Source organism: Manacus candei, unplaced genomic scaffold (genome assembly GCF_025592945.1).
Source record: "Manacus candei isolate 608988 ecotype Guabito, Panama unplaced genomic scaffold, ASM2559294v1 h1tg000017l, whole genome shotgun sequence".
In the NCBI taxonomy this organism is placed as follows: Eukaryota; Metazoa; Chordata; class Aves; order Passeriformes; family Pipridae; genus Manacus; species Manacus candei.
This window is the reverse complement of record NW_026138065.1, coordinates 19993675-20136326: the sequence shown is the minus strand read 5'-3', so window position 1 is coordinate 20136326 and position 142652 is coordinate 19993675. Positions and strand designations below refer to the sequence as shown.

The 142652-nt window shown below is 43.9% G+C and overlaps 5 protein-coding genes across 13 annotated transcripts; 3 read left to right on the top strand and 2 right to left on the bottom strand.

Moving 5' to 3' along the window:
• Positions 1–2764: 2764 nt before the first annotated feature.
• On the top strand, positions 2765–10919 carry NEK2 (NIMA related kinase 2). Its single transcript, XM_051783738.1, has 9 exons — positions 2765–2949; positions 3123–3340; positions 4426–4663; positions 5353–5435; positions 5679–5805; positions 6602–6821; positions 7789–7843; positions 7926–7996; positions 10441–10919. The coding sequence occupies exons 1-9, from the start codon at positions 2854–2856 to the stop codon at positions 10665–10667; spliced, it is 1335 nt and encodes a 444-aa protein (XP_051639698.1). The 5' UTR covers positions 2765–2853; the 3' UTR covers positions 10668–10919.
• Positions 10920–28767: 17848 nt separating this feature from the next.
• SLC30A1 (solute carrier family 30 member 1) lies at positions 28768–38751 on the top strand. The gene is made up of 2 exons (XM_051783735.1): positions 28768–29554; positions 32947–38751. Exons 1-2 carry the CDS (start codon positions 28921–28923, stop codon positions 33855–33857), a joined length of 1545 nt encoding a protein of 514 aa, XP_051639695.1. The 5' UTR covers positions 28768–28920; the 3' UTR covers positions 33858–38751.
• A 46514-nt stretch (positions 38752–85265) lies between these two features.
• Positions 85266–108219, top strand: RD3 (RD3 regulator of GUCY2D). Of its 6 annotated transcripts, XM_051783731.1 has the most exons (4): positions 91725–92201; positions 94152–94277; positions 96291–96605; positions 104187–108219. In XM_051783731.1, the coding sequence occupies exons 1-4, from the start codon at positions 92077–92079 to the stop codon at positions 104482–104484; spliced, it is 864 nt and encodes a 287-aa protein (XP_051639691.1). In that variant the 5' UTR covers positions 91725–92076; the 3' UTR covers positions 104485–108219. The 6 variants fall into 6 exon arrangements, with proteins under 6 accessions (XP_051639690.1, XP_051639687.1, XP_051639689.1 ...); XM_051783730.1 differs by lacking the exons at positions 91725–92201; positions 94152–94277 and adding an exon at positions 85266–85439; XM_051783727.1 differs by lacking the exons at positions 91725–92201; positions 94152–94277 and adding an exon at positions 85497–85715.
• A 5445-nt stretch (positions 108220–113664) lies between these two features.
• LOC127469429 (corepressor interacting with RBPJ 1-like) lies at positions 113665–118765 on the bottom strand. Its single transcript, XM_051783732.1, has 7 exons — positions 118614–118765; positions 118027–118098; positions 117657–117791; positions 116935–116987; positions 116227–116310; positions 115905–115997; positions 113665–114456 (listed from the first exon to the last, which is right to left on the bottom strand). The coding sequence occupies exons 1-7, from the start codon at positions 118762–118764 to the stop codon at positions 114406–114408; spliced, it is 639 nt and encodes a 212-aa protein (XP_051639692.1). The 5' UTR covers position 118765; the 3' UTR covers positions 113665–114405.
• Positions 118766–119197: 432 nt separating this feature from the next.
• On the bottom strand, positions 119198–142419 carry TRAF5 (TNF receptor associated factor 5). 4 transcript variants are annotated; one of them, XM_051783154.1, is made up of 13 exons: positions 136018–136564; positions 132794–132860; positions 130415–130558; positions 129681–130051; positions 128467–128524; positions 127020–127121; positions 126372–126536; positions 125987–126064; positions 125539–125613; positions 125176–125268; positions 124102–124230; positions 123412–123580; positions 119198–122851 (listed from the first exon to the last, which is right to left on the bottom strand). In XM_051783154.1, the coding sequence occupies exons 4-13, from the start codon at positions 129893–129895 to the stop codon at positions 122274–122276; spliced, it is 1662 nt and encodes a 553-aa protein (XP_051639114.1). In that variant the 5' UTR covers positions 129896–130051; positions 130415–130558; positions 132794–132860; positions 136018–136564; the 3' UTR covers positions 119198–122273. The 4 variants fall into 4 exon arrangements, with proteins under 4 accessions (XP_051639114.1, XP_051639113.1, XP_051639112.1 ...); XM_051783153.1 differs by lacking the exons at positions 132794–132860; positions 136018–136564 and adding an exon at positions 142356–142419 and having other exon boundaries at positions 124090–124230; positions 130415–130554; XM_051783152.1 differs by lacking the exons at positions 132794–132860; positions 136018–136564 and adding an exon at positions 142356–142405 and having other exon boundaries at positions 124090–124230.
• Between the last annotated feature and the right edge of the window lie 233 nt (positions 142420–142652).

The following is a 142652-nucleotide window of genomic DNA, read 5'->3' as shown; positions in this document are numbered from 1 at the left end:
GTTTGAAACTGAGATATCTGAAACCAGAAATTAAGCTTAGAACTGAATAATACATACTGTACTGCTTGTCCTTTTTATTGTATAATGCCATAATTTATTTACTATGCTAATGGTGTATGTGAGGATTTTCTTTTAAGATAATTGAAACCGGTGATGGAAATGAACCCTTTAGATCACCCTGTTCCTCATTAACAACAAAACTGAAATGTCTTTACACTGTATAATTCATTTGCTCATTTTTTTCTGTAATGAACAGACATTATCTACAGATAGAAAGCTATAGGATTTTTATAATGGACAGCAGGAGCTTTTGTGCCTCCTGATGATGAAAGTAAAGGTTTAGATTTTTCTAAAGACTAGTAGAAGAATATTGCATAAATATTCAGTAATAGCATGACAACTACTCCCCTCAAACCTATTTCAAAGCCTGAAATAAAATTGGGAAATGATCAAGGCCATGTGGAGATGCACTATGAGGAACTACTCTGTCCTGTTGCTGAACTTCTAGGTCAACAAATACAACTGTTCCCTTTTGCATCTCATTCAGGAAAGGTGTCCCTGCACACGACAGGGGGTTTGGAACTAGATGATCTTTAAAAGTCCCTTCCAACCCAGGCCATTCTACAATTCTATAATTATACAAGTGTGTTACAATTTTTTGCTGAAGAACTAGGAGTTCTTGTTTCAGTCACAGCCACTTCCACATGGAGAGAGATTAAATTGAATCCAGAACTGCACCCTGGCATCACTCCAGAATTATCATAAATGATGCTAGAAAATACACTACATGCTTCCTAAAATTTCTATAATATCATTAGTATATTGAGATGTTATTCAGTGCCATTTAATGTAACCGTAGTATTTAGTGGCTCAATGTTAGGATATGAACCCACATATTTTTGTTTTCAAATTTTGCACTTTAAGCCATTAAAATGCAAATAAGCCCATTATTGGGCTTATTTTCAACAGGAGGTTTGGATATGGTATAACACAGGTGTTCATATGTGGTGTGACAGTATAGCTGCCATAAGTTTTGGAGTTTTTAATGAATGATTTCTTGAAGAATCATGAGGAATTTTCATCACAGGACAATTCTCACAGAACATGCTGAGTTGGAAGGGACCCACAAGGATCATTGAGTCCAAACCTTAGCCCTGCAGAGGACCATCCCCAAGAGTCACACCACATGCCTGATAGTATTGTCCAAACACTTCTCGAACTCTGTCAGGCTTCGTGCTGTGACCATTTCCCTTGGGAGGCTGATCCAGTGCCCAACCACCCTCTGGGTGAAGAACTTTTCTCTGATATCCAACCTAAACCTTCCCTGACACAACTTCAGGCCATTCCCTCAGGTCCTCTCACTGGTCACAACAGAGAAGAGATCAGTGCCTGCTCCTCCTCTTCCCCTCACAAGGAAGTTGTGACTGCAATAAGTACAGAAGAGATTGATATTTTAAATAGTTTGAGGGTTTTTTAGCACTTCTCAGTATTAAAAAAACTCTGCTAAGATCTTCCAATGTTCTGTTGCTATCTGTTCAATAGAAGTAAGTTTTTCAGGAAGTGTTACTTTTAATGGAAAAAAGTGTATTTTCCTGAGGAGCTATGAGGATGTCAGTTACTTATTCATACCTTCAGGCCTGGTGGTTTATCTGATCAGGAAGAAGAGAAGGAAAGGGGAAAAAAGGGAAAAAAAAGGGAAGAGAAAAAGGGGGGAAAGGGGAAAAGAGAAAAAAAGAAAAAAAAGAAAGAAAAAAGGAAGAAAAGGGAAAGAGGAGAAAGAAAAGGGGGGGAAGGGGGAAAAAAGGAAAGAAGAGAAAGAAAGGGGGGGGAAGAGAAAAAAGAAAAAAAGAGGAAAAAAGAAAGCAAAAAAGCAAAAGAGAGAAAGAGAAAAAAGAAGAAAAGAGAAAGAAAAAGAGGAAAAAAAAAGAAAAAAAGAAAAAAAAACCAGAAAAAAGGAGAAAAAGGAGAAAAAAGAGAGAAAAGGAAAAAGAGAAAAGAAAAAGAAAAAAGAAAAAGAAAAAGGAAAAAGAAAAAGGAAAAAGAAAAAGGAAAAAGAAAAAGGAAAAAGAAAAAGGAAAAAGAAAAAGGAAAAAGAAAAAGGAAAAAGAAAAAGGAAAAAGAAAAAGGAAAAAGAAAAAGGAAAAAGAAAAAGGAAAAAGAAAAAGGAAAAAGAAAAAGGAAAAAGAAAAAGGAAAAAGAAAAAGGAAAAAAAGAGGAAAAAGTAAAAGGAAAAAGAAAAAGGAAAAAGAAAAAGGAAAAAGAAAAAGGAAAAAGAAAAAGAAGAAAAAGGGAAAAGAAAAAAGAAAAAGGAAAAAGGAAAAAGGAAAAGGGAGAAAGAAAGAAAAAAAGAATAAAGAAAAAAAAGGAAAAAGAAAAAAGGAAAAGGGACAAAGAAAGAAAAAAAGAAAAAAGAATAAAGAAAAAAAGGAGAAAGAAAAAAGGAAAAGGGAAAAAGAAAGAAAAAAAGAAAAAAAAGGAAAAAGGGGAGGAAAAGGGGAAAAAAGAGGGGGAAAAGCGGTAAAATGGTGTGAGGGGGGCGTGCCGCAGGTGCCCCGCGGGTGGGCCCCGACGTTACCGCGCAGCTCTCGCGATGCCCTTGGCCCCGCCCACCAGCGGTAACGGCCGTACCCGCCCGGCCGCGCCGCGCGCTGTTTACGGCGGCGCAGCCAATGGGCGGGCGGGGCACGCGCGCGGCGCGGCCAATGGGCGGGCGGGGCGGTGCGTTTGAACGGCGCGGGCGGTGCGGCGGGTCTGCGGGTCTACGGGGCGCGGGGCGGGCGGGCCGAGCCGGGGCAGAGCCGGGGCCGAGCGGAGCCCAGCGGGGACCGAGCCTGCGCCCTGTCTGTGCCCGCCATGCCCGGCCGCCCCGACGACTACGAGGTGCTGCTCACCATCGGCGCCGGCTCCTACGGGAAGTGCCGCAAGGTGCGCCGCAAGGCCGACGGCAAGGTGAGGAAGAGGAGGCGGCGGCAGCGCGGCTGTGCCGTTGCCGCGGGTCCCAGCCCGGCGCTGCCGCCTCTCCGAGATACGCGAGCGAGCGGTTCTGGAAGCCCCTCTCTCTTCCCCTTTCGAGGCTCTGGCCGGCGTCCCAGCCGCTCCGTAAGGTGTTTCTTCCTCCCCAGATCTTGGTATGGAAGGAGATGGACTATGGCTCGATGACAGAGTCAGAGAAGCAGATGCTCGTTTCGGAGGTGAACCTGCTGAGAGAGCTGCGGCACCCGAACATCGTCCGGTATTACGACCGGATCATCGACAGGAGCAGCACGACCCTGTACATCGTGATGGAGTACTGCGATGGGGGAGACCTGGCGAGCTTGATTGCCAAGTGCTCAAAAGAAAGGCACGTGAAATCTGTTTGTGGCGCGCTTGGAATATCTTACACGAGGTGTCTTGGCCAATCCAGAGAGACGGGGAATGCATCTCAACTTCTGAGCAGTTTCGGGTTTAACCCCTTGGACCCAACAACTCTTCTCAAATGTGAAAAGTTTTGTACAAAATTACAGCAGCGTTGGGAATTGTGCTATTGAATGCACCATCAGGCTGGATGTCAGTGCTGAAATAGTAAAAAAACCCCAAAAGCCGAGGTCTCTTGTGAGGCAGAAGCTGTTGAGGGGTTTCTGGCTATACAGAGGGTTGTAAACATAAAGAGCAAATCCTAGCTCTTGTAGACAGACTGCTTGGTCTGTGGTTTCTGGCTTCCCTGTCAGTAAAACTACCTGGACCCTGTGTTTTATTAAAACACCAAAATACGTGGAAGGGAATAATAATTATGAACAGTGTGAAAAGCTACTTTATGTACTTGCATATAAAGCCTGGGGAGACATCAAGTTGATAAGGCTTCACCTTGGTCTAATTTTAGACTTAGGAGCCTACTTAAGTGTAGTATCAGTTTTCACATTTCATGTTAAAGAAGTACACGACTCCACCTCTGTTACTTTGTGAGAACAGTCTAAAATAGTACCGCAGCTGCCCAGCAACATCAGTGTTTTCATTTCAGGAAGGTTATATTAAAAACCAGCCATTTCTTGGCTCTGTTATTGGATGTTGCTTATTATAAGCAGCTGACAATGTACTATTATCTTAAGTGATCAAGGGACTGATACCATCACAAAAGGATCAAATTGATATTTGTGTTGAAAGTAATGAAAATGCTGTGTATACGATAGGCTGTTTGGGCGAGGAAGGAAATGCTACAGGGATTTTGCAACAAAAGTATAAATGTCTTTCAACATAGTTGCAGTAATTTAAAAAAAAAAAGTCAAGTTTGAAAATAGGATGCATAGATACCTGTTGCTGATAGTGGTTGTTTCAGTGATGTTTTATAAGAGGCGTGTTAGAAAAGTTACAGAACTAAGACTGACAGCAACTACTTGAACTGATGTACGTTCAAAAAATCTGTTTGTTAAAAACATTTTCATCTTCCAGGCATTTCTTGGAAGAAAGCTTTGTTCTCCGAGTATTGACTCAGTTAACATTGGCCTTGAAGGAGTGTCACAGACGGAGTGACGGTGCAGTCACTGTGCACCGTGACATAAAACCAGCAAATGTCTTTCTGGATGGCAAACAGAATGTGAAACTTGGAGATTTTGGACTGGCTAGAATATTGCATCATGATACCAGCTTTGCCAAAACATTTGTTGGAACTCCATATTATATGTCTCCAGTAAGACCTCCCTTCTATACCTTATCTTCCCTTTTGCCCCTCCAAGGTGTGTTTTCTACAGTGTTGATTTCAGAGTCCGTGAATGTTTGGGACGTTTTAATGAAGACTTACTAGTTTGAAATGCAGGTGACTTTTTTCATAGACTGTATATGTTCTGAACACAAGGTTATTTTGCAGTTATTTTCATCTCCTTTCTTCCCCACATTAGTCAGCTGCCTTCTAACTAAAGTTACTCTTCACTGTATAAGTTTTGTTTTGTTCTTGGGATATTACAGGTGTTGTAGTATATTGAAAAGGAACAGGGAATCTAGAGAGCTTTTATGTTTTGTAGTGCTAAGGTAAAGAGCTTAAGTTACCTCTTGATGGTAGGATTTTAATTTGTACTGAAATGAGCAGAAATTACTTATTGCCCTGATATAGTGCATTTCTTGGGGAAAAGATTAATTTTGACTGAAATAGAGTTGTATCAACTAGAGGTTGGTGCAACATGTGAGTCTTCTGCAGTGGAGTACTGCCACAACTTATTAAAATCCTGCTAATATGATTGAATGTGGAGATTAATTAAAATGGAATCTTAGAAGTAACCCCAGTAAGTAATGACTTGATTCAGGTTTGAATAGCAGCTGACTATCCTGCATTAGTGGAACACTGTCTTCTTTAATAAACCTAAGATTGTTCTCTTTCCTTAGGAACAAATGAACCACATGTCATACAATGAAAAATCTGACATTTGGTCTCTAGGATGTCTTCTGTATGAACTATGTGCTCTCTCGTAAGTATGGTAGTGTGATAATGAATATGGAAACATAGTTGTTAATGCAGGTATGATTAAATTTTGTATAGCTGATAGCTTAAAGGTTTCAGGGTCTAGTCTTAGCTTTTTATTTCTGTATTTGTCTTGACATTAGGTAGTGAAAACAAACCCTTGATTGCAGCTTTTTAGTCTGATACTTTTTTTCTGAAAATACATTCTGTGAAACCAGGGGAAGAATCCAGAAAAATTTTTCTTTTTCAGGCCTCCATTTACAGCTTACAACCAAAAGGAACTGGCAGAAAAGATAAGGGAAGGGAAGTTCAGAAGGATACCGTATCGTTACTCAGAGGAGTTGAATGAACTTCTCAAACAGATGCTGAATGTAAAGGTACGAATCAATCACTAATGTTTGCACCTGGAATTTGAACTAACACTGAAATACTAGATTTTCTTCTCAATTATGAAACAAACCAACCTGAAGCACTGGTTGCTATCACCTTGTCACTGGCAGTGTCACTTGTAGGAAAAGGAGGGAGGAGTTGTGCTCTGAGTCGATGTGGGGGGGAAAAAGGGAGCAACTCAAGCTTTATGCCAGATTCACAGGATGCAAAAAGGCTGCCTCAATATTGGCTTATACAGGATTTCCTAAGAACCTGCTTACTGAGGTGTTATAATTTCAGGGTTAAAATGGTTCTAGTGTGTTTGGAAGTTGGAAGGGGTTGTTTCGTCTTCATTTTGGGTTTTGCTTTATATGGTTAATGTATAGCTTGCTCCCCACTGCTGGCATGAGGGTGTTGAGAAGAATACTGCATGGGTGCTTGTTACAGCTTGTTGTCCCAAGTCTCCAGCAGGTATGGATCCTTCAGGAATCAAGTGACAGGCAGAGATGCAGAGTGGTATCTCCAGAATCTACTGGCAATTGTCTCTGTAGGCTCACCCACCCCATTCAGGCTCTGAAAGGAGTGGGTGCCTGGGCTGGGAGAGACAGACTTGTGGCTCTGGATCTGAAGGCTAGTAACAGACTCCTCCCTTAGCTTTTGTCAACTGGTTGTGCTACCCCTTCCTAACTCCATTTTTTTCCAACCTCTTCACTGTATAATACCTCAGCTGGTCTTGCTTGGGAATCTCTGGCCTTAATGTTTCTTGGTTACAGATGGAATCTATTGGTAATGTCTTTCCTTTAGGATTATTGCCGACCTTCCGTTGAAGATATTCTGCAGCACCCCTTGATAGCAGACTTGGTGACAGAAGAACAAAAGCAGAATTCTGATAGAAGATGCTGGAGATCGTGGGAGCCAGAGAAGCTGCAGTACTCGGATGCTGCAGTGAATGAGCTGAAACGGAAGGAACAACAATTACAGGAGCGAGAAGAAGCCATTAAAGAGAGAGAACAACGTTTGGAGCGTATGATTTTCTACTTTGGGAAGGGGGGGCAATGGGATTCTGATTCAGTTGGGGGAAGGAAAGGTAGGCAGTTTTCACAATCCTCCTTTTAATGCACTAGGATATTACACTCCTGTATTCAATTCTGGAATTGTGTCTAAAGACCAAAGCAAGAATGCTTGGGGCTTACTCATTCTGTACTAGGTTTTTTTCTTTAAGTTACGAAGATATAATTGGCAGTTTAGATATGGCAGTCTGGTTTGTGAAGATTATTAAACATGAGTGGCAATTAGGAAAGTATACAGAAAAATAGGGTTTGAATATATTGTTCCTCACTGTGCCACGTAGGTTGCTTTTCACCCACTGTGTAAGTTAGCATTGGCTGTACTAACATGTAACCAAGGGTGAACCTGATGTTGGAGAAAAACATCTTTGAGTAAACTGTAAACTGCTTTTATAAAAGCTGCACTCTGCAGGGAGCTTACCTGTGAATCTGTATAGATGGTTGGTCCTCAGGTGCTGCGATTTCCTGCCCACATAAAATGTCTTTGCATAGGCAGTAGGCTCTGCAATACAGTTTTTAACTATATTTATTTTTTTCCTGAGCCTGAATGACATCTGCTGATGTTGTAAACAGTGTGTTTAGTTACAGCTGAATTATAGTATCTGGCATATAAATATTTAAATCTGGTGTCATGTGTGCCATGAGTTAATGTGCAGAATAGAAAGCTGCTCTGGCTTCATTGTTGCAGATATGTCAAAGTTTGGGAACAAAAGCATGCCTGGCATTTCCGCGTACTCATCCAGTGCTTTACTGGTGCATTGATAAAGGTGTATCTACACAGCAGTTACCTTTGTTTAGAGCCATAGAATCAGAAATATGTGTGCAGCTTGCTATTGCTGCTGTCTCTTCCTGCAAGAAAAACCCATCGTGCACAATCACTCTAACATTTTAACACAACATACTATCGCATATTTCTACTTCCAGAGAGAGAACGGGAGCTCTGTGTGCGAGAGAGACTGGCAGAGGACAAACTTGCTAGGTATCTTACTAACCTGTAATTGTCTATATTAGAAACTCTACAATCTGACAACAGAAAGCTTAAATTTCTCTTTCCAAAACAGAGCTGAAAGCCTGATGAGGACCTACAATCTCCACAAGCAGCAGCGGGCGGTAACTTACGCAGATGGTCCAGGTATGCAAATACGCCAGAATGCACTTGCCCAGATAAATGTAGGCTGGTATGACCAGAAGAATGTCCCTGATGCTCAACATCCTGTACATAGTCCCATCAGGGCAACACAAAGCCCAATTATTGCTGCATGGTTGGGAAGAGACTTTTAATTTTCTGCTTTGCAAAAGGACTTCAGGAGTGATGCTCAATCATAGGTCTTTGAGTTACTACTGTTTGCACTGCAGTCTTTTGCTGTTTTGGAAATTAGGTTCTTGTGGCAAGCTAAGGGAAGTGCCTTCTTGTAACCCAAACCTTTCTCAGAGCTGTGCTTATTTTACATGTGGATGTCTTTTTATAGACCTTCGATTTAGTTAATTTTAATAAAATTGTGTGTCTAATCAGTTCAACTTTCATTAAACTTCCAAAACCTTCAGTGTGGGAAATATTATTTGTTGCAAGTGACCCAGCTGTGATTGGTGCATCATATAGTCTATAAAGAATGCAAACTGCTATTATAGGAAAAAACCCAGATTTGAAAATGTGCTATAATGCTTCCTGCCTCCTTCTAGTCCAGTTGGTTTTACAGTAATATTTGACAACTGACTTTGGCATTGATTGTTCAGTCCTCACTATCATAAGAGGTACTATCATCTGTTCATTGCACCCATCTTTTACTATTAAAAATTATTCAAATCTCTAAATGCATTTTGAAGTAGTGGTAGGAATAGTGAACAACTAGGTCAGAGGTAGTACTCTAGAACAAAGACAGATGAACACCCTTTAACATGAAGCAACACTCTCTTCCTTTAGTTTGGTCCAATAAAGCAAGATAAGCATATCCCTGCCTCCAATACGAATAAAACTGAAGTGGATTTTTTTTTTTCTAAGTGCCTATCACAGCAGGAAAGAGCACAAGTAAAATGCCCCTAGAATTGAGTGGTACTTGAGCTATTTCTAACACTTCTCTCAACTTTGAGAATTCCACTTGTCTCTCAACATACTGTCTGACTTTGATATGTTAAAGAATTTAATTTGAGAATAAACTTGCTTTTGGCTTTTTGATGTTGCATCTAACACTGGATGACTGAAGGCAAATGAGCTTCAGCTCTTGCTTCTGTTCTCTCCTGCATCTCCCACCATTTTACATAATATTTTGACCTTATCAGGAGTTTGTAAGATAGATAAAACTACTTTGGGCAGTTAATACTTCAAGATAGGGCAGAAAAGCAAACATAGTTACTACAAGACTGATCAAATCTTGCAGTATCTGTAGACCACTTGGTTTGCTACTCCTCCAATTCATTCCATGGTGCTCTTGCAATACTGTTTCTGAAATTCTCCCTGTTCTTGTATAAATGGATGAAGTGTTTCTCCAGTAGGGTACCAAGATCACTCGCTTATCTTCAGTTGCTCATGTTACTATATTTTTCACAACTATATTGCCTCTCACACATCTCTTAGATCCCTAATTTCTCCTTGAAGTCTGTTGTGTGGTTTACTTCACAGTAAAATGGAATACCAAAAATTCTGTTTTTTAAGACAGGGACCTAGACACTATCCTATTTTACAGGGATTTTCTAATTTTTAGGAAATGATTTAATGTTAAAACAGATCTGACTTACTGCTATGAAACTATAAAATGCTAAAATATTCACTGACTTCTTCAGTTCTTTCTTGCTCTTTTGTGCTCATTGCATCCTTGCTGTAGCCTAATAAATTGAAAATTGGGGCTTCAAGAGTGTTAAGATTAGAATAGTTAGAATTTTGATTAAATAAAAATAAAAATCACACCTTAAATTGAGTATTGTGAAGTTGGCTCTTATGAGAGGCAACTCAGCTGTTATAAAATAATAGCTTTATATGGTAGTCTTTGTACTCTTGGGTCATTATATCTGCCTTTTGATTGTAGCATGCTATAGGTTGCACTGTGAAAATTCCTGTTCCAGAGGCTGCAGTGAAAGTAACTTCTTAATTTTTAATGCACCTGAACTCATTACTCATCAAGTCAGAGCCTAATTTGTACCCCATTGGCTTAGTACAAAGACAGAGTTGGAACAATGTGGGTAATATAGAAAGATCACTGGACAGGTTGCGTCTGTCCCTGCTACAAAGGAAGCACAATTTCTTTTCAGTATCTGAGAGCCTACTTCTCTATTTTCTTTTGGAACTGAATTATGTTACTGTTTCATTTCTGTCCATCAGAAGAAACATCATGTCTTTTCTCCTTGTGTCAACTAATATTCCCTTTGGTGTTGGGATGTGCACCCAAAAACTACTATGGCATATATCCTTCTACCACAATAATTTAAAAGTCTTGTTTTAATTTTTCCTCAAAAAATAGAATTTTTGCTCTTAACTGAAATAAGTTTAATTAGATCACTCAAAGCTGTAGGAAGATGACATGGGCAAATTCAATAAATGCTGGAAGGTGCACTAATTCAGTACTTCCTTTTTGATTTCTTTAGATAACCCACTCCTGCTTCCCTTTTCTACAACCAAGAAGAATGTACCCTTTGATGGAAGCGAAGACAAAGCTGTGTCTCCTAATAATATGGAAAACTATCTGTTTTCTAAAGACAAAAGCTCTGATCTCAAAAAACGTCTGTATGCTGCAAATCTACGAGCTCAAGCACTGTCTGAACTGGAAAAAAACTATCAGCTAAAGAGCAGACAAATCTTGGGCATGCGTTGAAACTGTAACAGTTCTGTTTGTCTTTTAAAAGATGATTAAATGTATAGGAAGATCCTTGTGCCTCCCTCTTTTAAGCTAGAACCTACTGAAAAATGATTTTAACAGTTTTTGTACAAACTCTTAGTTTGTGACAGGTGGTTTGTGATAAAAGCGTAAGATGTTATACTATGAAAATGGGTATTTTATACTAATTGTATTATTAAAGAAAAAGTATTTTGGTCCTCCTGTTTACCCTACATTACTCTTCTGAAAATATAAAGAATGAATATATATATATATATATATATATATAAATGATTTGTTTAAAATCTGGTGGAAAATGTACAGAGTTTTGCAAGCTGTAGGTTAAAATGATGCTTTATGTAATGCACAGTTATTGATAAAGGAAATATTGATATTCTGTACATGTGGAAAAACAGTGACTTTTTTCTGCGCTTGTAAATGTTTTCCAAAAAAAGAGCAAAAAGATTTTATGCTGTCTCTTCCTACTAAGTAAGTGACCTATCAAAGCAGGCTACTTTAAATTTAATGTCTCTGACTAGGGAGTGTGATAGGTCAGCATAACTTAAATTATGAGTTTATATTCCTTCTGCCTGAGCAGTTGAATGTCTTGTCCATTGGTTCCTTCAGGGCATGGCATTTGAAATAACACCTTTGCTTTGCCTTGAAACCGTATTAAAAACTGATTCCCTAAGACTGCTGTCCAGGATGGGACACCATCCTGGATATTAGCATCTGTGTTTTGCAGAGGAGCTGTTGTGCTTTGAATAGTAAATCCTTATTTTCTTGAAGCTTATGAGGTATCTCCATTTTACCCTTAACAATTCTCTGCCAGAGTAGCAGTTGCTCACTTAAGGTGGTGTAAGTTTCATGAACTAACTCAGACTCATGAATTTAAAAATATCCCTTGAAACTGTAATGTCCAGCATACGTTTTATATAAAGATTTTTTTTTCTCTCCCTATTGAAATGCCACAAAACATACATTCTTAGAAACAGTTTGTTTTCAAAACATTTTTTTTCTTTATTGGGCTATGGATGTTATCTAAAGAGGTATTCAAGATGGTTTTTTCTTCATAAGAGAGAATCTTGTTTGAAACATCAATTTGATTTGACATACTAGATGATCTTAAAGGTCCCTTCCAACCCAAACCGTTCTATGATTTGCTGATGGACAAGTACTTGTGTCACCAAACAATAGTTCTGCACTAGCTGATTCTTAACCACCCAGCAGAACTTACCACATTTGCTTGCACAGAGGTTACTATTTTCGCCACAACCTTTTCTTAAAAGAATTAGAACAGGACCATTTTATTTGCTAGTCTAAAATTGCCACCATTCTGGTGCCCATTCCCCAGCAGTAGGTGTGGTGGACATGTCTGGCAGGTATATATATGCACAGCCAGAGTAGCTGTGCCATGTGGATCAGTGCAGGTTTCCTTCTGCATTTTTTCATATTGCTGAAGCTTCTACCATATGTGTGGAGGATGAATCCCTGCTTTCTCACCCTGTTTGTACACTCAGATTTTTCTGTTCTGTGCCTCAATCAGAAGACCTGCAATGCATTTCTACCAGCCTTCATGTGCATGACCTTTATGAGGGTATAACTCATAAAACATTAAAGCGTAGGATATGCAGTGGTGTGAGTCCAATCTGAAAAAATATGTATGATGCAAGAATGTTGCATACTTTGTTATCTGTAAAATTGCAGGTATCAACTAGTGAAAGGAGGAAACCAAGCAGCCAAGAAAATAAATAAGTCCTGAAAGGTCATATCCATAGAATCATAGAATGGCCTGGGTTGGAAGGGACCTTAAAGATCACCTAATTCCAACTTCCCTGCGATGGATAGGGACACCCTTCACTAGACCAGGTTGCTCAGAGCTTTGTTCAACTGGGCCTTGCACACGGCCGGGGACCATCCAGAGAACATCCACAGCCCCTCTGGGCAACCTGTTCCAGTGCTCACCACCCTCACAGCAAAGAATTTTTTTCCTAATAACTAATCTAAACCTATTCTCTTTCAGTTTGCAGCCATTCCCCCTTGTCCTATCACTACATGCTCTTGTAAAAAGTACCTCTCTATCTTTCTTGTAGTTTCCGTTCAGGTACTGGAAGGCCACAATTAGGTCACCCTGAAGCCTTCTCTTTTCAAGGCTGAACAATCCCAGTTCTCTTAGCCTTTCCTTATAGAAGAGGTGCTCCTTCTCTCTAATCAACTCATGAAAGGTCTGGTGTCTGCAAATGCATTGCTTTTAACAAGATCGAGGTAAGAAAATGGCTTGAGAGTATTTTTCTTTCCTCTTGGAACATACAGATTGAAGAAGTAATTTCTGCATTTAAAAGCAGAGCAATGCTTGCAGCTTTCCTCTTTCTTTAATTCTCTAGTGACCTCAAGATGGCACTGTTGCCTTGTCTTTGCTAAGACTTTTTTATTATATGTTGGTCCAACATTTAACATCTGATTAAAATATATTTTTACCTGTTTTGTTCTATACATGTTGCTGCAAGATCCGGATTTTCTTAGGACACGGATGCTTTAGTACTTGCTGGTGCAATTAATTGTAATTATCTCCAATTTGCCAGTTTGCAACTTTTATACGTGTTTCATAAAAATACTTGAATCAAAGTCCCAGTTAACAACTACACTATTAGGAATACAAAATGCTACAGAGAGCGCAAACTGTATCAACCACAATGGCAGTAATAACTGAGAACAGCTTAAGTTACAGCTGTAGCATTAAGCTATTTAACTACATTACTTACAATGCCTTCTTGAAGTATTATCACTCTAATATGAGAAATGCAGTGTTTCTTGAGGGTTTTGAAATAAGAACTTCATACCACTATGTGTCAAGTATAAGGAAAGGCATCCTGGAGATGGTCTTTGCCCTTGTGGAAAAATGTCAGTTTTAGGATTCCAAAGCAAAAATCTTGAAAGAACAAAGTTGTTTTTGGAATAGAATGTGTGTAGCATTGGAATTGCATTCGGGATGCAGTTTGCAAAAATATTCAGGAAATAGAACATTCATAAATAGAATATTTATGCGAAAAGTGACTGCCTATAGAGTGCTTGCAAAACACTGCCATCATGAGATGGATATACTTAGCTCTTAAAAGAGAAAGTAAGTTTGTACATATGGATATGGTACAGCTTAAGCCTTACAGGATGATAATAAGGATGTACACCATTATTATGGTGTACACCATTATTATGTGGAATGTTGTGAGATAAATTAATGTTTAATACAGATGTCAGGAATTTTAATAATATGATTAGTTGTTGTGAGCACCTCTGAAATTACAGAAGGTTTATATGCATAAGAACATCGTTTAGCTCAAGGGTAGTCTAGAGGGGAAGTTGCATCATCTTTGAAAATTCTGGACCAGTTTCCTGATTTTCAGCCTTCATGTGTGACCTTAATCAAGATCCTGTCCCAGGCCTTAGGTTCCCACGTGTGACAGGCTTGGCACAGCAGGGTGCTCAGAGACAGGACTGTGATGCTCTACAGGTCTGCATTTGGGCAGAGTTTTGGTGACAGTGGTATAACCACTTCAGTTTCCTACTTCAGATGGGTTTGCATTTTAGTAGGGAATGGAATATACTGGGAAAATAGTGGTGACTTACTAAAGTAATTTACTTAATGATTAGCCTGGTCAAGTGTCCTCTCTGCAGCCAGTTGGACAGTCCATTCCATGTGACTATAGTGCTTGAGCAGTGTAAAAGTGCTGGGAAGACAAAATGCTCAGAGAAAATCAGACACAAATATAGAGGACCATCAAGCTTAGTAAAAATGGGAGACGCCAGCTCCAAGTCTCTGTCTCTTTGGGTCCCAGTGGCAAGCGCAGCCTCCGCACCCCAGGTGAGTTTTCTCCACGGTGTTCATTTGAGTTTCTCCAGACGTGGTTGATGTTTGGCTCATTTCCCAGTCCAAGAAAGGGATGTGGAAAATATGTGGGAGGACCATGATGCCATCAGTGGAGCTGATGCTGTTCTGGAGGTCCAGTACCCCCACTTCTCCCCACACAGAGGTGTTAACAGAGTATAAGTGTAATAGTGGATAAGACTTCTCAGAAATACCATCTTGCAGACAGAACCTCCTATTCTCTGTCATATTCTTTACCTCCCAGAAAAGTTGTAAAACAGCATTTCCAGCTTTTCATCCAGCTTTAGGCTGATGGTTGCTTAGGGTTGATGGTTTAGCCTTCAGTGTTTGCTGTAGTTTGCCAGGAGTTTACAACTTACAGGGTATTGCTGTGGTCCAAGGCCTATGGTTTATTGATCCCTGTACTCTCAGGCCTCCTGCTATTTCATTTAAAGTTCACAGCCCATGTTTAGCATTTTGTGGTTTGCTAGAGTAAATTATAAACTCCTGAAAGATACAACTCTCAAACTCTACTCCTGAAGTAAGATTCGTAATCTCCAAGGTTCATCTCTCTGGGGTCTGATTCAAGGCCTGGTTTTGGCTGCATCCATCTGTGCAGGTAGAATCTTCCTTTAAAAAATAAATATAAATGCATGAAAGTACATTAATAACAAAAACTGGAAAAAATAAAAAAAGGTAAAATGTTATCACTGTATCAAGGCCCAGGGAAAAGCTGTCCACTACATGCAAGGAATAACCCCACCCACAGGTGGGGAAAAACCCCACCTTTCCCTCCCCCAGCCCAGCCCAAGCCCTTCCTCACCTGCAAAGCAAACTGACCTGCACACGGGTTCAGGACTCCTCCCTCTGCCACTTCCACGGGTGGATGTTTTTGTCAGGCTGCCTCCCCCAGTCCCAGTCCGGGCCAGGGTGGGTGGTGGACACTGTCGGCAAGGTGGGAGTTGGCTCCCATTCCACAACATCCACACCCTCCCCCTCCAAAAAGCAATTTGGCAGCCATCTCAAAAATTAATTCCATCCCTCCCTAGCAAAGAGGGGAACCTCTGCTGTCCGGCCAGGCTGGGCCCTTTGATGCCCAGGACTGGGAGCATCCCCACACTACGTATGGACTCATCTTGATTTCATCTGGATGTAGAGTGTGTCCTTGAAGAAAGTGCTGCAACCAAAGTCAAACAGCTTTGCCCTGCCGGTGGCCAGCTGAGGATGATGTTCTCCAGCTTGATGTCACTCTGCAGGATGTCACAGTTGTGCCCTGAGTTGCAGGGTGACCATGATGCCATTGCGCTGCGAGGGGGATGTTTCCCCTTTTCCAGTCTGTGGGAACTTCACTGGACTGCCACGACTTCTCAAATATGATGGAAGCACCTAGCCACTTCCTCTGACACTTCCTCCAGGACAGGTGGAAGCATCTCATCAGCTGTGATCCCTACTCAGTGCTACTGAGTAGCAGGGAAACAGTCTGGTTTTCTTTGCTTCTTAATACCATGAGACGTGGAGCTGTTACTTGCTGGGCCCCTGGATCCTACTGTGCAGGGGAATGGATCTCTGCTGTCTTCTGGGGCAGGTGAACATCCTCCAATCAAGAATGCTTGAAAATATCTTCCAGTGATGGCCTGTCCAGGGGATGCATGGACAAATATCATCTGATGAGGTGCTGGCACTCTGGGGAGAGAAACAAGAAACCACCAGTCCACCCTCTAGCAGGGTTTGCAGTGCCCAGTTATGACACTGCAGGGTTTGCAGTGCTCAGAGTTATGTCCAATCTCCCATTCGATTCTCCATTTCGGAGGAGAGCAGGATAGAGGGACATGTGCCACCTCTTCCAGCTAACCATGGGAGATCAACCTCCTCCATAGCTTCAAAAGCAGAATGCTCGTGTGCACCTCCAATCTCCCAACACTGTTATTCCCCCCATGCCACAAAGCCAGGTACCCCCCTCGAGACACCCACAGCAGGAAGAAGAGCTGACCCCAGACGAAGTTCCTTTCAACAACTATGATATGCTATTTAACTCTTAATGCTCTTTAATTCCTCCTAAATTTAGAGTTATTAGTGAACATGTTAGGATATACTGTATACAAACAATTGGTACAAAGTTGGAGAAAAACTGTGTATGTTTTGCATGGATTTATTATTGTTCTTATTATACAAATGTGTACTACCAAAGACACAGTCAACTTCAGTCCTAGTCCAGTATCCCACAATATCAGGCTGTGAATGAATATTTTTGAATGATCCTACAGTAGAATCACCAGTTGTTCTCTTGCAGAAAATCAGAAGCATCAACAAGGAAAGCACTGAATAAAATCAAACCTTTGCAATGGTAAGGACAGCTTTCAGTATATGCAAACACAGAATTGTCTTCTACTCTCCTTTTTAGTAACCAAACACAAAACAGTTAGCCTCTTCCCCCATTTACAGGCTCAGCCTGGAAGAATAGTAGCTGCTCACTTCTTTAATGCCAGGAGAGCTCCTTACCATGCTGTAAATCATCCTGTCCTGTTTCAGCCTCAGCAATGCTGAGAAATAGGACACATACCCAGCCTCAGCACCGCATGTCCCTGACCACATGCAACACATTTAAGACCTGCAACTGCCAGTGAGGTCCCTTCCTGTCCTTGGCAAATTAATAATAATAATAATAATAATAAAAAATAATAATAATAACAATAAATGCATGAAATAAGCATTAATATAATATATAATAATATATATAAGTATATAAAATATAATGTCTAATAGATAATATATATATAATATAAATATATAATATAATAATGCATGAAATAAATGCATGCACTAGACATTTCTTAACCTGGGAGTTAATCTAAGGAAACTCATATTTAGGATTTGTGTTACCTGGCAGTGAGGTTTTTGTTGGTTTTAAGCATGTAGTTAGTAGGAACAAACCCATGCTTATATTTTGTCTTTGCACACCTGTTGGGTCCTTCACATCACACCAATGCAGGCCACTTGGTGAAACTGGAAATATCTCCATGGCAACACATACCCTTTTATTTTTATTACTGAAATTAAGCCCAGTACTTGATGAGAAGAAGTTCACTCTGAATTAACAGGGGGAACTTGTCTCTACATGCACTCAGTGCTCTGCTTTCTCACGTAGGTTGGTCAGATTAGTGTCACTCTTGCTTATCTGTTTTAGGAAGTGGTTACTTCTTTGAAAAACAGAGGAAGGATAATTTTAAGTAATTTTATGTAGATTCCTGAGGAGGAAGCAAAGGATAATATTTGATATACTTTCCTTTTTTTTTTTTTATTTTGTCTAAGCTAATTGTCTTTTGGTACAGGAGGGGGAGCGGTTGTTAAAAGAACAGTAGTTTATTTACAGGTACTTAGGGTTTCACTGTAATTTTTATGGGATGGTAGAAATACTAACCCTAATTTGAGATCATTGGAAGCAAAGGATTTTCATGTAATTGCCTTTGCAAGGCGTGTGTTGTAATTGGAAATTATAATTTAGTACCCATTTCACAATTACATCTTCCTCTGTGATTTATGGAGAAACCTTTTTTTTCAAAATTTGGGCTTAGTATCATAATAAAAAGTCCATTGACCCCTTCAACTGTTTACTAGGGTCAACTCTTTGCAGTGTATTACTTCTGGATTTTCTCTTATATTGATCCTAATTAATGTTTTATTTATCTACTTTTGAAACATTTCCAGTACGTGGACCTGAGTGACTGGGGCTGCTCTTGCCAGAAGACACCAGCAGACAGGGAATAGCCAGACTGCAGGGCTGAGATACTGAGGAATGAGTCGGCTTCCCCACAATCTGAAACCTTTCCATTGCTGCTGGCTAGGTTTCAAAAAGTCAGTTCACAATTTAGACAGGAGTTTTTGATGTGAGAATCTCTGAGTCAGGGCTTAAAGTTATATCAATACTGCAGCTCCTAATTAACAACCTTTGAGCAATAATTTGAGGACCTGTCCTTGAGATTTTCTGTAAATGTTCTTTCATCTCCCTTAGAGCATTTGTGGAGGACAGGGGATTCCCAAAGAAACCTGTCCTTATTCACAAAATATATAACCTGCTAAGAACTATCCTACTGAAAGCTGCTGATAAATGCATTTCCTCCACTCGCCCACTGATAAGTCCTCTAAGTTTCAGGCATGAGTGACATCAGAAGAATGACAGTGTTGGTGCTCTGCAGCTCTGGGAGACATCTGCCATACATCAGACACTGACACACTGAGGTTTGCAAACTACTAAGGAAAGTTGCTACAGTATGCAAAGCTAGGGCAAGATTATTAGGTTTTGTCCTTGGATTGTAAAAGCTCTTGTGGGAGCCATTGATGCTATTGTGGCCTGGGTTGTGTACAAAGTCCTGTCTTTTTGATTTAGAGTGTTTATTTGTTTCCAAATCTCTTTCCCCACCATTCCTCATTTCTACTCTCCCCAGGGATGATTCAGTGGAATAAAACCACATGAGTGTAACACCCATCCAGCAAAAACACTTGAGGACAGACTTTAAACTGAGCAAGTGTTTTATTACTTCCTGAAGAAGAACGTTTTTACAAAGTGATACCCTTGTGTTTATTACAAATAATATGTCTTATAAACAAATAATTTTAACTAAAGAGAAACCTGTAGAAACCACCCTCACTGCCCAACAATCAAGTGAGGCTGGCGGAAGAAAGCAAGAACTTTGGGATTAGAAGAAATTACTAAATCTAACACTGCCTATTACTTGCTTTTGATTTTTCCCTCCCTCTTGCTGTCTTTGTTCCATCTTGACTCTCTGCTCCATTTCCTTTGTATTTTTCAGTCACCCTTTTTTTTTTTAATCTGGAACAAATAAAACCCAGAATATTACATTGTTTGTTTGACTGCTGTGCTGGGAACTGTTTAGAGGGCTGAAGAACTCAGTTCACTGAAACCATCAGGGTAAGTAGATAGCAGCACAGAAATTAGTGTGCTCAATGCAGGCCAGTATTTACTTTGGGTATCTGCATATTCTTTTGATGTGAAAGGAGTATTGTACTCTTCTCAGTGCCTTGCCACAGAAGCATTTCTCCAGCAGTAAAACTGAAAAAGCAGGTTTAATTATTAGCTGTTTTGCCACCTCGGTGACTTCAGCAAGCTGAGTGCAGACTCTGTAGATCATGGCACTCAGGCACACCCAAAGGCTGTGCAGGCAGTCTTGAAAGGAAGAGCTGGAGATTATCATTCCCCTCAAAAGGCTCCATCTCTCCCAGATAAACACCTGTGCAGGAGTGAATATGAGCTGGTTGCCATGCTGCAAGCAGGAGGATCTCCGAGCACCCATGCTATCCCACTGACCCAGAGAGTTCCCTTGCTGGGTGGAGCAGATAACAAAGAAACATGAAACAGAGCCATCTCCAAGTTTGGGGTTACACTGAGGCATGTCAGTCAGAGGGTACAGCACTGAGCTGCTGTAACTGGTTCTCCCTCCCACAGGCAGGCTGAGCACCGGGCTTTGGCTGCCAGAGAGTGATGTCCACGTGCTGGGACCTGTGTCACCATCCCAAAAAGCACAAACAGGCTGTTTGACACAGTTAAAGCAGGTCAGAGAGAGACTAAGGAGGCCAGGAGGACTAAGGAGGCCAGGAGGACTAAGGAGGTCAGGAGGATGCTATGGAATGTGGGGATGAGTCAGTAGAGAGAAGGCTCACTCATGCTACACACCCTGGTAGGAAGTGCTGGGCCATGTAGCATTGCCAGACTGCCCCTGTTGCCCTGACTGCTAGAGCAGGACAGAGTCAATGCCAGGAACCCATCACACATGGCTATGGCAAATTATAATGACAGAGATCAAGCAGCTCCTCCTCTCCCCCCATAACACTTCCCAGCCTACATGCTGCCTGCATGTTGCCATACAGAAGATTTCAGGAGGGGCCACACACGTGCACACGCAAATCCTTGTTCACTCACGCAGAGTGTCCTGAAGAACAATCCACTGATATGGCTGCCTCCTATGGAGGACTGTGTCAGCCCAGTCTGTTACAACTCCTTGGGGAAACATGAACACACAAACACTATTGGCTGCCTTTCTGTGTGCTTATATGCTGCAATTGAGTCTCTATGAGTCTGAAACATCATATGGGAAACATTTTTCCCACTTAGGATTAGGTACAAAGGTGTTTGATATAACTACTAACAACACAGAAGCTCTGAAGACCAGTTTGAAAAAGATCTACTAATTCATTGACTTTTAACAGTAGTGTCTTTATGTATTTTGATAGCGTTTATGGTGACTTTATATCACTACAGTGGTGTAAAATGCATGTACCTGTGCATTAACAACACTGGTGTGCTGTGAAGCTGCTCATCAAATAGGCACGTATTTTGCTTATTTATATATTCCCCCATTTACAAGGAGAATATCTTTCTACAAGGAAATTTCCAAGAAAGAGATAGGCTCTGCTTTATCTAATTGGCAAAGGCACAAAGTATGCCTACTATATGTGGCTAATAAAAAACTGAATAAGCATATTCCTAGAACTTTAGTTGGCACTGTTCAGGATCCTAAGGTTATACACAGTTTAACTGCAGCTTTTTGCACAAGAGCTTGACAAATGACAGGAAAAAAGACCTTTATCCCCACAGTTAACTAAACAGATAATATACATTGTTAGTCAGTAAGGGAGACGGAGCACGTATTTCACAAACAGATTACTTGGAAACTTGACTGACAAGTCCTTCCTGGGACAGCCACGGTAACTGCTGTGTTTGATCATTGCTTTGTCATCTTAGCAGTGATAGAAATGGGTTCCCTCCATTGGCTCTGCAGCTGCTGTATGTAGCACATCATTTAATCCATCCATGCTGATGTGAACGTTAAGATTAAAATATCCGACTAGATATAAAGCAGGTCTACACAAAAAAAGCTTGCAAGAAGCAGTGTTCACAGTTGCTATTTTGCTATGCAAATAGCCATTCATAATGAACTGTATAGGATCAGCTTGTAAGATTTAAATGAAAGTGTTTTGAAAACTCATGCCCCAAGTGAGGCTCCTCCATGCTTAATCACCTACACAAATGACCTGCTTTCCAAAAGCAGTCACCTCTTGTGTTTGCTTCTGAGGGAACTGTTGACTGCCCGGGACTGATTAAATGAAAACACTTCCTCTATGCCTATGAATTTTAGCTTGGAGACACAGCTTTGAACATCACATTTGTAATATGTTGCTATAAGTGTTAATATTAGCAGGACAGACCACTGGATTCTACTCTTCCTTCTGACATTATTCAGTTTGTGACATTAAAGAGCTCACTTAGTTCATGCTTTAATGTATGAATAAGAAAAATCCTTGTTTTAAAATGGGCAGAACTAACACTTGTGGCAGGAGTCATCTCATTAGCCATTGACCTAATCTCCAAGCAATTCACACCAGACTTTCTTTATAATCCACGACAGAAATGCGCACTCTAAGGATGGGATTCATCTAATCAAGTACACAGCACTGTAGGAGGAGATAAACCACATTGCAGACTCCACTGACAAGTGTGATTAGATCTCTGCTGACTCTGAAGGGAGACTCGTGATCTGAAGATGTTTGTGTGTCAGCTGCCAATTCCCAAGCATGAATCCCTCCATTATTGTCCAGTTGAGGCTGTGGTTTCAGGATCAGCATCAGCTGTTGCCAGTATACGGTCACACACTTTTCCCTGCCCCAACCACATGGTTCTGTGTGTCAGCTCTAGCAATCCTGCAGTGCTAGGTAAATAGGATTAACTTGCTGAACTGGCTGAAAAGTAATGACGAAGAAAAAGAATTCGGTTTTGGTTATGCTGTCAGGTAAAGCTGATGCCCCTCACATGCCCTAATTTCTAGATCTGAGGCCTGATTGGGAGCAGGAATGTAATTCTGAAAAGGAATTGTGGTGGCCCTTTTTGGCACCAGCTTTTATTTGGACCAGCTTAAGTTGACCACAAAATGGCCTCTGTGGAAGGCAGTTCTGAAAATGAATAGATTTAGTTACAGAACATGAAGTTAACATGACTATGCTTATTGCCTTGGGATATGATTTGACAAACATCAAATACAATTGATCCTTCAAAGAGGCCTTCATGTCTCTGTCCTTATATGAAGGTCACATTTGGTGTCTGCAAAAAGGAGTGGTGTCCAGCAGGTCTCAGAGTCAGGATCGCAGCACATTCCAAATAAAAGCATCAGCATTTATTGTGAAATAAAGTGAAATTCATCCATGTCAAGCTGATGTAATTAATATCTAATACACAAATGGTAAAATGATGAATATGCTATTGCTCAGCCACTTGAACGACTTTACATAAAAAAGACTTTGTATCAAGACAGAAGGGTGCAGCTCTTGCCTGATGTGTGTTGTGGCAGCAAGAGCAGCAGCGATGTGTGGGTAGGCGAGTTGGCTGGAAACATCAGGAGTACCTGGATTGCTGATGGAGGGTGAGCCTGAGGCTGCCCTCCAGATCAGACCTGTTGGTGCCAGGTCAGAGTGGGAGCCCATCAAAGTGTGTTGCACAGGGGCCCCTGTGCCTAAGCATGCCCTACACGTCCTGTGCCACCAGGCCCTTTGCTGCAGGCAGGCCTGTCTTGCAGAGCAGAAATTATAGGATGTGCCATATCCTGTGCTCGTGGCTGTGCCAGGAACCACCCTGTAAACTCCGTATATACACAGCCAGCGTGACAGCTTCCATTCCAGTTCGCCCGGGGATCTTCCTCTTCTGGGCCAACGCTGCTCTCGTACCATGTTCTAACATTGCCTAGTTCAGTCCCTGGCACCAAAGTCGGCTCTTTGCACAATGTTCCCTTGATGTCACTGAGTTCTCGGGAGACACAGAGGTGTACCAGCATAGCCCCATTTGTCAGGGCAAAATGTGCCACCATAGGGCACTTCTTCTTTGGCAGCATTACACGGAGGTGCTCTGCACCCTCGCACAATTCAAAGCTGCACTTGTTGAACTAGTTTTGAACTGACTTTTCCAATGCCACAACATGCACGTTTATGACTTCCTACAGTATTACATGTTCTTGTAGGTACTTACCTCGAAGGATCTGAGTGATCTTTTTCCAACGAAAGACTTGTAGAGATCCTACACTAATGAAATCCTTTTTCCTAGAGTGACAGTGAAAATCCCTGCCCCAATAACCAACTCAGATGACAGAAGGTATCGTATGTTTTCTGACAGGGCCTGATACTGAAGATAGGTGGAACAGGTGCTACAGTGATTAGCACATATCTCTCAGTGCCTGTCCTTGGCAATTACCCATTAATTCATTGACACTCATTGCCACAGCTCCAAGAGAACTGGCTTGGATTACAGGGAGCAATCTCGTGTTCTTTCTAAAGGTAATAAAAAGCAGAGTTAAGAATATGATTTATTAAAATGCCATATGAAAGATAATTTATTTCAGTAACAATTAAAAATGTTACCAACCAATTGGCTGAAAAGAATATTTTTCATTCTAGAATTCCATATTAACAGAATTTTCCTGTCCCTGTTGAATCACTGTTACTGTCTTTCCAGCAGAGAGCCACACTATGTGCAAAAGTGAGTAACACCACAAGTTTCCCTGACTTTTTTCCTTTAATGATTAATATGGTGGTGATTTTTCTAGTAGGATCCACTTGAGCCTTGAGCATTGGCTGAATAAGGTATTAGCCCTAACGAATACCTTATTAGTATTAACTTCACAGCTGATTAGAGCAACTGTTTTGCCTGTCTAGTTGCGGATTTTAAGAAAATACTAATTGTCTCATAAGCAGACAAATTGGTAATCAAAGCAGACAGGACATGGTCTTAATTCCACCAGAAAAAAACAACTGTTTATTAGAAAGAGTTATAGATTGGTTGTGCAGTTAATTGTGCCAGAAGTCATGAAGCAGTTAACAGGTCTTCGAATGCCATTGGATCAAATGAATGGCTTGAGAGTAAGAAAGCAAAATAACTGAAGTAGAAAGACCAAAACTGGACATAAGAAAGGCATATTTTAAAAACCAGTTGTTTCTTTATTAGGGCAAAAATATCCTGGAAGGGAAAAAAGTGGGTTTTTTAATCTGCTTTGCAAGGTTCAGAAGAGGTGTAGTGGATGATCTACTGACCCCCTCAACTTGTCTGGAGTTCTACTCATTCCAAAGAGCCCATATTTCACAGACGTTGTAACCATGTAGAAGAAGAAATCTCTTTATAGAGCAATGTGTCCTTCATTTCCTATTTTAATGCCAATTATAGCTGTAGTCTTTCTTCACAGGTCGCAAACAAAAGCATATAAGCTCATGCTTAACTCACCTCTGTTCAAAGAAGTCCTTTAAATTAACTGCAAACACATATCTAAGTCCTTTCCTTGATAAAACTGCTTTCCTGAATCAGGACATAACAGTAAATTCCACGCAGAGCAATGTGAACAGTAATATTCACTTTTCATTTGTTTTATTTTTCATCACAAGGAACAAACTTGTTTATGTAGGTAACCGGACAGTGAATGCTTCTGTTGGCTTTGGTGTTGCTGAGTGGACCTAATTTGAAGAAACCTTGAAAGGACATCTACCAGAGAGAGACATTGGCTGCAAGAAACGCAGCCTAAAATGAACACTGACAGCCTTGAAGTGGAACAGACAGATGGAGTCATGTTTGCCAGAGTCCCACAAGCCCTCATTAAAAGCAGACAGGTCTGATGACTGCACAGAAAGGGGAAAAGTTAGGTGTTAAAAGGAGGCAGTGTGCTCTGTAATACGGGACTGCATCAGCGGTTTATATGCAGGGTTTCACCTTTTCCAAGTGGAAAGGCATGGAGTGATGAAGATCTCCGTGGTGGAGATCTTTCCACTTGCAAACCTGTGCAGAAATTCAAAGGAAAAAAGCAGTGACTTTATTTACTCAGCAAATATGCTGAGTAATAGCAAAACTCCCAACCAAAGTCCTGTTCTTCCTACAGTGCTCAGCTGGCTTAGGAGAGCTCCGCAGCACTCTGTACAATACATTTCCTCTCAGAACAGGCAACAAGCAGCAGCTTTCTGTTGAGCCCTGGCAGCTGGTTCTGGGGTGGTAGGAAGCTGCGTGGCAGAGACCCAGAGTTACTTCTCCCCTCGGAACACAGAGCATTTATGATAAGTAAACAGATTTTAGATGGGTCCTTCCACATGTGTGGATCAGAAGCTGAGCTGAGAAAGAATTGTGTGAGTCACAAACAATGCCTGGAAGCCTAAAAAAGAAAACACAACAAAAACCCCTGAGTCCTCCCTACTTTGAAGACAAAGTATTCTCCTCAAAAGCATAAGCAGGAACAAAATGTTCTTCTGTAACAAACCATTTATGGTATCATTAGGTACCATTATCAGTCACTTTCCCATTAACCTTAAAATTGATAGTGTTGCCAGATGGGCAGCCCTAAATTTAGGAACGATCCCTGGTTCTCTTGGCTTTTGGTGTATGGTAATACAATGGAAAGGCCTGGAAACAGCAGCATGCAGCACACTGGGTTATGAGAAGGAGTCGTAGCGATGTGTGGGGAAGTCATAGCGATGTGAACTCCTGTGTGATCCAGCTGCCGGTCTGTGCCTGTCATGTCCAGCAGCGGGACTGGGCTGCCACAGGGGAATTATATGTTAAAGCCCCTGTCTTTGAAGGTCCTGGAGACAATGGTGGCTGATGGGTGAAACTACATGTGCAGCCCTATTCCTCGGGGAGCAGTGGAAGGCCTGAGGAACACTGTTACTCCCCGCCTGAGAAGAAACCATCCCCTCCCATTCTCCTAAGGAATATGGTCCATGTCTTGTGGCTCTTGGCCCCAAAAGGAATTCAGCATTCAGCCTGGTATAGTGGGAAGAAAAGCTATTCCTGGACACGGATAAGGATCAAGAGCATGCCATCCTGTAAGGGGAAGACTGCAGCACACGGATCAGTGGTATGGGTATCCTTGAGCAGATTAGGAGGTCTCGTAGTGAAGAAATGTTAAAAGGGTCACAAATTGATCTGGACATTGTTTACATACCAAGAAAGATACCCAAAAAGCTCTAACTCCCCTCCTCAAGTCAGGCAAAGCTCTTGACACAGTTTATGTTCAGTGATGGCGAATTTTTATTTATCAGGGTGGTACTGATATCAATATCCTGTTTATTTCCCTCAGGAGGGGACTGAGTACTTTTAATCAAGAAAACTATGACGACATCGCAGGAGCAACCAAATAACAGCTTCAGTAATTCCTGAGGTAGAGCCAACGAGAGATATTAAACTCCTTGTCCTCCCTGCCTTCCAATATAAATTCCATTGGATTAACACCAATCCCTGTAAAATGATAATCCACCTCATCAACAGGCAGTAAAAAAGGTTTGAGCTGTACCAGTTTCTTTGACCCATATATCCTAAATTTGAGTAATTCTTCCTTGCCAACTAATGGCCTTGTGTGGGAGTGAGGAGGAGAGGACAAGGGCATGTTCCGTTTCCGTATAATTGCCGGTTAGTTTCCTGATTATTTACTTCTTAGTAAGTGACATCAGGGCATACGGGAAGCCAGGCAGGGGAAGAGAATGTTATAGCAATCTAATTGCTGACTCTCTTTACGACAGTCATTAAAGCATTCCCTGTGGGTCCCTACCGCTATGCTCCACAGCAGACCTGGATTTTGACACAAGCATGATCTCACAGACAACAGGGTTTGGGGTCACAGGTCAATAGAGCAGTGCCTGTGATGCCCAAGCCACATCTGGCACGCAAAACAGGTTAAGTAAATGTGAGGGGGTGGCACACACAGATTAGAGCAGTGTGGTGCTCAGATGTGGGCTCACGGGGATGCTGCTGAGCCCAGGGGAAGCCTGACCTGAATTACTGCCCTCAGTTATGCTTGTTGATAAATCTTGCCTAGTCAAAATGTGAACACATAAATCTTTCCTTGTCAAAATGTGAACACCTTCTGTCGTTTTACTAATGAAGTGAAGTCAAGAGTCTTTGCACAGACACTAGATCACAATCCCTTTGGAATCTCCAAGTGTAGCAACAGGCTTTTGCAGTCTTTCTAGATCTTCCTTCTCAGGGCAGCATTTTTCTTCCTGCCTCTATGTATTCACACACACAGCTACACCTCTATAGCTGCAAAGAGCCATGGCTGGTTGTTCCATCTCTCTCTTTACGGAATATTCTTTGGCACTCTTTCTCTGGCTGCCATGATTGTTGGCTCCCTTGGAACACAGTGGGCAAAGTATGAGCTCAGCTCTGCCTTTTTGTAATTTTTTGTGATTACATTTTTATGTGTTTTGTTGTTGTTGTTGTTGTTGTTTGTCTGGATGTCTCAAAACATTTTCTTTCCCTTTCCTAGCCACAAGTGTAAGAAGAGACTGAATGTGGCACTCAGTGCCATGGTCTAGTAGCCAAGGTGGTGTTAGGCCAAAGCGTGGGCTCTGATGATCTCAGAGGCCTTTTCCAACCTAATTGATTCTGCGATTCTGCAATTCTGCAATAAGCCAAACAGTATCCAGGGACTGACCTTTCAGCATTGATTTTTTCTCTATTATTATATAATTATAATAATAACAATAATTATAATATTTAATAATTACTTAATAACAATTATTATTGTATATTATTCTATCGTATTATACAGCTTCTCAAAACTTCATGTAAAACTCCTCTCTTCTCTCCCAGTTTTTTTTAGTAGCTCATCGGTTATTATTGATCGTCTCATGAGATGAATGAGTGATTCATCTCACTGTCCTCAGTGGTACGAATGGGAGAAAAATTAAACAGCAAAAAGGGCTGCACAAAGAGCCAAACTTCACTGAAAAAGGGCCAAATCTCACAAAATTCACTACCCCGCGCCCGTGACGTCACAGCGCCCCCTCAGGCGCGGCCCCGCCCCTCCCGGCCCGCAGGGGGAGCCCCGCCCCCGGGCGCGCGCCGGGCCGGGGCCGTGTGAAGCGCACCTTTTGCACGAGTCCCGCTCGCCGCGGGCGGGGCCTGCGGGGGCGGGGCGGGCGGGGAAAGCCGGCGGGCTCGTCCAATCGGAGCGGTCGCTCCCCGGCGCGTCATGCGTGGCACCGCCCCCTCCGCTTTTCCAGGCATGGGCGGCTCAATGGGCGTTACCGGGCGGGGCGGGGCCCTCCTGTCGCGAGGGAGCGCGGGCCAATGGCGAGCGGGGCCGCGCGCGGGGGCGGGAGGGCACGGCAGGGCGGGGGGGGCGCGGCGGCCAATGGGGCGAGGACGGGGGCGTGGCCGAGGCGGCGCTTGGGTTCCGTGTGGAAAGAGTGAGGGGGCTCGGGTGCAAAGTTTGCTCGCCCGGCGCCTGCGGAGGGAGCGGCGGCGGCGGCGGCGCGGGGGGAGCGGAGCCGAGCGCAACCGAGCGGAGCGGCCGCCCGAGCGCCCGGGGCTCCCACCGCCCGCCGCGCTCCGACCATTCCCGCCGGGCAGCCGCGATGTGCGGGGGGATGGCGGCGCGGGGTCCGGGCGGGCCGCGGTGCTGGCAGAACCGGCGGGCGCGGCTGCTGTGCATGCTGGCACTCACCTTCCTGTTCTTCGTGGTGGAGGTGGCGGTGAGCCGCGTCACGTCGTCCCTGGCCATGCTCTCCGACTCCTTCCACATGCTCTCGGACGTGATGGCCCTTGTCGTGGCGCTGGTGGCCGTGCGCTTCGCCCAGCGCACCCGCGCCACCAAGAAGAACACGTTCGGGTGGGTGCGGGCCGAGGTGATGGGCGCGCTCGTCAACGCCGTGTTCCTCACGGCCCTCTGCTTCACCATCCTGCTGGAGGCCATCGAGCGCTTCACCGAGCCCCACGAGATCCAGCAGCCGCTGGTGGTCATCGCCGTGGGAGTGGCGGGGCTCATCATCAACCTGCTGGGGCTCTGCCTCTTCAACCACCACGGCGTCGGGGGCCACGGGCACGCCCACGGGCACGGGCACTCGCACGGCGCCCGGCAGCAGCACCCCCGCGCCGGCCCCAAGCCCGAGCCGCCGCCCGGGGACGGGGAGGCAGCGCTGCACCGCGAGGAGACCAGCACCTTGGTGGAGAACTGCAGCAGCTCCAACGGGGTCAGCCAGGAGAAACTGGGTAAGCCCCGCGGCGCCGCTGCCCCATCCAGGCAGAGAAAAGCGGGAGGGGTCCTCTCCCCGAGTAGGGCGGTGGCATCCTGGTCACACCCGGCGCGGGCTGTGCGGGGACCACCTGTCCCCCCTGCTGGGGAAGAGGCTAGAAACTTTCTTAGCAGCGCTGTTGGGCTCATGACTGTCGCACCTCTGCCTCGCACCTTTCCTTCAGATGCCGTGAGCTGCATGCTTGTCTTGCAGACAGGTCAGAGTGTGAAAGTCTTGGGATAAAGCGGTGTGCCGTGGGAAAAGTTGGTTCTGCTAGGGAAGGCACATGACAAGCGTTTCTTGCCTAGCGACACGAGCTGTCACAAGACGCTGCCCTAATGCCATCCGAACTGGCTGCACATCAAATGGAGCGCGGCTCAGCGCCTTGGTCCCGGCTCCTCCATTGGAGCAGTTATCAGCTACTTGTCAGGTACCTGAGAAGCTGCTCTCCACCCGAACGCAACATGCTGAAGTATATTCCACTGCAGTAATGTTGTACGTCTTCGTGGCATCGGTATTAATAGAAGTCTTGGAAATTGCCAGTCAGAACTGTGGAAGTCGGAATGTGGAGCTCACTGGTGTCAGAGCACACGCATGGTGTCTTGGAATGAGTTTTCTTTAGCTTTCTAAAGCATGCATCTTCCCACTCAGCTTCACACAGACACAAATTTAAAATCTTCCCTTCCCTATTGTGGTCAAACTGTCTGTTCCGTGGGTGGGAGTTTCTTGAGTTATTTTTTGAAGGATCCAGAAGCCTGGATTTTGAAGCTGCTTAGTTGAAGCCCAAGTCCTGCATGGTAACAGAGTGAAAGGTGTGCGACTGCCACTTCTCTATTCATATGGCATCCTTTGTCACCTCGAGGAAGGGGCTTAAGACTTCAGAACCCATGTCTCTCTCTTTCAGTTTCAGGGTGACATCAATGGAGCTTTAATTGAGCAGAGTGAACTTTGCTACAGTTTCATTTTTTCTGTGGTCAGAGGTTCCAGTATACATTTGAGAAACTTAGCAGTTTCTGTTTTTCTGATTCCATGTTGGCTTTGGAAAGACAGGTTTTGCAGGAGGACAGGAGAGTTTCTCTGAATACGCTACACCATTTTGATGACCACATAATAAGCTCTTAGTGTTGGTTTAGTTCCAACAAAGATATCCTAATAATTAGTTTCAAACAATGTAAAATTCCCTTAACCGTTGGTCTGATAGATATCTTGCCTTTGGAATTATTCTTACATGGTGAAAAGTTGTGCTTTTAGCCAAGTTTTGGACTAGTTATACCAAAAGATTACGTTATAGCATGAATTTAAAATGTATACTGTTTTGAGCTAATTTGTCTGGAATGTCTCATGGATGTGCTTCTGGCAATAACAAATAATTTGTTGTGGGTATTTAGGTGGTAATAGGGCATAATTTTGGTCACAGTGAAACTTTGAAATAAGTTTGTATTTCCTTCTGTGCCCTGTCATGATTATGTAATGGATGGAGTTATAGTTTACCCATGGAAAAGTTACAGGTAAAGGTGATTGGAGACTTGGAAGAAAAGGTGAAAGACGTATAGGTAAAGACTAGGGTGGTCCTGTGCCTTCACTGGAAATTGCAAAGAGGAGTTGTCCCTGATTTCCTAAGGTGGAAGTGGAAAGGAAGAGATAACCTTAGGGGCTAGTCCTGCACAGGCATTTTTGTGCATACAATTTATGTAAAGTAATCAGTTTATAGTTAGATTTCAATGAGCATATTTCAGATGCAAATGTTTTAACCATTTGCCATTAAAAAAAATCTCAAGAGCTTTCTGGAACTGTGTTCCCTGTTACCCTTTCTTATAGACAGCTCTACTGACTTTTCAGCTCTCCTTTATTCCAAGCACTTGATGTAGAACAGAGAATTCCTATTTCCTTCCTTCCATGATGGACCTTGAGGTCTGAACTCTGTAACCTGAGATATTTTTCTCTAATTTATTGACTTCTCTGGAAAGTTACAGGTCCCACATTCCGTAACTCCTAGAGGTAGTGTGGAAAATTTAGCTGGAGCTTTAGGGCAGAAGTGGGATGCATGAGGTAATGAGCCTGAGGCTTGGAACTCGGTGCTCAACTGCCTTCTAAGAGCCCACCCCTTCTTCAGAGAGGAGAGGATTTGTGCACACTTTACCATTGCAGAATTGCAGCCATGAGAGCAGAGCGGCAGAAGCTGCAGGTCTTATTAACGTGTTAATGTTTACAAAGCTCTGAACTGAATAACCTCAAAAGCAGTAAGAGCTTGTTGTCTCAGTTTGTCGGGCCAGGGGCCAGTGCATGTTGCATTTCTTTAACACTGGAAGTGTCCACGGAAGAACTTTTGAAGTAAAACAAGAGGTTAATCATGTAAAATTCTTTCAAATTTAAACAACATAAGATGATTTTCTTTCAGAAAACGTGATATGTATATTTGTTCCCCTGTAGCTGGTTAGCTACAGGGGAATGGTAAATAGTGCAGACAGTTTTGACAAAGAAGAGCACTAAAATGTTCGTTTATGCTTTGCACAGTCCATGACATATGGCATTGGACATCAGAAGCTGTATGTCACTTGCATAAAAAGTGTAATTTTGGTACTTATTTATTTATAAATTACATTCTGAAATATAAATAACACTAGTTCATAGCCACTGAGAGCTTCAGAGATGCTCTTAAACTGTCCTATACTCAACTTAAACTGTCCTATACTCCATACTGCTGATAAATTCTGCATTTCAGACCTAGAAGCTCAGCTGATTGTCCTGCTGGCTCCATGCGCCATCTCAGAAAAACTTCCTTTTCCTTGAATTCAGAAGCCTTTTGAAAATGCACTTCTGAACCTGAAAAGAAGCTGCTATACAGCTGTATTCATACAGCTTTTGAGCTTCTGGCTTCAAATTGTAATACAAAAGAGCAATGCAGTCCTATGGTTTGAGATTTTAGCAATGTGATTAGTCTTCTAGTGTTTCAAAAGAGGGAACTAATGTAACTAACTGAGCTACTTAACCAGCTTTTTACATATGCTCTGTAGTTCTGCATTTTGTTTAAGAAACAAACAGTGAGTAGTCAAGTGGTTAAACAGCTGGAAAAGGTGACAGTAGTTTTTCAGTAGAATAGATTAAAACATGGTCATCTTCATTCTTTGCCACTCTACATCTTTAAACTCCATGTAGAAACAGTTGCCTTTTAGACTTTTTAGATCACTTATTGGGACAACTGAATATTTCTCAGACAGAGAAAATCTTGCTAAGTGTGTGGGTAGAGCTGCTTGCTTTTCAGTTTCATACTCGATGTGGCATGCTAATGTTGGCTGTTATTTTATAAAGAATTACAGTAATGTGTAGTATTATAGCATCTGCCTAATGGTTTTATTGTTTTCTTGTCAGGTGATGTGAAAGATGACATGGCTGACCTACAAGTGAACGGGAATGCTGGCCATTATCCTCTGGATGAAGAGGAGGTTGAAGAAGACTCTAGTGCGCAACTTAACATGCGTGGAGTTTTTCTGCATGTTTTTGGAGATGCCTTAGGTTCAGTAATTGTGGTAGTGAATGCCTTGCTCTTTTATGGGTTGTGGAATCCATGCCCTGAAGATGGGCCTTGCTTTAATCCGTGTATCAATAATCATTGCATGGAAAATGCTACTTTATCCCAAACACTTGGGAGAGCTAACAAGTCTGAGCAAGAGGGCATTACAGTGGCTGGTCCTTGCTGGTTGCTATATTTAGATCCTGTCCTTTGTTTGATTATGGTCTGTATACTCCTTTACACAACTTACCCGTTACTTAGGGAGTCAGCCCTTATACTTCTGCAGACTGTTCCCAAACAGATAGATGTTCATTCTTTGAACTCAAAGTTACGTACCCTCGAAGGAGTTGAAGCAATCCATGAATTACACATTTGGCAACTAGCAGGCAGTAGGATCATTGGCACTGCTCACATCAAGTGCCCTGACCCTTCCACGTACATGATGGTGGCAAAGCGCATTAAAGAGATCTTTCATGACGAAGGGATTCACGCAACTACCATTCAGCCTGAGTTTGCCAGCGTTGGCTCTGAATCGGGGAGAGGGAAATGTGAGTTGCCTTGCAGGACTCAGTGTGCTTTGAAGCAGTGTTGCGGAACGGGGGAAGATAGTACTGCAAAGAAGACAGAAAAATCTTCGTCACTTAGTATTTCTTGTTCAGAAGTTGTCATTGAATTTCCAAAAACGAGGAGGACTAAGTCGGAGAGCATCCCTTCAGTGAAGCTAGAGGCAAACACTGATCAAAATGAGCAATTTGAGTCATCTTTGTAACTTCCCGAACGGTGCTACCTGAGTTGTGGTAACTTTGTCAACAGCTGTGTTGCAAGAGGAAGAGACAGACGTTTTGAGTTGCAATTTTGCCAAGTAGTGTAATTGCTGAAGTCCTTGTTCTTGTCATATTGCTAAATATAGAATGCTTGTTTTAAAGAATATAATGTCACTGTCATGATACAATGTGTTTGTGTTGACTTTGTTTGACTGAGACAGACAGAAAGTGCACCTATGCTGTAACAACTTCAGAAAACCAGTTTCAACATTTCAGCAGAGACACTTTTTGCTGTGCTTCAAATTAAGATTTTTTTTTTTCAAGTGAAAAGGTATTTGAGGGATAAGCATGTAGGAACTCGATTTGTGTTACATATTTCTTGGACCTACTTTTTCCTTTAATATTTGATTTGTAGATGTTTTAATATATTCTTTATTTAGAAGCCCTAAGAAAACCAAAGTTCATAGAACATTTTAAAAGAGAAAGCTACTAAAAACTGGAAACCACTTTGCAGTTTCACATATTTTTCTTAAAGCTATGTAATAATAATAAATGTGAAGGCTTTTCAACTGAATTTATTGCATTTTTTGAAGAGAACATCCTGTGATTGTTAGAAATTGTCCCCACTTCTTTTGGTAAGGTAGCAAAGTAATTGAAAACAACAGATGTGAAAGGGGTTTTTTCTACCAGAATGGAAGTTCAAGCTACTGTATACTGCTGTCTGATCAAGATGTGAGACTGATTGATACAGTAACACATACTTTCATATTTTGTGTATTTTCTGGTGGCTTTTCTTACTTCCAAGTTGTATCTTGGAAGTCTTCAATATTTAAAGAACCCTTGACTCACAGTGCTGTGAATCAAGAGCTGGAGCTTTATATTTAACTGATGCTGAGTTTACTAAGACAAAATAATTAGTTATGTCAGTAAGTGCACAGTCGGGGAACGTCTGCCAAGCACCGACAGTATAATTTGTGCTTTCCAGCTCAGACAGCAGCTTCGCAGCAAGTAATGCAGTGGTGCATTTTGCTTCTAGTTGAGTGGAAGCACTTGCAGTGACTACAGTCCTGGTCCCCACCGTGTCCTCAGGAGCCCTCCAGGACTTTTGAGGAAGTGGCGCAGGGAGCAGGATTTCATTCACTGTATTTCACACTTTGAGGTGTTTATGTATCACATAATTTCACTTATTAAGTATCCAAATCTGTGGTTTAAAATCTTGACTCAGTTAATTGACAACTGGCTCTAAAGAAGCTGTTACAGTATGCTGCCAACTTACACCTTAGCAGAGGAGAAACTGGTCAGTGGGCTCTGTGAATTTGGCAGAGACAAGGTGAAAGTTGAAGATAAAACATATAAGAAATATAATCTAAAACCCCAGCCTTTTTGATCCACTCTCGCGTTACATATGGGAACCAATGTCTTGTGCTTATTTGACTCTCCTATGCTCAAAACTGGAAAACAACTCAGATCTTCCATTGTTTGTTCTATGACTCTGGACATGATAAACACTTTGCCCGAGTTTCCCTGTCTTAAAATGGGGATAATACCTACCTCACAGGGGTGTTGTGAGGCTTAACTCTTGTGCGAAGAGCTCTGAGATTTGTTACTGGAAGGCACTGAAAAAGATTAGAAGATACCAGATTACATAGTGTTTGCTACTTCTACAAATGTATGGCAATACCTAGGCACAACCAGAGGGAACTGAGAATAGTTTTGGCCTTATGAAATTCTCTGATGCTGTGGTTTTCAGGTTTTTAACAGTATTTAAATGTAGATTTTTTTAAAAAAAGAATGTTTTGTTAGTGAAGGGAATGTAGCTTTGCCTCCAGATACAGAACACCTTGCTAGTTTGCATTTCTTACGTCTCATATCGTAATTGCTCCTAAATAGTTCAAAATAGTCCTGCTGCTCATCGGACCTGGATTGGCCCAAGTCACGTCAGTGGTCTTACCCAACCTCTCAGCAGAGCATTGCAGTCAACTCTCGATTATCCATGGGTTGATTACCAGTGTTGTGTATTAACTGTGCAGTCTGCAGAGCCCAGACCAGCCCTGCATCGCGTGCTGTGCACTGGCCAAGCGCTGTGTGCCAAGGCATTGGAAAAGCAGAGGCACTCAGCCGGTTCCACAGGAGCCTCTCTCACAGGGTGTGTTGGCCTGGGTGCAGCACAGCACCAGGCACTTATTTTGCCTCTTGGCTGCTCAGATGCATCTGCAGGAAGCTGCAGAGTGTGGATAGGTCGGTTCAGCTTTGCGCTGGTTTGGGGATGTTGGTGCTTCACAGCCACCAGCATTGCTCCCCTTTTTCTGTGTTTATGCTTGTTGTACAGTCTCATAAACTAACTTAAATATGTTAATATAGTATTTATATATGTTTTTGTTTTGTCTGAATTATCTTAACTCTTTCTTCTGTTACCTGTATATGATCTAGAGTTGACTGTTAAATGAGATCTTGTATGAGACTACATTTGCAGAATATGCTACCACTGCTAGTATACTACAGAATATTAAGCAAGTAAATTTTGAAAGGAACAAAGTACTATTTTTTTTTAAATGTGTATCCTTGCTTTTTATGGTAAACTTTCACTAATTATTTTGATCATTAGTTTAAAATTGGTCTCAATCATTAGTTGAGGTCCTGCTGTATATCTCTAATGCACCATAGTACTACTGCTCTTTAGTTTATTTAAAAAGATACCAGCAAGACAAACCATAGTAGCACTGACTGTGACTTCTCTCCTGTTGCTATTATAAAAACAGAGCAACTATTAAGTCATGACAGTTGCCATCGCTGGTTAACAGTCTCAGTAAATGCATCTGGATAGATGAAGTTGTAGTCACTATTCCATTTTAAACTATTTAATCTTTTCTTTTTGAGCCAGAAGTCATATTTTTCTATTTCTGTGTCCATTGCAGGCAATGGCTAGCTTAAAAGACAAAAAGCTCTCCCCCTCATTATTTTAATTACAGGATGAAGATGTGATGATGATGATGGTGATGGGGGCAGAAGGGGGAGTTGCGTGGTCTCTCTGTCATGTGCTGCGTTGCACGTGCAGCACCAGCTGGTGTTGACGGGGCCCTTTAGTCTCTTTAGCCTTCCATGGCAAATTCCCTGAAAGCATATAGTGAGGTCAAGGTGGTGGCTGTGCAGCAGCAGGAACATAATTTTTCTGTTTGTTCTGGCTGTATGAGACCCGACTGTAGCCCACTAGCTTGTGATAGAGCTTGATTTTTTTTTAACCTGATCTGTTGAGGTTATACAGACTTGATTTGTTGTGAAGATCACAGTTTCAGAATACTGAGATCATTCAAAAACACTGCACAGTCTCTCTTTTTTTTTTTTCCACAAAGCATGGAACTAGTGAATCTCATGTAAGTGAACACTGCAATGGAGGGGGAGCTAATTGTATTGTGTATCACATTCCTAAATTTTTAAAATAAAAAAAACCTATGGAACACTGATTTTAAGGAAAAATAAGTTTTTACTTCAATGTCTAGATTGTTTAGGCTTCTGATTAAATGTGTCAGAGATGTACCAAACGTCACTGGGTGAAATATTTTACACTTACTATATGTCTCATCCAGGAGCAGGCTGTTTTAGAATCACTTCTTAGATTATATCTGCGCCTAAGGTGCAGTGCAGAACTAATTCAGACACTCAGTGGGCTAGCCACAGCTCCATCAAGCTTCCTTTGTAGCAGGGTAAATCGTTTCTGTGGAACCCCTAATAATTTTAGCTTGGTTGCTTTAAACAGCCACTCTGGGCTTTTGGTGGTATCCGTTGCCGCTGCCTCGCGGTGTGCGGTATGGACAGACACAGAGTTATGTAAAAGAACTCGCCCCGACTTGTGACTCCCCAAAAGTCACGGCAGGGGCTCACTCCTGAAAATTTCTGTATTCTTGAGTAGTTTCATCGGGCCGACGAGTACTTACTTGCATGCAAAGAATTACTTGTGGGAGTGAGTCCAAAGCTTCTGCCAGTGCTTTTACAGAGTGAAAGTACCTAGATTTTATGGATGTCTTAAAATCAGGACTATTGTGGTGTTTCTAAATTTGCTGCAGAAATACTGTCAGTTTGATACAATTCCAGGATTTATTCCTTTCCCCCGTTCTTAAAAAAGAAAGGGAAAAAACCTCACTGAGTGTCCTAAGACTTATTAACAAGTTTAGCTAAACTGACATTGCTGTTTGCTTCTGAAATCAGGCCATCTGAATTTATTAAACACTGCTTGGTAGAGTTTGGGGAGGAGGGATAAAGATTCTTGCCATTCTCATTCCCCTGCCCCCTGCTTTGGCTGCACTTTCTAATCTCTTCAGCTATGGAGAGACCTGGGGGGACAGAGGGGGTGAATTTTTTACCTAGATGTTCCGAGTTCCACATGGAGGGAATGGGAAATACTGCTAACTATATTTAAAAGCATATAAATATGCTCTGACTATTTTAGTTTCATAGCATAGCATCAGTTACACCCTTTTTAGGTATGCATTTAAGTTGTCAGCTCCATAGCATCTCTGGTTTTTTCTTTCTCAGCTAGATGGAAAGAGGTGGATGCTCCAATTGCTTGGGCTAAAGCCACACTTGACAGTTTTCTAAATCAAACACAGCTTTGCTGATAACAGAAGGGTTTGATTATTCCTTGTGACCTTTTCTTTGTGTGGTTAGCTGCCCGTGAGGTACAGCACCATGTTTTAGCAGGCTCACATTTATATTTTCTGCATTCACCGTGTGGTCTAATTAGTTGAAGAGCAAAACCACAAAACTGAAAAATATCTTTCATCTATATATCTCCAAAAAGCACATGGGATTAATTTGGCTTCTTTTTTTTCATGTCCTGGATCCTGTTTCTGAACAATGTTAAAATATAATTGGCATAGCTTGTTCACTGATGATATTTCTTTTTGCCTTCTTTTAAAATAAATAACAATGTTCGGGTTTTTGTTCTTTTTTTTTTTAAGTATTAAAATGCTGAGAAAATAAATGGAGCTCTTGAATATCAAACGCTTTTAGTTGGGATTTCTTTCTCAGATCAGTTCCTGGGAAGGAATTTAACTGGTTGGAATGCACTTTCACCATCTCTCAGAACCTCAGAAACAAATGCGAAGCGCACAAATAGAAGAGGAGGTTAGTAAATGAGTTGTGAAGTGCTGGCCTCCAACCGTCTGGATTCCAGGTGCAATTAAAAGAACAGTTGCTCAGTTCTAGTATCATGTGCAGAGGTAATTATGCAAAAAGCATTTTTTTTCCTGTAAGAAAAACAGCTTCTGAAAAGAATAAAAAAATCTTCTTGTCCTGTTAATTGGCTGTGGTTAAATATCTAACGTAAGAGTCAATAAGGTAGGCTTCCTAATAGAAGTCTGTACTATTCTGTTTAATGTCTTTGGAAAAAAAGCTACTTTAGAGGAGAAGATGCTTTGGTACTTTTCGGCTTCATTTGATTTCATTCAGAAACACTGCAGTTTGTGAAGTTTGTTGGGAGAAAAGGACTGACTGTGGCTGCCAGCACTAGCACTGAGGAGAGCAAGATGGTTACTAATACCTGCCTTGAGCTGTTAATGAGCTTGCAATGATGAGTTCATTTTGGAGCCCTTCACTGGTGCAGCTTCAGCAGCTCCTTTTACTGCTTCAAGGAAAGGTGATCCCCTATTATTAGTTATATGCACAGGAGGGTGTGTTTGGATGTGCTGAAAGCACTGCACATGAGCTTGAGTTCTGCCATTTTCCAAAGCTACTTCTACCTCATTATGAAAAGATGTGATTTAAACTTAATATGAATATCCTTTATGAGACATGCTGTTCTGGCAGTTTTAATTAATAGAAGGGAAGCTTCAGATCTGTAGCTTACTTTCGCTTTTACACCTACCTTTACTCATGTCATTCCTAGACCTCCTGCCCCAGATAGTTGCCCGACTACCTCGAGGACCAGATCCTGCTCCCAGAAAAACAACTCCTTGCTGTGTTTGCATTGCAGGAGCTGATGCCACAGGAGAAAGGCAGGATGATAGTGCAGCTGTGTCTGACCCCAGGCAGACAAGCACTTTCAGCAGGCACCTTCTCAGTCTGATCCATCCCAAACCCGGCATGAAACCTGTGCCACTGAAACTTTGGTTAGCATGTTTATATATGCATTTTTGGTTTTGGTGTTGTTTTTTATTTTGGTGACAATCAGCACAAACCTTAAACCAGTGCTGAGACCAAATTGCAACACCAACCCCCCCCCCCCCCCGACATCACCCAAGCTCTGTTTCTAGTTACAGCGTTTCTCGGCTTCCCAGCATTTCCCTTGCACCAGCTCCTGCAGCTAAGAATAGCCATGGTGATGCTGTGGAACAGGATGTGCAACCTGCTGGGCTTCCTGCATTTGTGCTTGTGTTGCTGGCCTGGGTTAAAGCCTGTTCTCCTCATCTTCCCTGCTAGTGCTGCTGGACTCACTGGGTGAATTTGTTGGATTTGGTTTGCTGTGGGTTGGCCCACGCTCGTTTCAGTTGCCTTCTGCACTATAGGCAACTTCATTCTGCAGTAGAGGCAAAACCTCAGCTGAGTGAAATATTTACTTGCTGCCAGCCTTTCGTGCTCCAGAGAACATCTGCTGAGTGTAAGCGGATGCTGCTGGCCTGCTGCAGACCTGGATTCAGCTCCACGGGTTGGTTTGATGTTACCGTGTGATCCTCCTCGCTGAGGGTGCAGCGAGTGCAGCACGGTGAGTCTCTGCAGGTAACTGGGTCAGTGCTGCTTACCTGATCTGGGTGCTCATACCCTAGTTTAGGAGTGAACAACACTCCCACAGATAGATGCTGCACATATTGCTATACCCTCAAGATTTTTTCATGAGGCAGTGTCAACTGGAGACACAGCCCATCGTTCTTATCCTGGGGTGCTCTAGGACTCTTCCCCCAGTCAGTTGCAGACGAGCATGTTTTCCCTTGAGAAAGGGTTTACGTGAATTAGCAAAATTTGGGGGGATAATTTTCACTTGTGTTTGTGGGCGTGTGGGAAGGTTCTGACCCAAGTGGATGGGTTTAGTCTGTGTGCTTCCAGCTGAGCATTAGGAGCAGTTGGATTTAAATACTAGGTAAAATCTAGGCTCAAGCAGTTCATCCTAAATACCCATAATGCCAGAGTCTTAGACTTCTATGTCATGCTGTTTTGAAGTGATTTGCTCTTTTCCCATTGCTGTTCAAAAAAAAAAAAAAAAAAGAAAAAAAGAAAAGGAGGGAAGAATTGTGTTTAATTATCAGAAGAATTATTAACCAGCCTGGGTAGGTGTGTTTCCAGTTTGTCAAAAATCTCCCTGCATACAGGAGATGCACAGTAGAGACACTGCCGAGTTAGTCGGCAAGCTATCGCTAGAAAGGAGGTGTTTGGTACATATGCTTGAGCTTGGAAATGGAATGACACTTGGCACCATAATGTCCCAGTTATCTTTTTCTGAAGGAGTAGGAAAACTACAGAACTAAATATTGAGTCAAGCTGCGTGGGTAGAGCTCCTGTGTCAGAACCGCACTGATGTCACAGTCGCAGCGTGACATCACTAGCTGTATGTGAAAAGCTCAGAGCATCACCCAAGCTGTATGTGTTATTCAAAAGCTCGGTAACATTTGCTGAAAGCTTTCATGTTTGTTTTTTTTTTTCTCTTTTCTCATTCCCTTAATGCAGAGAGGTTTAGCCACACAGCCAAGGGGAGACGACTGAGTGTGACATTGAATGGCCCTGCAACACCGTGTGCTGCTCTGAAAAGTTATGTGCCTTTGAACCCAGAGTTTGAACGCCACTGCACTTTGTGTGCCCTTTCTAAAAGTATCTGCAAACCCAAGGAATGTCAAAACAATGTTTCTCTGTTGAAAGGTGGTGAGATACTGAAGTGCACAGCTTCTGTGGTTGCCTTCTGTGGTGCTCTTATTTGCTGGCCTCTGCCCGGACAGTTACCTTGGCTGTTACTGTGTGTGCGTGCAACAATTAGTATGGCATGGAAAAAGAATGGGACAGGCACTGAAGTTCTTTAGATATTTTTTTTTTTAATAAGAATAGAAAATCTGATCTACAAGATTTTTGCCAAATTTTCTTTTGGCTCTGGTAGTATCAGAAAGGCAGATCACTTCTCCTATGGTGGTCACTGGTTAGCAGAGAGCAAATAAAATTATCAGTGGCAAAAAATGAGCTATGGAGTGTGTATAGGTTTTGCTTTTGGACTGGGTATATTTTTTTCCTCCTCCTGCAGCTGTTTCAGTGAGGGTAATGATGTTCTTTGGCCTTCCTCTATAGCTCTGCAGTCCTTAATAACTTATTACTGTGAGACCTACACATGGTGTCTATGGAAATCAAAGTTAATGAAACATATGGAAAAAAAAGCTTAAACAGATCACAGCTGAAACTGAGACCTTAATCTTTCTGAGACTGAGAAGGTAGCCAGCACAGCCTCAGCAGTTATATCAGGAAAGGGTAATGTGAAGTACAGAAATGGTGTAGAAAGTCAGGTAACAGTAGTTTTGTTTCACACCCGAGCATATGAGAAGTAGTCTCTCTCTGCAACAGAATGCAGCTTGGCAAAAATAATGTCTTTGCATGGAGGCTTTGTTGCTGGCAGTGGTTAAAACCCTAACACAGCAGTATTTCTCCAAATAACTTAAGGTAAACTCAAATGTAGAGAGTCCTTGTGCAATGTGAGAGTTCCCCTTTTGAAACAGTGCTTTGGAGAGAAAAAGTCATTGGTCTGGGCTAGGGCAAAAATTAAACAAGATAAACAAGGGTGGACTGCTGTCATCTTCCCCTTTATCTCTAACCTTAACCTTAAATTGCAAATTTGAGGTTAACGCAATGCAGTGGGTCTGCAGTTACTGAAACCAGCTATGTTTTAGTAGATCTTACTTGTTTCAATGATGATGAAGGTTTGAAAGTTCCTCTAGGTAACGGCAATATTTCTTATGCTTTTAAAGTTCAGATGCGAGTATTTTTTAATATTACTAAATACTACTAAGGATGTTTTGAAATTAAATAATTATTTTTCCTGATAAAGCATTTCATAAATGATTTACTAATTCTGTATCCTTGTTTCCAATCCAAGTAATTCACAGGACATAGGAATAACCTTCATTTTCAAAAACCTGTCCTATTTTTGCTAACACTGTGGGGTTTTTAATATCAGCTAGAAAGAAAGGAAGTTTCAGTTAAGAAAAAGTTGAATTAACTACACAATTTTGGTAGCAGATCACTCGCCACTAACAAGTACTTAAGCACTGTTTAGAGCTCTGAATAGCTGTAGAACATGTGAGAATAGGGACCACAGCAATAAATTAGGGTGGAAAAATGTTTGCTTGAACTTGACAAAGAAGAAGCTGCTTCAGTAATATTTAAGAAAATGTATCTGTTCCTAAGTTGCATTATAGCATCCTACAAAACTAACTCTTTGAGATACTGGTCATGTAATTATAACTTTATTCCAAACCAAATTAGGTCCTATCCTATGCATTGATTTATCCAGCCAGTGAAAGTATGGTAGGAGGACAGTGGAGAGTGTGATAGATGCAATTCTGGACTGTACATCACTAAGCTACTCCTTGGAGTGCATGCATTTCTGCTTTTAAATAATGTGAGAGTGTGTTTGGGGGTTTACCCAAATCCAGTCATCCTACTTTTCTAACAACTTTGTTCTGACAGGAACTTTGTTCTGACAGGTTCTTTTTGAAGGAGGATGTTTTAACCAAATTGGCTTCAGAGTGCCTTGCCATGACAATGCCTTCAGGGGCCACAGGCTGGCTGGCTGAGCCAGTGACAAGATCTGAAAATGTGGAAGAATGTGCTGAGGATGAGGCTAGAATAATTCTCAACACCTTTAACATTTGTTAAGAAAAGTTGGGTTCTTGGTTTGGAGTTTGGTTTTTTGTTTGTTTGTTTGGGGTTTTTGTTTTAGTTTTTGTTGTTTTTTACTTTCTGCAAATGTGACTAACCCCAAACAGAGTTGCTCATATTTAGAGGAAGAAAAGGTTAAGATTCACTGAGGTGGTTTTTGGCAGATCTAAGATGTTTACTAAGTAAATTGAATAGGATGGTAGTGGTTGTTTCAGGACCCCTCAGAGTGTGTTTTCCATCTCCTAGCATCTGTGATAAGTAGACTATGAATAAAAGAGCCTGCCCTGGTACAGTATTGGGGACTCTGGTGAAAAAGTGCTCTCTGTTCATAGCACATGCAGGGCCCTGACCTCTGCCATGCTTTTCATCCATCAAATGTTGCTAGATAGCGTTTAAAGAAATACAAAGTACTCTCTGAGACTAGAAAATGTGACTGCTTTCTTTGCAGAACCTGTGGTTCTTGGAATGGTCTCGTTTGTCTCCATATGGACTTCAATTTTCCCAAAAAGCTAAAATTTCAATTTAAGGATGATCTCAAAAATAAGGATGGGGAGCGGCTCGTACAAGTCTTAAGAGACATCCAGCAGGAGTGCAGCCGTGCTAGGGAAAGAAGTCATCCTCCCTTTGACTTCACCCCAAGCAGACCCAACCTGAGGAATGGAAAACCAGCAGCCCTCCTGCGAGAGGCCTGGATTGCTGCTGGCTAATCCTGTCTGTGCTGCACTGATTTTAGGGCCACAGCATACAGGAGAAGCAAGGGCACTCCTGCCATGAGCTGGGACATGTGCAGGCCAGCTAACTTTTGCTCCAAGCAGCTCCTGTCACAAAGCACCCATCCAACAACAAATGCACACACAGTGCTGTCCCTCAATGTTTAGAACTTCCACTCTCTGTATAGGAAGGACCTCTAAATCCAGCTATGAGAGGCATAGGTGTAAAGGGAGCAATGGGTTGGTAGAAACGGCACCATCGCTGATACAGGGCTACCACTCCAGTCATTCTAGGATTAACACTGCTACTGAGTTTAGAACTGATGAATGAATCTTGAAACATAATTTATGCAGAAATAACTGCTTAAACCTGGTTACTACTTCTATAATTGTGCAGGTGGCTTTTCTAGGTTGTCCATTTTTCCACAATGACTTCTAAGCACTGCTTGGGCAGGGGTTGTCCCCTCCCAGGGGAGCACTGAGCATGCAGGTAGGGATCCTCCAGGCAGGGCTACTGGATGCTTCCTTATCTGGTAATGGGGAAAAACACCCACCACTAGAGAGTTTGCAGTGCTTCACTAAATAACTAATAGATACTGAAGTGTCCAGGACTTTGGAATCACATGGACTCTGACTTTTCATGCAATGCTCTGTAGTGTTTACAGAATCACAGAATCACAGAATATTCTGAGTTGGGAGGGACCCACAAGGATTATTGAGTCCAACTCTTAAGTGAAGGACAAGGTTAAAACTACACCTACTCTTAAACAAATCTATACCATAACATGGAGGGAGAAAGACAGACAGAATTAGTACTACTTCCTTCTTTAACAGGAGTCAAGCTGAGACAGAGACAGTTTATAAATGTTTTCTGTGTAGCTTTTTTTCCTTTTGCGCTTTGTGTGACTTCTTGTTAGAAGGCTGAAAACAGACTTCTGTTAACTTTTGGTTATTAAAAAACCAAAAAGCAGTCTTGGAAAGAAATTGGGGTCTGAGAACCCAGCAGGGTAATGGGAAACTTAATAAATATCCTGTTGTTATAACATCTGTCATTTTAGCATTAACAAGCTCATGACTTTAGCTGTTGTGTGATCACAGCTCCACTCTGCAGATTAAGGGAAAGGCTGTTAGACCTTTAAAGTAAAAGCTTTCTGCCCAGCAGGATGCTTTAACCTCTTGTATCCTGAAGCTATTTAGCTAAAGAAGCTTGAAAGTGATATAGAGACAGACTCCTGTGCAGGTCAATTAGGAGGGATACAGAAGCAGTTGGACTCAAGGATTTTCCTCATTTTGTTCTCTTTGATGTCCAGAAGAACCAGAAAAAAAACCCAACCAAAACTGAAAGAATGTGGGGGGTTTTTATTTTTTTTTTTTTAATTTGGTCACACATTGGTTTTCTTAAAGGTTGTAGAGAAGAGATTTAAGATACTATCTTATTAAATGAATAAACATCACTGGAGCAAAACTACAGTAGATGTCCATTGCTTGTAAGGCAGTAAATGTGTATCAACTGCAAACACAGTGCGGCGTTTTGGTTCATTTTAACAGGCCTGTGTAAGGACCAGAGCAACTGTACAAATACTGAACTCCATACAGCCACCTGTTTCTGTGATTTCTTTAGCCTGTTGACTCATATTTTTCTTTTCTGGAAGCTAAAGAAAATGCCTGCCGTGCTGAAAATGCTCCTGTATTGGTTTTAATCTCAGACAAAGTTCATCCAAAAAAGTTCCATGGTGATAATATTTCTGACTTCTTTATTTTTTGCTTTTATGTGTCAGGTGGTTAAATGAGAGCCCTCCACAATCTGTATTCAGCCAGTGTGACAAAAATACAGTCAGCATCACCTCCTCTGGTACATGGCTTCTCACACGGGGAGAAGCAGAGGGGCTTAAAGAGAGAAGTCTTGGTGCTCAGGAGGAGTCCATAGCATGTCAGGTGCAACCAAGACCCATGGTTTTAGAAGAGACTGTATCCATCTTGTCCCAGAGCGTTCAGTTTTCCCAGGGTATTCCCTCGTTGTCCTCCCTCAAGGCAAGGAAGCACCACATCCCGCTCACAGCAGCCTCCAGGACACCTGTCAGCCTGCTGAAGTATAGGGGGATGACATTGTCTCACAGGATGTAGGGACAAACCACCATGTTCACGTCCTGCTTAGATGCTTCTAAAAGACCCAGAGGAATCAGCCGCACTCTCAAGTGCTTCCAAGCCCCTGTGTACTTTAGAGGCCTACATCCCAACTGATTTTTCATAGAGTTTAGGCTCCTTAACTTGTATTTGGCACATTAAGACTCCGTAAAGAAAGTTTGTTCGCTTTATACAGGATTGAGATCGTCTTGGAAATGCTGCAAGTCTGTTTGGAGAAAAAAACCTGCTCATACAGCAGAGATGCTATTTTGTGTGGCATGACTGGAAAACCCAGATGTGATCTGGGGCACTGGGGCACCCAAAGCCCTTACTCATCTCGTTAATAAGCAGATGGTTAACTTTGTGTGCTTTCAAATTCTACTCCTTTTAGTGATGTATAGGCAAGAGCAGGAATCTGCATCTTCCCCCCAAATTTTTCCCCACAAATATTTCAGTAGCTGGTGATGATTTCACTGCAGAGAAAGACTCAGGGGATGATGGCTTTTTTTTTTTTAATGTTTTAACTTCCCAAAATAGTTACAAAAAAACCCTCTGACTACAAACTACTTTCCATTTTAAAATGCTTTTGTAAGTGAAATTATAAGTTCAAATTCTCTCAATGTTTCGAGTAGAACAAACCATTTGGACCCCAGTAGCTTTTGCTAATGGCTTTCAGAGATGCTAATATGTAGAAAGTCTGTTATTTGCACAGTGCTAATTAGAACCCATTGAAGAATAAGAGAAATTAATCCCAACAATGCAGTTCAACTGTAGCACTAAGATCTTGCAATTAAACTGTGCTGTTGGATTATGCATATTAGCACATGAATTACTCTTTAAATGATAAATGTTGAACCAAATAATTAAAGCTTCTGGGAAGGGATAATCAGTAAGGTCAGGCTGACAAAAGACAATACTTTTCTTTTGCAAAAACAAATACAAGTATGGCTCGATGAAAACAAAACAAATTGTTCCCTGCAATTGCCAGGTTAAGACGCACTTCTTTTTGAAGTAACAGTGGCACCTTATGCTATTCTTTTGCCTCTGGAACAAGGCAAAAGTTAGAATAATCAAAACATTGAGGAACGCCCACCAGATTTCCAGAGGCGGCCTAGGAAAACCTATGGAGGCACTAATTTACTTCTTTCTCACTCCAACAAAGAGGGTGCTGGGAAGATCAGAGGCTGGCTGCGTGGCGGGGAGCACGGCTGCGCTGGGATGTTGCTCTCCGTTTGATGCCAGCACGGGCGAGCACAGCCTTGCCGCTAACATTTCAGTCTCTCGCTGTGCCTGGGCTTGTGGGAGCCAGCTGCCTCCAGAGGGGCTGCACCACTGCGATCCTCGTGCTCCACTGCAATCCCCGTGCCTGGCCTCAGTTCTTGTGAATGGCCGCAGTCACCTTGCACAGCTGCAATCCTCGTGCACGGCTGCACTGGGATGGCCCTGGACAGGTGCCAGGGGGCAGATTACAGAGGCTTGGCCGCCCGTGCAGGGGGACAGCCCCGCACTTATCTCACAAAGCAGCCCGGCACCACCCTGCCTCTCCCCTGGCCCCGGGGCAACCCAGGGATCTCTGTACTTGGGCTGCAGCAGGCTCTGGCCAGCAGCAGTGTGACAGCTTGCCAGCCTCCATATACAGTGGCAATTTCCTGAGCTTTCCACCACTGCTCACTCACCCAGGAGGTTTTAGCCCAGCCCCCTGCCCCATGCCAATGAAAGACTTGGCCATTGCCCACGGGATCAGCCCCACTTTCTCCTGCTGGTGGGTCCCTGTCTGGTGCTTCCCCACAACTTCCCTAGAAGGCATCAATCCTGCCAGTGCCACTCTTCCTGAGTGCAGACCACAGAGGAAACCAGGACAAGGGGTTTTGTGGCAAATGGGGCGACAGCGAGGTTTTCTGCAGGGCCACCATCCAGCCCCCACGATGACAGTGATTGCCCCTATGCTGTTAAAATGCAATTTGCTGAAATGAAACCTCTCTGGCCACATGCACCCAACTGCAGCGTCCAAGAAGTGCTGGAATTGCCGCCACCACAAGAAAGTGGCAGCCACCATTAGCAGGAAAATTCGTCTTTTACAAGAGCTGCAATGAGCTTTTAACTAGGTTTTAGGGGTGGGAAACAGCTTTCCTGTTGGGTGAACCTTAAGAAGGAAATAACTGGCTCCAAACATCCAGGGGCGGTGGGAAGTTCAGAGTGGAGTTGGCTCTGAACTCCGCAGCTTGAGCTCCTCAGTACAATGCATCCGACTCCCGCGCGTGGACAAGCCAGTGGCAAAGCTGCAGGGAGCTGCCCTTATTTATTTGTTCCTACGGCAGAGGCAGAGACAAGGGCCCTGTTTTATGTTCCTCTGCAGGAAGGTGATAAAGTGCCTGGGAGCTGCTGGAAACCATTCACCAATACATTCAAAGGGAAAGGCCGTTTCACACGCCCTGGAAGCTTGTGACAGCTGAGGGATGCTGGAAGGCAGTGGAGATGGAAGCAGCGCATCACACACCAGTATGGCAGGAAGCACCAGAGCAATTTTTCTCGTTGGTTCATTGCTTGGGGTTTTTTTTCCCCTCAATGATTTTTACTCTGCCTGTGGCTAGGCAATCAATATCTCTTTGCCAACAATAAATATTCCAGGCTTTTAAATGATGATGTATTCCAAGGTGAAACAAATTAAGAATGTGATTGCTGCCCTCTTGTACTCAAACTAATTCTGTTAGTCCAAATGGAAAGTCAGAGAGAGATTCCTGAACCAGGCTCTCCAGTGACAGCAGATCTGAATGGGGGGAAACCATAAGGTCTGGCTTCAGCTGTCAACTCTGTCGCTGATCTCTCTTCTTTCATTGAGATGAGCAGAATTCAGGGGAGCTGTGTGAGTACTCTGCAGGCTGAATCCACCAGGGAGATGCATGCAGCTGAGTATCAGCCTGCCTGGAGCACCACAGTGCCCTTGTTTCCCTTGGCAGAAGGCTGCAGAGCTGGACTGGTGTGCCAAGCACAGGCCAGGCTGGACAGCACCAGCACAAATACCTGTTCCTGAGGTGCCACACTGGCAGGGACTTGAACTTTGACCTCTCGGTGCAGTGGCCAGCCAGGGAGCATTTCCCAATCGCCTGCTACTAAAAGTAATCCTTCCCTTCCAATACCCATCCAAAGAGCTGGAGCCCTGAGAAGTCAGTCATGGTTGTGACAGCAACTGATCCTGGTCTGATATGTCCGAGGAAGAGCAGATTGGCTTAATTAAATGCCAAGGAAGTGATCTGATTTGCTTCTGAAGTGGAGTTGGATGATTTGGTGCAAATAAATTGTTACAGGATACATTATTCTCTTTGTTTGCTGAGATGGTGGAAGGATTGTGTAGTGACTGCTGCTGTGTTCCTCCTGCAGTGTCACTGCTGCTCGAACCCTGCAGCAGAGAAACTTTATAGGACAGTTCAGGAAACATTTGACTCCATTTCCCAACTCCTACTACAACAGCTCTTGCTTTGAAGGATTAAGATGACTATGGAAGATGAAGGGCAAAGGCACTGGGCATTTTTGCTAGGAACCAATATTGTACAGCAAAACAGCCAGCCCATGGCAGGTGGACACCTCACATCAGCGACTGTCAGCCCAACTTGTTCAACCCCCAGAGCTGTCACCTCCAGGTCCCGTGCTCCTGTTTAGGTGGATGGGGATCCATGTGGAAGGACTTCTCCCTTTCCCCTTTTTTCTTTGGGGAGGAGGGTGCTGCTGATTTAAGAGTAGCAATAGTGCACTACTTGTGCATTAATCCTCATCAACTTGTATGTGCATACAGGCAAAGCATGATGAGCCTTGACATTTACCATCAAAAAAATTAAATCCTCCCAGTTTCAGGTCACCCTGCCCTGGTTTTGTAACAAATCTTTGAAATCAACAGCTATTTCTTTTCAATAAGCTAATAATAACCCTTGCAAAGCCTATGAATCAGCAAAAGGCTCTCCACAGCTGGAACTGTCAGCATAACAGGAGCTAATATTGTGGAGGGGTGAGTGCCGGGGAAGTTTGAGCCCTGGCCCATGGTAAGTCTTAGGCAGCACTTGCTGAGCCGGACCCATCACAGGGCTTTGTGTCTGTCCTAGCCCACCTCCACCATGCTTGCAGTTGTCATTTGTGAGAGGAGTGAGCAGTGTAAGACCAGACTGCACAAATAACTACCAAAGTCTTTAATCATTCTTTCTGTCTAAGGAGAAACCTCTGGATGCCAGAGGAAGCCAGATAAATGCTTTGTGTCTTCCACTATAACATAAACCAGCTCTGAAAAATCTGCATTGGCATCTAGCAGGAATATCTGGACTGTCACAGATTGTTCTGCTGCTTCTCATCACAGAACTCAGCAGGAATTTTGTCACTTGCTTCTCTGGACCAACTCTGCTCCTTGGCTGGCAACACCTTCTAAGGAGAAGTGGGGTCTGCTGTGAAGGGTATTTGCAGTGGGAGTCGCTGTGGAGGGGGCCTACTGAGAGACCTTTTGGCCTGAATCCCCTCGTAGCCCTGAGGCATGATGTTCATTTTTTTCCCTCTTGGGTTTTGCCCAAGGCAGTTATGCAGGTTTGCTGCTGGACAGCAGGCATTGCAGCATCCAGGGCCCCAGGGGATGAACCAGAGAGATAAGCTATCTGTGAGCAGAAATGTGCCTCTAGCCTTGCACACCTTGGAGGCAAAAGGAGAATTTCTGAAAAGGAGGACACACCAAGGGAGGGGCTGGGCAGTACATGCCTTTTTTCTCACCCCTTTTCCATTGGCACCAACTGCTGGGTCCTTTTGGAGTCAGGCTACAGAATGAAGACCCATCAGACCCAGTGTGGCAGTCCCTAGGTGACAAAATTATAGAGATTTATGAACTGATGAATGTGGGATACTTCTGACACCCTGCCTAGGGCCTAAACCCCGAGACCTTCTAATGACCAGGGCACTTGTAGCTTTGTTCTTGTAGCTCCTGTATCTGAGTACCCTGATACTCCTCCACATGCTGTGAGATTTGAAATGCGTACTCCACAAGCCAGTGTGTTGTTCAAGAAACCATGGTTTGGGCGATTTTTCCATCCTCCAGCACAATTTGGAGCATAACTCTTGTGGGCTGCAGTGAAACTTCCAGGCAGGTGAGGTGGCTGAGCCAGCAGAGGTGTTGCAAGGTGTTTTTGAGTGCCACTGCTGCAGCAAACCCAGTGAGCAGCCAGTGACTCAGGTCTCTGCTGTATTCCCTAATGAAAGCCTGAAGGGTCTGGTGTCTTTGTGTTAAACACCACAGCTCAGCTCTCCACTGTTAGGATTTTCCCAAGGTTTTGTGTATCTTGGTGTGTTTAGATAACCAAACAATTTTTTGAGTGCTCAGATGAGAAAAAAACACTGGTGGCAGACTCCTAGGAGGCAGCACCATGGGCTGAGTTAAAACTCCAAGGCTGCTTTGTGTTACACTTGTTGCAAAGGGAAACCCCAAGACCACTGCATTGTCACCATACCCTGTGCCCCAGTTCAGAATGAACCTGCCATGGATGAAAAATAAGAGCTGGAATGGCTTAACAAACAGATCTGTAGCTGAGCAGAGTCTGCTTCCACCATGCCCTGTGGAGTTTCTGTGAGCCCAGCAGCTCCCAGGATGCGTTAATAAGCGAGTTGCAGCATTCCTGCTAATTTAGCGTACTGACACTCAGCACATCCCTGAGAGGCTGTAAGGAATGAGCTGCATCCTTTTGCTTCCTACACTGCTGGTTTGGTGGTACATTTTATGTCAGGTCTGAGATGGAAAAAAGAACTTGAGCACCTGGAATTTAAGACCATGACCCCACTATGAGTGTTACACTGTGACTGCAGTCTTGACGGCTCCCTCTTTCGCCCAGGTGCTTTTAGGTCAGATGTGTTGCTCTGCCCACAGCTGGTTCAGCTGCCTCAAGGTCTAACTCACTGCACTGTCTGCTGCTTTTGTTTGCACAAGTTTTCAAAAGTGTCACAGTGGCCAAACCTGATGGATTGCCTGCCTGCCTTGACAATCAGCCAAAGCATTTGTTTGGGCGTATCAATTCCTACTTGTGTCCTAATATTTTAATTGCTGAGTTCAGGCTGCAAACTGATTTGGGGACCTCTCTTTGGTATTCCCTGTTCCTGAAGTGAAACCACTTTGTCCATACATTTTTCACTTTCTTATATAAAGGAAAATAGGATTTCATGTTTGAGGATGTAAAGTGCTATTGTGATATCCAGCAGGTTGGTTTAAATGTGGAGCCACTTTCTGTTGGCGGGCAAGAATACACTGCTGTTTGTTATTCTTAGGTTTTGACAATATTCTCTTACTGTGAGGAATGATCACTGCCAAGAAGAGATGAAGACATGGCTTAGCTACAAAGGGGAAGTACAAAAGGCTGACAATCCAGGAAACGTACGCTGCAAAAAAATCACATAGGGGAGGGATTCTCCTGAGCTGTGTGACTGCTGGGTGCCCAAAGGCAGGCTAGTGATTTCCTTAAAAGGCACCCACATAGACTTTGTTTCCCTGCAGTGCATGCACATGACCCCATGGTATTTCTGGCAAGTCCCCATCACGTGCCTGCCAGCAGCTGCCTGTGTGAAACATGACGAGCCTGAAGTTTTCCTGAGGCACAAGCCTACAGATACTGAGGTGATGGTCAGGAAGCATCATTCCAGAAACCCATCTTAATCAGGGCTAGACTCAGAGCTGGCGTTTCCCTCCTCTCCCAAAATCACCAGATGAATTTGCAGGTGCGGTCAGACCAGCTGGCATTGCCTGGCACAAGGCAGAGAGCGGGAAGGAAAAAGGACCCGGTGCTGCCGGGTAACGGCACAGCAGGTATCTCGTCTCCTCCTACTGCTACCAGAGAGCTGGGTAATTACCATATCCATTTTAGAAATTAAGAAACTAAAGCATGCATAGGCGGAAGGCTAGAGTTTTAAGAATATGTGGGTGTCTGAGATGCAAATGGTTTGGGAAACACCACGTTGTGCCTGATTTGCATTTGTAGGCAGCTAAATACTTGTACTAATCTGACCCAGAGGGCTGTGTGTCAGCGTGCAGGGAACACGAGCAGTGGCACAGGGTGAGCTCCCCACACTCCCTCCCTGGGCATTCCTTGATCCTTGTGGTGCCTGGGCTAGTCATCCTCTGCCTTTGGACCTGCTCCAGGAACAAGTGCTCCAGGTTTGGACCTGCTCCAGTGCCCTGAATGACAGCAATGATGGGATGGGATGGGATGGGATGGGATGGGATGGGATGGGATGGGATGGGATGGGATTTCCCTCTTCACCTTGCACGAGCAGCCCACAGTGGCAGCCTTGCAGATTCTCCCAGCTTCTCCTCCATGCTAGCTTTTCTCATTCAAATAAAAATCTATTTCAAAACTCAACAAATTTATTTTGCTTCAGGATAGGAAACCTGCTGATTTTGCCTGCTTGAATATTGCCCCTATGCAGGCTGGATGCTGCATATCACCTGCCAGGTGCTGTTGATGCTCCTGGGCAGAAGGCAGAGCCGATGCCTGCTGCTTGCCTCTCCCAGTCCCTGCAGGACTTTGGACGCTCCTTTTTATGATGATGTGAGTGTTGAAAACCATCACCTGAGCTGAACTGCAAAAGAGTGAGGGAGTTTACCTCCATGAAAAAACAGATATAATTATCTGTAACAGACTCAGCAACTATGTATGCAATCATTTCTTCCTCAAGACCTTGGTACACTTGAGAAAAAAAACTTCCTGGTTTCTGTGCAATGGAGAGTGTTGTGATGATTTATCATTAATGAACCATCCTGTTGCTAACATTTATTTTCCAGTTTTCAGTACACCTGTGGCATTATTTTCTCTAGAAAAACAGCTAAAGTCCAGCTCAGATTTTTGGGGGGGCTTTGAGAGACAATTTTGCTAAAGGTTAAGAGTACTTTTTTATCTGCAGCCAAAGGCTTTTCCTTTCTTTCTGAGTCAAATTGGTGGGTTTCCTAACTTTGCCATGGTTCTGAAGTCCACCTGCAGGTGTCTACTCGACTGTTTCTGTTGGAGCATGGTCCTGCCATTTTCAAACAAGACATCTAGATAGACAGTAGTACTCTTTTGATGTGTTTTTTCACTTTCTTTTTCCATATGAGCAAAGAAACAAAGATCTTCACTCCCAGTACTGGGACTTAGATTTATCTTCATGTGTCAGGAAATGTAAGGTTGCAAGATGTTGGATGTTTTTTCAAAAGTCTTTAGCATAACAGTGATAAAAATATTCTAATTGGCTTCCTTGTGTTGTGTGACCTTAGTACAAAATTTGAATGAGAGTTTCCTTTCACCTATGGCCACTTGTGTCAGTCCACTTCTCAAGGTCCAAAATGCAAGCCCTTTTTCTACAAGTAATACTAAGATGCTTTAAAACCAAACCAACTCAAAACAGAAAGCAACCCTGAAAAAAAATTCCATTTTTCTTTTTGGGAAAAAAAGGTATTAAAACAAATGTATGAGCAATGTGATGGAAAAGCACAGCCTTTGTGTGGGTTAGGCTTCTGAAGCTGAAATACCAAATTCTGTATCAGAATCATCATGCCAATCCTCTCAACCAAAAATATTTGGTTATTTCCACAGATAACGGATGACATGTTTTTATACCCCTCTACCCCTGCAACTGGGAGGGGACTGACAGTAGTAGGAGCCCAGGAGGAGGCAGGACTGCCAGGGTAGCAGTGCCATGGGTGTATGAGAAGTACCATGCAGAAGAATCTAGAGCAGCCAGCACTGCTGCCAGTGCCAGATTGCACAAGCCATAATGTGGGAGCCTCACATCAGCACAGGGGCTGAAATAAAAGGACACCCTGTGAAACTGGAAGTTGTCAGAGGCTGATGTTCAGCTGGGCAGTGGGATCAATAGAGGAGATCTTGAGAAATGTGTGCTGCAATCTCTAACATTTCATCCCTTATCGGGTTTGAGCCAGCGTGTTTTGTTGCACAGTTAATGTCGTGAGGCAATGTGCTTTCGGTGATAATGTGTTTTATTCCAGTGACCTTGTTTTTGTTGAATGTCTTGTCTTGGATCTTTTGCTATTGCTAATGTGTGTTGCTACAATACCAAGAAGATGCCAATTAGAAAACCAGTGCAGTCATTTCACAGGGCTTTCCCCAGTTCTTTTCCTAGGATTCTCCAACCTTTAAAAACAAATTACAAATAAGCTTAAATACTTCATCCCTGGGGCAGTGGATCTTTTCAAGATTACCTGTCCTGCGGGATCCAGTGTCCGCGCTACATGAGTTCAGTGTCACTTTGGGAGGGTCCAGAAGAGCTGGCATTCACCTCTTCATTCACTGTGCTGGAATACAGAGGTGGCTGGGCAGGATGAACTGTGCCCTGGGGACAAATCAGTGACCCTTGGCTCAAAGTGGCCTTCACATCTGTCAGGTCCCCTGCTATAGGTAAGAGGCCATGGTAGGGCCGGAGGTGGCACAGTTGCCTGGAATGGAAGCCCTGGCCACAGAGAAGGGTGCCCCAGGTGCACATCTCTTTCTGGGTATCATGAAATGAGTTTTTGGCACTGGCCCCTTGCTGTCTTAATGCACAGAGCTTCTGTACTGAGAATAGGGACTATATTCACTGCTGCTCTTTCTCTCACCACTTCCCTCAGCAGTCCCTCCTGTCTTTGGAAAGTTTTTTTACCCCCCTGATATTTAGCTATATTTCCCCCTTGCATTTCACATCCATCACTGTTTTTTGCTTCACTCTTTTTTTTACTTTGTCTTGTTCGGAGCCTTTCTGCATGGACAGAGGGGCAGAGCTTGCATCTTCCCTCTTCCTTGCCTAGGGCATGGCTTACATCTTACTTTTCTTTCAGTTTCTGAGTGAATTTACTGCCAAGCAATAGTGGGTGAAAACTCACACCCCAAGAGCAGCTATGTATAGCTCAGTATCAAACTGTCGTAAATTTACTTGCTTTCAGAGTTTTCATTAAGAAGGTGATGATAGAGCAGTGAACACACTCATTGTGGGAGCTCAGGGTCAGAAGTTGTTGCAACCCCCTTCTCAGGAGGAAAGATAAGCATAAGCTGAAACACCCAAGCTGCAATCAGTGGCAGAACACCACTCCAGGAAGCATCAGAGGGTGTTGGCTTTCTAAGGCACCTCAAGTGCTCTGCCAGTGTAATTAGTAGTGATCTGAATCAGACATCACTATCTACACGTCTGTCTACAATGGTGACGTTTCCTCATACATCTGCAGTCAACAGCAATTTTGAGGTGGATACACTCCCTAGCCCACAATAATCACCTGCCTTGTACTCCTTGTCACTCTGCACAGGAGTGTTTGTCCCAGATAGATCCTTTTGTTGTCCCCACATTGCTCCTAGATCCCAGGCTTGCTGGGGGAAGTGACACAAAAGTGAAGGACAAAGCTGGAGGGAAAGGTGTTTTGTTTAGCTGCAACGAGTCAGGTATTGCCTCTACCAAAGAAAAGAACAGGTTTTGATCCTGCTGTTTTTATTTGTTTTAAAGGAAAAAGTGGGCAGTTTATTGGGTGCAACACACTCACTTCGCTCTCAGCTCCAGTGACTAGGTAAACACTTCCCAGTCAAACCCTTACAATCTCCCATAAAAAAAAAAAAAGCTGGAAAATTTGGAATATAGTGTTGTTCTGTCATCAAAAAACACTAATAACATGCAGCATGAACTCTGCCTTTTCTCTGACTATCCTGTAAAGTGCTGTGGCTTAGACATAGCAACAGTCGGTCAGGTCCAGACACTGCCTCTCGCTCCGAGCGGCCAGGCTGAGGTCATGTCTCAGTTCATTTTATTTTATTAATTTGTTTTTTAATTATTTGCTTTCACAAAAGGCTTGTAATGCGTGATGGAAGGAGGGGGAAAATTCACCGCTAGAGCTTTGTCGCTCCTTGTGTGCTGCCTGCAGGAGCCGTTCAGAAGCCAGGAAGGGGCCACAAGGGTGCAGGAGCCTCTCTGCAGTGCCAGACAGGGACAGTCCGCAGGCCTCCTGAGGCCCATGGGAGCATGTAGGTGGGAAAGGTAGAGCAGGGAGATGTGGGGAGGAGATGCTGGCAGGAGACAGAGAGGAAGGTTGGGAGCCCTCCTTTCCCAGAAGGGAGCTGTGGAGATGCAGGCACTGTGGAGCCAGCAGCTGGGGCAGGACGAGGGGTGTGGGTGATAGAGAGGGAGACGCAGACCGGCGATACCTGTTTGTGCTACTTCACCTGTGACTGCCCATGCAACTCTTCAGACTTACCTTTGTGCTTCATTTTTTTAATCAGCCTCCAAGATCTCAATGTAAACTTGCTTGTCTTACCCTGGCTAGGTCCAGTCCTCCTGCCTATACCCTCTGTGCCAGCCATGCTCTGTCTCCTTCCCCAGAAAGCTCACTTCCCTCTGCAAGGCTCTTATGGTTGTTCACAGTAGAAGTGACCACTGGCTTCATCCAGGCTGCCTTTCCCCATCTCAGCTGTGTTGGATGAAGTGTGGGCACCTGCACAAGCAGTGTGATTTAGTTCAGCCTCTGATATTGTCACACTTTCAGGATGATGTTTGTCCACATTGCAGGAGGTGGATGAACATGTGCAAGGTATCCTGCAGAGCTTCCCAAGCTTTGGACAGTTGACTGGTTTAGTAGAACGTGGAATATGACAATCCTGTCCTTGGGTGGGATGAGATTCCATTCTCTGTGACTTGTTCTCAATATGGACTGTAGTTGCCTGTAGTGGTGGTAGATTGGATTTCTTCAAGTACCTCCTGTCTTGTGTTTCAGTTGCTTTGGCAACTCATCATGATGATACACCACTATGGATGGACCATGCAGACAGCATCCCAAGGAATTTCTCAGATGTAGTCTCTCTTGGGACAGGGGATGCGGATGTCTGGGCACTGGGAAAAGGCAGTTAGGAGGAAGATGGTGATGTCCTTTGTGTGAGTCATGAAGGCTTCCAGCTCTGTCCAAACCCCCAGGAACCATGCCAGAGGTGACAGACTTGGGCTCCTGGCCACCAGCTGGAACCTGGCCTCACCTTTTCACACCATGGAACATCATTTGCAGGCGAGACCACAGCGGGTGACCGGCTGATGGTCACCTGCAGACCTATGGGCACCTGGCCCCATATGGAGATAGTGCCAACAGAGAGCTGAGACACCAACTTTCTGCGCAGAAGGAACTGACCTGCTACAATGACCTGAGCTGTAGCTTTCTTCAACAAAATCACAGGAAATCACTTTTCTCTACCAAACATGACACTGGGAGATGCGATGTTGGTAGGCATGCTGCCCAGCTCCCAGCTCCCAGAGTTCCTGGTCACCAGGATGACTGCCATGATGATGATAATCTGCCTTGCCTCGTGAGAGTGGCTCAGATTACAGCCAAAGAAAAGACATTATTGGCTGCTCCGTTGGTCTCCAGGCCCAAAACTTGTTACCTGCTAGGTACTCCCATGTGACTCATGACCACAAAAATAATAAAAAAACTAATGGGTAAACTGGCCTACAAGGTGTTGCTTGCTGTTTATTGTCCAGGGCTGCTGAAGGATTTCTACTGTACAATTACAGCCCAGCCTTAGCAGCTCTGCCAGTCCGTACGGTGCTGCTGAGTGGTATATTTACTTATTGCTTCTATGAATGTGACTCCAGAAGATAATTACATGCACAGGAAGAAGACAGGATAGAAACCTGATTGAGAGGATAAGGAGAACCTGCCTTGTGCCACTGTTGGATTGCATGCAAGAGCCCAGTACCGTCTGTAGAGAGAAGAGTCGAGATACCATCAGCTACTCCTGTTATTACACCCCAGAATTCATCAAGGGCAGAAGACAAAGAGCCAGTTAATTATTTATGACATATGCCTAAAAGGAGATGGCAGGAACATGCAAAGGGCTATTTCATTGTTTTTCAGCCTAGCGAGGCTGCTTGGTTCATATTAACCAACTCTTCTTCTTTTAAATCTAATTTTGAAATTTGCCAACAAACTCTTCCCCTCTGGCATTGGTCAGGCCAGCGGTAAACTCAGATTTCTGCTCTCCTTGCTTAATTGATACCTCTGATCCTAGGGTTTATTTTGCCTGCTTGCTCCAGCTTGTCTCAGGACTTAATTGCAAGGTCTCTGGGGGAGGGCTTTTTCTGTGTAACAGGCTAGTGTTCTTCGAATGACACAGCTTTTTCCCTTCGGAAGAAGCTGATTCATTGACGTGGAAACATTTTGCACAATGGTCTTCACTTTAGTTAAATTTCCAGTTAAAGGAATTATCAAAGCAACTCATTTTGATATGGGCAATTTCTCTTGTCTCATGTTGCAGTGTGGTGCACCAGACCTACCTGGCAAGCTGGGGGCTGTGCTTCCCTGGAGGATGTGAGGGATTGTGCCCAAGCATGGGCACAGGCGCTGTGGCCACGGCGGTGGCACAATCCCATGTTGCATCTGAGACTGCATGAAACCCCTCTACCTTCAGCAAGGCTGGGAGCTGATGGGAACAGTGCTGAGCTCCAGGCCAGTCTCCTGCACTTCTCAGAGGTCCACCTCAACCATGGCCTTCTCCTGGGACCCGTCATGTGGTCCTCAGGTGCCCTTTTCATCATGTGAGCAGTGTCCATAGGCCAGTGTAACATGTGCCTGCATGTTTTCCTCTGCTCAGGAATGGCTCTTGCTTTGCCTTGAAGCATTTTGCAGTAAGATTGAAGCACCTCCATCCTAGTGAAGGAGTGTCTGTCTGACTGTGGATTCCTTTCTTCATGAATTAATCATTTTGCTCTTGACTGTACCCCCTTTTTTAGGCCTATTCCTCAAGAGCATTTTCATTTTTTTGTAACAGGAAGTTTTTAATGAGCACATTGTTGTTGGGATTCACAGAGCAGGCTTTGTGTTGCTTCTGAAGAAAGTACATTTGGTAGAGATTATTTTTCTGGAATGGTTTAATGGAGAGGAAACTGAATGTGTCCCTACAGTGGTTTCCTTTCAGGATGAAGCTGCCAGAAGGGCTGGAGCCAAAGCCAGCCTTGACCTCAGCATCTGTGAATGCTTCAGGAGGTGGCTGAGCTGGTAAGCAAGGCTAACCTCTTCATGAGGAGAGACAGTGGCTTGCAAATGATGCTCCCCAGTCCTCATTCCAAAGAGGTCAGCTCTGCTGTTCTCCCTGAGCACCCATGAAGGGTGTTGGTATGTCAGCATTAGTTTTCTCCTTGTGCAGCATACTTTGTTGTTTTTTTAAGCAGTTCCAGCTACAGCCTCTTGGATGGGCAAGGTGAGCAACGTGCTGTGGAACTGAACATGATGTCAGACAGAGAGGCTGGAGTGGCAAACAACACTATGAATTCAGCAGTAATCATCAAAGACTTAGTTTTCAGAAAGGAGCCAGCTCATTCCTACTTATATGTAGCTACAGAGAAAACAGCTAGGGGAGTAAAAGTGAATTTTGAGTATGACAGAAACTACAACACAGAGCTGGGCCAGGGATTCTTCCCTCCCAAGCGAGCTTGAGCAGAGATTATTGGAAACTGAACATGCTGCATGAGTGATGGCTTTTGCTCTTGCTCCTAGTGTGCATGTTGGACACATCAGTTGGGAGTCCAAGCAAAAGGAACCAGAGATGGAAGAGTAAGAGACACAACGATCTCCTCATCCTTGGTGATATCCTGTTTGTATGAGTCCTGAAAAGATGGCTAAAACCTCCTGCACGCTTAATGAGTGGTTAATTTGACAAAATCAGAACAGGAGCCTTTATGTTTAAGGAGCCCAAAAGCAAAAAACATGTCACCTCCTATTTCAGGAAGTTATGGGTTGAGCAGCTGAACTTATATGAACTTTATCTCAGCAGGGGATTTTGGCAGGAAAATGTATTATTTAAAATTTGGTGAGTTACCAGTAGTTTGCTTCAAAAGGATATATCCTGCCCTTAATTAATATCCTTAGATTCAGGACTTTTATTTTGCTTTGGTGAACAAGTGTTGTGAAATGCTTTTGTGAATCAAAGCTAATCAAGTTGGTATTCCCCAGCTGGAGCCTGGAAATCTGCCCACAGTTCAGGGCAGGGGAGAATTGTGTGATAGGCAAGGAGTGATGACAACCTGCCAGAGGAGAGCTGAAAAAGGTGGAGCAGTGAACTGTCTCCAGCAGACAAGGATATGTCCGTGCTTTTCTTCTCTTCTCTAAAATGTTTGAACTCCAGGACACACTGGGTGTGTGAGTTTACTCCAGTGAGCCTGAGGCAGTTTCATTTATGCAACTGTTTGCTCAGCAGATGAGAGGCCCAGCTCTCTCTGATCTCAGTGATATTCAGAGAGCAGACTCTTTTGTAGCGCTCTCCAGCATCCAGATGGGCATCTGCCTGATGCCAGGTGTGGATGTGTTTTACATTTTTCCAAGCCGTGTTTTTGAGGGGGCTGTATCTGAGGCCCCTGTAGAGACTTCAGAAGAAGAAACTGTTAGTATTCAAGGGACAGGGTGAGCAGAAAGAAGGGACATGTCCCTGAGTTTTCATTCTGGACATATGAGGATGACTCATTCCCGTGACTGGGGTCTTGGGCACAGGGATACACAGCCCTTTGAGCCTCAGCACTTTGACAGGCATTGCTGTTATGGTCACAGTAGCATCCGAAAGAAGGACTGTTCTCCAGGGTCTCATTGCATTCCCAGGCCTTCCCTGAGTGCTACAGCACCTGAGCTGGCAGTGACAATTCTGGTTCTCTCTCCACAGCTAAAGACAAAACTAAAGACTTGCCCAGATCACTTTGGGGAAAACCTGGGACATGGTCTCTGCGGAAGTTTGTGTCTGCAGTGCAGCTCCACAGCAGCATCATGTGCTGGCAGTGTCTGCTAGCACTTTGTGTGCTCATCAGAGAGTTTGGCAGTCATGGCCTATCACTCCCACAGGGCAGGCTGGCCACACAGAGGGAGCTGCAGCTGTAAACTGGCATTTCAGGATGTGCTGATGTATCTATCCTGTACTGATCTGCACAGCTGGAGCAACCACCTTGACTTGACATATGCTAATTTGAGAGGCAGAGAGGAGTCTTCTTGTCCTCCCATGTCTCCTCGTGGGAGTCTGTGGTGCTGGCAGTACAGCGCCATCCATCACCAGCACTTATCACATGCTTATTAATGGGAAGATTAGGAGAAACGTACCCAGCATGTCAGTCGCATCAGGCATCGCAGGGCTGACAGCCTTCACAAAATGCTGTGGGTCGCCATGTGAAATGAGAAGACTGCATCAGCTCACCATTTTCTTTGCAGCAGCCAAACAAATAGGTGTGTCCTATGGGCGAGCAGTGTGCCCATATGCTTTGTTGAGCACAGGGGTCTCAGGTCTTTTGGGGAAGACAGGGAGCCAGAGCCCTGCAGCACGTAAGCCTGGAGGAGTACCACTGTCCTTCAGTATTGAATCGAAAGATCCTGACGTGACCTAGAGCAGAATGTAGGACAGCCTTGCATCAGGCCCAAAGTACACACCTGCCTTTTAAAAACAATCAGCAAGTTTGATTACAGCGCAGCGTGGCAGCCTGAGCAAGGAGACAAACAACGTGACTGGTACTTATCATCGGGACTGTAATTATGCCTGCAGGTCCCATGCTGCCTGGGACCCAGCACAGTAAGTGTTGTACGAGACATGATAAAAGATCATCCCTGGCCTGAAGAAATTAGAATCTCATTTAAAGCATCCCAGGAGGGCAAGCCAAATGGGGATGGTGTAAGGGACTGAGGTTGGGAAAAAGCAGCGTGAGTTTGATTACAGATAAGGCTGTTGCTTCCTGCAGGCTCTGGCAGAGCCGGGAGGGTTTGCTGGCACCTCTGCTGCACCACGCCGGGCTGCCGGTGGGAATGGGCAGGCGGGGTGCGGAGGCAAGACACGACGGCGCTACAGGCTTTGAGTTAAGGAGGAGGGAGGTGGGCTGCAGTGATATATATATATATATATACGTGTATGTGCGTGTGTGTGTATATATATTCAGAAAGGGAGGGAGGAGAAAGCTCCTTCTCCCAAGGCTGATGGAGGATGAGGGCGCACAGAGTCCCCCGCCAACAGCGAGGCCACCGCCCCCGCCGGGGCAGGCGCTGTCCCCGCCGTGTGCCCCGCTCGCCCCCGGTGCCGGTGCCGGTGCCGGTGCCCGCCGCGCGGTGTCACTGCCGGCCCGGCCGCCGCACCGAGCCGGGCTGCGGGCGGGGGTGCGGGCTGGCAGCCTGGGTGAGCCGGCTGAGCCCCTTCTCTCCCCCGCCCCGAGCCCCCCACGAAATCCCGCGGGTGCTCCGGGAGAGCTCCCGGGAAGGGGCAGCCCGGGGGCCGAGCACGGCTGAGCCTCTCACCTTCCCGCGCCACCCGCCGGGCTGGAGGAGCCCGAGGGATTAGCGGAGCCGGGAGTAGCCCCTGACCCGGCCGGGAGCTGACAGGAGGAGCAGGCACCTACACCGTTCCCAGCCCGAGGAGAGCAGCCAGGAGTGACTAACCCGAGGCTGGGGCAAAGTCGGGCTGCGTGCCAATGATTGCTCTTTGATTTATTAGCAGCGTTATTGATTTTCTCCTCTGTCTGGGCGCTGGCTTTGGAGCAGCTCCCAGCTGGCTGCTCTCCACATGATGCCGCCTCACCAGCCCGCTGCACCTTTCCAGGGCGGGAGGCGCTGGAAAGCTCGGGCCTCGCTTTTCTCTCGGTGTAGACACATCTGGCATTTCTCGGATTGCCCACTGGTAATTATTTACACCGGACATCGCAACTTTCTGGTTACAGATGGGGCTTCTGCACTACCAGACTTCAGGGCAGTCAGTGCTATTTTTAGCACATGCTGAATCCTCTTTTTTAGGTAGGGAGAGGTTGATTTCTGCAGCCCCCAGGCTGAACTCACTTTACCCTACATTTTACTTTCAAGAAGTGCTCTGCAGGCTGTAGATTTGGCGAGCTCTGTTCAGGAATCTAGCCATAGGGAGAAGGGAGGTCTCTCTATCCCTGGCAAACTCTGTGAGCATGGTATTAACCCACTCACTGAGGACAGCCAACTTTTCTGTTCTTGCCAGAAGCCTATTCAGCAAGGTTGCTGCAGATGAGTCTTCCTAACAAGCAGATATATCTGAGCCAGTAACCTTGCTCCCACAAAGCTCAAAAGGCAGCATATAACCATGTTACATTTTCAAGCAATCTTAACTTAATTATCCTTTGAGCAGATTTTAATAGCTTTCTCTGCTTCCTCTGGCTTCAGAATTTGCTTTGATAATTACAGAGCCTAAAATTTCACGTTTCTTTATGATGCCTGAAATTTACTACAGAAATCCATTTTCTCCTCCAGTTTGAGGAAGTTACCAGATCTAATATGAGATGACAGGCAAGAATTTCATACAGCAGTGTATACACTGAACAACAGTGTCTCTGCAGGCTCCCATCCTCTGATACAACTCAGGGTAGTTTTGGAAAGAAAAGCCCCCTATTTCCTAGGCATACTTAATCTCCAGCATCCCTGTACTGTTTGTATTTCTGTGCACAATTATTTTGGCATATATGTTCAAAGCACTTGCAAGCAGTAACCCCCAGTGTGACTGGGGGTGGTGGGCAGTAAACCTGCAACTGATATTTGTGTTGGGTGTTGGTGTGGCCAACAACAAGCACGGCAGGGAGCAAAACAGTTGAGCAGCAAACCTCCTTCCTTCCTTAAGCTTCCAAGGGGTTTACTCTGTTCACTGTCTTTTGCCTTTTAGGGGTGTTCCTCAGTTTAAAGGGCTCCCCTCCAGATATAGGTATATCTCAGTGCAAGTGATATGAGCTGCAACTGCTCTCATTGCTTCTGTGCAAGGTCTTGTAGTTTTCTGTTCTCCTCAAGTGCCTTCAAAGAATTACCGAATTCTGTGAGAGTTTTGCTTTTGGATCAAAAAAAAAAATCAATTCTGGCACTCTTCTTTCTAGAAAGAAGCCTCACAACATAACTGGAGCACATCCAAGAGGCTCAAAATCAGAAGAGAAATTAAAATATCCTGAACTTGATTTTATGTTAAAGCTGGCAATTTTGAAAGCACATTTTCTGTGCAGGGGTGGGGAATCAGTGGACTTAGATACACTCCTTGATTTTGGTGTTGGAAATAACTGTCTCAGTGCAGGTGGAAATATTTGCTTCCACCATGTGTCTAATACAGAACTGGCCTGTGCATAAAACTATGGAGTAAATGGTGACAGCTGAGACTTGGCAAGACTGTTCTCATCTGGATTAGTTTTAGAGACATCTGGGCCCAGAGATGCAAGCTGGCACTGTCCTGGTTGTGCATTATACCGCCGAACCATCTCACGCAAAGTTCCCTTCCCAAAGGCAGATATTAACAAGCACCAATTGTTACGGTGCTTGTCAGTGCCTTTCTTCACTCCCTCCTCTTCACCAGCTGTCAGTTTGTTAGATGATTTCTGAATGTGGCAGGTGGATGCACTTTCCTTTTGCAGCAACTCACACCAGATTCTACTGACCACACTTTTGGAAGGAGCAAAATCAGGTGCTGGTGGATATGGTTCTGTGGGGTGGTAATGATTTTGGGGGTGTTGAGGATCTATCTCCCAGAGAACAGCTTATCAGTGCTTGAGGCCAGTGACAGACCCCCAGCACTCAGGAGACTTTGTGTGGCCTCTGGCAAGGTGATGTCTCTGTCGCCAACCAGCTTGGGCTGGAGAAGGGCTGCCCCAAGCATAGGACTGTCTGACCCCACGGAGAAGGCTGAGCTGGGCAGGATGAAACTTTCTGGAGACAAGCACCTGACAGGGGTCCTCCTGCCTGGAGGGAGGCTGTGAACAGTTCATGAATGGTAGGTTTGCATAACAAGAACAAATGATGTAGCATCTGGACACAACATAGGCTGCAGTCATTTTAGCTGCCTTAGTGCATATAGTCCTGTTTGCTTGAGGTATTTAGGAGATGAACAAATTTTTGCACTCCCACAGACAAATTAAATGATGCTGTGTACAACAAATATTGTATAACAAGTTTATTAAAGGCTGGAGAAGGCTTGGGCTGCTATGAACAAAGATGTGGGCAGAGATGTGGATTGATTTGAATGCATCTACATGATGTTTTTATGTATAGGGGTACTTTAATCTACCTTTACAATTGGCAAAGTTGCCTTAAGTTGCAAAAAGAAATCAGACTGGACACAAGGAAAAACTTTTTCCCTGTGAGGACAGTTGAACCCTGGAGCAGGTTACCCAGAGAAGCTTTGTAGTCTGCGTCCTCAGAAGCTTTCAATACTTAGCTGTATAAAGCCGTGAGCAACCAGGTCTGGCCTCATCGCTGACCCTGTTGTGAGCAGGAGGTTGGGCTGAGATCCTCTGAGGTCCCTTCAAGGCCTTAATTATTCCTGACCCTGTCTCCATTCCTGGGAGGATTGGGCTTTGCCATGCAACCATGGCTTAAGCGGTGTCTGTGTGCACACCCACGCAGGCACACTCTCACCCCTTCCCTCCCTCCCTGAGCAGCTGGTATGTTGCTGGTGGGTGATGTCATCCTATTTGCTTACTTAAGAGAGGCATCATTAGTGAGTAAGTAATTTATGTAATGCTGCTGCTGGTGCAGATTAAGGTAGAGCCGTGTTAGGCAGGCCCAGGGCAAGGAGAGCACATTCTGCATGGTGGGCTGTAGAGGAAATTGCTGCAGGAGACTAGTGGGCTGGATTACAGGAGATCAGAGGATTGAGGAAGGCTGGGTTTGTTTCCTATTCATCATACTCTTTGAGGCAAAGCAGTGATGGGAGAGGGTATTTAGTCTGTTGCCATAAGGGAGCTCAGTAAATGCATGTGCCCTTTACCCAAAAAGATCTGCCTTTGGTGATCAAATGCAGGCTCAGCTTCTAAAAAAAATTAGTTAAAAAAAATCAGTCACTGTTGTAAGATCACTTTTGTTCTCTGTGGAATTCCATGACAGTTTTGCCTTGTGAGTCTCTACCAAATCCCAGAGCTACTGAGGTGCCACAGCTGAGGACTACAGGATGGGGGGATATATGGACCTCACAGCAACAGCAGAAGTTGCTCTGCAGACTCGAAGGAAAAGGCAAAACTCAGGAAAAGAGGGAAGGAGCTCTTGGAGATTGTTTGGGCAGTAGATGCACCCTGGTGGCTTCTTCTCCCCCACTTGTGTGCTATTACTGCTTATGCTCCAGGGACACTTTGAAATGGCTCTGCTCTTGGAACAGAAATGGTGCACAAGAGAGTGCTTGCCACTGAGGGTGTATCTCAGACCAAACAGAAAAGAAGTTTAAGGGAGAACAGCAAATAGAGAGGGCTGGCCATGGGGCATGTCATTCTGTCTCCTGACTGTACTATAAAATTTACCTTTTGAGATGTGTGTCAGACTGGATTCTCCTGAACTCTGAGGGAATTTAGAGTCTAGAGAGCTTATATCTATCGTAGCTCAGGTCAGAGTCTGACCCTTCCCACCTCATGTAGTTGAGCAGATGATGCTTCTGCCCAGCTTAGCCTACACAACTTTGGTTTGCTCATGTTACCAGTAAAGGTCTTGTTTGGATTAGCACACCGGGCTAGGTGATCAGGCGGGAAAAGAAGTGCAAAGCCCTTTGGTATTCAGGGTAATAATCATTGCTCACTGGCTCACTAACAAGGACTTTGCTGCTGTAAAGGAGTAAGTGTTATTGAATAACATTCTAAAAATTATCCTAAGAGATAATGGGAGAGGAACACCTTTGAACCACATGAGTTCTTGGGCTTTTCCAGTAAAGGAGCAGCTGAAAGGGCTGTGGAGACTTGCCTTCTGCATCCACCCCCACCCTATACCTGCCAAAAGGCTGCTGGAGAGAAAAAAGGGGATTTTCATCCTGCCAGCATCTGCCAAATGCTACATCTTTGCTATAATTTGGGTTAAGGATGAAGGATCCCTGCTTACCATGTGTCATCCCTGTTCCCAGTGTAAATCACACCATGAGAGCCACAGAGCTGGTTATTAACCTGACCTTACACCTTACCCTCAGCCTAATGTGGGCACACCCCTACTAGCAGTTTAGTTTGTGCATTTAATTACAAGATCATTTACCACTGGGAACTGATGCTGGCACCTGAGCTTTCCGGGCATGATTCCAAAGCAAGTGGAAGCACACCTCTCTCCCTCAAGCTGGAACCCACTGAGATTGAGAGGAAGTAGCTCAGTTACCCTCCGCAGAGAGGATGGGCTTAGGATCTGTGGAGGACCCACTAATCCTGGCTGATGAACGCCATCTGCACCACCTCCCTAGGGCAGCCTGCCTGATTTGGGAACCCACCCCTAGGCACTATCCTTGGGGCTGTCTGGCCAGGGAAAGCCGCTCTCTCCTTGGCTTGTTTTTTGGTACATTTTTGGGCATCTCCACGGACTGCAAACCAGTGTGTTCAGCCAGTCTGAGGGTGACCAAAATGGTGAGTAATTTAAAAGTAAAATTATTCATTACTACACAAACCTAAGTGCACAGTTATGGTTCTATGTATTGCTTTTAAGCAAAACTATTCTTATAATCACATTCATTAACAATTAAAAGCTTATATATGGAAATTTAGCTAAAGATATAAATGTTGCTGCTTGATTGTAATGCCAAATTGCAAAAAGAAAGAAAAAAATAGTCATTCTCTTTGTTCTGCTTCTCTTACATCAAGTAAGAACCTGCTTAAATCAGTTAACCACCATCCTACACTTCGGAATAATACTACTAAAAATGAAACATAGAATTAGCCTGTCATTTTTCTGTCGTTCACTTGAGATTCAAGCTATCCTTCTGCAAAGCTTTTAGTTTCCATTAAAATGCCTTGCTGCAGATTCCTGGAATTTTAGCAGCAGCAGCAGTGATAGACCCCAAACCAGTCCAGTCCTCATGTCCTTCAAGTATGCCCTGCCTGGCCAGTGCTGTTCTGCTCACTGCTCACTGAGGGGGAAATTTTGTTTGTCCTCCTGAAAAGACCCTCTTGTAGCAAATCCTGCTAGGAGTGCAGCCACACCCTCCTGCCTGCATGCTCGAACTGTGCTCCATGGGCTGTCCAGCCCTCCTCTGCTGTGCCAGGGAGGCTCATGGTTACTCCGTGGCCCTGTCCCAGCCTGTCCAGCACAGCCCCCACAGTGTGCACAGAGTCGAGGTGACTGCATGGCTGCCCTGTTGTGTGCTGCTGTTGGGAAATAGGGAGCTGCCAGGAGGGCTCTGCTGGGAGCTTTGTCAAGCCAGTGGGAACCTGCCATGATCCTCAGGGAGGACTACAGATGTGAGCAAGAGCAACCTCCTCCCCCTTCATGGCAAGTCTCTGGTGCTGGGATTCAGCTGGACTTGGCTCAAATGGCACAAAGACCAGCCCTGGCAAGAGCCCAAGTATCTGCACGAGAGGGCCAGAATGAGAAAGACAGATGGGCTGATGGTCTCAGCATGTGCTGTAAGGAGCCAGTTTACTCTGGCAAAAGCTAAAGGTGCAGGTCAGATCTAATGCAAGACCACCCCTTCTATTCCAATGAAAGTCCCTCTGGAGACACGGTACTGCGATTTCTGCCTCAGGCAGAGTTCTATCAGTTTTTGCAGGACATCGTAGGTTTCAATTATGCCTTACTGAACAGATGGGAGGCAGTGCTATTCAGGTTGTAGTACACATTCAGGTTTGTTTTGGCTATTTTGGTGCAGGAGAAGTTTTTTTCCTCTGCTGGATCATGAAGAGGTCTGCTCTGCTCCCATCTGTTTGAACAGTGAGTGTCTTTGAACAATTGTGCAGCCAAACCAGCTAAACCACCTCTGAGATTCTGCTCCTTCAGTCCTGATCTCCTCAGTTTTCTCTTCAAGCTGTTGGGATCAAACGGAGAATTTTTTAAAACCCTGAGGAGAGTCTAGAGGTGAATTTGTTTCTAATTTTAGTTGGAGGACACTGTGCGTGTGTCAGCTGGCACGCAGCCAATGCACAAGGCCTGCCCAAGCACTTCACTCGATAGCAACTCTTTGGCTTTCAGTTATATGCCTTCAATCCTCAAGCTGCCATGGATTTTTCAGGCAGTCATTCTGCTTAATGCTAATTTTAGGATTTCACCAGGAGTTTGTAACAAAGCTTGGCCTTGCTTTTCCTCCTCAGGTTGAAATGTCTATACATCACATCACTAGGGCCAAGAAACATGTGCCAACTGAAACCGGCTCTAGCCATGGTGCGGTCTCCAAGAAGTCCTTGTATGCAAATTTTCATGCCAGGTTGAAGCAGGCATATCCAGTACTATAGCAGTGACCATTCCTAAGGACAGACCTAAGGCAAAGCTGATCAGTGTTTGCCATCATGCCAGCTCCTGCCAGAGAAGTGCTCAAGGACATGACATTAATAACCTGGTATAGACATGTTCCGGCACAGGTGGTGCCTGGTGATAAAATCTGAGTTAAGTTGTTTCTAGCAGTTAAATAGCCGGTTACAGGCTTGAAGGTAATTGTGGTAATTGTGAACCAGGGATTTTGCCAGTGGGGGAAGCTGGCTGCAGGAGGAAGGGATGTCTTGGTCCTTAAACCTGTCACATTCAGATTGTGCAGTAATAATTTTGAAATAGCTAAAAGCCTTCCCGTGGTGCAGGGAGTGCATGAGCCTGCAGTAAAACTGCCTTGCTTACAGCTATTCAGTCTCTACTCCTGCTCATTTACAAGTTATTGAGGGCCTTTGGTGCTGCTGACAAGGAGTGCTGGTCAGGGCCGAACACTTCCTCCAGCTCTATGCAGTGGCTCACTTTTGACCTGTAATATTTGGTGGGCTTTTTTTTTTTCCAGCAGAAATTGTCAATCATGTTAAACGATGTGGAGGACATATGCTACTGGTAGAAGCTACTGGCGGAGATCATCAGGATTTGGGATTAGTTTGGTGGTTGTCACCTCTGACCTGAGCTGCACCAGGAAAGTTTGCTCACTCCTGAGCCCTGCCTGGTTGCTGGGTAGGAAGAGATGTCAGCACTCCTGGCAGTTCACCTCTGCCTGCAGAGATCAGCCCACACTAGGTCCCAAACTCCCTGCAGTGCAGGGAGCTCGACTCCTCTTTGGTTTGATAGCCTATTTTCCTTTCAAAGATGGCAGTGACTGCAGTTGAAAGGCAATGGTTTCAAAAATGAACCCCCTCCTAGAAAACAGAGTTTTTAGCTTTCTCAGAGAGCCTTAAAACTTCTGCTAATGTCACAGGAAGCAAAAGCAGTGGTGTTAGGAATAAATGAATGAATGAAACATGGCTCATCTAGCGCTGAAGTTCATCTGTGCTCAGAGCTGTCATGCCTGGGACTCCCCGGCCACCCCATCGCAAGCCTTTGGGGCGAATGGTGACTCATCCCCCTTATTCTGCTTTTTACACCTCCACACATCTGCTGTGTTTTTAGCGTGGCACTCCACTGTTTGTTTGCTTGGTGAAGGCAACATTACCAGTGCCTCGAAAAGCTCTGGCTGGTCCCGCTCTTTGTGAATGGCATTGGCATCTTCTTCAGTTATGTGAAACTGTTTTGACATGCTGTCAGAAATATTATAAAGAAATACACTGAGTGGGGATTTTTCATTAATTACAGTTTGACACTGGAGGATCTGAGATTTGCATCCCTGTGGCTTGCAGGTCACTGAGCCTCTCTTTGACCAGACTCTGCTGCATCCTGCTACTCTGCAGCAGCAAGGTCTGGGGTAGTATGTGACCACCTTCCCTAAGAAAACATTTGGGAGGAGAGGCTTTGTGTTTGCAGAACCCAGAGAGTTCTGAAAGAAGGACATTTCCTTTGTATTTTCCTGGGCTTGTGATCCTAACTACGAGGTGACAGCTCTCACCCAAAGCTCAGGGAGATACAAGACTCACCGTAGAGACTAGGGCTCCTCTGCCAGCTTGGTCCTACAGGGAGCCCTGCAGGCGGGATGCAGGTAACTCTCCGTGTGTCAGTGGTCCCCTTGCAGACCCAGGTGAGTTGCTGCTGGGCTGTCCTGTCCTCCAGGCAGTGGAGGCAGCTGTGCACAGGAGCTGCTTTTCACGCAGGCTGCTGGTTCCAGCAGAGTTTCGGCTTTCCATAGCAAACTCTCATCTCAGGAGCAGCCAACGGCAGAGTGGAAGGATGGCTTGACTTTCCACAACCATTTTTCTGAAGTAACCCCCACACACACTTGAGGCAATGCCTGAGTAGATGCCTAATCTGAAGCCTGCTAATAAAACTACAGGCACACCAGTATTTTAAACTTTTATTTATATTGGACCATCTTATAGTTGAGCATCTTTTACTTCAGAGTCAGTAGCTTCCTCTTTTTAAGTTTTCTCATTGCACAGTTAATAAGAACAGACTTTTGTGACTCTTACATTTTGTCCTCTTCAAGTTGGCTGTTCAATATGTGTTTAAAAACCCCAGGTGTGTGTCTGCACGTTTGTGTGTGGCAGGCAAGTGGGAATGAGAGCTTGTAATAGAAGACAGCAGGAGCTCTTGATTTCTGCTCTTTCTATCACTTTCAGATACCTGTAAAACAAGGTGCTCCACAGCCATGCAGTGCAATCTGCAGCTATGAGACTGCACTCTACCTTCGTATTTTCAATTTCTTTCTTTCTTTTTTTTTTCTGATCTGAAGGTCTAATCCCTTTTCTGTGCTTTGCTGTCAGTTCCTGCAGCACAACTCCTGACTCCTGTCATGCCTGAAATACAGTTTAACTGGTGATGTGAAGTCTTACTCTTCAGCCCAAACCTAACTGAGAGGACAGCTCCATGTACACAGTCAGCTCCCAGAACAGTTGTGCATGGAATGTTCATGCATCTTCCCCTTTTCCTAGACACGTCCATCATTAAATCATCCCCAAACATGCTAAAGGTGCACACACACATATGTTCATCCAGTTACAGAAGAATCACTCATTGCAGATTCCAGGACACTGCATTTCTCAGGCGCGAGGTAAGCAACGTGCTGGGCACCAGCTGCGCACAAGCTGTCATCCCTCACATCACACATCACTTGCTACACACTGCTTGACCTCTGCCAAAGCATTATCCTAGCAGTCACACCACATTTGGCTGTGTGAGGGGTGCCAGTGCCCTCAGCCGAGCAGAACACCGTAGCATTGCATCTGGTAAGTGCAGACTCGGAGAAGGGGCCAGGTCCTTGGCTGCCATAAACTGTTAGGGTTGTACTAACCTCGGAGGAGCTACCTGCATTTGCAGTGCATAATCACCTTTTAGGAACCTGGGCCATTAATCAGACAGATGGTCTTAATCAACTTCTTATTGAATAATTGTGCACATCACAAGTAAGACTTATTGGACTGTTATGGGCCATCAGCAGAGACCTCAAGGACTAGGTGTCAGTGATAATTGAATGATTGCTGCCTCCACAGCCGGTCCCTCCTAGCCAGGCTGGAGCAGATGGCAGGCGGGAAGCTCTCCGTATGGTACCTGTTCGGTCACTGAAAGGAACACCATTTCTCAGGACATTTACAGCTTCCATAAAGAAGAAATAAACCACCCACTGAGCCGAATAGTAGCTCTAATAGCGATGATACACCTTAAAGAATAAATAAATGTGCAGGTAAATCCTGTCACAAAGCCACCTGAATCAGGATTCCGCAACTCCTGTAACCGATGTGTTTCTGCTGAAAACAGCATTGCTCGCTGGTGTTATGATTTCATTACAGTTCGTATTATAACTCAAAAATGCATTTATCTGTCTTTGTCAAGGACCAGTATGGTGTGGTGCGGGGAAAAAAAAAAGATCTGTTTTATAAGCTCAGTGAACACTTCAGCTTACTGCAACTCAATCTTTCTTTCTTCTTTCCCTTGTGCTGTTGCCTCAGCCATTTTTGAGCTGGCCCTGCTACTTTATAAACTGTCACAGAGCCCATGGGTGTTCATCTCCACCTTTCAGCTTTCTCTTGCTAGCATACAATGAACATCAGTCAATGCCAAGGATCGGGCCCCATGAACCAGTGTGATTTTTTGGCCACTCTCCGTGTCCCTTCTCAAATCCACAGCAAAGCCTTTCAGTAGAGTTAATGAATTATAGCTAGTCACTTTCTGGAACGCTGGACTCAGACATCACAGAATTAATCCTCTTGTAGCCCTATCGCTGAAAACACATCAGTGTTTTTCCCCTTCATTTTCCTTGCATTTCAGCTGCTGGCACAGGACCAGCTTCATTCTGGCTGAGCTGTGTTTCACGAATCACATCAAGCCACTCCTTGCAGAGATGATAACCATTCTAATCTTCTATCATTATCTCCCAAAGCATCAGGAATGTGCTAGACAAATATTTGCAGCGAAAAAGAGACCTCAACTCCCTGTGGCTGCGCTGGGTTAAAATCTGACCTTCTGCTTTGAGCTCTTCTTCAGTCTAAAGCTTGAGTGGATGACAGACACAGATGATTTCCATGGAGCAGGTGTGAAACGAGTAATGAGAGGGTGAAGGCATCCCTAGCCAGATTCTACTCTAATGTATGCATGGGTTAGGTCCCATGCTGGTGTGAACTGAGTGAAGTCAACACAACTGTGGTGGTATACCTTATGCTGAGTCCTTCAGGGTAATAGTTACTGAACTGCAGCCATCAGAAATGTACTTATGCAAAAGGAAGAACACCTGAAACATTAAGTTGCCAGATCTGGCCTTCTAGAGTGGGACTCAGTCTACCTCTCACACACACATGCTCTCTTTCACAATAGAGCACTAACTGCTGCTGCACTGTTTGTTTTAGCCTGTCTGCTCCTTCACAGTCACCAGATCAGCAACATGATGTGAAGAAGACTTTTTCTCCGCCTGTTCCTTCTGCACAGGGCAGTTCAGCCCTCTGCGAAATGGAGCAGTTTCACAGCCATACAGGACCCATCATTCCTGTGATGTGGATCAGCGTGGTCACCGGGTCTGGCCCACAGCCTCTCAACTCCACATTTCATATGAGAGTGTAGGGCTGAGCTCTGAGGAGGAACCAGAGCCATCTGTATCATAACTCAGCACAGCTACCAAGGTCACCATGGTCTCTCTCCGGGTTACTGGGAGGCCTTTAATGAGTCTTATATTATGAAAGACTAAGATGGACGAAGGTAAAGGAAATGAACAGCAGTGTCCCCATACTGGCTGAAGAGGTTGGGGATGGTATTTCTCTACAACAAGACTGTCACTTTGTGATGATGATATATATTCATAAGAACATCAGAAGACCAAAGCAAAGTAGGCAGTGTCAAGGTTACCAACTGCTGGCACCACAACCCAAGGAGTTGATCTGCCACTGCTGAAGCACTGGCCACTCCTCTGAGCCAGCATCCCTCCCATTCGTGCAGCTCCTTCAGAGACCACCCCATCGGGACAGTTCGATTTCTGGTACGATCTAACAGTGGCTGGAGGGAAAGAAGATGGCAGTCAGATCCTCTGCTTTGCTGCAGCTTTTTTGCCACTAGTATCCCACTCCAGAAGTTACATTTCCCCCAGAATTAGTGCTATGTGTGCACTTCCCCATTAGAAGCACTCAGAATGTCAAAGAAAGTTGGTCACTGCCTGCAGGAAGCTGTGCTGGACTGTGCTCGCAAAATGAAGACAATATGAGCTGCCACGCACGGACAATATGCAATTTCTGTCCCCCTTGCTGACAGACAATTTTGCTGTAGCAATAAGCAGCTGAAATGGGAACAGGTTATTTGTTTTGCATTTTATTTTTTGTCAGTAATTTTCCAGGGGAATTTCTCTAGTTTTGCTACCTGCTGCTACAATGGGTCCTCAGAGAGGGCAGTGCCTAGCCCTCCCTCTTCAGGAGAGTAGCCTGGTTACTCAAGTTTCTGTTTCATCTTCTGATGGCACTTGAGGCTTGACTGCATGAAAAAAATAAGGCAGCATTGAAACCTATGTAATATGTTATTTGGGATAATTGGGAAAAAGCAGTCTCACAGCAAAATAAGTGTGTCCTTGCAGTATCTGCTCTCAAATGACAGTCTCTTCCTCCCAGCAGGCAAGCTCTGAGCAGACTACCACTTCACAGTAATAGCAGTACTCAGGAAAGAAAGGAGGCTTTCATTTTTATACTGTTCCTTTCCAGGTCAGCCATGGGTTGAGAAAGCATCAGCATCAATTGCAGACTGTCAGCCTTTGGTAAGCAGAGCTGCAGCATCCACCTCCAAACAGGCAGAGACATGGGAGAAGCTCTGCCCACTGCCATGAAGGACCTCCATCCCCTCCGAAGGGCCAGGCTCCAGCCCTGGAGCGCAGCTCAGTCACCATGCACATCTTCATGTGTGACCTTTCTCTCCAAACCACAAGCACTGGAATTGGGGTTGAAGGGAGTGACCCTCTCAGAGACTGGAGTGGCAACAGTACCCACTAATGCACGTAAAACCACTTAAAACCTTTTTCTCTGTAAGTCCGTGGAGAGGCCAAGTGAGCATGGTGTGAGAGAGATTTTCTTTTTACAGAGGATTAATTGAAAGCAATGCTGAACGGAGATGTTCAGTATTTTTTTTGCTAACTTCCATGACGCTGTCGTTTCTTGATATAAGGGGGTGGACAGCTTTTGCATAAGAAAAGAACTTCTTACTTCTACATTTTTTCTCTACAGTGCCTCTGCTCTTGCTCAAAGAGCTGCCCAATCACCCAGTCCTCACTTTTTCAGCAGCTTCAGTCCCTTTATTTCAACAAATGCTCCCACTTACTAAAGTGGTGTTTTCCACACTGGGCAGAAGGTACCGAAATCCCTGGTAGGTAAGAGACAAAAGAAGAAAAATTCCTCACAAAACCAGAGCCTACATATTCTGAATTTTCATTCTGTGACACTAATCATAGAAAGGAAAAAAAATGCTCTGGTACAGTGGATGTGATCTTCCTGGATGTGATCTTCCTCCCTCTATGGGGAGGAAATCTTCAGTGAAGTCCATATTGGTTCTTTTTTGTCCATTTAAGCTACACAGATAATCCTGGTTTAAATCTCTCTCTGAATTTGCAAGCAAGTTCTAGCTTCAGCCTGGGAGGATGCATGTCCTGTACCTTGGAGGCTTTGTGTATAAATGTCTAAATGGGTGTCCTAGGAGCTATGGTTGGCCCTGACTGCCTTTGTCCCACAGAAAGGTAGCACTTTGGGGGACATATTTCTCTGCTTGTCTTGCAGTGCTGTGCATTAGTGCCACTACTCAAGCTAAGAATAGATAGTCTTCATCTTGATGGCTGTTGAAACAGCATAAACCAGAAGAGCAAATCTTAGTAATGTGCAAGCCAAATCCTGCTCTTGGCTGCACGGACTTCTGTGCAACAATTTAGAAGTTAATGATGCACTAGGGACACTGTGGTGTAGATGAAATACCATAACAAATAAATGCTGGTTGAAAAATCACTCTCTGAGCTCTCTCTGGTTCCTTTATCTCAGTGTAAGAGGTAATTTCGAATAAGGTCTCAACAGGGATGTGCTGTGAGCCTGTCTCTGCTGGATATTTTTATTAGTGTCCAGTGGGGCTAACTGGAGAACATATTTATATAATTTTGCTATGACCTTCTTACCAGAAGGGACTAAAAGCAGGAGGCTTTGTCACCAGTAGTGACCACCTTCAACACCTGGGCATCCACAGCACAACAATGGGCAAGTCAGCACCATTTAGCTGATCCCTCTTTGCTGCTTTACTGCTAGGCTTGGAGCTGGTCCTGCCTTCATCTGGCAGAAAAGTGGACCTGATTCTTAAATCCGTATTTGAAGGAATACACTTTCACCATGCAAATGTCAGTTGGCAGCAAGAATAAGGCCTGGAGGGATAGAAGTTTTATTCTGTGCAAATTGTAGGACAATTGCACAAACTTGCTGAATTTCTCCATGTGAAAAAAGAGGTCATGAGAGGGCATTTAAGCCATCACATGTCTGTAAGGGCCTACGTGGACTTTACAGAAAGAAAGGGGAAATTCACAGTGTTGTTGCCATATGTTAAGAAGACACAAAAGAGCACTGACCAGGCTTTGAGAAAATAATTTAAGAGGATTGGATTTTGAAGAATTCATGTACATTTTGAACAGCTCTCTCCCTGTAAAAACCCCAAGATTATTTCAGAAAGTTATCAAGTAACACAGAGGCTAAATATATTGTAAAGACTATATAATCCAGACATTCAATTCTTAAAGCTTGCTAATCTGAGCTGCTGTTGGGTTTCTTGTCCTTCTGCTTCTCCCGCACACAGGACCCCCTCCCTTGCCCCCATATTCCTTCCTTGCTTCATTTTCTCTATTGGGAAGAAGGTAAAAATGGTGTGGTCAAAGAGACAACAAAAAAACTATAAAAAGAGGGAAAACTAAGTGTGGCAGCATTGCAGTAAATAAGGAAACACAAATAGATCTTGATAAGTGCAGCCCAGCTCTGCTACATTTACATATCCCCCTTTGCCAACACGAACAAAGGCAGGTGCTGTAGCACTCAGGAGAGGAAACGGGAGAAAAAGAGATGGATCTAATGGTGCATTTTTTTGGTCAGTTTTTACTATTTTTGGTTCTACTCTCTGAGGGAGGCAGCAAATGAAAGGCTTTAAAACAGCTACCTGGCACTGGTGTAAAAATGCTGGGGAAATGCATACCTTGTGTGTGCAGAGGAGTGACAAGGACCTGTGCAGAGTACTCACCGTGCTGCTCCTTTACTTCTCTGCAGACTAAGCCCTACAAGCCCCTTCCTCAACATTGTACACCACACTCATTGTTTCCCTGTGTCCCTGCAAATGCCAGGTAATAATGGCATTACTTTCTTCTCTATCGAAAATTTAGATGTTTTAAACTTTGCCGTTCATAAAGAGGTTGTTGGAAAAGTTGTTAGCCTCTGAGATTCAGTTAATCTTTGGACAAATAGACTTTATATGGTGCACCGTTGTCTAGCAACTATACTATAAACAGCACTCCATTTGTCTCCTGTGGGTAATCACTGATTTCTTGGGGATTAAAGCTTAAGTAACACTCCAATCTAGGTGCATGCATCAGACCGCGGCGTATTACAGCAGATTACGCCTCCTAGCATACAGTTTGCTTAACCATTTAGAATCACAACAGAAGACCGACAGCTGCAGTGATAAGAAAATGAGCACTAGCTTGTCAAATAATTAATATTTTGAGTTACGATGTAGAACATTCTACTGGCAGGCCCAAAACAGTTTCTGTCATACAGAAGGGTGGGGTGGCAGATAAGCACCATATTAGAATATCTCATCTAGGCTGAGCCTGATTTATTTCAGCTATATCTTGATAGCTCTCTTGATGCAGAGGACAGCCTCTGCATCATCTCTTGCATTTGCTGCCTCATGCCACGGGTATGGAGTTTTACCTTCCAATGGAGTGCAGGTTCTACAGTGAGGTTCTACAGGTTCTACAGTGCTGCAGTGAGGTTCTACAACTCACTCGTGGGCACAGAGGCTCAGGACTGACTGAACTGACACAACTCTATGTGTTGTGAATACAATTTGCTAGATGCATCTGCTTGCATAGAGCACCGGCTGCTTAAGAGACCGAAACATGTGCTATTGCTAAATCACTGCATTTAACACCTTCCTCAGTGAAGCTCCCCTGCAACAAGGACTGCACTTGGTCTGATAGTCTCAGTGTAATGGTAGGTAATGGGTGAGTGGGGTGGCCTGGGGCTGGCCTTAAGGAAAGACCAGTTGTTCAGTTGAATTTAAACAATATCTAAAAAAAAAAATTAAAAAATTACAGGCTCTAGATTTAGAACAAATCTCAGCATTTGTGGGATTACAATTTCAAATGTTGACCTCCCACGCTGAAAGAAATACAGGTCTGTGGGTGGGTAATGCTACGTATCTTTTGGAAAATAGGCATTTGACTGAAGGAATTATGTTCAAGACATTTAAGATTTACCTTAAGAATTAGCATTTTAAAGAGAGCAAATTAGATATGGTCTGGAAAAACAAACTTATGCTAGAGCTCCCTAGTTCCCCACCCTCCCCTTGCGATCCTACTTTAATGGCTTGTTTGTGACCCACAGGGAGCAACTAAAGTCTCCCCTTGCCCCTGGAACACTCGGGCTCTTCAGGCTGTAGGTATGAAGTCAGGAGGCAACAGAGGCAACACACTCATTCTCTCCAAAACGCTGTGTGCAAGAATGGGTAAATTGTTGTGAGTGCCCTCTGCTTTTCCCAGCCCAACTGAGCTGGAGCGTCTCTTGCAGCTCCTGCAGCAGAGGGCCCCTCTGTCTGCAGGCTCCAGTGAAGAAAGTACACAGAAAGCAGGGAGCAGCCTCCCCAAAGGGAAAATCCTCCCCTGGCCCAAGCCAGTGTAAGCGTCGCAGTATGCCAGCTTTTGTTTCCAGCTGTGCCAAAAGGTATTTGAGGCTTATGGCCAGTGTTAGAGTACTCAGCAGGTTAGTGGAGCAGTGCAAGGGGCACCCCAAATGCTGGGTTGAAACTCAGATATAAGTGCTTTCCATGTGCTATGTAGGTGACCTGGGAAAGAACCTGTGGATATAAGTGATATCTCAGGAAATGTGGGCTTACTTCAAATGCCCACAGGGTGCCTCTCTCTAAAACACCACAACTTCAGAAACCTTCATTCTTTAGCAGTTGTTGGCAATGAGAGAGTGTTGATGCTACTTCCCTAACTGTGGAATGTAGGCTTTAAGGTTTTAGGGTGTAGTAACAAGGAGATTTCGTACCCTGCATCTTTTCCTAGAGTGTTTAAAAGAAGCACCTGTTAGACCTGAGGAGGATACAGGCGTGCTCCAGAGCTCTGTCTGGCTCACTCAGAGTGGGAAGAGTTGGCTTTCTCTGGGAGCCACTACACAAACAGTGTGATCCCATGGGGACTTGTTTGAGTTTTCAGTTCTTGCCTCCAGAGGATCTTACTGCTGTTATGTCCTCCAGTCTCAAATCCCAAACAGTTTCTTAGGTATCCTTGTCTTTTTTCTTCCTCCTGCTACCTCCTGAAGGGGTTTTATGTGTTAGTTTCTTGCCCAACACATTCCATTAAATTTTAGTAATATAATGAGGTTAGGCACTGTATGGAGAAATAATTAGATTCCCTATGTGCTTTGTATTTGTATTCAGAGAAATGACAGCATTATCATTACACACAGCCCTGGTTTTTTTCTTTTTTTTTTTTTTTTTAATTTCCTTCCCAAATCAGCTGAATTCCCACTCACCCCCTCTCAATCCCCATCCTGCTACCCCTTCCAACACTGATTTCAGTAGACTCTGGAACAAACTCAAACAGAGCATGGACAAAGCCTTGGTCCTGTTGATTTTAATGGCAAAACTGCTGTTGAACTGAATTTTGAACAGTAAGAAAGTCACTTTTGAATGAAAGAGAACAAACATTTAAAATCCTCCTGGGACTAATGTAAATCTGTCAACTGTTGTCAGATTTGCAACACTGTAAAATAAAATAATATATATTTTGGTAAGACAAAGACAAAACCCCTTCAGATATGGTGTGAAAGTAGTTACATCTCTAGTACTAGAGCAATTTTCATCACATAGTGGAAATTAATGTTTAAAAAATTATTACCCCTACAAAGATGACATCATGGACTGTGTCAGCTTTTGTGATTGTGGTCATTTTAAAAGCGAACAACCTTGACAACGTCTTTGAAGGTTATTGTTTGTTAATAGTGCACATTAGAAACCAAGCAATCACAGAGAATGCAATTAAGTGCATAATCACAGATATTTTTGACATCTGTCTAGTTATAGGTTCCATGGCATTTTTTTGCATCTCCCCCCCTTGTGTCTTCGATTAATTTATCATGACCATCTGTGTTGTATTTTTTGCTGCTCAGCTTGCCTTACTACATCTGTTTTTTGGCTGAGTATTTCATGACACTTCATCATTTTCACTCACAGCGTTAAAAGTACAGATCTTACAAATGTAAAGTTAAAATTGCTCAGTTAAGATAATCAGCAGTTAAACAGACCACTACACTTGTGGCAAATGAGTCTTTAAATGGCAAACAGAAAGGCAAGACAGAAGCCACAGCAGTTAAAAAACTGCATATCGTGTTTTCTGGTGCTGCACAGAGGTAAAACCATCAGTGGTTCTGCCAGGTGCTGGCTCTGAATCCCCAGCTTACAGGATGTTTCAGAGAGAAGAGGATATGTCATGGCTGGAAGGGTATTTGGTTATTGTGCTCTGGATAGTCTCCTCGAGTATAAGTGTTTTTGAGGTTCACAGCAAGATACACTCTCTGCATCAGGGTTAAGGGTGCTCTTGACATACACAAGGAGCAGCGTAGATCCAGCCTCCCTTCACCCATTGCAGTCTGTCAGAGGGAAAAAGTAGCTCAAGGTGACTGCACCTAGTGGGCAGTGCAAGCAGCAGAGAAGAAACATTTGTAGGTTTTTATTTCCTAGTGCTACTGGGGTTACAGGTATAACACTCCTAGTAGATAACTCATTCCATCTCCCTACAGTGAAGTAAATTTTCTGTTGCTTTCCTAGAATCCTCTAAAATGTTTAGCTTGGGGGCTTATCCACAATAAATATTTGACCATGATACAAATCTTTTATCTGAAGTCACTGCTTATGCCTAATTTTCTTTCCTTATATTTCTTCCTTTACTCTAATTAATACAAATTTTAAGCAATCTTTTTTCACTCCTGGCATTGTAGCATCCCGTGATTCTCTTTTCTATGGCTTCAGGATCTCTCTCTTTTAGTAAACCATAGCAACTGTAATCTTCTCCTAAAAGAGGGAAGGAGAGGAAAAACCAGCATCAGAGCCTACTCAGATACTGTAACAGGCCTGTTGCTCAGGAGCTTGTATACGGTGACAGGAGAAAGGCTGTTCACTTTAGTCAGAGCTATCTTTGTGATAACACTGTGGTAAGTTCATCCAAGAGTCCTTGATAAAGTACAACTCACTCTGAATAGTTCCACCTAACTTTTCTTGAGAAAGCGCTGTATAGTGTGTCCATTATCCAGCTGTGCTCTGGAACACGACATCCAAGTACCTATCTTTTACTGACCCAGGACACTATTTTCTGAGTTGATTTTTTTAACCTTCTGAGTTGGTGGTTTCTGCACACCTCTTGCGGGAGGTCACACCCCATGGCAGCTGAGGCATCAAATCCAAGCATTTAAGCCTTACTGGGCACAGCCAATGACCCAGCCATTGCATATGGAGGGAGAAAGGGTACAGCCCCACAGTGAGGGGAGAGAGAAAGAGACGTGCTAGAAAAGACATGGCAACTTTGCTAGTTATCCTTAAATGAGCCTCAGACTCACAAAGGCTGGGGACTGCTGCTAGAGACTGAATGAACTTTCTCTTTTTTTGCTCATAGTGCACTTCTGTGTGGGTGGGCTGACTGGATTTGAAGTAAACAGCAGGAAGATGATCTTCCCAGTGAATGAAAAACTGCTTTGCTGAGGGAAAACAAGCACTACAAAAAAATATGGCAAACAGCTCTGGAAGTGGCACTTTTCCAAGCAAGGTTTTAAGCCTATGAAAATGCAACGTCCCCTCTGTGAGCCCCATTGTATTAATTGTCACACTTCACCAACTAAGCCAAGAAACAGCAGGCCATATATAACCCTACCGTATTATATTTGCTTTTTTGTCACTGATTCAGTGAGATTCTTTGCTTGTGGTTGGACCCATGCAGAAGATAGCAGCAGCGTGACTGCTACTGGTTGAAGAAGTCCACCCTTAGAGCCAGTGTCCATGGCTTTGACACCGAGATATGAAGGCTCTGCAGCTAACATCTGCAGTGTCAGTGGTGTGCTGGGGTGAGTCAGAGAAGCATCTGACAAACCATGAAAACAGCAGTCTCAAATGGACAGCACTACAAATTGCAGTATGGTGAAAGTTAATTGTCACGACGTGCTGGAAAATGTACCACTGAATAAATCTTTCCTCCACCTATGTTACCAGAGTGATGCTTCCAAGCAACTGATGATTTGAGTGCTGACTGATCTGATAAGTCATATCAGTACAACAGTATAAAAATCCTTGGCTTCAACTGATAAATAAGGTATAGGAGAGATGAACGATTTTTCCATTGTGAGGCTTATATATCTGCAAAGAAATGTTCCTGAAGATATTCTCCAGTCATCGTTGTCTCTGATTCAGGGCAGGAATTTCCAGGAATTCACTGCATTGGAAATATAACCTGGAAAATATATCTCTGCAAACTGGATAGTATGCTGGGCTGGTGTTGAAGCTCAGGACAGACATGTAATCCTCCACAGGTAATTAGAGCAGAAAATGCTTCTAATCTCTTTGTTAGTCCAGCTGTAATTTTTGATCTAATAATAAAATGAACTTTAAAAAACCCATCCTCATACATTTTAATTTCGACTGCACTGGACATCTTTTAACCTGTAATTTCTTAACTGGCCTGTTTCGATTTATGTGTGTACTGTACAGACATACGTAGTCTGAAGCACCACTGTCCTCTGGCTGTGTGAGTACTGCATAAATACCAAGATATCAGAATTTGGGCCATAATTCATGAAAGCTTTTCAGTGGGGACATGATTGACTTTACACATGTGCTTACATTGCACGTGTCCTTGAGTGGTGCCAGCAGTCCATGTGCTCTCCTTACCCAAGGCTATAGGTCAGCAACCCTGTGGCGCAGCCTGGCTCTCCTTGAATTTGATGGGGGTTTGACCAATGACACTGGGGATTGTTCTGTGCATTTTTGTACTGCTGTAAGAGGCGGGATGAGAAGCTGTGGGCTCACGGAGGTCACTCTGGCCACATGTGGCTGAGACCATCTAGTCCAGCCCCCCTGGAACAAGCAGGGACATCGTCGGGTAGGTCAGGTTGCTCAGAGCACTGTTGAGCCTGACTTTGAATGTTTCCAGGGATGGGGCATTCACCACCTCGCTGGGAAATCTGTGCCAGTGTTTCACCATTCCCATTGTAAAAAACTTCTTCCTCTTCACCTTCTCCGTGCCCTTCCAGATCCCGTGCCGACCCCTCATCCTTCGTCCCTTCAAACCCAGTGAAACCCTTGTGGCTTTTGTGGCCGAAACCCCTTGGACAGCTTTATCTGTTACTGAAGGACGTGGCGAGAAACAAAGCAAATAGATCCAATTACCGCGCCGTTATTTATCGGTGCAAATTCAATCTACAGAGGTGAGTCCCTGCGAGGGGTCAAAGCCGACTCGGGGCCGGGGCCGGGGCTGGTGCTGGGGCCGGGCGGACGCCCCGTCGGAGCGCACCGCCCCTGGACCAAATCGGGTTATCGTAGTCGCTATGGGAACAGCGCCGCGGGCGGGGAGCGGGGGCAGCCGGCGGGGAGCGGAGGGAGAAGCCGGCGACGGCTCCGCTCAACTTGGGCGAAGCGGCGGCGTCGAGGCGGCGCTGCCCCGGCCGCTCCTGCCTGAGCGCCGGGACGGAGCGGTGACCGCGGTAAGGAGGAGGAGGAGGAGGAGGAGGAGGGGACACTGCCGGCGGCGGCGGGCGGGGTGCCCGGCGGGACGGAGGTGGTGCCGAGCGGAGGTGACCGCTGTCTTTGCCGCGAAGAGTCCGCGGTTGGGGTGTCCCTGCTCCCGCCGTGCCGGCGGTGGGGTTTTGGCCGCCCAGCCCGAGGGGCTCCTGTGCTCGCCGCCCTCCGCCGGGGACAGCGCCGGGACAGCCCTGGGGCGCCGAGCCGGGGGGGGCGACGGCCGGGGGGCGAAGGGAGCAAACGCCGCTTTACCGCATTCAGAAAGTCCCAGTGCTGTGAAGTACGTTCATTTCTTCAAAGTGCCGACTCAGCTGCAGGTTAGAAAACCCCACAAAGTTTTCATGTTTTGAAAGGACTTTTAAGCAGGTGCCGAAGTCTGGCTAAGCCGAGAGGTGCCAGCTCTTTGCCGGGTGACTGTGTCCGTGGAAGTGCTGGACCAAGCCCTAATCGCTCAAAAGCACTGCCGTAAGCCCAGCTGTTATCCCTCGTCACCAGGGCTAATCCATGCCCCACTGTGGGTTTAAGCTTGCTGTGCCAGTTTAGAGGGCTTGACTTCAAGCCACGTCCTCTTTCTGGTACCCTCTCCGCTCGCTCCGTGTCCGTCTGTCCGCACAAGCAGCGGGAGCGCTGGTGCCAAAGGTGAGGCGGGATGGGTGGGCAGGGAAGGGGGCCAGGGTGCTTGGACAGCTCTCCCAGGCTGGGCTCTGGCACGGCTGCCTGCATGGATAAGCACTGGGTAACTGGTTACATAAAGAACAGGCAGTTGAGGAGGAAAGCATGGTTTGTGCTGCCTTATGCATATGACACTTTTAAAATCTTAGATTAGACACCTGCCCTACTAAGTATCTTCAGTGGGGAGGTCCAGTATTTGGGGTACCCAGCCAGATAGCACTAACATCAATCAGATAGCTCTGGAGTTATGGCAGCGCAACTAAGAATAGACTACACTGTATATCTCTTAAAGCTAACACATTAATTAAAATCTGTCTCAAGACAGCACTGTTCACTGCTTATATGACAGCTCTCTCTATACCCACAGCTGGGACATACAGCTACTGCAGGGCAAAAAGCATGAGCTTTCCCAGAGCTACTCACAATGCTGTTAAGTGATCTCAACAAAGACAGGCTTAAGTTTTCAAACTGTAAATTTAGCTTTCTTCTTTAGTGTGCTAATTTTACAACGGTGAGTATTTTTAAGTAACTCCTGTCACAAGGATGAAGCTTTAACACCGGTCCTAGTATTCTCCAGTACAGAGAAAACTCTCACTAGAGGTTTAGTTCTGCAGTGAATCGAGCCAAAGTGAGACTTTGGGGGTCTTCAGTCAATTGTCTTCCTGATAGATACTGTAACTATGGTTCAGTACTGGACAGAAGTGTAAAGAAGTCTGTTAAAATGGATTCTCACCTTATGATGCAATGAGTTACTTCTGCTTTCACGGAAGAATTAGTCCTCAGTCTGGATGGAGAATGCATGCCTCACCCACTGTTTTCACAGCACTTAGTCTGGTCTATGCCACAATATATGATTAAAAAAAAACTTCAGAGAACCTGATGAGAGGTGAAATATCATTTTGGATCTGAGTTTCAAACTCTTTCTGTAATTCTATAGATATAAGTATTTACAGTGGATGACAGCATTAGAAGCTCCAGTCTGTGACACTACTTGCTTTATTGCAATACCTTTTCTTTTTGTGGTTTGAATAACTTTAATAACAGGAAGGCTATGGGTCTGTGTTACCTTCTGAACTGTCATTTACATGGCTGAATGAATGGTGAAGAATACTTTAGGTCCCTCTGTCCTGACTGGAAACCTGGCTTTGTAGTCTACAGAGATCAAAGCAAGATATAGAATTGAAGGTGTGTTTGATCCATCATGGCAAGACCTGAGCAATATATACGAGTTTTAATAACAAGTAAGGCAAACAGAGCAATTCAGTGTGTTTTAACTTCCTGGCTTCTGTAAGTGTAGAAAACAGTTTAGTGTAAGTTGTATATAACAGAGTGTTTTTATGGCTGCTACTAGAAACATTGTTTAAGGAATGAGTGGGAATTTGGCATGATAATAGTCCTGTTTCTCAACAAATAGAACTCATTTGCTCTGATAAGGAGACAAACTGTAAAATGCTACTCTGCTTCATAAGTACATTTGAGTAGCACCCACCCTTTTGCTTCTGCAGCTAATACAAAGATTATCTTCTCTAGAGTCCCAGCCATCAGTAGAGCTCCAGGCTATTGCACCCTTCCTCACTCTTTCTTTAAGATCTGCAGCCTGGGTTTTCATCTGGAGTTAATCAACACAGCTTTCATTTATTTCAGTAGGGCAAATCTGTTTTCTATTAGTGCAGCTTTACTGTAGATCACAAAGCTGTACCAGTTGACCAGCTACCTTTTCTCATCATGTTTTGGCTAGGGATTGAAAAACACCTGAGCTTGGGGCGCAGTTCGTGCTGAATTCTTGTTCCTTTACCCCTCTTGCAAGCAAAATGCTGATGTAAAATGCATCAGGTAGACTTGTTTGCTAAAAGATTGAAGCTCTAAGAATGTATTACACACTACATAAATGCTGAGGAGTGAGAGAAGTTTCTGTCTTGCAGCACCTTGTGGTACTCTCTGACTGCCTGGTTTACCTCTCTGTCTGTCTGGTTTACCTAGTGGTGATTTTTACAGTCACTCACCTTCACTAAAGGCTTAAGCTACTTGTAACTCTGTGGCAATTACACCAGACACAGAGCCAGCCCGTTTCTATAGTGCTGACAATGCAAAGTCTGCTGGAGAAAAGTGCATGCAGGAACGAGAGTACACGCTGAAGGGCAGCGTGGTTCTCACATATTTCTGAGCGCACTTGTCCCTCGGAAGCAGACCCGGGCAGCAGCAGGAGCTGTCAGCCTGTGGCAGGCAGGTCAGACCATGAGCACTGCCCTGTTAGGGGCAGACAGGCATTACCTGGCATGCAAGGGCCTGCTGGCTGCCACAGTGCCCTGTCACAGCTGGCTCACTCTTGGATGCTGCTGTGAGGTGCTTTTTGCTAACCTTAAACACCTGCAGCCATGAAGACTTGTCAATAAATAATGCAGCATTTAAAGCCTTAGCTCGACCCCCGGCACTTCTCTTTTTCAAAACTCCTTGCTACTTGTAACAGGGTCATGTGCCTGGATACGTTTTAACCACTGGGATTTTTCAGGTTTTTTAGTCCAGAAATAGCTTGTGTCCATCACAACAGGGAACCAGTATGCTTATAAAGCAAAACACAGGTTCTCTGCTGTGGTCTATAAGCAGACTCCTGAGTGTCCTCAAAAGTTCTCTCTCTATTCTGCAGGTCAGAATGAGGAATGCTAGTGTGTTAATATAATTATATTTGCATTGCTTTTAAATTTCTTGATTGAAAAGCCCTACCTACTGCTTTTCCAGCATTAATTGCCTCGTAGCATCTCAGACTGAGGTTATAATAATTTCCACTGAGATTACAATTGCATGGTAAGTAGCTGTAAACACCTTAGACTTCTATGTCACTAAACAAGAAAGACAGAAGGATTCTGATAAGGTAAAAGTCTCTGTATGGAGAGGATAATGGTAAGTAACAGCAAAAAAAAAAAAAAAATCATAGAATCATAGAATATCCTGAGTTGGAAGGAACCCCCAAGGATCACTGAAGTCCAGCTCCTGGCCTCTGCACAGGACAGTCTCAAGAGTCACACCATGTGCCTGAGAGTATCATCCAAACGCTTCTCGAACTCCGTGAGGCTTGGTGCTGTGACCACTTCCCTGGGGAGCCTGTTCCAGTGCCCAACCATCCTCTGGGTGCAGAATGTTTTCCTAATATCTACACTAAACCTCTCCTGACACAACTTCAGGCCATTCCCTCCGGTCTTGTCACTTCCAGAGAGAAGAGATCAGTGTCTGTCCCTCCGCTGCCCCTTGTGAGGAAGGTGTAAACTGCTGTGAGGTCTCCCCTCAGTCTCCTCTTCTCCAGGCTGAACAAACCAGAAAGTGGTGGAGAAGAGAGAACAGGGATTCTTTCACAAAGCTATGGTGGACTATATAAATAAAATTGAGAAGGTGTTGGCAGCAGTTTCTTAATTAGAATTTGCTAAGATTCTTTGGAACAGAATTAAAATATCTTTGTCCCAAGAGAAACAGAATTTGAGATTCATCTTTGATGCTGTCACTACTTAATGCTACTTCCTGCAGGTATGGCCAGCAGCATAGCCATGACCACAATTTCTGCCTGAGCAGCTTGTTAAACATTGCATCAGTTAGCATGTACAGAATTCAGAGATGGGTGTAGCCAAATCAACTTTAGTATACCCATGAGTTGCAGTCCAGGGAGATATTAGATACCCTTCACTATCCAAAGGACACTGGACTTTCTTGGATAGAGTAATCCAAACCTTACTAAAGAAGTAAATAATTTAAAACAAAGTTTAATATGCTTCACAGTTTCACATCATCTCTTTTCACTTTGACTGCTTGTCTTTTAAAAAGTACAATTATGAGAAGAATTTGGGGATGGAGCTTGTCCCACTTATTTTAAAAATAATTTTCACTGTTTGTTACCCTCTGATCTGGCATGTATGGAAAAAGGCTAAGTGGGTATCTTGCATGAACAAATTCTGCTCTCTCTGACTGTAGTAGGAAGGAACTACCACCCACAAGAAGGGAGAGAAGGCATTTCCCAGCTCCTCAGCCCCTTTTGTTGGTATGCTTTTACTGGATGATAGTGGATTTCCCAGGAATCTATCTATAGCCAGCTGAGTGACAATCTTTCTATTGACATCCCTGGCCTTTGGATTAGATTTGAAGCCCCTTAAGACTTCTCCTCCTGCTCTGACACAACTACCACACCTCTAAGGCTCTCGAGAGTCACTGAGGATGGTCAGCAGTACTTCTGGACTGACAGATTGTGAAGGCAAAGACAAACCACAGGAGACTTGTCAAACCAAGGACATACCTTTATAGAGAGTCCAGCTGTATTCTCATTTTTTTTCCAGAAATGCACATTTCCCACCCTCTGCCTACATTTTTCTTGTCCTCAAGGGCGTTGCAATCTGGGAACTAGGAAAAGGATCAATGGAAAAGGAATTTTTTATTCTCAGAAGTTCATTTTCTATACACTAAACAGGCCCTGCTGATTGACTCATGTTTTACAGAAAGCAGCCCTGCTGTAACAAGTCTTAGCAAGTGGTGATCTGGCCCACAAGAGCCTGAAGGAGACTGATGTCTGTTGGGTTGTATGAACAGCCTCTAGCTGGCCAAAGAACAGCCAGAGAGAAGGTTAAGGAAACATACTCCCTTTGTTGGAAAAAGAGCTAGGAAAGGCTGAACTCCTGTTTTAGGAAGGTGAAAAAACAGATAAGGCATGTGAATGTTGATATTTCTGATGATTCTTTGGTGCATTCTCTGGAACAAGAAGAAATCACATGGGGAAATATGGGAGAAGGTAAAAAAGTGGAAGATAAGGTGAAATTGTACAGAACATGCCCTGAGAAAAGAATGGGAAAGCTGTAAAGTACATGAGGAGAAAAACGCAGGAATTGCTGACAGCGTAGAGAACAAAAAGGAGTTTTGAAGGAAGGCAAAGCTAACAGGAAACTTTTCCCTGAAAAAGTCTCAGAGGGACTTACTAACAATCATTAATATTTGAAGCAACCCTCCAGAGGGTGTGAGAGAAAGTAAGATATTCCAGACCTCAACATAGCCAAGGTAAATATGTGCTTAACTCGGTGAGGTGCTTGGTCAGACTTGCAATCAACAGTGTGAGGGGAAGGCTTGTCTTCTAGGCAAAGGTCTAGGGTCAATAAGACCAAAGTCTTGAAACCCAGATCTGTTTCTGGAGTGGAACACACATAAACCCCTTTGAAATTTTGTTTAAATAACACCAGAGGAATTTATCAACTGGATTGTGTCACCTCCCAGGATAGCCTCTTACAAGGAATCAGGAAATGGACTAATTGTACAACAAAAAGATGTGTATTCAGCTGGGACAATATCTCTTTTTAAAAATAATTTTAATGTGGTTGCTTGCAAAGTGTAAATTTGTCCTTTTCCCCATTAAGATGGTCAGGCTGTAACTTCTACCTTCCTTTAGTTGTCCATATCCTGCTGACAGTCCTTCCAGTTTTTCCAAATAGGAAAGCCATTTTGAGTCAGTTAATGATTAGCCTGCCTGTAAACTTTAATTTAAAAACAGCAGCCACAATTAATGGAGCCCACAGTGTTTTCTGCAGGCTGCAAAGGGCAGTAGTGGGTAGAGTGGTGGCTTGTTGAGCCTGCTAAATAGAGATGGCCACTTGCCAGCTCTCAAAGAGAGGAGATGATGGATGAGAGATGGGGACGGAAACAATCTCATACAAACAAGACTCCCTTAGGAACAGCCAGCACAAGCTGCCAGTGTGCATGAAATGCTTGCAGGGGATTTTCCTTCATTTGAAAAGAGACCATTTCAGCTGCAGGTGAGTGCTTTCCTTCCTTTATATCTTCTCCTGTGGAAGCAGATTTTTTAATGTCAGACAAGTGGAAGTCCCATTCAGAGTCTGTGGCATTCATGTTCCCACACCAAAAGCAAATCTGCCTGTTACCTCTACTTTATGAAAGCTCTGTGACTGGGCAAGGCTCAGGTTCAGCAGGCCTTGCTCAGACAAGGTATGCAAAATATTTTTCTGTTTATCTTCTGCAGTACTAGTGCTAGGTGAAATGGTTCTCATGCAGAATGCCTTGCTTTGAGACAGACCTATGAGAAAAAAAACACATAAAGGCAGTAAGAACAGCCCAGAATCATGTGAAAGCCAGGGATGTCAAATTAGACCCCAAGTCTCCTTGCTCTCTTTCCCAGTCTGCCAAATAATTTCCCCTCTTGCTCCTCTTCTAATGAAACAGCTGGTGAGCTAGGAATAGCTGGAAGGGCATTCTTCAGCTTCACATTTGTACTGATTGCCCCCTAATGTCCCTGAAGTCAACAGAGTTAAATCAATGCGAGACCAGGTCATAGCCAGAATAAGCCCAAAGTAAGCTACCACTTTGCTGGTAAAATAGAGAAGGGCATGCTCACCTTCATCACATGAAGGCACAAATGGAAATAATAATGGTACTTTAATTGGTCAGGTACCTGTAAAAGCTTACAAAATATTGCTGTTGTCACAGAAGCTGAAAAGGAACAGGAGACTTTAAATTATTTACAACAGCTTGTGGCCTGTTATGCTCCTCAACTTTGTTAGCAGGGCTCACTTATGCTATATACAAGGGGTGATGAGACCGAGGAAAAGGTCTTCAGTTTTAAAGATCTCCACCCTTATTAATGAATAATGGTGAGTGGAGGCCCCCATGCAGCAAGATCCAGGTTCATGTTGGAATGGTGGGATCATGGAGCTGAAGCTGTCAGCATATCAGTTCCAACCTGAGTTCGTTCATGTGTCTTGGACAAGTAAGTCAGCGGCAGATAGCCAGAGCACTGTGTGGTGATTTGAGAGCTGTTAACTGGAGTCACCCTGGTGATAAAAACAAATGAAAGGACCTGCTGCTCCTCCTCCTCCAGAGCACAGAAATGAGACAGGAGCAGGATTACTTCCAGCAGCTGCTGACTGTGACTGCTGTCATAAGGATAATCATAGCTGATGCTCCAGGGCAAAGCCAGTTACAGCGATCTCTCATGTATAAGCGCTGCAAAGTAGCAAAGGTGTTAATGTTTACATAGTCTCAGGAGGGCACCTGCAGCCTTACACACCAAGGTAGCTACATCTGTGACCTGTTGAAGTTTTCAGCCCTTTCATGTCTTTCTTCTGAAGAAACTGCTATTGCTTGCTGGGAGAAGTAGGATATAGGATTAGGGAAACTAGTCCTTTGGTGCAGTTTGGCAAACTTCCTGATTCTGGAAAAGCCTAAGCGTTAGACCCTGAAATAATTTCAGACTTGGGCATTGTACAGACTATCCAGGTTTTTGGAGCATTTTTCTTTAATGATGTGATGTATTTATATGGTATGAACATTTTTGAAAGAGAACAAGGCTACATTACGACAAGTGATAAAGGCATGAAAGCAACTTTTCCTCACATTGAGGGCAGAACCCTACTGATCATTTCTCATCCAAGGAGTCTGGGAGCTCGTGGCTCTCAGCTCTAGTGGGAGTATCGTGTAGTTATGAACTTCTGGTGATTTGCATTGTCACTAAAGGCCCTAGACCCCAGTGTGAAAACTTAAATCAAAAGCATATTTTTCTCCATTTTAGGTCTGCCTTTGTGTGTGTGTGTCTCAATAATGAGGATTTGCTCAGGCCCTGCAGAATCAGACTCTTTAATCCGTTGCCCTCATGCTAACTTTTGACGCCATGCCCTGATTGGGCTGCTGCCAGGAGTAGCCTTTCTGTAATCCCAGCTGCAATCATTGTTTGTGCCACCCCTTCTCCCTAGGGGCGAATGGAAGGGAGCAACAAGGCACGTAAGCGCACTGTGTGAAGAAACAGATGCTGTTTTGCTCCTGTTCAGGTCCCTAGTGCCTGCTTTGGATTCCATTGTGTTTAAATACAAGTACAATAGGTAATAACTTTGTTCCATCCATTGTCCTCCTGAAGGGACAACATGAAGGGACTGGCTGGGTGGGGAGTTAATTCCATCTTTTTCTGAGCTGATTGATGCAATTTGATCTAAGTGCTGGGTAATGCCCCAGAGGTAGAAACCTCTTACTTAGAATTAATAACAGTTTAAACCTTGGTATTGCTTGTACTTCCATCTCAGACCAGCCTCAGTTCCCTTGGCACTGATGGTAGTGCTGAAGGAATGCTCTTGCAGTAAAGCAGATAGTTGGACTTCAGTCTATAGAAGGTGGTGTAGCCTCCCCTGCATTCAACAACATATTTGCTAAATAATGGTTAAAGCTCTTTCTGGCCTTGTAGCTAATGCTCCTGTGGGTACTACCCAATATGGGTGAGCTCTGCTGCTTATGTTACAGCAGCAAACCTACCCAGGTGTGTTTGGTGGGAGTGGCAAGGTTCTGGGGCAGGGGGGAGGCTACAGCAACAGCTTCTGTGAGAAGCTTCTCCTATGTCCAACAAAGCCAAAGCCAGGCTCCAAGGTGCACCCACCACTAGCCAAGGCTGAGCCCATCAGTCCAGGTGGGAGCACCTCTGGGATAACAGATTTAAGAAGCAGAGGAGAAAAAAAGAGCAATAGCAGCTAGGAGACAAGAGTAAGAATATGGGAATGCAACAGCTCTGCAGACCCCAAGGTCAGCACAGAAGGAGGTGGAGGAGGTGCTCCAGGCACCAGAGAAGGGGAAGGCCATGGTGAGGCAGCTGTGCCCCTCCAGAGCATGGAGGTCCACGGTGGAGCTGATATCCACCTGCAGCCCCTGGGGGACCACACACCAGAGCAGGGGGATGCCCAAAGGAGGCTGTGACCCTGTGAGAAGCCCACGCTGGAGCAGGCTTCTGGCAGGACCTGTGGCCTCATGGAGAGAGGAGCCCCCACTGGAGCAGGTTTGATAGAGGACTGTTGACTGGGGGGTCAACCATGCTGGAGCAGTCAGTTCCTAAAGGACTGCACCCTGTGGAAGGGACACACACTGGAGCAGTTCATGAAGAATTGTAGCCTGTGGGGAGGACTCACATTGGAGAAATTCATGGAGAACTCTCTTTCATGGGAGGAAACCCATGCTGGAGCAGGGGAAGCATGTGAGGAGCCACCCCCTGAGGAGGAAGGAGCTGCAGAAACAACACATGGGGAACTGACAGCAACCCCCACTCCCCATTCCCCTATGCTGTTGGATGGGGGGAGGTAGAGACTTCATGAGTAAAGTAGAGCCCAAGAATAAGAAAGGGGTGGGAGGAAGGTATTTTAAGGTTTCATTTTATTTCTCATTATCTTACTGTGATTTGATTTGTAATAAACTAATTTACCCAAGCTGAGTCTGTTTTGCACATGACAGTAATTGCTGAGTGATCTCTCCCTGTCCTTTTCTCAGCTCACAAGCCTGTCTCCCCTGTCTAGCTGAGGAGTGATAAAGCAGCTTTGGTGGGGTCTTGGTGGACACTGGGGTCAACCCACCATACGGGTCACCCATCCTGCCTCCTCCCTAAGGATCTCCTGGCTAGAATGTACCTCCCAGCAATACTTTGGCTCCATGCATTGATTTTTCACATGTAGGGTTGCTGCAAGCTTGTGCCCTCCCATAAGGGTACAGACAGGCAAGCCCTAGCCCCAGCTCTTGTCTGTGGGCAGGGGAAGGCTTTCCCAGCCTAGCCTGGAGGGAGCAAAGTATCCTTGTAACCTGACTTAAGGTGTAAGAACCATGACTCATTTTAATTACACGGTGAGTGGAAGTTAAGGGGATGGTGCCTCTTCACCCTTTGTCTCACCCTCTGCATAAGTTGGCTGCTGTGGGTGAGATTTCTCAAGGTGCCCAGCACCAATTATTTCCAAGTGGCTAATCCAGTAGCAATTTTAGGTGAACAACAGACTGGGGGGGTATGTGGGGCAGCATGTTCTCAGCTGAGGTTGTTGACGATGGCACTGTTCTTTTTCTCTCCTTCCCTACCCTCAACCCACTCCCAGTGAAGACACACAGAGCACTATGTCATTGGCATCCTGGTTCAGGTGGAATGAGCCCCCAAGCCGCATTTCCCAGAGGAACCCCACAGAAATGGTGGTTGAAACGCTGATGATGGAGCTGAGCTGGCAGATCAAGCAGGCAGAGAAGCAGCAGCGAGAGCGGGAGAATGAATATCGCAAGATCAAGACTGGGGTGGACTACGGCTGGCTGGTCAGCTATCCAAAGCACAACTATGATATCAGCCCAGGAGAGCGGCTGCAGCTGGAGGATATGTGTGCCAAAATACATCCTTCCTACTGTGGGCCTGTCATAGTCAGGTACAGTAAAAGATGTGATGATACAGACCTTTCCTTTCCCCTTTTCCTCCAGATGATATGCAAAGAGGGAATGAGAGTTGCCAGGACCAACAGAACCAAAACTTGGCATCCTGTATGATAAGTTCTGTTGGGACAGTGTCTTTGTGGAAGAAGGGAAATCTAATGTTTTAAGTCAGTTTAACACGACATTATTTCCTCCAAGTTACTAAATGCCATCTCCCCCTGAGACTGGCTTGAGTATTTTATGCTCCTGAACAGTCAGAGCAGCTTTATCTTGTCTGATGAAAAGTCACCATTTCAGTATTGTGATGGCTTTTGCTTCAGACTTTAGAATCTTGGAGAAATTGAGGTTGAGAGAGACCTCTGGAGGTACGTACTTTGACCTCCTACTCAGAGTAGGGCCAACTTCAAAGTTAGATCAGGTTGCTCAGGGCCTTGTCCTGTCCACTGTTGAATATACCCAAGGGTGAAGATTCCACAGTCTCTGAATAACTCCTTTGGTGTTTATCCACTCTCACTGGAGCCTTCATTCCTTGATTTAGGCTGTCCAGCAGGTCTATTGAGGCACTTGTCCTCAGTGTCCAAACTAGCCAAAAGGTGCTATTATTTTTTTTCAGCCTGTGAGCCAGGTATTCCCAGAGAAAGGAGGGACTTGTGTCTCCCTCCTCTGCCCCCTCCACACCCTTGACATGGAGTGGGATGCAGGTGGGGCATGAGGTTGGATTGAACAGCTAAGTGGTGCTTCTGACTTCTGCAGTGTGGATGTGAACAGGACTTGCTGTTGAGCCTTTCAAGTGCTAGACATAGGATTGCTGCTTGCCAGCTGAGTGACCTTTCATGGAAATGTCTTTAGAAACTCACCTAATTCTGCCTTAGCATCCAAACTGGAAGGGAGGGGTGTGGCTCTTTTTCTTTTGAGGTGGCTGTTGTAAGTTAAACCCTTACTTGCATTTAGCACAGTGCAAGTGACAAATAGTGACTCTGAAGCCCACCTTAGCCAAAGCAAAGTTGTGAAACGGGCCTTTATAATCAAATTCCCCTGTTCCAACATGTTCTTCATTTGGGATTAGAAGTCAGTCCTTGCAGGCCATATACAAGGGGGGGTCTCAGCACTCTGCAGTCCCTCACTACATACGCTGACACCTGTTTTCCTTTGAAAAAATGAATCTACAGTGCTTGAACTACAACTGTAAAAGCACTGGAGTAGCCAGGAAAGGATGCCAAAGCTACCTCTCTAGCCCTGGGGCTGAACCTTAGAAGCAAGCCGGTGCAGGCCTTTGTTGAAAAGAGGGCCATGGTGTCAGAATCAGAGATCGCTCAGTGGCCAAGTTCTCTCCACTAAAAGTTTGCTGGGCAGCACCTCCCTTGTATTTGTATAACTCCAAGCTATGCTGTAAACAAGCCACTCCAAATCCCTTGGGGTTCAGTTATTTTCACCATCCCAAGGGTCACTGAGCGGGGCCTGTCTGGCAAACAGGTTATTTCCATGAGAGCAAGCTTCAGCTGCTGGAGATGGGAGGTCCCAAGGTTCATCATCTCCTTCGGAAAAGTATTAAGCTGAGCCACATACAACTTGCTCTGCTATTTTTTAATTTTTATTTTAACTGAAACAGATCATGCATGATGTGTGATTTCAGTGCAGCTTGTAGTGTTGTTCACTGTTCAGGATTCAGCATACTGCTGGCAGTAGATAAACATACTCAGCAATGCTGGTGGGCTCTATGTGGGCATGATTGAAAAAGGCTAAAACCATCCTCTTAAAATTCTTACAAATTGCTATTGTAGGCTATCATAAGTTGTATTGCAGTATGATTCAAGAAGTGGCATGTTTTTGTTCCTACTACAGAGTTTGCGTGGTTCGTAGAGCCACATAACAAAATGAGGCTTCCATTACTTTGGTTGGTTCAATTCCACAACTGAGAAGGGAAAAATCATAGCCACAAAAACGGTGGAACTGGATTGGGTCAAAGGTCTGAATGGTCTGATGTGCAGACTGTGTGTGAGAGTGGCCAGTAGCATCAGTGTAAGGAAAATAGTAAAGAACAAGGCAAGCAAATCCAACGGTACAGGCAATTACGATACCTTATATACAGCATCCAACTAACTGTGCCTTGTAACTGGGAGACTTTTGGAGCCAGAAGTGGACTTTTGGTCCATAATTGGCTGATGTGACTTTTTCTTTCAGTAGTTTGTTTAGGCTGTGGGGGCTCTTCTCTTTTTGAACACAAGTAAACTTTTAGCATTTGTGGCACCCTGTGGAAGAGATCCACTCCTGAACTACAATTCTGCTGTAAAAAACTGTGTTTTGCTTGTCTTTAACTCATATGTCCTAGTTTTATTCAATAATCCTTTCATCTTGTGTTGGAAATGTAAACAGTTGATCCCTCGTCTTTTATAACCTTCTAACCGAGAGCTCTGTGATTCCAAGAAATCCTCATTGCTGACATGGAAACAAAGAAAAAGAATGGGGCTTGCCATGTTAGGAGCTGAAAATGTACAGGAGAAAGAAGGAGCATGCAATTTAATTGAAAGACAGACAAAATTGGACAAATGCTCTTCTCAGAAAGTGAGAAGCTAGAGATTTTAGTAACTTCCCTAAAATTCCACAAGATGAGTATAATAGCAATTCAACGGGAACCTTTACATTTCCAGTGAAGTAGTTTAATAACAAGATCATTGCACCACTGCTGTTTCCTCTTGAATACTCTATGACTTCGTAATATGCAGCAACTTCTAGAAAAATCTTCCACAAAAAAACCCCATCAATGAGCTTGCACTTGGAAATTGAAATGCAGAGTGTGTACCCTACTGAAGTCCTTGGTTCTGACTGAAATAGTAAGCTTGATCCTTTCCCTTCCCTTTTAGGCATTTGAAGAGCTGAAGTCCTTTTTGATGTACTTGGCAAACATGCAATACTTAAATAACACAAGTAGCAGGCAACTTGCAAGACTGCAGTTTGTTTTGTTTGTGTCATGCAAGGTCTCCTTTGTGAGACTGAGCTCAGAGTCAAAGCTAGAACAAAAAATTTTTGTATGGGTTGTCAGAGATGTCACTTCATTCTCCAAAGGTCTAAATGATATCCAAATTGTCCTTTTCTGTGGCTACAGTCTCATCTACTGAGAGGTAAAATTTCTATAAATGTGTTTCTTTAAATGTGGAAGAGGCTGGAAAGGAGCCCTTCACAAATGAAAGGGTTTTTTTTCACATCCACTTTGCTAATTTTGTATTTCAGGTCAATAGAAACCTCTGAGTCTGTTGGAATTCTGGAAGGATTCAAATACACTGCAAATACCATCAGACATCTGGAGACTCTGATTCACCTCATGCAAATAAAGCTATTGCATTCAGGAGTAACTTAGCTTTAGGTTACTGGGTTGGAGATCACTGACTATTTAAAATTAAATCCTGGAGCCATTTGAAGGAAATGACAGTGAGGCCTTTGGCACCTGACTGCCATGGTTAAACTGAACAAGTAGACTAGTAGGTAACAAGTAGGTTACCAATACAAAACTCTAGATTTTTTCCATCTTAACTCAGAGCTTTAGCCCTAATCAGAGTTAGTGAAGGTCTCTTTAATTTCTTTTGGTGTCAGCAAAAGTGAAACAGTGGGTTTTTGTTCTTCTCTGCCCAGAGGGAAACAAAAAAACCCCACTAATATTGAAATGTAAACCTGTATTTTGGTGACCCAGGTTGTTATTAATACCACAGGCTAAGGAGTGTAATTTTCTAAGGTTTGTGTATAGCTGAAGCGGCTTTCCTAGTATGCTTGAAGACAAATGACTAAAATCAAAAATGGATTTATTTACAATTATGAGCTTAAGTTTGAGGTGACGTGATATAAGTGTTGCAATTAGTGTGAATGCCATAATTCTTTAGGAGTCAAGGAGCCTTCTCTAGCAAAGCTGTTCACAGTGTTACACTATAACCAGAATTCCTGTTCAAAATTCAGGAGTCAGCAGCTAATTATTAGCACTAAGCACCCCACATTTTCTTTGAATTACTAAATCCACTTAGAGGTCCCAATTCAGCCAGGCACTCAGGAATATACTGAACTATAAGCATATTGTTTAAGTCCATGGACTGCCACTGGATTTAACAGGTCTTTAAAGTTCAGGCTGTACTTAGGGAACCCTCCGTACTGGGGACCTACAGAATAACATAGGCAGGTGACAGCGCTTTAAAAAAGCAGTGCCAGTACGAGCCAAGTGCAGCCAGATTCTTAAAATCTTTAAGAGACAGAAGGGTCACAATTTGAAAAACAAATTTGTTTCAATTGTGATTAAAACGCTGCCTGGACTGGGGAATGTGCTCATCCCTATTTATGCCTATAGATCTGCCCCAGGCCTCCGTGCTGGTTCAAGGTGAGTTTTGTTGACAGTCATGTCTGCGTGACTTGCATAATGTCTTACAGGCCACCAGCAGTCTCACAGCTTGTGTCACAAGATAGATAGATAGGTAATGCTTTCATGATGAATAAGGAAACCCTGTTGAGGCATTTCTAGATATGGTCGTGCAGTTGCCTAGTTTGAAACGGTTCCATGCAAAAGCATAAGGGTGTTAACCTGTGCTAGAAGATAAGTGAGCCTTGTGCAATTTTGTGTGCTAAATTCCACTGAGCAGCTTTGAGTGGAGTTTGTTTGCCAAGGTGAAAGCCCATATCCCTTGATTCCAGTGGTTTTGCTGTGTTTATACATTGGGTGTTCTGTGCAGAGAGCAGATTGATGGATCATCCAGCACACCAGCTGGCTTTCATTGATAAGTGGGTAAGATGGCTTTGGTTATGTGTAGGTGTCTGCAGCAAACATCATCTGTCCTCTGATACACAGACTGGTTTAGCTACACCTCAGCCCTGATAGCCTGTCCATCTTTTCCGCTGAGAAATATCTGTGCTGTGCACACCTTTTGGACTTCCTACACAGGCTGCCCCTTATACAAACGTGCCAGTACTGAAGTTAGGTGAGCATTAATAAAAGGATAAAGTACTTCATCTTATTAGGGGACAGAAAAGGCTCCCCTTTCCCTTCTTCATCAGAATGTGAGTGGCTTTTCATTGGGTGACTAGCAGACAACCTTTTGGATTGCTTTCTCTTTGTTTCTTAGACCTGCTTAAATCCATATGAAGTAGTTTTGATGTTGGTCCTGATAAGTCAGAGGTAAATCTTAACAGCAGAGTTCACAAAACTATTCTTGCTGTCCTAGCTAAGAAGAGTGCAAACAGGCAGATAGCTGTGAAGGTGGAAAGTTACTCTGGTTCTAGAAAACTATTTCAGCTAAATTGGTTGGGAGTGTTATTAGCAACACAAGGCATAAGCATTAGAGCTCTCTGCTATCAACCCACCCATTTCCTCTCTTGTTCCCAGAGCCAGTCACTGGTCCAGTAATAGCCTGACACATGCTGCCACCTGCTCCGGAGCCACAATCCAGCAGTATGACACACAACCTCTAAAACCAGAGGCAGTGATGGGGCCTTTTGGGTACACAATTGTCAACAGAAAAAAGGAGAATGTACTGATATATACAGACATAAAACATGACAGCACCTCTCTTTAAAATACACATGGAGATAAAATGATGGACTGACTCATTTAGTTCACCTCTGCAATAAAAATCCTTTGAAGGTGCTTTCCCTGGTATAATAATAATAATAATGTTGTAAAGACTTGGGCTTCCATGCACTTATCTGTCTATACTTCAAATAGGATAAAAGGAAAAATATATTTATTGTGAAAACTGCATTTTAGGCTCTTTGATAACACAACTGAAGTGCCTCCTCAAAAGGCAGAGAGGATGTTTGCAATGTGCAGCAAATCCCTGTTACCACTGTTGTGTGCTTACCCTCAGCAAGACCTAGTCTCTTGCTTTTACAGGCTGTTTGGCATCACTGTGTAAGTACTTATGTACCACTATGAACTACAGTGCCTCAGAGGCTTTTTGCACCCAAATGTTCAAAGTTTAAAAGGTTTTGGTGAGGGGAGGGAGACTAAGAATTCATCCAAAGCAACTGAAATAGCTTAATGCTGGAAGGGGCTGGTGACTTCTGCTGACACCGAGTTCCCTCAGGAAGCAATACTGGCTGGTGTCTCCACAGCTGGACATGTAGCTGACAGTACCTGCTGGGAGAGAAAGGCACTGAACTATTTGGGATACAGCATGATGTCAAGATATATGTCCAATAACAGGCCTCAGCAGTAAGAGTCAAAATACATAAATGCACAAAAAGTCTTTTTGGTTTCTCTCTGGCTTTCTTTCTGTCCTTATTATCTTGGGTACCCTTTGGCACACCATTAAGTAGTGCAATGCTCTATGTGCTAAACTCCCTGTTACATTCCTAAGCCTTACCAAAAAACCAAGAGTCAATATCTTCTTCTACCTGCTTCTGATGTATTAGGCTTATTTAAATACAGCCCTACTGTTTTCCATCCTTGTTAAGTTCTGTTGCAGAAAAATATCAGAATGCTTACTGACCTTATACACTTTAGCTTCCATGAAGTACAAATACCTGCATTCTAATGAAGTAATAGTTCAGCTCTCTGTCTGCTTGTAGGTGTAATTTTTATAGTAAGAAGTGAACATTTATTAGAAGAGTACCCACATTATCCTCTGTCATAAATACATACTGTTACAGAACAATTAGCATATCTACATGACTGCTGTGTGAGCCTAGGGAGTGGATCCCTCACTCTCCAGGCTGGGGACCAAGTCACCCAACGAAGTGTCAGCAATGGCATGCTCTCTTCATTGCCTGGCCAGTGGCCCACTCAGTGGCTTCATGAAAACTATCCTGCTCTGCATCTCATCTTCCTCACCTGCAAAATAAACAGTGGTGATTCTTTTCACTTCCTTGGTATTAAGCTAGCTTAGTAAATCTCAAAAAAGGCACTGAAGTAATTCACAGTTATCTAATTAGATACAACATCATGCTGATAATGAACTGAGCCAGTTCATTATCTTACAGAAATCCATTGGAAGATGAAATACCACTTCACTGAACGTTAGATATTGAAAGACTACCAAACAAAGAAGAGTTTTACTGGATTTTTGTTTGTCTAATGGCCATTGGGTAATGGTATGGGGAAGAAGCACTGGAAAAAGGGGAAGTCTAGTGGGCCTTTCCCTGGTCTACCCTCAGCTTCTGGTAAGCTGCAGTTAAGGGACTACTCGAGCAAGGATTTGCATTTGGACAATCATATTTAATCAGTGCTGATGGGGACATTTTCCATAAACTTGTCTAATAATTTTGTTTCTTAGCTATTGATAGCACTGAGTTCTGGTTTAATAGGTATTATGTGAAAGAGCACTTCCTTCTGTTTCAAACTTGCCTTCTAGCTTTGTTTGGTTCTCCCAACTATCTTTTGTGCTTATAAGAAACGGTGATTCATTGCTTCCTTACATTCCATGGCTTGCTTGTGATTTTAGAGACCTTGAGTATATCTTCATATGGCCCCTCCCTGTTGTTGTTCCCTTCAGTCCAGAAAGTCCCATTTAGCAGGAAAGTGCGAGTTCCAAGCCTAGCACAGGGATTTGGCAGCAATCCGTAAATTGATGTTTTTAATCAAAGCTGTGCCTTGACTGTGCTTTCAGATTCCGGCAAGTTGTTGCTGAATATGAACCAGAAGCACAGGAAGTATCCCGGCTCTTCCGGTCTGTCCTGCAGGAAGCTGCTGAGAAGATCAAAGAGGAGGAAGAAGCCAAGAAGCTTGCCAGGCAATGGAACACAAAGAACAGAACCAGCCTCTCCTTAGCAACATTTAAATCTCGGTCCAGGATTTCCCCGTTCATCAGTGATATCAAGACCATCTCCGAGGATGTGGAACGGGGCACCCAGCCCACCAGAAGGGTTTGGAGCATGCCAGAATTTCGGCACACCAAGGATTTCTGACTCTATACTGAATAAGGTTTTTAGACAGCAATCTTCCAAAATCCCACCTAACCCTTTTTTAGCTCTACTGTTCCTTCTTTGTTCCAGCTCTCTCTTCCTGCCTATCTCTGTCTTGGAAGCTGTGTCCATAGTAACTGCAGCTGATGCCTGCAGCGGATGATACAATTTATTACCAAACATGGTAGCCTTTCCTTTAATTTAGTAGCTATTCAGTAACCTTAAGGGCAAGGCTCACTTACTATCTCATTTTTATTACTGCTCTTTTGTGGAAAATGAATTAGTTTTGCTATGTCTGTCTTTTCCCTTTCCCCTCCAGCCTGGATGTAGTTATCTATAAAAACTTTTGGCTCGAGCCACTGAGAGCTGCTGCCTGGACCAATCTTGCTGAAAGCAAGACAGCCACTTAAATGAGTGAGGCTTGCAGGATCAGGCTTGTGAGGTAAAGCTAGTATCTGATTTGGAACTGAACTTCCTTTTCCAACTAATAGCCTTCCTCAGTGCTACAACAAACTTCACAGGTAACCTCAGCACTGCTCTTGATCCACTTTTTGCTGACAGTTCACAATCCAACCCGAGTAGAAAGAGACCCAAGCTTTTTGAGATTAAAGACCAATATTATTCCACAACAACCAGTTTATGCATGTTCAGGTTTCTTCGGTATTTTCTCTTTTGTGCAGGCAGAACCCCATGAACCTTGCACCTGCAGAGTAGACAGAAATTGAACCACCTGCTATGTAGATATACAGGTGGATACCTCGGAGCTGTGTCAAATGCTGTTGTGGGTCCTCAGAGTTCTGTTGCTAAGGTCAGTGCTCCACCCCACACACCAGTAATAAATCAGTAGGTTGAAATTAATGTTTATGGCCAAGCCTGAAAGAGTACTGAAGGAGAGTATTCCTGTACAGAGAAGGATGAAGGGACTCAGCATTCATTCCCAGGGCTCTTTGTACAGTAGCAACAGGTGAGATCATTTGAACAGCTTGCTGCTGTGAGTGTCTGCAGGGCTCTGGCAGATGAACGTTCTGCTGAGAGCTTGAAGAACCAGGAAAATGCCATTAAGGAAAAGCTGCTAGGGCCCTAAGTCAGCATCTGTAGGAAGAGTTCTCACCAGCAAAGGAAACAGGACAGCACACTGTGAAAGTCATGGGTCCTGAAGAGAACCCAAGGGCTAGGATGCTTTGTGGTGACCAATGGAAGATGGGGAAGTAAGAGAGGGATTTGCCTGTATGACTGGCTTTTGGGGAATCATCCCAGTGGGGTACAGCCTCCTGGAGGACCCTGTAGCTTTGTTGTTCTTTTGTCTGTTTCCAGCTCTTTTCCCTGGGGATCTTTGCAACAGCATGTGGGTTCTATGGCCAAGAGAAAACCCTTTGAAGCCGTGCCAACTCTGGGAAGAATTCCAGTGCATGAGATCTATCCTAGAGTAGAAATGTGTGGTTTCTTCCAGAGATGGGGGAAGGCAGAATAAGATCAAACCCTTAAGAGCTCTCTAAGACTGTGAGATTCTGGCTCTTCCTCTCTCCCCTCTGGGCTATGTAAGATTGAAGACAAGGCTTTCTTACTAGCACCAGGCTGTAGTTTCTTGTCCCTTGGTAAACACTGCTGCCAGCAACCCTCCTAGAGACAGACAGCAGAAGCTCACCTTGGGGCTTCCAAATACAGCATCCACTTTGGGACAAGCTATTTCAACTCTAGGTCAGTGAGGGAGAGTTTAAAGCCTTCCGACAATCAGCTTAGTGTTTTTCAGCCATATGTTCTTGTGAAGTAATGTGATTGTGTATATGAAGTAAAAACAAAGGCTTGAGATACTTAGCATAGCCTTAGCTGTCTAGAAGATGTAGGATCTCTAGCAAGGGATCACCACAATTTTCAGAAAAATTCTTGTTTGGAAAAAAGTCAGCCATTTTTTTTTTTATATATTTGCAAGCCACCGTATGCTACTGAAGGCCGAGATGAGTTCATGAATTTCCTGCTACAGCGCTGCAGTCATTTTATTTGCACTTATGTTCTATTTGACACTTTCAGTATTGACTGTATTGATGTGATGTTTGATGGACTGCTGGGAGACATGGGACATTTTGACACACTGACATAAAGCTCTTTGTTACGCTACAGTGTCAACAGTGTGCTCACTCTTTCTTAAGGAAAATCAGGAGTAACTAACTTCCCTACACCAATGTACAAAGACAAGGAATCACCCGAAGGGTGTTCACACTATCACAGCAGCCTGTGATCACGCTGTGCCCTTCATTAACAACTTCCAGCTAGCAGACACCATTCTCCTGCAAGAGCCAGCCAAGGGAGACAAATCTGATCTTTGGTGAAAATCCTGCATGTTACGGAGGCCAGACTGTGGCAGTGCTTGTGACAGCGGTTTTGTTTCAACTTACCCAGCATTTCTAATTCCACAACAAAATGTAATCCAAACTTTTAAACAGTATCATTCTCCCTGTACTGTTTCTGCAGGTTACACTGTGTGATCTGATGGCAAAGGGATATTCGGATACCAAGCTATGAGAGTTCTAATCTCACTCTATGTTATGTAGTACTCTTAAAGGGACAGAAGTACTACCACGTTCACCTGTGGCCAGCTGTTTGGAGACTGACTGTGACCTTCTGCACTGTGTGTGCAGCAGCAGGTACTGAAGCAGAGCTGGAGAAGTGGTTTGGATGCACGACTGTTGCACTCTGCTTGTGGTGCTCCTTTTCCTTAGGAATGCTGGAGACCGAACCATAAAAGAGCCTTCGGTCACAGCATGTAGCAACAACTACCCACTCATGTTTGCCTTGTCCTAATTCCATATTTCTGTGTGGCTAAATTAGCATCTCAGTTCAAATCAGGAGCACGAAACTCCTAACTGTCCCCACCTACTGTGCTATGGTCCATGGCACTGGGCACACACAGTGGGCAAACAAGATTGCTTTTGGCTGAAGCTAACCCAAATGATCCAGGTGGCTCACAGCTCCATAAAGCTGCACTAATGGTGGTCTGAAATAAACCCTCACAAAACTTATGTAGAGTGAACATCAGGTCATCACTGATAACTGTCTGACTCTACAGCTCTGCTCCTCCTGGGCTGCACAACCTACTAGTGTAGAAAAACGAAACAAAACATTTTTACACAGCCCTAATGGGACCCTCTGATCTGTTCTTAGCACCTCCCTAGAGCTAGTCCAGCGTCTTAATTCTTTAAGAAGAATAAAAAGTGAACTAGCAGCACATCATCATTAACGTACAAAAGTGAACTGAACAAGAATCATTCTAAATCCTCAAAGATTCTCTCGGAACTGAGCAAGGATTTTGGTATCAGCTCAGAGCATTGCTGTTGGCCCACTGCTGATAGCATTGTGCTGCCCAAAGGACACTGTCACACCCAGCAAAAAGCAGTCCTAGACTTGCTACACATTCTAATAAGTAACAGCAGCAGCTCAGTTGCACTGCTGGGCTTCCAAGGGCTAACACTTCTCAGAGGCACTACTCACCTGAGGGAGGCTGGGCAGCCCTGCTTCTGGGGCTTCTACAGATGGGCCTTGTCTGGAGGCTGTGGCAGCCAGCAGAGGTGTGCAGTGCAGGAGGTGAGTCTCCTCACCCATGTCGGCACATAGTTCAGGCAGCTGTCACGCCACAGGGAACTGGAGTAAGCTCTGCGGGAAATACCTGTCTGCTGACATTGCACTGTTTATATATTTCATCATGGAACCTTGGAGAATAAAAGCAAAGCTGTGGAATATAAACCAACTGATTTGTACTTGTTGTCTTTAATTAAAGATCTCCTGAAATATAACCTGTTTGCATCTAGCCAAACGCAACAGCTGCTCCTCTGCCCTACTCTAATGTGTGCGTATCAAAGGAGGAAGGCAAGAATGGTAAAGGTACTTGATCTAAGCAAAAAAACCCATCCTCTCTCTACAGGCTACAAATACAACTGCCCATCTTCCATCTTGCTACCTCTACAAACAGATCTCAAGATACAAGGTTTTAAATAACCAAGATTAAGCAATTGCAAAGGTCTGAAATTCTCTGAAGCTACATGATTTACAGATACAAGCTTGAAATCATCAACGTGCTTCCAAGCACGTCTTACATTAACCAATATTACCACACAATGAGAAGATATAAGTGACAAAATGGATGTTTTGTCACCAGGTATTTTTGAGTCACTCCATTGATTCCATATCTGATCCTGGGTACTAGAACACCTTAATATCATCAGATGGTCCCAGGTGACTCAAGACTCCCTCTGCTAAGCATCATACATGCAAAGTATGCATGTATCCCCTTTAACAAAGGGGAACATTTTTTTTCCCCACACGAAGTATTACTGAAGCATGGATTGCATTGCTTGGCACACTCTGGTGATCAGACAGATGAGTGGTTCCAAAAGGGGACTGTGTGAGTACAGAGGGTTAGTAAACCACAGTGGTTTAGATGCAGCCTATAGCACAGGGCTTAAGCTACTCCTTGACAGAAGCTGTGGACAAGCAAATCTGTGTTGTTGCTTACACTACTTCCCCCAAACATTGCTATAGGCCTCTCTCAGAAGGAAAACTACAGACAGGTTGACTGGATGGTCATTCTGATATTCCTGTGTTCTGCTATACCTCTCTGATGAAGGACATGGCATTGTAGTTTTGCCCAAAAAGCATTCTGAGAAGCACAGTCACAGCCTTTTTGGTTGTGCCCTGCCACAGAGGAAGGGCTATTAGGCCTCCCTCAGTTCTACCCACCTGTGACAGACAGAGACATCATAATCTTGGTGCCTGCCTTTCCCTGGTACTGCCATCTGTGCTCTGGGCTGTTGGCACAAGGACCTCTTGTTCTCTTTGCATAATCAGAGAAACCATGTTTTGAGCTGGCTTACATCAGGAAGATACTATGCTGGCCTTGAATGCTGGGTCTTGGGCCCAGGTCTCCCAATGACTACTATGTACTTTCTGTGCAGTTGTGCACAAAGATATTCTCAGACTAAGGGAAAATCCTTACAGGATGAGAGCTTAAAAACACAAGAGAAAGGTGAGGAAAAGGGATACAAGAAGCACAGTGGATTATGTGGTGATTTACAGTTATCTGTGTACATTGTACACTTCATAAAATTATGAATTCTTAGTGTCCTGGCTAGATAACCAGATCATAGCATCTTAGCTTTCTATTGCAGTCAAAATCTATATTCTGGCACTGGTATTTAAGAGATGGAGAAGAGCCAGGTGCAATTTCTGAAGAACTCAGCAGCCCCAGGCAGGGTGGTGCAAGAACACCTGGTCCTTCCAGGTCCCTACTGGCTCTCCATAACTTGCTCCTGTTGCATTCAGCTACTGAGAAGTTAAAGGCTTCCTTCTGCCTTTGGCACGCAAGCACCAGCAGAAGAGTTTATTGTCTGTCCTCAGCACAGCCAAGGGCAAGAAATGAACAAAGACTGGATTAAATTCATAGGACAGCAGTAACAAATGTTCCCCATAAACAAGCATAATTAGGTATTTGCAGGCTAATTAAAGGGTTTCAGAATAAGAAAGTGCAAAGCCAAAGTCCAAAGGTAAAAACAAAATAGATTTCCGTAACATTCCAGCTGGGCAGCAATGCCACCTACTGGCAGATATCCCACCACCGACTAACCAGGGAATAGGCAGCAGCTTTCTAACCAGGCCTCTCCTGACAAATCCCTCACTCTGGCACTACTGCTGTCTCACACCGCTGTCACCCAGAGAGCAGCACGCGAGTGGAGAGCAAAATGAACACAACTAGTGTTAGCCCTGGTGTTCAGTGCCTTACTGGAGAGGGCACCAGTGGTCAGCGTGCTGGTATGGGAACAGCTGTCATCTTAAACATTGTGCCTCTCAGACTGGATATTAATGTGTTCTTCATGCTGGTTGAAAGGGTTCAAAACATGTCCCTGTAGACCCCTCAGCACCATGTCCTGCTTGTCCCTCAGACAACACTGGATGTGTCATACTCCTTGGGAATCATAATTTAAGACCAAAATTGAACAGGCAGGAAAATAACCCCTGTTGTCAACAGCCAAATACATCATGATCTGTGCTTTGGACAGTAATTTTGATGATTAATTTTGTCCACAGATGGAACTAGGTGGCTGGGTGCTTGCCAGTAATTTTAAGCAGCAGCTCCTCAAAAGCTCATCCCCCTACAGCTTCAAGTACAACCAAGTAGCAGGCTGGAGGGTTCCCAGGTGTGCCCAAGACCTCATTCCTTCAGAAGAACCCAATACCCTGTAAAGTTTAGCCATTTCATGGAGTCCCCAAATCACAGTGGAGCTCCCCACCTTGAGAGCTGAACTGGAACCTTGGAGACTAAATATGCACAGCAAAGATCATGAGTTTTACACACCAAAGGACATCAGAGCTCCATTCAGCTGTCAGGGCCCATCCCCACACCAGGGCAGGTTTGGCAGGTGATCCCAGGACAAGTCACTTAGCCTCTCTGACCTCTGCTCTTCCCCTCTGTATAGAGCTCACTCAGATTTTCCTGCTACAGAGGATGACTGGGAAGCTCATACATTCCTGCAGCATGAAACACCCAGGTACATCAAAACAGCACAACTTGCCCAAGTTTAATCATACTAAATACTGAAGAGTTACCACAATTGCAGACCCATCTCAGTTCTGCAGGATGATACACCTTAGTTCCACGGAGCCAGATTCTTTCAAGACAAAGTGGTATTTATACACATTTCCTCAGCTTCATCTCTTCTACATTTTTGTGTGGGCAAAAGAGTGAATTTCAAGCAAACCATAAAGGAAACGAGTAACAAAGAATCACAGTGTCTTCTGTTTCTGGAATTTCTGTTGTCAGAAAAATTCAGCTGTTCTGATTCCAGAATGGAAAATGGTACAGGGACACAGAAAGTTGAGTGTGATAGCAAAGACTGTCACACACACACACACACACACACACAAGGTAGTTTTTCATCAATTATTCATCATTTTAGGAAGAATCTCAACTTTCCCAGCAAGATAAGCTTCTGCAGCCCCTTATCACCTGACCTTGGCCCCACACCATGACTTCTGACAGTAGCAGTCTCCCTCCATCCTTACCTCATACCTTTCCTATTGCTCTATTGTTCCAGCCTGCATCTTCACCCACAGTACGTACCTTTCTGAGACCTGGTAGCAAGTCTCTCTATCAGCCCCTTGCCCATCAGGTTGACATTCCATGTCACTTTACAGTTCCCTCATACAAATTTCTCAACCTGATGTTCACCACAATCTTACTGTTTAACCCTCACATCTGGTTCAGTCTGTGGTTCAGCTGCCACAATAGTGATTTGAAGCAGTATTAAGAAGCTATGCTTTAGTGAAAAAATCAACAGAATTAACTTCTTTCCTGAGGCAGCAAAGCATGGACAATTATTCTGGCTGTAAGGGCCTGTGCTCACTAGGGAGGACTGGAATCTGCTGGCCAGCTCCAGACAGGAGCCTCAAAGATACTCAGTCCCAAGAAGCATGTGATCTCAATGCTTGTGGGGAAAGACAGAGAAAAAAAGGGTGCAACATTACTCAAACCACTTTAGAAACCTGAGAATCTGCATGGAGATGGGTAGGAAAGAAAAGGAGGTTTATAAAAGCAGCAACTGCTGGGAAGTTTCAGACACCACCTGTAACTGACTGGGGAGGAGAGAATAAAACTGAATCACTGCCACAGAGCTTAAGTAGCTTGGTTCTCTAAAAGAAATGATTCCTTAGAAGTAAATGCTGGCATAGAAATATTTTAAAGCATCACTAAAGCATATCCAGCATGTCAGAACTGAGCAGGAAAAATTCCTGTCCTGAAACAGCAAGAAAGAGAAAAAGGATATGTTTGTTTTTTAAGAAAAAGCGGTTTGACTTGTTTTTGCATCATTAGAGTCAGCAACTACCAAAACCCTAAAAGAGGAACAGACCACATCATATTTCTAAAGGCTCTTTGCCTTTTCCATACTAGTATGGAACAGGGAAGGAGTTTTTACAATCTTGACGAAGGCACCAAAAAGCGAATTATTTCACTTAAGTCTGAACCTTCGAACCAATGCAGTTCTTCACAAGTGTGATCTCCACGTTTCCCATTCCTATTTGCTGCTTTCCATCTTCCAAATTTCTACTCCCTCCCCACCCTGACAAATCTTCAGAAATTATACTATCTTTATATAAAATAAAACCTAAGGAATCGGAAGGATTTTAGTGTCTTCTAGGAGAGTGTTTGGGATTAACCTTGTTATGCAAAGACCAGAGAAAAAAAGCTGCTTATCTGGGCAAGATCCTTTGACATCACTGGCTAGAAGATACCAAAGTAGCATAAATCAAAGCATTATCCTCACGAAAAAAAAGGGGTTTTCTTGTTTGTTTTTCCCCTTAATGACATTTCAGAGCAGTACTTCCAAAAAAGGCTTCCATTGTCAGATTACAAGTCAAGGAAACTCCAGTTCTTACCTATGTTTTTCCAAGTTTTATGTTAATAAGGATGTAAAGGCTTGCTTTTCCCGATCAGGGCTTTAATCTCTAAAGAATTACATCTCTGCAACAACTATAAAATGCTTCACAATAAAAGTAAACTAGGGAAAAGACAGGATTCTAGCATCTTCAGAAGGTTTCACACATCAAAATAGTTATAAAATTATCCCCTGAGCAATGGTACAGATCTTCAGGTTTACTTCAAAACACTGCAGGAGACACAGATGCAAGGAGTTTTCCACTTGCTCTTTAATGAACTCCCCACACTCTGACTGCTGTAGACCTGAAGCTCTTGTCAAAGTCAACTACCCTTGACTCCTTTTTTTCAGGCATTCCTAAACGGTAGTTCCTGGGAAGCACTTGCTTCGCGAGTGATTCAAGTGGGACTCCCATGTCAGGGTTATGTTCACAGGGGCCTGCTGGCTAACTGAAAGTCAAGCTCTGGAAGGAAGGAAGAGCACAAGCACTGAGCAAACTACCACAGCTAACACACAAGTTATGCTGGGCTCCAGCTGCATATCCATACCTGTCTCATCTCACAGTGGACTGTCAACATATCCAGAGAGTCACTGGCACTGCCTGCCTCTGATTTATTCCTGCAGCTCTTTCTCCATTAGGGTAAGGTATGTGGTGTGTGTCTTGCTTCACTTCAGACAGAGAAAGATTTGATACACAACTCAAAGGATCAGAAAGGCAGGCCAGAACTCCAGAGTTTTTAGGTCTAGGAACTGCAACTCCAGATGGGGGGGGTAAACTATTTATTGTGAGCTGCCTTTGAACAGCTGATTGAGATAAACAAAATCAGAGACCTTTTCTGCTTCTATTTTAGGATACAAATCATTCGCTACTGTTATTGCTCTAGAGTATTTTGCTTTTACATTTTCTAGTGAGAGAGAGCAATAAACTGTCCAGAGAAAGATCCTATCTCAAACTCTGAAAGAAAGCAATATATTAGTTAGTGAACTTCCAAAAAAACCATTTATGTAAAAGCATGTTCTATTTACAGAGGTCATTTTTCTCTTTAGGACAAGTATAACCACTACCAGAAAAAAAATATACATATAAGAAACACCTCATCTTTCAAACAGACATTTACAAATACTCTGGTTAAACTACTAGAAAAATTAAGACATTTGAAATTAACAGTGCATTCTGCATGCAGTTAGGATAGAAATTACATTATTTGACTTCAGTGTGTCATTTCTTATCATTGTCAATGACACACTCCTGGGCTTTTCTAAAAACACCACAGCCTGGCTATTACCTTAGGATCTCAAAAGGAGGACATGGATCTTCATTAGCAAGTTATTAGCTACTCTTCATTTTGCCATTAAAAAAGGAAATCCCGATTGTCTTCTCAGCAGGAGGGTCTGGTCTTGTCGAACTTGGCATCCTTTTCCCTGAGTTTCCCTTTAGTGTTTTGCTAGGCATGATGATCATTGACTTGGTGTATCTCCAAGTCCTTGGCCAGCACTCTTCCCGTTACAAGGCAGAGTTCAGAAATTCCAGGAGCTGCGCACGGTTCCGGTCTCTCTGTATGGCAGAGAAGCAGAGGCAGCAGCTGAACAGTTGAACAGACTCAGTGGAGCAAGGCTGCAGATCCCTGTTTTCTGTAGAGCTTTCACATCCACATTCACACAGCTGGATCTAACTAGCTATCAGCTGGGTGTGAGTGCCCGGGGGAAGCACCAGGCAATGGGTCCTGGGGACAGATGCCCTCGGAGACAAGCTGTCACTGTCACTATTGCAGGATACATGTTCTAAGTGGCTCCCTGCAGAGGCTCCATTGGGCTGTAATCATGTAGCTCATGGTCTGCTCAGGAGGGAACTCACAAGCAGAACAGATGCTGTTCTCTGGTGTCTGAGGCGACTTTCACTGTACACATAGCAAGTCTTGTGCTTTGGGAGGTATAATTGTTTTTTCTGTGCAAAAACAGCAGCTTGCAGCATAACAAAACATTGAATTTAGGTTCTTTCTCCACGTAAGAGATGGCTCAAGCAGTCAAAACACTTGTTTCAGTGTTTTTTATAAAAAAATCGCATCTTTAAATACTGTAAAGAATGGATGCTGTTCAATTCAGCAAGACCACAGGAACCAATCAAAAAAGGACCAATATCAAATATTTGATGTTAAATATTGTAATGAGCAGGTTACTAGGACAGAATTGACAAGCATAATTTAACACAAACTGCAGAGCCCCAGAAAGAAGATAATGCATTTTAGATCAAATTTAGCTTTATGAATGCTCATATCTGCTTCAGTACCTATAGAATGAATTGTTATTGCTGAACCAGAATCTGCCAAGCTGGATATACCTCAACGAAGTAGCACTTCTAACCCATACCGACTAGTACCAGAGCCCTCTGCAGGCCACTCTAAGGTGTGGAAATTGTTGAAAAGGGTGAACTTATTAAATAAGTGCTGAGTCCAAACACTCATAGCAATAGCACAAAACACTACTCATTATATCAATTTCCCTGGGTATCTCAGCAAAAACATTTGACTGCTTTGAGAGAACACATGGTCACGTGGTCCTAATACTACTGTTGTCTTTTTTTTTAATTCCTCTCTAAATAATGGCTAGTTTTGCATGTGTTAGAAAAACACAGTAAAGCAGCAATTACCACAGCTGATCACGAGAGACTGAAAGAAGATGAGTACAATTAAAACTAGTAAATTATATCAACAGAGAAAGCTATGAATCAGCTAACCATTAGAGACTGAAATTCTAAGAACCTGCACCGGCACCCTTTAGTTTATCTACTCATGCCTGAGTATTCCAAGCCCACTCGTAATACAAACCCTGCCAAAAGAATGAATTAAAATGTCTCAGATGGCACCATAGCCACACTAAAAGCTGCACTCAATTTACAACCCCTAAGTGCAAGACCGACTCTTCTACAAAAGACAGTACTATTGCAAAAATATTAAAAGATACAGTATCTTCTCTTAGGAATATATAGACTATTCTAACTCTTACCTCTATATCTTCCTTAGTCTTCTTAATTTTCATCTTAATTTTCTTTCCGGTTATCATGCTGTAGTTTTCATTCTTCTTTTTGTTTTTAAAGAACTAAAATGAGATCACACATTAAAAAAGCTTTGCTTTATTTTGTAATGTTACAAATCACAAGTAAAATTACAGATGATAATCTTTTATACTTCCTAACTGTTCAAAACAATACAGACAGATTTCTATTTGTTTATGATAAAACTGGGGATGTTATACACATTTTTATTACAGGACAGATTAAGTATTTAGATGAAAAATGTAATGGAGCTTCAGATTCACACAAGCATACCTTGGAAAGCTGGACAGGTCCTGCCTTCTCTCTCTTTTTCTTCTTTTCTTTCTTTTTCTTCATTTTGTTCTCTTTTTTCCTTTTCTACAAGAATAAGACATATATTCTTAGGCTTACAGACTCAAAAGGGTAAAATAAACCAAATCCACAAGTATATCTCAAGGCCCTCACTAATCAAGACACCCCTTCTGTTTGCCCTTACCACTGCCAGACAGGTAGTAGCTGAAATACAGAAAGTAACACAGCAGGGTTAGCAACCCTTGGGACCCTGAGAAACAGAAATGGTCTGATTCCCTGTTCTCTCCCATTTAATGTTGTCCTCATTTAACCCCAATATACAAAATCACTGAACAGAAGGTCCTGATAAAATAGAAAAATTACTACAGCAAGAATCTACTACCTGCTTCTCTCACTGACTAAAAATCAGTTCTTCTGACAAATTCTATACAGTTATCAAGATTCCCCACTACTCTTTTCTTCAGAGACTACTCTGAATGCTAGCTGGACCAGCAATGACTGGTAAAAGTAACTTCTAAATTATTTCTTTTTTTTGTATACAGTCAATTAAATGCCAACCAATCAGTTCAGCTACTGTAACCCTAAAAGCATGATTCAGATTTACAGAGCCACAGACAACAGCATTATGTCTCACATGACCTTTAAGGTTATTGTTTGTAAACTCCATATTTCTCTTTGTAAAATGTTTACCTTTTTGTTGTGTTTTTCTTTTTTCTTTTTCTTCGATTTAGACTTAGGAAAATCTAAAGTTAAGGAAAAACAAACAACAAAATCAAATCCTCTAAGTTTAGAATTCTTGAAAAAGGCATTTGGTTTTATGGATAAGGCATACAGAAATGTGAAACCTAGAAAGAAAATGCCTTAATTTAGCTAAACACATTGACACTGGTTGAAACTAACTCAGAGGAAAGCAACACATTAACTGACTGCCTCTTACTGGTCTAACATGGAAATTGAAAATACCTGATTTACTGTTTCTGCAGACATGCCAACTTTATGTGAGTCCTCAAAGGTAAATGCTTGAAATGTTAAGACCAAAGCAGGACTGAATAAAAAACCCCAACTCAGGTCTAAATAGACTGGTGAAGTAGAAGAAGATCTGTATTTTGAAAGTGTAATGATTAAAGGAGTTTAAATAAACACAACATATCGTTACAAAGTAACATTTTTTTAAATGGCAGTTTTTTATTTTTAAGTTACTTAAACTAACAAAAGAACATTGCAAACTGTCTACAAAGAGGCACCTTAACACAGTAATAGAAAAAGGTTATAGAAAAACACTGAACACACAACATTGGTATTCTGCACCATCACTTTTTGGTGGTTTAGCCACATTTAAAACAAGCTCTAAATGTTTCCAGGAGTACTATCAAAACTGGCAAACATCATGTGCACATGTGGAGGTAGCTTACCTCTACTACTCGAAGAAGATGATCTCGATGAAGAGCGTGATGAAGAGGAAGAGGTGGATGTGCTGCTAGAAGACGATGTGGATGAAACAGACGATGACCTGCTTCTGCTGCGTTTTCGTTTCCTTTTTTCTTTTCCTTAGGACAACACAAGGTAACAGTGACAAGCACGCTAGTAGTAACTATAGTCTACAAAAACGACTCTTCGCAGAACTTAAACACAGTGAGCCCCCGTGTGCCACGGTTACTAATTACACGGTTGCTAATTACCATTAGCAAGTGGCCATGCCCAGTATCGGGGTCCAACCCGGTGACTGACACAGAGCATCCAAACCCCAACACCAGAGCAGGGCAACAGACCAGCAGTGCCTACCTCGGACCTTCAGCCCTTCTTCTGAAGTTGCACACAGCGTCCTACTTTTTTCATCCTTGCTTTTATCCATATCTAGTCAAGAGGCAAAAGTACATTCAATAACATAATTTCCAAAAGATTTTGGAAATGGAAAAAAAAAAAAAAAAAAGCAAAGGCAGTGCGGAAACCGAGGAAACCCGCGAACACGCCTGAGGGCAGCCCCACAGAATCACAGAACGGGTTTGGTTGGAAGGGACCACAGTGGGTCTCCCGGTCCAACCTCCCGGCCCAAGCAGGGCCATCCCAGAGCACACGGCACAGGACCACGTCACCCTGCCCTCACACTGCACCACACTGAGGGGGGCCGCGCCTTCGGCCGCGTCCTCCCGCGTCGGGAACCGGAGGCCAACCCCCTTGTTTTCGTGCCACCGCCAGTGCGGACGCAAAGGGGGTTCTTCCCCACATCCCCTCCGTGTCAGGCTGCCGCTGGATCACGGGACCCGGCCGCGCAGGGAGCCCCGGGGCCGCGCACCGCCCGCGGCTGTCAGGGGGCTCCGCGCCCAGCCCGCCTGTCCCCCGTGGGCTCCGATCCCCCCTGCCCGACCCACCCGGGACGGGGACGGCGCCGCTCCCGCTCTGCCGCCCCTCTCCGCGCTCGGCCCGGGCCCGCCCGCCGACCCGGAAGGGCTGGAGCCGCCGCCGCCGCTTCCTGCCCCTCACACGGCAACGGGGTCGGCGGTGACACATTACCGAGCGCATTTCCAACCTCTGGGCTTCACCCTGACAAGTTTTGCGTCCCCCGTTTTAAAATACCATGTCCCCAGACACAAAGCAATCACGGGATACTGGAACAGTTCCTGATTCTGGTCCGAAATGAAAAAAATCCAATCCCTGCTGAGCCCAAAGCGGCTCCAAACAGAAGTAATATCCCGCTCTGATTCCAGTGGGTCCTCAGACCTTGTGGATATTCGTCTGGTCTAGCTTAGAATTTACTGAACTTCTATGTGCAGCTGCTTTACGATATTCAAGCGTAAACAAAAACATCTATGAAATACATTGATTCTTAATCTAAAGAAGTGTTTTTGCTTGTTGGTTATCATCATCATCATCATTATAAACAAATATCCAGTACTTTGCATCCTTGTAAAAATCTCCTTAAATGCAGCCAAAATGAGTATTAGGCCACACTGACTCCAGAAGGATGGTAAAATTATTTATTCTTACTTTAGTTTATGTACACAGTGAAGACATTTGGCTAGAAAAATGCCTGCATTGTAGTAAGAGATATTCAAACAACTACAAACTGTCAATAAATACATAAGAAACATACTAGATGCTGATGTAGAAATACCCTAAGTTCTTTTGGTTACTTATCCAGTACAATATTATTGAAAAGGTTTTTGGTATTTTTTTCATGCAACATCAAAATTCTTCCTGACAATTCATGCTATACAACATATTTTTTTCTTTATTAGGAATGGGGTGAAGTTTAAAATCCTGTTTACAAGTAGTAAAAAAATCACTGAAAATTTTAACATAAATCTCTCAATTACTGTAATAAAAAAAAACCAATTTAAAGAAGGTCTTGCCTTTAAAAAAACCCAATTTTCTCAACTAATTCTTTATAAAACAGGCAGTATGTCAAAAGGGATGTTTCCAACACCCAGGACGAATCATTTGTGCTTCAAAATTTTAAGAGGAATATTCGTGGCAAAAACCTAAACCCAACCAGTAGGTAGAGGAGAGATTGCAGTACAAACTGGCTAAAACCAAACATGATTTCAAAATCTGTCTAGGAAAACACTAAACACTTATCCACATCACTATGCCATCGCCTACTCTAACAATTAGAAATGGAGTTTTAATAATACTTAGCTCTCTTCATGCTCAAACTTCTTCACAAACATTTAAATAGCTCTAACATTTCTGCAAGTATTATTATCCCCATTTTACGCTTGGGGTGGTGGAGGTGGAGAGGGCTGGGTATTTGCCAGGATACAGACCACATCCTTTCCATCTTGCCTCCCTTGCTTGTCCAAGTTCTTTATCATTTTCTGTATTTTATACTCAAAGTACTGAGGAGTCCCAGGACACACAGTTCGTACATTTCCATCAGTTATTAGTGGTTATTATGCAAGTTGTGTCACTTTGAAAGTTACGTGACAAATACTGAAGTAATAACATGAAATCCACATCTGAGGCTCAGGGTTGATGACACAGAATGCCACACCACTGTCAAACCAAGCTTTCTCTTTCTGTAACAATGCTAGGGACATGAGGCCTAATTCTTTATGCTGTACAGCTGAAATTACTCTTGAAGTCAATCATGGTGGTACAAAAGAATAAAATTTGTTCCTTGCCATCTGTTTCTGGGAACACGGAAAGCCCCTTTGGTGGCTCAGTACGTCCTGACATTGTAAAACAAAAAGGACTTCCAGATGAAAACAAAGATTTCAGATGTGCTAACCCACCAGGAGGTATAGATTACTAAGGTCTCTTCCCTTCCACCCCCCAATTTGAAAATATATGTGTCTGAGTTACGTCCTGAAAACCACGTGGGAAAGTAAATGTCTAGCAATAAGATTGCTGATACAAAATACAGTATTTTGCCTTCATCTTAGTACCAAACCTTGAATTATTTTAGTTGATATCAACATCCCGCACAGAGAGGGCATTTTTCATTTTGCCACATTTGCCCTCTTGAATTTTCTGCCTTATACCTTTCAGTCCATGCCCCGTTTTGATTTTTATCCTGCCTAGTTTACTCTTACTCTAAATCCAGCTTATTGTCTTGCTGTCTCTTGATAAGCTTTGGAGCAATGGATAATGCTGTGGTGTTCCACTACCTGATCTGTGAGAGATGAGAGATGCAAAACTCTGTCACTTGTAATAACAAAATGGCTGAGAATGCAAAATTACATCCCTGTTACAAGCACCCAAAAGGCTTTAAAAAGGCACATGTATTCTGTGTCACTTGTTCCTTGATAGTTTTAGTGGGTCTCAAATAAACCCCATACAATGCACACATTCCCTTGCAGTATGGAAGGAAATTGGAATGAGAATTAAGATCTTCAGACAACACAGTCAGCAGTTGTTACAGCCCTTTTGTAACAACTGCTGACTGTGTTGTCTGAAAATCTTAATCTTCAGACAAGAAGTTCTTCAAACTGAACAACAAGTTGTTAAAGGGTGGCTGTGTCACCCTTTAACAAACATTAGAGCTGCACTGTCTGTGAGAATTGGGTTCCTACTGCAACCTCACTCCCTAATCCCTTTTCCCCCTTCTTCCCCTAACATCCAAATTTCTAGGAGAGAGGAACAGTGCATGTTACGTGGGTTTTCTCCCAGGCAGATATCCAAAGCTTTTCCTGCCTTTTATAAAGCTTGTAGGCCAGAAAACATCAATTTTGCACAGATGTGGAAGAAAAAGAACGGGAGTTTTGCCCCTCTTCCAACAGCACAGCCAAGAAGAGCTAGCAGGCTGGCCGAGTGCCCTGCCTCTGGCCATGTCCTGAGAGGTGAGAAGTGCCTGCAGCTTTTGGCTTCAGATGGGGACTGTGGATGTTTACTACTAATGGAAATCAGTCCCAAGGCACTAGGCAGGAAAGGAAAGGACACATAAGAAAGCTGTTGTGACCTGGGCATACTCTATATAGCTGAAAAACCAGGCTAAAAAAGCAAGAGGCATTGGTGCCTTCCTCTGGGCTTTCTGGAAAAACATAATTTAAACAAATTACAAAAATGCAAGATACTTGGCAAATGGTTTCCCCGCCTAACTGAAGCCATTCTCCCCTCTTCAAAAATCCAGGAGATGGAGGGACCAAGACATATTGATTCAAATTTGCTAATGTTGAAATGTTTCTATTGCAGGCAGGTGAAATGCACTTGCACGTTTGGGCATGGCTTCACTGCTGTGTGAGGGATGGGAGCCCACAGGCCTGCCTGGGCTCCAGGGAGGTTACTGGAGGAGTTTCATCTCCAAACACCAGTTTGGTGATGGGAAAAAAGCATTCCCCCCAGCCTGGACTGAGCCAATCTGGATTGAATGCATGCTTGCACCAAACCGGACTTCGAGCTGCCTTAAAAATGCAGTCTTGAAAAAAGGGTTAAAAAAGGAAAGGCTGACACTTTGGCAATTCATTATGAGTCCAAAAGCTGTGAAACATTCTCAGTAGCTTGACTGGTGGCAATTCACTATTGCATGGCTGGTAGTCACCAAGAAAGCAGTTCTTAATGGTTAAAGCAGTCACATTGATTGGGAACAATTTTCACAATTCCTCCAGATCAGTTAAATCCACGACGACTTTCAAAAACAGAGTGTCATCTCTGATATAGGTGTTCTTTGTGTTCTCCAGGACCGCGTGCGGCACGAAGCGGGGACATCCGGAGGCAATATTCATTTCCCCATCTGGCCTTTTGAAACTGCTGCTGTTGGGGTCGGCTCTAAAGACTTCCACAATGTGATTTTTTTTCCCACTTTGGTCCAAAAGCATAAGTGTAACTTTTTGCTTGAAAGGCCACAGCAGCAGCGAGTCAAACTCCCCCCTCATCACTACGAAGTAGAGAGAGATGTGTGTTCCCTTCCCTGAGCCATCCCCGTTCAGGTAGGCTCTCGCACACAACCTGTACCCACAGCGGCTGGTGTAAAAGGGCTGGCTGGCTATGGAGAGGACACGGCCTTCCACCGCTTCTTTCTTTTTCATCTTGTAGTCTGTGATTTTCCAGATTAATTTCCCATTGTAGCACGTGCCTTCCAAAAGCTTAAATCGTTCTTCATTTTTATTGAGCTGTGCTTTGTGAATATTGATCTGGAGATCATGTTTGCTGGACTGATCTTCCAAAACAACTGAGAGAAGGGGAAACAAAAAAAGAAATAGGAAAACCAAACCAAACCCAAACCAAAACAAAACAAAAAAAAAAAAAAAGAGAGAGAGAGAAACGTAAATAAAACTGTCTGAGCACCCAGACTCAAGGTGACAAAACTTAACTACCCAACTACCCAAGCCTGAGTACAGGCTATGAACTAGTGTGACTACAGCTGTTAACTTTTAAAATTGTAATTGCAGCTGGTAGTTGCGTAAGAAACACTGGTAACTACAAACCAGATTGAAGGCCTGAAGATGGATAGCACCATGGCCTTCATCACAGTGCACCAGCCAGACCAAGGCCAGTGCTCTGGCCCTGCAGTGCCACAGGAATTCGGGAGACATTGTGCATTAGGGGAAGGCGGGAGAACACAGCTCCATGGTGTGGAGACCATCATGGTTTGGTCTTAGAATGCAAGAAGGAAGCCCTTTCTAGCGAAGAGCTGCAACTGACTGACTGTAGCACCAGAGCCTCTACTTAGCTACCAGCAAATCAGCAAACTGCCCCCTCCACAGAAAAGAGCCCAAAGTGCTGACATACCCAAGCGCTGATCGTATGTCTCCATCAGGGCAATCTTCTGCTTTACATTTTCGATTGTGTCAAACAGGGGCCGCAAGTCTAATTTACTCTGCTGCTGGTTTGCCATCTGTATTAGCTGTTTCACTTGTGATTCCAGGCGTGCAGACTTATCCAGGTGGCTGGCCAAAGCCTTCCCAGTTCATGCCATTGAGAAAACGTGGGAAGTAGAAGTACAAGAGACATCCATAAAGTCAGCTATTTTCTTTGAATTAAGATAATGAAGTCTTTAGCATGTCAGCAGTATCATCTATACAGTGCATTGAAAGTACTCAGCTGGCTTAGGAACTTACCTCAAATGCTCCTTCATGATTAATTCAGCACATTTATGGATTGAGAAGCCATCCCTCATTTGGATCCATTCATGCTGCATCACTTCACTCAACTAAATTATTCAAATTTATACCAGTGTATTTGCCATGGGCATCTGGCCACAAGGATTTGTAAAGTGCTTTTTGCCCACATCAGGTAACCAAACATCTTTACTAATTAAAATGAAAAGACAATACCATAGTGTAAAAAAGCGAAAAGGGCTTGTGGAGATTTGTTATTGCCCTGCTATTATTAATGATAACTAGTACTGGATAAACATGTCAGAATGTAAGAAAGCAATTGATAAAAAAGGTAAAATCAAAGTCTCACCTGTGTGCTTACCATCAAGTTGCTATTTTTACCAAACAGTTGTGTATACTGTCTGAATTCTTTCTCACACTTTTTAATGGCCTCTGCCAGCTGCTGGATTTTAATCTCTTTACATTCCAGGCTCTTATATAGGTCAGATATCTACAGATGGGAAAAGCAGAGTATAAATACTAAGGAACACCAAAATATACAATAAAGAAATTAAAACATACGTGGCAGTGGAAAAGTTTACAACACAAAGCCTCTAACTGAGCTAGATAGAGCACTACTTAATTCACAGCTTGTGGATAAGCACTAGCAAGAACTGAACATAAGGTAATCAGACTCGAATAGATCTGTGTGGCTACAGGTGCAAAGAGGCTCATATCTCTCATCCCCATCCCCTTCAGCTCTATAGTGGCATAATATATCCTTATTTGCACACGTGTGCATGTGTGTTTCTGTGTGTATGTATATACATTTTTTTCCCTCGACTGAGGCCTAACCAGTAAAAGCCATGAGTCAGCGAGGGATACAGACTTCAAAACCAAGTTATAGCGCTTTGGGACACTTGTTTTTTGCATAAACAAGCAAAGAGGAAGTCCACCATCAGTTTGGATGCATTCACCTTAGTAAGACTGGGCGTACACCCAGTGTCACCTGCTGGAAGCCGCGGGAGTGATCATGAGCAGAAAGGTGCTTGCAACTGGCTCTGCTGCTGCCTCTCAGAGTCACTCACAGAGTGAGTGACTTGGGCATGTAAAGGCTCCTTTCTGGAGCAACCTGACCAGCCAATGAAAATTTAAAATGCTTTATCTCCAAACCTCATATCTGCTGTAAATAGGGACCAAAAGCAAATGAGGTGAGCAATGGCAACGAGCCTCCCACTGTGCCTGGTGGAGAATATACACACCTGAGCACAGAGAGATTTCCATGTAACTGACTGACTTCACTAGAAAAGCTTATTCTGACTTCTGAGGTGTGTGAAGACCATAAAAACAGTCTTCTAAAGTGTAGCTGAGCTAAACTAGGCAACAAATGTAGAGTATCATATCATCCTCCAACCAGTCAAGAAGCGCTGAAGAGTGATCATTAAACACGACTTACCTGTTCTTCCAACCGGGAGTTCTTGTCTAAAATCTGCAGCATGTGTTCCCTCAGGGCAGTGTTTTCATGTTCAGCAAGTTTCCCTCTTTTAACCTTAGTGAGGCAGAGGAGGAAGTGAAAGAATCAAATAATAAGCTGATTTTTGAAGCTGTTAGTAAAAAATTTATTGATGAAAACATTCAAAATGTCTCCTCTGTGCTTTGAAAGTGAGGGAATGGCAGTCCTGATTCTCTAGCACAGCATCTTAGCCAATGTTAGAAATGACTGTGAAAGGACATAAAATGCTTATTTTGATTAATGACTCTGATTGGCTTGGGAGACAAAGTCCAGTCCTAGTAAAGACAAAGATCTGTAAAACAGTACCTTTGCAAGACATCCGTACTGCTTATAGGGGCAGTCCACTTCTGCCTCAGGGCACACAGCCTGGTGCTTTTCAATCTGCATGTATTAACACAGAAGTTTGGAATGAAATAAATATTAAGTCATTTGATGCACTTATAAAATCTGAAAGCCTGCATCAGGGGTGAATAAAGGCCACTGTCATGACAACTGCAAACCACTTAAACAGGAAAACGAGTGTTCAGAGTCAATAAGCAAGATAGGTATTTTTCCATACTACAAAACATCAATGGCTTACAGTGACCAAATAACACACTTAAAAGATGGGAGATATATCCCTTTTAGAATCAAAGAAAATACTTAGAGCAATGAAATTTTATTGGCATGGGCCAATGTGGTCTGCAATGCAGCTTTCAGTTTTCATAAATGCATGTGATCTGTTGAATTGCAGTATATGAAAAAATAATAGTACCTCTTTTTTCAGAATTATTTGTGAACAATTTTGGAGACAAGGCACAGGATAATTAGGACAGTCATCTTTTTCATGATTCTGGGGAAAAAGAAACAGAACAAGGCAACGGTTTGAATTTTTTGTGAAGTAGTGCATACAGAGGAAGTTATGCAAAAAGTAATCCCAAACATACACGTGCAAGCCCCATATCACCTTGTTGTTCATAAGAGAGCATCAATAATTGGTATTATTTAAAGCATATTTATTATACTTTCTCCTTCAGCTACTCAACCAAATTTTGTTTCAGGAGTTGTTAAGTACCATTGCAATGCTGGAGACTTTTCGCTCAGTAACATCAAGAGGAAACACATACTAGGGATTCCCAGGGAATGCTTCATAATCTTACCTTTATGTTAATGAACACCACATATGTATTACAGTACTGACACATTTCTTCTCGAAATTTACAGTGCTGGCTCAAGTGTTCTTTCACGTCTTTCCGAAGAATTTGATCACAACATCCATCATTAGTGCATTGCATGCTTTCAAACAAACACTGCTGAAGATGCTCCTGCAACACACAACAGCAAATTAAACCCTAAAGTATTTCATTGCATCTCAATTTACCCAGCAGACCCACAGAAACAGCTGGCAGAGTCCTTTGTATGACTTTCACTTCTCATTCTATCGATACACCAAAAAAAGCCCCAAATGGCCAGTATGACTTGTCAAGTTCCCTTGAATCAACATATGGCACCTAAGCATACAGAATATGTACAGACACTGGATATACTAAAACTACATAATAATACTAGATATACTAAAACTACATAAAGCAAATGGTTCTTATTAAAAAAAAGTAACCAAAGGCCAAGCTGAACAAGGTAACAGCCATAATATTTGTTACTTATGGTGTATAGCTAAGTCATAATTTTTGTACTTAAACCAAATTGCTACAATAACTCTGAAGACAATGACTGGGATTTAGTTGATCATAAATACACAGAATTGTCATGAAAATCAAAGGTTTCAAAATCTGATCAAGCAAACTAACCTGATATCGTCCCAGAATTACTTTTGAATTGCAGTCAGGAAAGTTTTTGCAGAACACATGCAAATTGAGAACTTCTCTCTTACAGCAGTTGTCTTTGAATACCTGTAAAGGAAGCAAACCAGCTTTCATATGCAGCCACATAGGATGTTATGAATAATATAAAAGAGCAAAATATCACTACAGATCTCCTAAGCATGCAAGTGTAGACTCCGTAATTGTGAGTATGGCTCCTGATAATTCATATTGAAAATTTATATTATAAATATAAATAAAACCATAAATGAATTTCTAATAAGCACAGGCCTTTCTCCCCATATAGTTATTCCACAGATGCTGATCCATCCCACACCCAGCAGGACTAGTAGCACAGGAGCTATATAACCACTGTCAAAGCCTGCCTGTACCTAGAAGAAAGCAGCTGGAGCTAACAGGCCCTAAAGGCCATCCAGCTCTGTGCACACTCCACAATGTTCAAGCAGTGCAGTGTGCCTTTGGGATGGAGACGATGCCGAAACATCCTTTCTACTGTACTCAGTTGTGTGTGCAGAAGCAAATTAAGCCCCTGGAGCAAACTTTAAGTCTTATTTAGAGCTCTTCCTGTAAGGAGCACTGTAAATGTTGCACTGTTGTCATCAAAATTTGTACAAAGTAGAAGGTGGCAAAGGAAAAACAAAAATCACATGGACAGTCTGATTACAGCTTCCTTTCAGGAGTACAACAGAGAGGAAGCAGACATTTGATTTCACTACAAAATTCATTCTGACATGATCAAGTATGTATACTTTTAAGTATACTTAAAAGTAGTATACTTTTAAGCCTTGGCATATAAATAAGAACAAATTAATCCATTACAAAAAAACCCCCAAAACAAAACAAAACCCAACCAAACAGAACACCAGAAAACAAAACAAACAAACAAATAAAACCCAAACAAAACAACCAAAACCAACAGTAATTTGTAAAATAAAACAGATGAATTTATCTTTTCTTCTAAAAGTCACCCAAAAGTAAATTAAGTCTGCAGGGTTAATGAGATCTAATGGAGATAGTTAAGGAGCAAGTTATAGCCAAGTGAAAGCAAAGACAACTAAATAAACAAGATAACCCAGCAAGATGGGGTATTAAAAAGTAAGTCAATAAACTCTCCACTAAAAAAAAATAAATCTGATGACTAGGGAAGATTTAGAATTTTGTGAAACTCTTTGACACTTTACTGAAAATAGAGAAGACTAAAATGAAATAACTTCGGAGAGGTATAAAAATAAGTCTTTATGTATACAGTCATACTTCCTTTCCGGGAGAGCATCACTGAGTACACTATTTCCCTTAGCATCATTTCAGAGACAAAAACCTGCTCTGCCCTGAGGACTAAGAGCCACCTTGTTCTCAGCACTCTTGCCTTTTCCATGCAGATGTTGCCTGCTGAAGTAAAGCTACGGTCACTTACCTCGTGCATTTTTATTGTTTCTTTGTCGACAGGACAGGTGGGTACTGCATTTAACTCCCTAGAGGATAAGAAGAGTCATATTAACTCACAGAAAATTTTATTTATTTTATGAAATTGGGCTATGCTATAATCTGACTCTGACATAAGTCATATGATACCAGATACCATAAAAACAAAAAAAGTGCTCCGAATCCACTTTCATCTGGCAACCACATAGCCAAATTCTGGCCAGAGTTCTACGAGGGCATTAATCTGAATGTGAATGTGTAACAGAAAACAGAGTTTGTCTGATGAATGTTAAATGGTAAAAACCATAAGATGGTTTTTAATTAAGAGGACTTTGTCACTCTCTGGCCATCTGCTGCTCTCAAATGTTGTATCTCAAAAAATCCCATTGTGTATTAAACCTAGCCTTTGCCTAGCAGAAGCAGTGCCCTCCTTGCTACACCAGTGAAAGATCTAATGGCTGCTGCCTTAAAAGGCTTTGAGAAATCCTGTAATAAGGGGCAGGAAAACACTTATTGAGGCAGTACAAAAGGGATGCAACCCAGAGAGAAAGCAGCAAATATGAAGCATCTAAAATTCACAAAAGGTAACTAGCGACATCCATCCACATAAAGAGGCTCCTCTGCAGCCTTGCCGGGAGAAATCTTGCCCTCAGGAACAGCAAACAGTACATAATGTATTCCCAGACAGGTCTGTGGGGTAGAGTCATTTGTAGCAGATAATTCCCAAGCAGATGCCAGCAGCCTTGTGATCTGGCTGCAGTATCAGGTAATACTAACAACAATTTTATAACTCCACTAAAAAAAATTTTCCAAAGAAATTTTACAGAAGAAAGTGAACACTGCTTAATCTAACCACCAGTGCCAATACTGTGAGACATCACCAAACCCAAATTCTCTGCAGAGCACCATGCCAGACAGACAGACTGAAACAGCATCTCACACAGTAGTGCTCCAGCTTACATAACAATTTCTTAATGTTGACTTCCCTGTGGTTCACCAGCACTGGGTATGGTCTTTAAGGACACCTTTAAAACACTGAGCATGCAGTCATTGAGTTCATCAGAGTCTTTCCATTGACTCCTTCAGCGTCTTACTGGAGCAGTAATACTATTATGGCACTCACTGCTGATTCATAGAAGACATTGAATTTTTTTTTAGGAAAGGGAATACGGGGAGTTTGCGAACACAGGAGGAGTTTGCACTCACCTCAGAGAAAGAATACACTGCTGGCAAAATCGGTGCCCACATCCTGTCTGGTGGGGGTTGTGAAGGACGAGGTGGCAGTAGGCGCACTTGTACCGATCCTCTAAGGTTTCAACAAACTTGTAGTCAGTGTCAGGCTCAAAGTCCAGAGAGGTGGTGCTGGCAGAGTTCTGGCGTGTGAAGATGCCCGAGAGAGCAGTGGGTTCGTCACAGGCCATGGGAGCTGCACTGGGAACCAGACACAGGGGGAATCTCTTCAAATACTCACTGGCAGCCACGCTGCATCAGCTACTGCTTGCAGCAGGGTGCCACTCGTGGGGGGGCTGGCATCTGCAGAGGGGTGAGACAGATTCCAGAGGGAAACACGGCACCAGCTATGGAAGAACAACAAAATGCTCAGAGAACTGCAAAATGATAATTACGTGACAAGCATCAAAGCACACTCCTTTGGAAAAGAGTATCACAATCTGTAAACAGAGATCTTTATGTTTGTGGGGTTTTTTTAATATTTTCTTGCAGCAGTTCTTAGTCTGGAAAAAACTACAAGAGTCAGTAGTCAGACACGGTTGGGGAAAGCAGAGGTCTAGTCTTTGCCCTAATGTTCACCAGGAAAGTCTACACTTAAGGTAGAGCCCACCCACATGACTTCACAAGTTCATTGCACTGCTTCAAACAGGAGGTGGCTTTGTGGTTCACAGCAAGGAGCATACAAAAAATAGGCAGCAAGGGGATTTTACCTTCAGTTTAGGTGTTGCAGGAGTTGAAGCCTCTTAACTTGACATCTTTCTTTTTTCTGTTGATCCCTCATTTATAGCAGTAAACTCCTATTTTTTCAAAGTTTTATTAAATTATGTGCAAGTCCTTGGCTATATTAATCCTGTCTGCAAGAAGTGGTGGAAAAAAAAGAAAGAAAAGTGAGATTGCAATCAGAGGTGTGACGTAAGTTTTTCTTTCAACCTACTGATGTTCATATGTGGCACAGGAATGCAATTTCCCAGTAGGAAAAACTGTCAACATTTTTTTCCAGCCTTAAGACACAAACCTCGAGATCTTTGTCACCAGTCCCTTAATCCCACAGTAATTTTTTTGCAAGTAGCTCAAGACCTAGAGCCACACTGGTTTGCATTTCTTGTAGCTTTGCACTCAGAAGACATTTTCCTTACAGGATGCATACAAAAGCACAACACCTGAGCTCTCAGACTGTTTCACAGGAGAAGTGCTCAATTTTATAGCGGTGCCATGGGATGCTATCTCTCCTCTGTGCTCACCACCCACCCTGTCAGACACTCAAGTCACTCTTACTGGCTTCAGCACCTCTCTGAGAGCTCTCACTCAGCTGCTGTAAGGTCACTGAAGGTATCTGCTGCCTTCAGAGGGAAGCAGGGCCAACACACCACCAACCTTTTGGCTAGCATGAAATAATATGGCAAGTACAGACACACTGCCCTGCCTCTCTGCTGCAGTGTGTTCCTGGCCCATGAAAGCAGTGACTAGTGCTGCGCTATGCACAGTGCAGCACTGCCACAGACCACATCAGGCTTCAGAAAGCAACATCCATTTTCCTTTCTATTTTAACAACCCACACTGGGCAAGGAATTCCTGTGGACAGTTAGTGTACCTGAACAAAAAACAAGCCAAAGCACTTAAACAACTAAAATGTATTCCACAGCAAACATTTGAGTGCTCCTGTAACTCAGCACCCTTGTTCATGGTTGTACTCGGTATTTACCTTCCCAGCTTGTGAGGGTCTCCCTGTTATCCACCAGGCTGAATGTCTGACATACTCCAGCACAACTGATCACCCAACATCGACAGCCCTCAGGAATATGAACCTTAATCATATTTCAGGCATAAAGACTTATTATTCCAACTGGAGTTTGCAAATTACCCTGTTTGGTCCCTCCACATGAACAGCCTCCTGCTTCAAACTAGAGATGGTTGCCCATTTGGTCCTTTCATTTTTAAACAGCTGACCTTTTCTTCTCTGAAAATGGGGTTCCCAGTTCCCTGACATTTAATAAGGACCAATTCTAATTTCTTCACGTCAACCAGAGATGCCAAAATGCAGCCTGAGGGATTACCACCCTCATGCCTGGGCTGCCTCTGTAGCAGATGCCAGCAGCAGACCATGCCTGCTGCTTCGGAGGCAGATGGAGAGCTGTCACCATCTATTTCCACAGCACAGATTACCTACAGGATGAACTGCCTAAGAACTCATTCTCTTGTCAGCAGGTGAGAACCCTGAAACAATTTTCCTTCCTTTTTCTTATTAGTGCTCTCTCCCATTTACATGGCATCCACTTTCCTGAGTCCTATTACACTCCATTACTTACATCATCTGATGGCATGGTTTAGCAAGCTAATGCCACACAGTCTAAAAACACATATAAAAAAAAAAATCAATGTTTTATCCATTTTGCTGTTAAAGGTCTTCCTTAACTCCAGAATTTCTTCCAACTGCGGTGAACAGATGCTTTAGGCAAAAAAGTTATGGGACACATTAAGAAGAAACATAGTCACCAGCCCAAAATCCTATCTAGAAACTCCTTCAGAGCTCTCACTGTTCATTAAATCAACCAAAATCATTCCCATCTCTTTCTGCAAGGAACACTCTGCTGTGGTACAACACCTTCCAATTCTCTTGTTGAAATGAGAGCCTTTATCTCCTTAAACACTTTCATAATGCACTCAACCCAAAAAATGGAGACCCTCCGTGAAAGAACCTCCTCCACCTCAGCCTCACTCAGGACTGCACTGCACAGCTAAGGGCAGCTCAGGGCACAGGAAAGAGCATTTCAGGTGAAAGGTGATCCTGCCTGCTAAGAGTGCAGAACGGAAACCTCTGGGTGCCCAGCAGGGATGTTTGCCACTGCTGACAGCCTTGCAGAAGGTTTGCTGCAGGGTTTGCAGCTGTTTTGCTGGAGGAAATGGGCTGCCCCAGGAGAGGGCCTGTGGATGGCAATGCTTTGCCCAAGCTGGAGAGGTGCCTGTGTGAATCAGCTGGGGAGAGGAGCTGAGAAACAGCAGCCCTGTGCCAGACCTAGTGCCAGCCAGCGCTCGGCAGGATGTGATCCAAACCATCACAGGCAGCAAGTAATTCCCATCCCAGTGCTCACCAGTGACTCGGGCGGGTCACAGAAGCTCTTCTTCCACTTTTGGCTTCCAGCACCCGGGCTCTCTGTACTGAAACCAAAGGGAAACCGTCAGGGGAAAAAGTGCTTTTTGGTGACAGTGAGAGCACGCCAGGGTTATCTGAATCAATTTCCTGCTTACGCTGATGCCTGGCCAGGACGCTTTCACTTCTGCCTGCTCACAGCTAACAGCAAGGGGAAGGTGTCCTGTCTTTGTGTACTCTCAGATTTTTCAGCACACGTGTGAACCATAGTGCTGTTTTAAAATAGCAGAGAGAGGCGGGTTTATGCTGTATAATGATGCTCTTGTGGCAGACACACAGTGCATGCAGTAAAGGGATTTTCACTGCACCTCCACTGCAACAGCACGCACACAAAAACCCCCCCAGTTTATGGAGGCTGAAAAATCTACACATTAAAAAACCCGGATTTCCATATACTGAAATAAATAGAATTAATTCTGGCCATATATAAAAAAAAGCAGTATGACTCACTAAAAACTAAGCCCAAGTCCTATAAACAGCTACCAGTGAGTGGGAGCTTAATGGCAGCACAGCACAAAAAGCTCCCAGCTGCACCTTCCTACCACTTCAGCATCCCAGCCCTGCCTGCACCAATAGCTGTGCAAGCAAAATGCTTCTGGAACAACTCTTTATACACAGATGCTTTAAATTCACTGGAAGTAATCCAGGGAGGAGAATTTTCATAACAAAAATAAACTTTACTAAATGTGGGCTATCCTATTTTAACTACCACCACACCAAATTGAGCCCAAACACTTTCCATTAAAATACACCCCACTTAGTATTTCTAACTGTTCAGAAACTGAGCAAGACATGAGTACAACATAATAATAAGGAGAAAAATCAGTATGGGCATGACTTACTAGGATATAAAATGGCATTAACATTTTAAAGCCATGTTCAAACAGCTCCCCTCCAGCAGCGCTGCTGCCTATCTATGGCACCAGTAGTCAGAATGGACAAAGGCCATATACAAACCTGATGTCCCAATGAACTATTGTGGACAGATTAACTTCTTTTAGTCACAAAAATATACTTTCTGCACACAGATTAAACATTCCCTATAATGTGGGTGCTCTTTTTAAAGAGAGTATTTTTCTCCTGTTTCCTCTCACATGAAGCCAAACCCCCCTGAAAGATCAGCACATATGAGCTACGAGTGCACCATTACAGCAGGCTGCAGCACCAAAACTTCCAGGACAGCAGACCTGAGGCACAGGCACTGGGTGCCACCCATGCCTTTTAGACTGAGAAGGGCAAATATCTGCATTGTTATCAGAGATCTGGTCACCATGCATGGACTAGACGACAGGATCCTTGGTCCTGCTGCCCAGCAAATGGGGGCTGAGAGCATGGCTTCTGCTATGTTCACTGCATGAGGGGAAGGCAATGTTCAGCAACTGTCCAGGATTGGGGTATTGCTCAATAAAAAGCACTGTGATTACTTCTTCACTTACCATGCTTCCATGAAATACATACAACAGGGAATAGAAAAAAAGTTATACACCTATGTTCCTATAGCTCTACTTCAGCTCTATTGCTTTGCCTTAAGGCACCTGGCAGGGACAAGTCTTAGAAGATGCCCTGTCCCTCTCTCTCAAATTATGTACCTTTTATGGTACATCAGAACTGGAAGCCTGTCTTAGTCACAGTGGGAAAAGTTTGTCAAATTTAGAGGTCTAAGATCAAGTCACTTCATTGGGAGCTGACAGGCAGAAACATGATGGACGGGAACATACCTTGCATTAAAATGACCCTGTCCAAGTTGCCTTATAAGCTAGGTAGATTAGCTACCTCCATATTTTTTAATTAAAATAACAAAGTTGCATGATTTACTATTTACTATAATGCCTTCTACAAAAACACTGTATTTTGGGGACAAGAAATATATGCCCCAACTCTTAACATACAGAGTGGAAGAGGTAACAGCGTCTGCTAAAGAATGGCTTAAAATATCTATACAGTTTGAGATACATGTTTAAGATATAGCAAATTATATGGAGTCATGTGAAAACAGCAGATTATGACATCTGACATGATGGATCATCCTTGTCCCTTCCAACCCAGAAGAGATACAACATTTTGACTGCTGACAACAAAACACACTTGCAGAGTCCCCATGGGGGAGAAGAACCCCAGCTGCATGACGTGTGTCACCCCAGCAGAGAGGCTGCGGAGGGAAAGGATCCCCTATTGCACCAACACAGACCCACTGCTGATACTTCCACTTCACCTGGCACTAAGTCAGCCTCAGGAGCTGCTCTCCTGTTATCCTAATCACTTCAAAACTGCAGTGCAGTGACCAGCTGGTACCCAGGACAGAATATTTCTAATAGCAACAATTTCCTATTGGATATGTGCCTGAGCACCTAGAGGGGATGTTGCTGCAAAGGACAGCAGAACAAACATTTTCTTTTGGATATAGACAATACTATCCTATCCAAATTCCAGTATTACCTTATTGTTAAGGCACAGTAAAATCTTACTAAGCAAGCATCAGTTTGCTAATCTCCATAGGCAAATTTTCACTAAGCAGAGTAAGACAGTAGGGTTTCCTTTGCGTAGAGGTACAGTCAAGCGTTACAATGAATTCCCGTAAGACTAGACATCAGCAGGTTTTTAAGACACAGATTACAACACAGATAGCATAAAAAAAAAAAATTAAAAAATACCCTCTTACAACCAATGAAGTCTGTCTGGTGCTGAAGCAGCTCTGATTTTACAACCAGTTTATTTCTTTGCTACATCTACTGTTTTCCCTGGATGTTCTAAAAATAATGAATTAATTTTGCATTATCTCTCTATGTCTAACCAACACAATATTGTTACAGTAATACAGAGAACTTTTGCCTTAAAATAATCACACTCATAGCTGGAAAATAACTTTGTTCCCATCACTTCTGTAGCAATCCCTGGCTTGCACATTCCCAAGCACCAACAGAAATTTCAGCAACAAGGCTCTGCCACTCACCCCTATGACACTGTGGCACCACTTTGCTGGTTCAGGGGTGAAGGCAGTTTCTGAGATGTTTTGGTGTCTGCAGCCTTCCCCCAGCACAGCCCTGTGCCACTCACACCCCTGTGTGCCACAGTGTACCCCTGAAGAGCCCTTCAGAAATGAGAAATAATTCTAGCAATGGTAAGATCCTGCCAGCATTACCAAGACACGTTCTGGTAAAGCCTTACCTGGAAATGGTAGCTGGTCCTCAATGGGGAGAAAATGAGAGAGAGAGAGAGAAAGAGAGACAGAGTGCACCAGCGTAAGCTTTGTGGTTAACACAACAGTATGAGCATTTTAAAACAGCAAGGGAGTGGAAATCCCCCAGAGTACCTTTGAAAAAGATCATGTATAAAAATGTTTTAGAAGTGTTAGGATAAAAGGCGAGCCACTGAAAAGTATTTTGCCTTACTGAAATGATGAAGGGACTGCAGAATTTACCACCTGGAGCAACACAAGGTTACCAAGGATGTTTTTCACAGTTTTTAATCAATGATACAGAATATTTTTTACCTTTCACAAAAGTGGTTATTGATGTGACAAAAAAAAAATACACGGGCAGCAGGAAACACATAAGGACATATGGAAAACCCAGGTCCAACCCTCTTTATCCCTCCACGGCAGCCTTGGCAGGCCCAAGTGAACCCACTCGCTGCAGGAAGTGAAGCATCAGCTCATGGAGGAAACACCACTGGCTCAGTCACATCAGCTCATGCTACTGGCTGCACAGGCATGTCACATTTAAACTGAACCCTCAAACTGAAATAAAATCCATTTTAAGAAAATAAACATTTATATTTGGGTTTGTAATAATTTAAGTGACCATAAACCCTAATGATTTTGTAGGCAGAACTTAATCATGCACATAGGATTCTGGGCAGCCTTCATCTCCACTGACTGTGCATCAGCTTCCCTTGCCAGCCAAAAATGTGCTGCCCTTGCAGCAGTGCCAGTGACTCCATCTCTTCCCCTACTCTTTCTTTTTCCTTCTCTGCCCCCTCCCCTTGCTTTCTGGTCTCTTGGCTTTTTTTTCTTCATCCCCTAAAATAAAGTATCTTATTTTCTATAAAAGCAATAATTTTTAAGTCTCTTGTTATTTAAAATACTAATTTTCCAAAGAAAGCTTCTATCTTGTAGTAAATGTAACCTATACCCTCTTTAGCCTTTTCCCTTTAACTAAGCTTGCTCCCAGAGCATTTCTAACCTATTTCAATTTCCATCTGCCCTCCCAAGAGGGCATGTTCTCCTGAATCTTCCTTGAAGCTCTGGAACAGACTAGTCATTGCATCATGAAGTCAGTGGGAAAAGGAAAGGCATGAACTTGCAGGCATGCTGCTTCATTACGGGATCAAATCAATTGATCCAAGATGCATTTCTAAGTGCAGCCTAAGCTCACTTCTGCAGTCAAGCTTTTTATACCAGAAGGTATCCTTTCATCCTTGCCATGAACCTGTCCTCAAAGTGCTTCCTGGTCAAGCTGTAGACTGTACACCACCTTGGACCAGGCTGACATCAGAACAGCACAACAGCTTGTACACGGGCTTTCTTTGAACCTGGCAGCTCTGAGGGAAGGACACATCCGCCTGGTTTTGTCAGGAGGAGACAGCACTGCATAAAGTGTAATGCTCTGTAAGCACAGCTCCAGGAAGCACCATCTGCTTCTGGGAAGCTTTGGGGAAAACCCCAAATGGAGAAGTTGAGTGGGAACAGGATCTTAATTTTAAACAATCTGTCTGCAGATGAGTAGAGAGCAACAGGTCAGTGTTATTGTTTGCAATCAGTCCAGCGCCAACTTCAGTGCTGAAACCCCGACCAAGTTTCAAGCAGATTCAAGGGGATGAAGTTGAGTGAAAAGACAGACAGTAACAGCATTTAGGAAAGTGAATGAAGGAAGAGACATAAGAACAAAATAATAAACAAAAGGTACTGAAAAAAAGTAACAGGAACAGATGGAGAACAAGACAACTAAGAGGTTTTAATTTTTTATCTTTTGTTGTATTGAAGCCAAAGTGAGTCCTCACTTTTCCTAACAAACAATAGTTCATTACACATTTTGTAGAACTAAGCCTTTGAGGCTTTGAAGCCCATGTCTCTTTCTCTGCCCCATGGGGACGCACTATCCAGGACTTCAGTTGGTTTGGCCATGAAGAGATTTGCTAGGCTTAACTGATTCTTGGTTTTAATTTTCCACACCCTGACCCTTTGACTCAGTCTTAATAAAGAACTTCACCAGTATCTATACAGAAATCTATGAATCAACTCAATGCTTATTCATTCGAATTACCAGGATGAGCTTAAATTTTGTTCTAACGCACACATGTCTGATGACATACAGACACACATTTTTCTAGTCACAGTCATCACTGAAAATGTAACTGCTAACATCAAAATCCAAATGCAGTAGGGGACCCCCTGAACTTCCTGTTGGGAAAGCAGTGAGAGCAAAAGATTGCCACCATTTTCTTTTCTAAAAGAACAAACAAGCAAAAAAAAAATCAGGAGAAAGGATGTGGTCTTAAGAAGTCCTTCCCATTAGGACAGATTTACAGAGGTAAGAACCAGGAGCAGTGCTTTCATGTGGCCCCTTCTCTAAATGCAATCAGCACTGGAAAGCCTACCCATGCACACTGCCACAGCCAGGCAGCGGCACAGCAAGCCCCAGCACTGCCATAGGCCTGGATGAATGCTGGAGCATGCCACATGGACCTGCTGAGAGGGATGGAAGGCAGAACCACCCCTTTTGGTATCAGGCAAGATGCCACGAAGAGGGCTTCTGAACATGCTGTGAGCAGCATCCAACCCTGCACCAGTTCTAGCTTTATTGCTTCCAGCAGTGAACAACATTGCTGTTTCTAGTGACATTAAGGTGCATCTTAGGCATCATCAAGGTCCAAGTTCAAAACTTCTGAGTGAAAAACTGACATGACACGAGGTTTAATGACAATGACAGTGAGAAAGACAAATGCACAAGCTTTATTTTCTTTACAAAGAGCGTCCAGTAGCCTTTCATAATATCTTTCATTGGATATGTGATCTGACAACTGTTTGTAACTGCTCTCTCTAAGACAATATTGAGAAACAAAACCCTTGATTTTTTCTTTCTTAGTTATAAAGAGCCACATTCCAGTTTCAAGCACATGGATATAGGAGACAAGACTGAGAACCATCATCTTCTGCAATGTTGCTACTGTGTGTTCACAGTAACGTACTTACCCTTAGAGAGTCCCTGTATGCAAAACGTCAGTATATTACACACAAAAACTTGCTTTATCAGTCCCACTCCCGGAGACAAAAATGCTTACCTACAGAGCACTCTGGGCAGTCCCATATCAAAACTACTGTGGTTTAGGGTGCAGACAATTTCTCACACACTTTTGTATTTGCTGCAAGATTGAGCTGAGGAGACTGTGGAAATTTTTGCAACATTTTTATTAACAATACAGCATGACTCAAGTTTCTTCACTTTTACATACCAAGGTAAAGAGGTTAGCTTCTTTCCTGGGCTGAGGGAAGAGAGTGGAACAATTGCACATCACAGCCTAAACTGGTATAGATAAGGGACTGACGACAAACAGCGTGATTATTAACCCTCCACAGTTTTTCCCCACCAACTGTCTCAAAAGGATCAGGAGACTAAGAAAAGTTGCAACTCATACAAACTGCCTGAAGGGCCAGAGAGAGGAACACCTTTCCACAGCCAGATAATTATTGATGATAAATGATGTCTATTTATGCAAAATCAAAGGGTCAGACAAAGAACTGAAGAAGATAGAGAGCTATAGGAAAGCTCAAAGGTGGGACACAAATAAAGCCCAGGGGATGAAGCAAACTACAAGTCTGCAGCTGCCAACTGACGGGATTTGGCAAAGTGACTGAAGCAATACATGGCACAGAACAAAAAGCTCCTGACCTATCCCATAGCTTTGACAGCTGTGTAAGAACTGTGCCCCTGTTTTAGGGTACCTGATTAGGGAGCCTGTGTGGTGAAATAAAGAACTGTCTGGTTTCTGCTATCTGCACTTATTTGAAACTCTTTTCAAAGTCTTCAACAGCAGCTTTCTAGCTTTAAAATCTTCTCCCCTCCTGGATATCATTCCTTATCCTCTCAAAGCACTTCCCCTCCTGGATGTCATTCCTTACCCTCTCAAAGCTGTATAACTACTCCCATACCCCCCAAAGTTTCTGTGAGCACTACAAACTTCTTTCATCCTTCAGGATGTTACTCTGAATCTTATCTTTCAGCAGCTTATACCTCTTCAGCTAAAGTTTCCTGACAGCTACTCACAGATGTGCCCTATCGCCACAGACCATCTTCCTGCAAAGGCTGAACTCTCAGCCTCTCCTTTGATATCCGGGCTGTGGATGACTACCAGCCCTGAGGTAGGTGGCATGCTCTCCTCAACCTTCCCCCCACAGGCCTTCTGCACAGCCCCTGTGCCCCAATATGACACAACCAGCATGTAATCCACTCAGCTCCAGAACCATCCTCTCTCTCTCAGGCTTGAAGCATTAGATCTTCACAGTATCCCATCAACTTCTCCTGCTTTGTATCTCTATATGATACAGTATTTCTTGTCCACTAACACAAATAAAACTCGTCCATCACCATCATCCTCTGTTTTTTCATGGAATCAAGCATGTGGGCTGGAAGGAAACTTAAAGACCACCTAGTTCCAACCTTCCAATCATGGGCAGGGACACCTTTCTCTAAACCAGACTTTTCAAAGTCCCATCCAGCCTGGCCTTGAACACTTCCAGGAATGGGACAAATACTCATTTCCAAACACTTATGTCTCTTGAAATGTAGCATTTTACTTATTTACCCATCCTGGGTGCTGCCGCAGGGATCATTTTTCTAAGCCACAGCTATAACCACATCACCTCTCTCACTGTCCCTCCACTTTCCCACTGCACCAAAGCCTCTTTGCTTTCAAAGCCTATTCTAGTCTCCCTCCACTTGACCCCGCACCCCTCCAGTGATACAGAAGGACTGGTTTTATCTCTGGTCAAATGATGACAACAGGCTCCATTGCCTCTTTGTTATGTATTTGAACAAGTGTGTGCTAGGAGGGCAGATTTTTTGAGGGACATTAGCCAGCTATTCTACTTCAACTTTTCCAAGATCTCCTTTGCCAGGAAGCTGGAAACAACTGGCTTCTGACTATCACACTGGTCCAGAGGGTCACACTGTCTCCTACTGCCCTCCTGACTTGAACTATAAACTCCCTTCAGCCAAGGGCTGCGGTTTTACCCTCTGCTCGCACAGCTCCTGGCACACTGGGGTCCTCAACCACAGCAAACACCTCTGCGCAGTAGAAATAAAATAAGATAATCAAGACTAACAGCAAAGGAAGTTACCCTGGGTGGTTTTAGGCTGAGTGCAACACACGACCACCACGGCTCACACTAAGCTCAAAAGCAACAATGCAACACAGTCCTTGGACGAAGCAAGATGAAGTGCAACACCAGCAAGGCAGGTGCTCAGGCACAAGGACATCCCAGAGTGCATCAATTTTACCTGCATCACTAAACCTGTGTGCTCTGTGTGCAATCAGCTGCGGTGGTTTAAAAATACAACTGTGTTACTGCTGCCAGCCTGGGCCTGACCTGAATACACTCAGCTATTTTTAGTGCATCATTGCACTCCTTTCAGCCATCCCATATTTATAAAACGGAAGTTATGAGGAAAGTTATTCTTGGCTGGCACCGGGGAAGAGCAGCCAAGCTAACAACAGGCAGAGCAATTCAAGAAGTGCCAACAATAGGAGCTCCTTATTTTTCCTTCTAAATATGAAGAGTGTTGAAAGTGTATAGTTAAAGCCTGCTGCCTCAAGATGCTCCCAGAGTGCTGCTGATCAGGGAAAATCAGAGGACTCCCTACACAAGAATAGAGGGGAAATTCCCTCTCCCCAGCAGCATTCAGTTGACACCAGCAGGGATGCTTGTTACAGTTCCCTGCAATCTGAAAAGATCAGAACCACTGCAAAGGCATTCTTCATTCACTCGAGCAGTCCTTGATTTGTTTCCCTTTCAGCCTCCAAAATTTCGGCCCTGCCAAGCTCCGGGGCGGGCACCGGGCCTACCTTTCCCTCCGGCATTCCCGTGGGACAGCGGCCGTGGCACATCCCTTCGCGAAGGGAGCGAGGCGCTCCCGCAGCCCGCCCGCCCCGGTCCGCCGGGCAGGGCTGGGCTCAGCCCCGTGCAGGGGGAACCCCCAGCGCCAGGGGACAGGGGCTCTGCCTCGCCAGGCACAACTCCCGGGGCGCCAACTTCGGGTTTGCCACCCCGGCCGCCTTTCCAAGCGAAAACGCGCCGCAGGAAAGAAACGCCCCGCGCAGACTTCCCTCTGCATCGCGGGGGCAGGAGAGGGACTTCGGGAAGGTGTCGCCCACCGTCAGCCGACCGCCACCAGCGCCCCTGGGCCCGCCCCCGGCCGGCATCCACCGCTGTCACCCGCGGGCCCGGCCCCGCTCCCCGACACGCCCCTGCCCCGGCGGGACCCCGGGCCCGCCCGCCCCAGCCGCACCTGTGCCGGCGGTCGCTGCCCTCGGCGCCGGGGCCGCGGGGCCGCCGCTGCCGGCGGGTGCGGGCGCTGCGGGGCCGGCCCGGCTGCGCGGGGCGCGGCTTCGTGCGCGGCGGCGGAGGCGGGCGGGGGGCGCGGCGAGAAAACGCTCCTGCCGCCGCCTCCCGCTCCTTTCACCGCCCCCCGCTCCTTTCACCGCCCCTGCGGGGGGGAGCCGCTTTCGGTTTCATGGCAACCCCCGGGCGGGGAGACCCCGGCCGCGGCACCGCCCCGCTCCAGGCGCTGTCGGTGCTCCCGGCT

Coding starts and splice junctions, on each gene's coding strand:
- NEK2 (XM_051783738.1), top strand. CDS start 2,854: ATGCCCGGCCGCCCCGACGACTACGAGGTGCTGCTCACCATCGGCGCC. Junction 5,806..6,601: donor AACAGATGCTGAATGTAAAG/GTACGAATCAAT, acceptor TCTTTCCTTTAG/GATTATTGCCGACCTTCCGT. Junction 6,822..7,788: donor GAGAGAACAACGTTTGGAGC/GTATGATTTTCT, acceptor TTCTACTTCCAG/AGAGAGAACGGGAGCTCTGT.
- LOC127469429 (XM_051783732.1), bottom strand. CDS start 118,764: ATGCGCTCGGTAATGTGTCACCGCCGACCCCGTTGCCGTGTGAGGGGC. Junction 116,988..117,656: donor ATCTTCTTCGAGTAGTAGAG/GTAAGCTACCTC, acceptor CCTTAACTTTAG/ATTTTCCTAAGTCTAAATCG. Junction 114,457..115,904: donor AGACTAAGGAAGATATAGAG/GTAAGAGTTAGA, acceptor TCTGCCATACAG/AGAGACCGGAACCGTGCGCA.
- SLC30A1 (XM_051783735.1), top strand. CDS start 28,921: ATGTGCGGGGGGATGGCGGCGCGGGGTCCGGGCGGGCCGCGGTGCTGG. Junction 29,555..32,946: donor GGTCAGCCAGGAGAAACTGG/GTAAGCCCCGCG, acceptor TTTTCTTGTCAG/GTGATGTGAAAGATGACATG.
- RD3 (XM_051783731.1), top strand. CDS start 92,077: ATGGGGACGGAAACAATCTCATACAAACAAGACTCCCTTAGGAACAGC. Junction 92,202..94,151: donor AGAGACCATTTCAGCTGCAG/GTGAGTGCTTTC, acceptor CCTTCTCCCTAG/GGGCGAATGGAAGGGAGCAA. Junction 94,278..96,290: donor TTTAAATACAAGTACAATAG/GTAATAACTTTG, acceptor ACCCACTCCCAG/TGAAGACACACAGAGCACTA.
- TRAF5 (XM_051783153.1), bottom strand. CDS start 129,895: ATGGCCTGTGACGAACCCACTGCTCTCTCGGGCATCTTCACACGCCAG. Junction 125,614..125,986: donor AAATAATTCTGAAAAAAGAG/GTACTATTATTT, acceptor TAATACATGCAG/ATTGAAAAGCACCAGGCTGT. Junction 122,852..123,411: donor GACATACGATCAGCGCTTGG/GTATGTCAGCAC, acceptor CCCTTCTCTCAG/TTGTTTTGGAAGATCAGTCC.